General features: G+C 34.3%; 5 protein-coding genes, 3 long non-coding RNA genes and 3 pseudogenes across 8 annotated transcripts; 8 read left to right on the top strand and 3 right to left on the bottom strand.

Annotated features, from left to right (window-relative positions):
* Window positions 1-9,719: 9,719 nt before the first annotated feature.
* LOC128133776 (uncharacterized) lies at window positions 9,720-11,309 on the top strand. Its single transcript, XR_008232078.1, has 5 exons — window positions 9,720-10,297; window positions 10,373-10,503; window positions 10,614-10,716; window positions 10,822-10,921; window positions 11,033-11,309. It is a non-coding gene; the product is annotated as an uncharacterized LOC128133776 (long non-coding RNA).
* Window positions 11,238-12,277, bottom strand: LOC128133775 (probable fructokinase-7; annotated as a pseudogene).
* An 8,093-nt stretch (window positions 12,278-20,370) lies between these two features.
* LOC128133371 (uncharacterized) lies at window positions 20,371-22,121 on the top strand. The gene is made up of 2 exons (XM_052770765.1): window positions 20,371-21,436; window positions 21,661-22,121. Exons 1-2 carry the CDS (start codon window positions 20,371-20,373, stop codon window positions 22,119-22,121), a joined length of 1,527 nt encoding a protein of 508 aa, XP_052626725.1.
* An 84-nt stretch (window positions 22,122-22,205) lies between these two features.
* Window positions 22,206-22,709, top strand: LOC128133370 (uncharacterized). The gene has a single exon (XM_052770764.1). The coding sequence runs from the start codon at window positions 22,206-22,208 to the stop codon at window positions 22,707-22,709; it is 504 nt and encodes a 167-aa protein (XP_052626724.1).
* Window positions 22,710-58,076: 35,367 nt separating this feature from the next.
* LOC128133774 (uncharacterized) lies at window positions 58,077-59,565 on the top strand. Its single transcript, XR_008232077.1, has 5 exons — window positions 58,077-58,654; window positions 58,730-58,860; window positions 58,971-59,073; window positions 59,193-59,292; window positions 59,404-59,565. It is a non-coding gene; the product is annotated as an uncharacterized LOC128133774 (long non-coding RNA).
* Window positions 59,566-59,608: 43 nt separating this feature from the next.
* On the bottom strand, window positions 59,609-60,663 carry LOC128133773 (probable fructokinase-7; annotated as a pseudogene).
* Window positions 60,664-70,560: 9,897 nt separating this feature from the next.
* LOC128133369 (uncharacterized) lies at window positions 70,561-72,221 on the top strand. The gene is made up of 2 exons (XM_052770763.1): window positions 70,561-71,626; window positions 71,851-72,221. Exons 1-2 carry the CDS (start codon window positions 70,561-70,563, stop codon window positions 72,219-72,221), a joined length of 1,437 nt encoding a protein of 478 aa, XP_052626723.1.
* Window positions 72,222-92,176: 19,955 nt separating this feature from the next.
* LOC128133772 (uncharacterized) lies at window positions 92,177-93,307 on the top strand. Its single transcript, XR_008232076.1, has 5 exons — window positions 92,177-92,330; window positions 92,406-92,536; window positions 92,647-92,749; window positions 92,851-92,950; window positions 93,062-93,307. It is a non-coding gene; the product is annotated as an uncharacterized LOC128133772 (long non-coding RNA).
* On the bottom strand, window positions 93,267-94,321 carry LOC128133771 (probable fructokinase-7; annotated as a pseudogene).
* A 1,615-nt stretch (window positions 94,322-95,936) lies between these two features.
* Window positions 95,937-106,728, top strand: LOC128133368 (uncharacterized). Its single transcript, XM_052770762.1, has 7 exons — window positions 95,937-95,942; window positions 96,428-96,541; window positions 96,612-96,692; window positions 105,348-105,652; window positions 105,767-105,998; window positions 106,059-106,128; window positions 106,268-106,728. Exons 1-7 carry the CDS (start codon window positions 95,937-95,939, stop codon window positions 106,726-106,728), a joined length of 1,269 nt encoding a protein of 422 aa, XP_052626722.1.
* An 84-nt stretch (window positions 106,729-106,812) lies between these two features.
* On the top strand, window positions 106,813-107,316 carry LOC111912981 (uncharacterized). Its single transcript, XM_023908704.2, has one exon. The coding sequence runs from the start codon at window positions 106,813-106,815 to the stop codon at window positions 107,314-107,316; it is 504 nt and encodes a 167-aa protein (XP_023764472.2).
* Window positions 107,317-121,154: the final 13,838 nt, after the last annotated feature.

The raw sequence follows: 121,154 nt of genomic DNA, 5'->3' as shown, positions 1-121,154 counted from the left end.
TTTTTGTGTCATAACCAACCCTAACCGATCCATGAAATTTTCGGCCCAAAGGGTGGCCCAAAATGGTGGTGTTCGGTTTTTGACTTGATCCAATAAGAGTTTTTGGCCCAATGATGCTTAATAATAGGTTTTCAGTTCAAAGGGCCCAAAGATAAGAGTTCTCGGCCCAAATAGGGAGTTTTCGGCCCAAATAAGGACCAAGTATGGGTTTTCGGCTCAATATAAAATCCAATAGGAGTTTTTGGCCCATTAAGGCCCAAAAAGAGGTTTCCGGCCCAAAAAGGCCAAAAGGAGAAGTTATCGGCCCAATAGGGCCTAATAAGGAAGTCTTGGTCCAATAAGGGATTTGGATTGACAATTCTTGGGCTAAGGCCCGAAAATGATTGGATTTGGCTTATTAGATCGAGTTTTGGGCTTATACGTGGTTGTTTCGACTTGAATGACAATATGTGAACGTATGAACTTAAATGGTATTGTAGTTTGAATTTCACTAAATGGGGTGTTGCAAGTTTACATGGATGAAATTGTCTTGTACAAGGATCAAAATCTTAACCCCGATTTGCTAGTTGTGACAGAACGATATAATCTAATGATTCTTATCAATATATGTTAGAAATATGGTTTAGTGGCACCTGGAAATCTGAGAATCGTGATAATCACTTTCAAATCGAAGTATTTGGGTGGTACTCCCAAATCCTCAATTGGATAAGACTCAGAGAAAATCTGAGAGAATGAAAGAGAGAATGAGATGCTGTAATTTCGTGAGTACCAGAAACAACTGACTAAAATTGGTTATAAACATTCCTTGTCTGAAAACTGACAAAACTGTCATATAACAGTTTTTCTCAACAGCTCGACCCCAGCCAAGGGCTCTGCCCCTTGGACCCCACTCCCAGGGGCGCTGCCCCCGGGCCCCCGTTCGTTCAGGGGCTTCGCCCCTAAATGACAGTATACTTTGATACTTGATCAAACTTAAACAAGTGTGTACTCCACACCTTCCTTACTTGTTTAATATTTATCAAGATCATTTTTAGTCAACAAAGTAATCTCATTACACTTAAATAACATTGATGATAACAAATCACCAACAATATACATGATAATAAATCAAGCATAGCATGGATAACTATAATACTCTAACACAATCAAAGTTAATAATTTATATTACCTAGCCCTATGATTGGATAAATTACTACTCTTAAAAATTTAATGATAAAAACAGTTAAAAATCAAGCTAATGTAACTAGATTGATCATCTAAACTACTCAATATATATATATATATATATATATATATATATATATATATATATATATATATATATATATATATATATATATATATATATATATGGTTAACTTATTTTGTTTTCACTATCTATTGTGTGCATGTATGATTGATTCTGGACCAATTATTTTAGTTATTTTAAGAAAGTAATTAATGCATATTACAGATTGAAGATATAATGAATAGTAATTACATCTTCAGCATTTAATATGCATTAATTACTTTCATAAAATATCTAAAATGATTGGTACAGAATCAATAATAGATGCACACAATAGATAGTGAAAACATTTGAACCTAACTCTCTCTCTCTCTCTCTCTCTCTCTATATATATATATGTATATATATATATATATATATATATATATATAGGAATATAGATAATCAAAATTGTAACTTTAACATGAAAGATTAACAATCAATTGAACACAAGTTAGAATCCAACTCACATAATCCAACTAACGAAATTGAAACATATAAACTAGGGTTTATCTACACCTAATGAAAGTAAAAGGTTTGTAGCCTCGCATCATAACGAGACTGTCTAGAATAGTCCGTGGTCGTCATCTATACTCCGCTACCACATTACCGAAATACCTTCGATAAAGCTAAAAGGAAAAGGAATTAGAACAAAATAAAGGGTATACATGCCACGTCCAACATAATAATGTTCCTTAAAAAAAATAGAAATTCATATTATTGTAATAAAGTAGAGGATTATAAAAAGAATATGAAGTAACAAAAAGTCAAGGCGGGTCAAAGAAAGCTATATAGAAAATCAGAATGTTGATTGTCCAAAAAAATACCATAAGATGAATATGTTTGACTATCGTAATGGTTTCAAGACAATAGATGAACTTGTGTCAAATAGGCAACCAAGTTTAAGGTGACTTTGGGACTTAAAAAAATAGATGGTGTTCAAGATAAAGAATTAAGCATCATTAAAAAGGTATTTGGAAGAGCAAATTGGTAATAAACAACTAACTATTTCCTATAACAAATCTTACCGGAAGTACTCATTGAAATCAACATAATTTCACCATGCAAAATGAGGAGCTTTCCCATTTTCATTGTTATCAGCTTCCTGAAGCAAATCAAGACTTTTCACATACAAAACAATATTCTTGAAATGGAAAAATGGCAAACTTGTAAATACATGTACAAGACATACTGCATCAATAACATCTAAAAGAAGGCATATGACTTGTTCAAGAAATGAAACACCATTTTCAATAACACTAATTGTGGCTGGCTTTACAAGCTGCTTGCTCAATAAGCCACACATTTCGTCTTAAATTTATTTATCATACTTTGAGTTAAACCTTCTAGAACATATGAAGGACTTTTTAGACATCTATATATCAAACAAAATATCTTAAAGGATGAAATATGTAGCATAAAAATTCCATGGAGAATCGAACGTTGGCAGCTTCACCCTATATCAATAAGTATAAAGAGATAACAATATATATATTTTTTCTTTACTGATATATGAACCGCAAAAGCAAAAGAAAAAAAAGCTAAGGGTTTTGTGCTCTAGTTAACCCTAAAAAGATGTGGGGGTAGAAATGACATACTTGCTCCACATTATTGGATCGTTTAGGTAAGTGCACCACAACTACCAATTGATGTAGTTATCAAGAAACTTCAAGAATACTCTCTCCATAGGAGTCACATCTAGTTTATAAAACAAATTATAAAATGTCATTTATAACAGAAGCAGATACTCATTTAGCAAAAGAGAAAAAGAATATTGGGTCCTTACTAAAGAGTGCTTTGTCAAGAAGAACGTCATCTGATCTTTCAACAACCCTTGCTGTTCTCTTTTAAAAGAAACTACAGTTCGTCTATTTAACAAAAAAAAAACTATGGTTTCATTGGTATGAGGATTAAGTTTGTTATAGCTTCATTTTAGATCTTTTGTTCTTGGTGTAATGCTTCTTATTCTAAATTAGAATGTTAGGTTGTTTTATTAGAAGTTTATGTATCATTTTTGTTTGTTAAGTATGTAAAGTATTGATCTTGACTTTAATTATCTATACTCTAAGTAAGTCCTTAGTTTCCTTGATCACGTCTTAGAAGTACCATTCACAATACATTTACTTAACACGTTAATGTATGTCTCTGCTTTATAATTGTTGACCTAATTTTCAACCCGTTTTCATTTTGATCACAAAAATGAGGTAATCTTGATAACGAAATTTAGGTAACAGGTTAATCTATGTGCCTCTTGTTGACTTATTTTGATTTACTCTCCGTTTTGATAATAAAATTTAGATTTAGAATGCATTTGATTAAAATAAGATAAACAAGAGAGAAAGTATTCTAGTATTCACGTCAAACTCCTAAACTTAATCGGTATGTTAATTTGTATGGTATCAACAATCTTCGTTAATTGAAAGCTAACAAACATATAGATAACCAAATTCCAAGTGAGATCTAAACAAACTTGACCAAAATACAAAATACCCCTACAAACAAAATTGATCGAAAATACAAAAAAAAAACCTACTACAACAAAATTAGTTTCATATAATCGCTACTCTTAAAATCGAAATTACGGATTTATACCTTGATGTCAGAGAAGACGACGAGAGCATCTGCATCGTCGACGAGAGCATCTGCATCGTCAACGAGGAGCATGGCCGACGTGAGGGTAGGGCGGACGAGAGGACGAGCTGAGTCGAGAGATTGTTGATTTCCCTATTTAAAAAAAAATTATCATCAAAGTTTTTCAACGAGGGAACATGTTTTTGACTATTTTTCTCCTCTTTAAAATTTTGGGGACAGAAATACGGAAACGAGGGGGGAACGAAAATTAATCTGATAAAATTTAAAGTGTCATATAAACAATAACTTGTTAAATTTGAAAAGAAAACATTTAGCGGCATTGTATGATTCAAAATAAAAAAAAAATATAGTGGCATTTTATATTACGCAACAATTAAAATAAATATTAGCGGCATAAAATATTATGTACGATTAAATTTATTAATTTTTATAGTTGCGTATGCCGTATAGGGATGAGAATTTGGATATGTCCGACTTACTATCATCAAGTAAATAAATATTAGATACAGCTGATGCAGTTGCCTCGACTGTTGTCTCTGCAAGGGCTTCATAACGCTCATCGAAGTACTCCACCGTGAAGGTATTGATAGACCCAAACGTCTCTGGTAGCTGAGCCCGGAACAAGGTAGCAACCTCATCATGCTGGATTTCCCAAATCCTGGAATCAAGCTCATCCATCCCTATTAGAACCACAACCTCGGGCGTTGTCGGCCCCTCCTGACTGCTCTCACCTGATCCTGATCCTGATCCTGATCCAGATCTAGTCGCAAAGCACCTCGTAACCACCATACTGAAAATATAACAGGAAAATATCTGACATTTCGCATCAAAACTGAGAATCAATTTCTGACTGAGCCCTAACTGTTGTGACTTCCTTGCTACGCGTATGGGTCCTGTGCTTTCAATATTACGAGAACATACTACCTTCCACACCTACCCATATTTGTCTCAAGTATCACCACAACAACGCAACATCACACATGAACTTGATACCCGCTCAACCTCACCACTAGAGGAAGGCTAACTGTCTCACAACTGACCTACCGATCACGCCCAACCACTAGACCATGAAACTTCCACCAACCCCCTTGTAGCACTAGTGCATGCTAGCTCCACATAACGTGGACCCAATAGACATTCGAATATCCAATCCTACCCGATGTGCCCAAATGAGAATAAAACCTAAGGCCAACCCAACATTCTCGGGCGATAAGATCTTGATTATATACGGTTGGGAAGTACACACTAAGTAACTACAGTAATGATGTCAATATCATATAAGGAACCCTAGGCTAGCAGGCATCTTATAGTCAGGCAATTATATCATGCAATTCCCGAAGATCCCTAGCCTATCTCTAGCATGTTGTTCTAACACATCAAAAAAATCGAATAACAGAATGGTATTTTGGGGTCAACTTACTAGCTCTGGTTGATCGTACACTCTGCGTTCTCCTTTGTTTATTTTGAAAACCATTCTAAAATCATTTTTAAATTCCGTTCCTTGATTTGAGACTAGATTCACACGAGTGTTCCTCCAATTCTCTCAAACCAAGACTTTGATACCAACTTGTAATACCCAAAAGTTTCAAGCTAATTTAAAACTTTTTCAAAAACATATTTAAACCAATATTCATTACATATTGTTTTCAAAATACTTTATATCAGAGTTTTTCCCAGAAACATATTCAAAATGAGAAGAGTTGTACGATCATGCCTTCGCCTTGCCGCGGTCCCCGGATGTACCTGAAACATAAAATTGAAACTGTAAGCCTCAAAGCTTAGTGAGTTCTCCCCCAAAATACCAATCTCACAAAACCGAATTGACAACATATCAACAACTACATAATAGCATGCATAGTGAGCCTTCAGCCTGACTGTACCGCCTCGTAGGGCCTTCAGTCTATCTGGACCACTCCTGAGGCTTCAGCCTAACTGGACCACCTCGCAGGGCCTACAACCTATCTGAACCGCTCACTGGGTATGTTGGCCTACAACACAAAGCAGGACCGCCTCAAGCCACACCCATCCCAAAATAACTATGTGCACATAAATATCATAAGCTAGCATATATAACAGTCAAACCGATCTAACAGATCACAAAACATAGCAACATTCCTACAACCAGGATACCGACCTAACAGGTCACTAACATAGCATCATCCTAAATACCATGATAGCGACCTAACCAGGTTACTAGCATAACATCATCCTAAACATCAGGATACCGACCTACCCAGGTCACTAGCATAGCATATCACCATCCTAACTACCATGATGTAAATCAGTAAGCATATTATAGAATAACCAGAAAACAATCCATAAAGGGCCGGCCTTGGTGCCTTAGACCCTATGGATATAGTGAGGATAACTCACCTTGCAAATGTCGGCTTGGAAGATAAACTCAAACTCTCGGATCACTGCCACAAACTCCACCACCTATTATCACAATAGAACCATACTCATAAGTTCCAACCTTTCAAGGTGTCCCATAAGTCAACTAGTCAACCCCAAGTCAACAGTCAACAGTCAAGGTCAACAGTCCATGTTGACCTCAGCTCGTCGAGTAACCTCAACTACTTGTCGAGTTCTTGCTCAATTCTCCAACTCACCGAGCCACTTCAACTGGCTCATCGAGTCCTAGGCAATCTTCATCGGACTCGCCGAGTCACTCATTTGACTAGCCAAGCCCACGACCATCTTCAACGGACTCGCCGAGTTGACATTGCCATTCGCTGAGTCCCTTCAGTCCACAATCCATACAAATGCTTTTTATGCCATGCAAAAGCTCTAAATAGCAGATCCCACCTCCCTAGGCATGCTTATGACGTAAAGTTGCAAACTTTATGTGCATGCAAGACTTTAGAGCCCTAAAATGACAAATCTAAGCTTTCAATGAAGTCTAACACTTGAGGGAGGGTTGATAATTGACAAGGTTGATAACTTTATGGATCTAGAGACCAAAAGGAGTCCAGATCTGAAGTTACAAGTTCACATCTTAGCTCAAACATAAAAAGCCTTTCCTAAAACCCATCCAAAAGAGATTTTAGATGAAATGAGCCAAGGAAACAGTCTAATACCTTCAAGAGAGTGTCCCCTGATGTAGATCTTGAATCCCACGAGTTATTGCTTCTACTTGCTTGCTTTCCCCACGTGTTTCCTCCACCAAAAATCCCTCCTCCAAGCTTAGACACACCAAAAGGCAAAAGGACACACACAATCGATTTAGGGTTTACGAGGGACAAGAAGCAGTAAAGGGGAGGCTGGGGGAGGCCAATGATCCTTTAAATAGGGTGCAATTCCCCGAAATTTAGGGTTTCATTAGCCAGTTCCTACTCATTGAGTCCCTTCTTGGACCCAACGAGTAGATCATTAAAACACGCGGACCAACCCGCTGCTACTCGACGAGTAAGGCAACCAACTCGTTGAGTAGACCCAAAAATCAAGTAGATTCTTACATAAATCAATACCTGGTTATCGGGGCGTTACAAACGGTGATGATTGAATCAAAAACTGATTGGAGGATTGCATCTACTATATTGCATGTTTAAAACCACTAAGGTCAGATTTAAATATTAGGACATCAAGAGTCCCTGTTGTTTTTTAATCTTGTAAGACTATAGATTCAGTTATGATTTTCAAATAAAAAATCAGTTGCTTTATGTATTTTCAATATAAAAAGAGTTGTAACTTTTGTTTGAATTTTTTGTTTGGTCCTTTAAATTCAATTTAAACAGTAATTTTTTTCCCAAAAAGATATATTTTTTTTGTTATGTAAACGTCGTCAAAATGATTATTCAAGATAAAGATGTGTTTTAGAGAAATGTTTAATTAGATATAGTGACATCAAGGTTTTTTTTCTTCAAATTGTGTTTCTCGAAATGTTGTTTTTAAGTTTTTCTTGTTGATCTTTCTCATATAAAAAAGATAATTTTTATGTGAATGCTTGTGCACATGTAATTATTGATGGAGACACAAGTATGATACGAAAAGCAGAAACTAAGGGCCACAAGAACCAATATTATAAAACCAAACAAAATTAAAGAGAATATATGAAAACACATTCTTTTGAATATAAAATAGAATTATATCCCACTTCTTTGTAAATGACAAATTTTATTGAGTAAAATATAAACTATTTAGATAACAATGGGCAAATATCATCGAACTTGATATGGCAAGCATCAACAACAGATCCGAATGTGAAGTGACGTTCTTGATAAACACAAAAACAACGTCTATGTTGTTTGAGTTCATTACAACATTTTCGGGTTGGTGGCACATTAGGCTCTTCTATTGCTGTGAAGCAATCTTGAATATCATGAATGTTGCATTGTATAGATTGTGGATATACTTTTCCAGAGAGCAATGTGAGCATTACCATCACAATAACAAAAAAACCAAAAGGCTTCATGATTATTCCAAATAGATCAATATTGGGGAGTGATTAAAAGCAAACACTTATATGAGTTTTAGAAGATATATATGTTCGGTATTTATAGATGTTTGATAGTTATAGATGTTATAAAATGAAGTTAAAGATTTTAAATATACTAAAATACGGCATTAACTTTGACATAAATTACTTTGTTCGTTACGAATTTAAGCAATAAAGAGGTATAAATACAAAACACAATGTCAAATTCATTATGAATAAACTAATTAATAAGGAAAGCCAATCAACTAAATGGTTATAAACATTATAAAAAAAAAGCAATTAAAGATAGATTTATGTGTCTACTAGAAGCAATTAGGAAAGTTAATTAAATCAAGGAAAAATCAATCAGTGATCAGTTACTATTGAAGCATTACTATTATTTCCTCATATATAGCCCTTAACCGTTGGCCACTTTAATTTAAACACTACTAGAGAACAGCCCTTTAATGACGCGCAAACAATGACACTCGCTGATAGAGGACGTGCATTGGTGTGTGCCCTAAAAAATAATGTCAATTTTGCAAAATTTGAAGGATAGTGGACACGCATTTGTGCGTGCCCTAAAATTAGTGTAAGAAAAGAAAAAAAAAAAAGAAATGCGGATGGCGCATTTCATAAAGTGTGCGTCCTCTAAATGTGACGCTGTATATATATTTTTTGCCTAAACGCACGTTTTTAAAGGGGGGAAAACGAAATCGTCTGAAATTCTAATATTTTGAAGAACCCCGCTTCTACCCTCTCTCCGCAGTATCTCCCTTTTCATTCACTCCTCCCTTCTCTTTGTAAACCCTAAGCTATTGCCACTGCCACCGCCATTGAACCTTAAAAACTCAATCCACACTAGAATCCTACAATAGAACCCTAAAAATCCTTTTAAATCAGCACATCCTTTTGAATCGACTTCTCTCTCTCTCTCTCTCTCTCTCTCTCTCTCTCTCTCTCTCTCTCTCTCTCTCTCTCTCTCTCTCTCTCTCTCTCTCTCTCTCTCTCTCTCTCTCTCTCTCTCTGCAAGCCCTAATCTGCCACCACCAACATCGAACCTGATAAGCTTTAAGAGTTTGGAGTGCATCTAGAAACCTAAGCACACACTTCCGCCATCTCAAGATACTGGTTCAAGATCGGAACGCCATGTTGTAGTCCACGATGCCATCATCATCTCCACAAACCGCCCTTAATGGCTGAGAAAACAAATGCGACTGGGTCTGGAACGAAATCAAAGCTGAAGCTCGCCATCAACCTAAGCAAGCACTTCCGCCTTCTCCTCCAACCCATCTCTCCTCTCCGCCACAGTCGCTGACCTACGTGCCGCCCGTCAAGACCTATCTGATCCTACTCCTTCTTGGTTCACTCCCAAAAGGTACATTCTTCATGTGTCTTCTCTCACAAATAAATTTTTTCTTCTTTCTGTCTTCAGTTTGACGTCCCTGCAACTTCAAGGCTTCAATCAGGTTTCATTATCTTCTCCTTATATAACGATTTCTTGTTTTTGTTTCTTCTACATTCTACCCTAGCTCCAGAGCAACTTGCTTGGTGTGGAATGGACAGTGTATTGCTGTATTGGGATGATATACTTCTGATGGTGGGCCCTTATGGAGATCCAGTTCGCTATCTTGATGATGAACCCATTATCCTTATCCCAGAGTGTGATCGAGCTAGGATATTGTCTAACTTAAACATGGAGTTTCTTCAACAGGAGGAATTTCCTCATCCTCTATCCCGTGTCAAGCAACCAGCTGGATATAGAGTAAGTTCAATCATTAATATTATTAGTTCTTTTTGTTTCTATTACATAATTAACTTTTGTATTTTACATGTGTTGTTGCAGTTGTCATATCAGATAGTTGACTCTTTAATTTGGCTTGGAATTCGAGACATGATAACTGATGTTAGGAAGAAAAAGTTGAATCTGTGACCTGTCACGTATTTTAGTGGTTCTCAAGGCTCTGAGACTGTTATTCCACATGGATACATATGGAGTCCTCATCTTGTTCCTAAACCAAAAGGTAAATTTTCCCTATATTAACTATTTATTTGACTTTATTATATGAGATGGATTAATCAAATCATAATATTCACAGATTGGGGACCTAAAATTTATGTGGTTCGATTTTGTTTCCTTGATCTCGCATCAAACTACAAACCCCCTGAAGAACTTGTATGATGGCTTGAAGCTGGCCCAAAGGCTATCTACATTAGATTTGGTAGCCTTGTGAGTTTTCTTTATCCATGTCATCAGTTCTTTTATGCTTTTTATAATTGATATTATAAAAAAAAGTAATCTAAATATAAATTCCCACAATTTTATTTATCCATTGTCAGCCAGTTCAAGAGCCTGAGAAAATAACACAGACAATCATTAAAGCCCTAGAAATATCAGGACAAAGGGGCATCATCAACAAAGGATGGGGTGGTCTTGGTATCTGTAAGTAATAAGTATATATATATATATATATATATATATATATATATATATATATATATATATATATATATATATATATATATGGTCTTGGTATTTGTATTACAGGAAACTTTTCGGAGAAGGTCTGGGATCAAGCACCATTGGTTAACTACAAAAGCTTGAACAACAGCTAGAGAGGAGTGTATCCATCATTTGTGCTTGAAAGGTTGACTTTTATCACAGAAAAGAATAAGAAGTTGACTCTCAAATACGGATTTTCATTCATCTGAGCTCGAAATTCTTTGATTTATTTTGACTTTAATTGTTGGTGTTTCAGATGCAAGTATATAATGAACAAATTCAAGAACTACAAGCAAAGGAACAATACATAAATACAATTATATAATGAACAAATTCTATTTTTTGTTCATATTTGTTCTCTAGTACATTCTACCTTGTAGAAGACTGTTTAATAATCATTTCTTCTAATTTCAAACCAAAAAAATGACACAAGTTATTTATTTTCGGATTCTTCCAACTTCTTATGAAACAGCTTCCTTAGAAGGCAATGATGGAATCGCTCATCTCTCTGTGACTGTAATGGCCCCACAAATATTTGTAAACCTCAATGCATCTCTTAGCTTATTTTAATCATAAAATGAGGCATGACATAAATCTTTTAAAAATCAATATATTCAGAAAATGATTTTTTCAGCCAATTTGTTTAAATGTTTAACCTTAAATAATTGAGTATTTTTGGCCAAATTGAGAAGGAGTCCTCCAACAAAAGCATCACCTGCACCCGTTGTATCAACACTTCACCTTAACACCACCAACTTTCCCATGAAAATCCTGAAAATAAAACTCGCAAATTGATATCAATTAAGATAATCCAACAATCATATTAAATTTACAAAAATAACCTTGGTGTAGTATCTGGAACCATTAGGACCTTCTATGACTATCAACAACTTGAGATTTGGGTGAAAAAGTTTGGTCAAGACAACTTTGTCATCATAGGGATCATCACCTCCAGTCAAGAACATAATTTCATCTTCACTAATCTGTAATTTCCCGAAAAGTCAATAACCCATCAAAAGGTTTATGTCAAAAAAAGTCAACCCACTGTGAAATTTTGCACCTTGATAACATCTGCTTGATCCCAAATTCTCAGGATGCCTTTTCGAGCAGCCTCAGGTGATGGCCATAAAGGTAGTCTCAAATTAGGATCATATGAAAGAATGCTTCCTGCTTTTTTTAGCAATTTTCAATGCAGCTATGTGAGCTGATTTGCATGGATCTTCAATCAAACTAATGGATCCGTAGTGAAAGATTGTCGACTGGTTAAATAACAAAAAATGGTCGCAATTTAATCTTTCTAAATATACAGCCATCAAAAATGGATGATTGAATGTACCTTTTGGATCAAATCTGTATCGAGTTCTGCCTCTGTGAGAAGCATATCGGCACTTGGATGGTGGAAGAACATGAACTCACACTCTCCATCGGCTCTTAGGGTTACAAATGCTAATGCGTTTCTTGCTTGTTTGTCAAATCTCATTCCTGTGTTATCGACATTGTTTTCTTTTCCTAGCACCATTAATGTCATTTATACACCTAACCTGATCTTCCTGACTTTTTGTGTAAATTATCAAAATTATGGTTGGTGGATTGAGTTGACAGATATTTATTTGGTAACTTACGCAGGGGAATTGTCCAGCAGTGACGAGAAAAAGTATAAAGCACTGAAGCACGCTACAGAACGACAGATATCTCAGAGTGTTGATGTCATTTGTTGCACATGTGTTGGTTTCGGAGATCCTTGGTTGGCAAATTTTAGATTTTGTTGTTGACTTAATTCAGATTGTGGGACAAAAAGAGTCCCAGGGGTGTTTTTGGAATATTTAGTTTTTTAAACTTTTTTGAGTTATTTTAGGAGTCTAACTCTTTTAGTATATTTTGGAAGTAGGCCATAAATGACTTTTTGCCTCTACTTTACAGGTTCAGTATGCATCCATCACTTTCAGAGTTTCCTTCCAATATATTTTCCGAAGGTACCCTCAAAAATGGAGTAACAATCAATGAGAGACAATCACCAGGAATCGATTTTCCCTGGCGTGTGCCAAACCATCCTATGTTCTTTTATGTCTAGGTATCTGCATGCTTTTCGTTCATATGTATACCTTTTACACTTGTAAGCACCAGCATCAGGTTCTTACTGCTTCAGAATTTTTCCATTCCTTAAGTATACTCTCGCGTAACTAATGCAAGTTATAACTAGTAGGGGTACCCTGATTACAGGGACCAAAATTGTAACTAATGAAAGTTATAACTAGTAGGGTTACCCTGATCACAGGGACCAAAATTGTTACTAATGCAAGTAATTAATTATAAGGACTAGAACTGTAGTTATCGAAACTAAACATCACACGGATTAAATCTACATATTCAAAACTATAGTATAGGGAATAAAACTATACCTATCTTAAATTAACAACTACAAGGACCAAAAATCAAATTGATATAAATTATAAACTGCATGGAATGAAATATATTATTGAAATAAAAAACTACATTCGGTAAATCTATAGTTACTGAAATTTAAAACTACAGGGACCAAAAATAGACTTATTAATCCAGGGAACTAAAAACATATTACTATTCCATTAATCCAGGGACCATTTCTGTAATTTCTTACTATAGTCCAGTGTCCATTCACTGTTAAAAAAAGAAGCATCACAACTATAGGTAAAAATGGAAATAACAACAAAATTAAATTCACTGCTAATGAAAGTTGGGACCTTGAATGAGAGAATTCAACTTCAATATGATGTCATTTTCTTGATTTTGTGAATATTTGTCTTCTTTGTCTTGAGGGTGTCCACACTTGTATTTTTCTTTTCTTGGTAAATTTGAATGAAATATAACGTTAAAAACATGAATAATACATATTTCGTTTATTAATAAAAGTAGAAAAAAAATGAAAGCATGTCTTCATGGATTCATAAAGTCTCCTCTTTTACGTTGCATAGCAACCTTTGACATCTTCTCATCATCATATGTAAGTTGTTGGAGATTTGCATCACCTGTGTCTTTATCAACAGTCTTTTTCTTGTGCTCTGTAGGGGTAATGGGTGTGAGTTATATGAAAAAGTGAGTGAGAGTGATATAAATAATCTAAACTTCAAAATGAAAAATTAAAAATTAACAGATGCAGGTTCTAACCATCTTGAAAATGTCAAAATATTTGAAACGCTAAAAACAAATATAAATGTGCTAATAAGTCATCACTCATGTATGAGATAAATATTGATACAATCATAGGATATGCCTAATGCTTGAAATAAACTTGCCCTGTTCATATTAACCTTTATTTCTTAAGAATTTAATATAATTCTAATTAGATTTAAAATGTGAAAAGAGAATGGACACTTAAGAGTCTAACGGTTTTCCAAAAAAAATTTAAAGTTCATGTCTGGATTATAGATGTAAGTTTAGGTATATTTATTATTACTTACTTGTCATTGTTGAAGAAAACCTCTCCGAAATAATCCATATCCAAATATTAACTAATGTGTCTCCTACATGACTGATTCAAGCATTATTTTTCAGAAATGAGTATTCATAAGTAAAGGCATCATAAATCATAATAATAATAATTGATGGTTGTTTATTATTTGAACATATGGTTTTGGGTTTCAGGTATATAGAGTTTCAGATATGGAACTTGTGAGTGTGCTTCCGAGTGCAGAAGATGAGGTCAATGTAGCTTGCTTTCATCCTCTTGCTGGAGTTGGTCTTTTTTATGGAACCAAGGTCTGTACTTTATCTAATAAAAAAAACTTTAGTCTATATTTTTATTTTTATTATTTATTTTTGGTTGTAGGAAGGAAAACTTAGAATCCTTCAGCATGATGGTGGTCATGCGCCCATACATGATCACTTTTTTGAAGCAAGAGCAGTTGAGGTACAACAGCTCTTGTATTTGTAATACATTTGCTAAAACTGGGTAGATTTGCTCAAGGAGCTTTTCTATTCTATTCTTTTTCATGAATAAACTTAATAAGTCCATGCGTATGTTAAATAGGTCCAATAATAAAACCATTTCTCAGATTTGGTTTTCATTTGCAACAGGAATGAGAGGTGTATGGTGTTTCAGGTGAGTTTGGTGGTGAAGTTTTGAAGGCTGAAACAGATAATGAGTGTAGTGGCGAAGGATAGAACAGGTACCATGCATTTCTGTAGTTTTGTTTGGTATTTTTGGTGTTGATCCAAATGGATAAAACTTTTTCCTGAACACATTTTCTAGAATAAACCACAGCCTGATTAAATAATAAACACAAACAAATAAATAAAATGAATGTTGCATTCACTTAAGGGATCCCAAGGTTGCATTCAAGTGTTAATCCAAGTGGAATTGCAATCTTACCTGTGAACTTGGTATGTTTAAAAGTAGAGTGTCGTAATAAGAATTAATTTTACAGGATTGATGAAAGAGAATAGCTCTAGAGTTAGAAGAGGAAAAGAAAGCTCAAGCTGAAAGAGATAAGATGCTGCAAATACACGTGTTGCATTCTTCATTTCAATTGTTACTATGAAACACAGAGTAGATTAGATGAATACAAATTTATATATTGTAATGAAATAGAATTGTATGACACTAAATTTTATGCAATGGATTGTATTTTTTGTATATCGTAATTTATTTATATTATGAGACATTAAATGCAAATTTAATTTAAAAATTAATAAACATATAAATATATTTTTTTAAACATTTAAAATTATGATACCCAAAAATGTGTGTCATCTTCATTTATGACACGGCCTTTCTTGACAGGGGCTTTCTTGATACGCATTACGTGTCATTAACACGCGCGTCGTAAGGTTTAAACACACAAATGCGTGTCGTCTTCCTTTATGACAGGGCCTTCCTTGATACGCACTGCGTGTCGTAAACGCGCGTCGTAATTGCGCATCATAAATGAGCGTCGTAAATGCGCGTCGTCTATAGACGACGCGCAAAAGCGCATCGTATCTCTATATGATAGGGCCTTCCTTGACGCGCATTTGCGCGTCATCTGAGCCTTTTACGACGCGAAATGAGCGTCGTTAAAGGTTGTTTTTCTAGTAGTGAACATATCCAATCCAGAAAATATCGAGCGTTGACTTATATTTATCCCATATACCATATAATCTTCCTTATTTTGGAATTTTTATTTGATATGGCGCCAAAGAAAGTGAATATTTTTGTTATTGTCCCTATACAAGTTCGTCATTCATGTGTTTTGCCTATAATTTTGGTGGGATCTATTTCCTTGCTCTTGTTAGTGTGTAGATTTCAGTTAATCCTTTTTAGTTTCTATGGCTTTTAATTATGTGTGTTTGATGAAATATAATGTACCCTTTTGACTGTCCTTGATTTTTGTGGCTTCTTTGCAGTTTCCTACTAAAACCAGCTACCCACTCATGCAAATGATCCCTAGATACATATAATGTTTTCACTTTCAAGTAATTAGTCTGTATATTTGATAGAATCTGATGAAGCCCCTTGCTAATTTCTGATGCATGACATTCTGTTTGCAACGTCTTAATGAAACATGTTGGGTTCTTATCCAAATAATTGGCACCAAGTTTAGAACTTTTGACCAATCTGTAATATTGTCATTTACATTCAGGGCATCCACAATGCATTGAAATCCATAGAGTTCAATGGATTCCATATCATTTTTTTTACATTCTATGCAACTCTATCAACGTTTTTCTACAATGCATTGAACTCAATATAGATTTCAATAGAAAATTACAAAAGCTAATTTATTTTATATATTTAAGAATTAAAAACTTTCCTTTTTTCTCAGTGAAGAGTTCAATGGTGATTGAACTGCAAATCCATTGAATGTCAAAGTGGCATCTCACTATGATAGAGTTTAATCCATTTTTGATATTTTACTTTAGGTTTTAAATTTTACACTAAATTTTTAGGCTTATTTGATATATTAATGTAGGTTATTTATTTAACTGTATATTGAAGTTAACAAATTAAGTATATCATATTGATAAGTCACAAATTCTTCCATTTATGATAATGTTTACAACTAAAAGCATATTTAAGTTAATAAATTAAGTATATTGTATGGAAATATGAAGAACTCGGGAGTTTCAAATGAATGTGGTGAAAGAAAAAATGATTCCTTTATAATATAGTATGATATGATGATTATAGTTTTAATTTTTAAGTCATTGTGATATATACAATTATTTGATAATTTTATAAAACATTTAAAATTGTGTAAATTATATATCAAACATATGATAATCTATATATAACGGTTAACAAAATGTATGAACAAAAATATGAACTACAACTCTTAGTAACATAAATATACAAAATATCTATTATAACATTTGTATTAAAAAATATAGATATACAACGAATAATAAAAACTACGAAAAATAAACACTACAACTTTTAATAACATAAAACCACTAAAACATTTATTATAACATTTATATTAACTTTTCATATTTAAATCACAAATCTATTCAAATACATTATTGTTTTTAATGAGCAAAACTTTACAACCTTATATAAGAAAGGAAAATAAAAATTTATTAGTGATTACGAATTAATAATCATAAGTTAAAAACTCTTAAGTTGTAACTAATAAATATACATAAATTAGAAAGCTCTTGACAGTACTTGGAAATGTAATATTTATATTTGTAATTTCCATCCAATTTGTTTTCTATTTGGTGGCTGTTATATTTATGTTACAACCAATTAAAATTAAAAACTCAAAGACTTTGCTATTTTCTTTATAACTTTTTCAGTGTTTAAATCATATATTTATATGTGATATCAGTGTGTCAAAATCCAGATAATATTTTTCAATTTGATAATGGACAAAAATAAAGAATAAAAAAATAATAAGAGTCGGACTAGATGATTAGTTTAATTATTATTTTCAATAGGTTAAATTCAGATCCAGACCAAATTCGACCGAGAACCAAATAAACGAGAACCGATTAATATTGCTAACTATAATCACTATGGAATATTTTAAAACACATAATTCAATATAAACTTTAACATAAGTATTATTTTAAATAAATAAAAACCACAACTTTGTTTTTTTGGTGGAGTATCCAAATAAAAAAAATGAACCGTAACGACATAAAATTAAAAAAAACATTATCGGTTCAATATACAAAAAACAAAAATTAAAGAAAAAACAGTTCCGACATAGTTTATCGAATTTAAGTTCATTTACTTGAATTTAAATAAAAAAGCATTAGAAAAACCATAAATAACTAAAATAAAAAACAAAATATCAAAAAGGCAAGAAAATTATCAAATTGTTGGAAAAAAACTAATATATATATATATATATATATATATATATATATATATATATTCAAATTTATATTTGTAATTAATATATATATAAAAAATTTCAAATTTTCATAATGGATCCTTGAGGTATATATACATAACTTTCAGACTTGGTCCAAGGGCATTTTGGTCTTTTAGAAAAAAAAACTAGTTACTCAAAAGTTAAAATTAACATCGGAATGACCATTCATGCATTTTTCGAAACCATAATGACCAGTGGCGTGACATTTTTCATAAAATTCCTTATAGTGCAATATTTTGCAAATCATAGGGACAAATTATGAAATTTTGTCTAAAAACTAACAGCTCAATCATGGAAACCCAACTGATATGTGTCCATTACTATACGAAGAAACTTTTGCGTTAAAGGTTGTTGGAGGATATCAGCATAAATTTTTTTTATTAGCAAAATAATCAAGGATGGAATGGTAATTTGTGGCAAAAGCAACTATTTCAGCATCTGGATTTTAGTAGTAGTCTAATTTTCAGCATCAACAAAATTTTCCGAATGAGCAACAACGCCAGTTTCAGAATACGAAATCCAATCAGCAATTTGGCAGGTCCAATATGTCCTTGGAAGATACAATAAAGAGCCTCGCCACCAACACTCATGTAACACTCGTTTTCCAGAATGAATCAAATTAGGGTTTCAAGGAGTAAAAGTTGGATTTTTGAGAAAAAGAGCCTCACGACGTGAGACATAGGGGGCTCATGACGTGAGATGGGTTGCTTGAAGATTTTTTCCAAGACTAATCTCATAACTTGAGAAATGGAGCTCATGAAGTGAGAGCTGATGGAGCCCAAGCCCATGATCATTTTAGGGTTTCCTTCGTATCTAAGCATTTCTAACCTCATTTTTGGGTTTGAGAACCTTGTATGAAAATTGGATGCCTTTTCTTCAACTTTTGAAGTAAATGAGATCTAGACATGTATTGCACATATATGTCCTAAAAACATCACCTTTTTGGTGTATTAAGAAGTTAAAGACCCTTTGGAACGTTTGGGTTCAAGGCTTAATGGATTTATGTCTTAAAAGTTGAACTTTTGGCTTCAAACTAATCTCACGATGTGAGACATGACATGTCATGAAGTAAGGGTTGAATGACCCTTTTTTCTGGTTATATTCTTGGAGCTCACAACATGAGAGGAGGCTTCTCACGACGTGAGGTCAGTCCCTTTGAATTTCTTGATTGATTTGTGTAACGCCTGTAGATTCGGGCTAGTCAATTTAGAGACAATAAGCATCAAAAAATGAGTTTTTGATGGAATATTATTTAAAAGGAGCATTCTTAACCAAGTTGTAGTATATATTACAAGGGTTGAGTACATATAAAGAACGCCGAAATTCGAGTTATAACAAAGAAGTTATGGTCCATCGAAGTTCGCGACAAAACCAGCACGACACTGTGCGTTGTAAATAGTGAATTTACGATAGAGGAATTTTTAGCCTTAGAAATCAAAACAAAAGTTGTAGTAGACGTTAAACCGAGAGCTTGCATAAAAAGAACGCTCAAATCTGATTTCGTATGAGGAAGTTATGATTTTTCTAAGATTTGGCCTAACAGTGCACAGCCCGAAATTCGAATTTTAGATCGAGTGGTTTTTGGCCTACGCGACCTAAATGAGAGTTGAAGATCTCGTTAATAGGAACTCAACGATAGAAAGACAGACGAAAATGGAAGTCAAAATGAAAGTTGTAGATCTTACTATTTCCTATGCGTGGATATAAAAAACGTCGAAAACGGAGCTTGTATGCGAAAGTTATGAATTTTTGAAAATCGGCTGATTTTCACAAATGTGCGATGCCACGTGTCAGCACTATAACGCCCGTAGATCAGGGCTAGTCAATTTAGAGATGATAAGCGTCAAAAATGATTTTTTTTATAGAAGATTATTTGTAATGAATAATCTTACTGAAGTTGTAGTGGTCGTGACAAGGATTCTAGATGTATAAAGAATGTCGAAATCCGAGTTATAACGAAGAAGTTATGACCTGTCGAAGTTTCGCGACAGAACCGGCACGACACATCGCGATGTAAATTGTGAATATACGATAGAGATATATTTGGGCTTAGCGATCTAAACGAAAGTCGTAGACTACGTTAAATCGAGAGTGTGCATAAAAAGAACGTCCAAATCTGACTTCGTATGAGGAAGTTATGATTTTTCTAAGTTTCAGCTTAACAGTATGAAGCCCGAAGTTCGATTTTGAGATCGAGTGAGTTCTAGCCGAAACAATATAAACGAGAGGTTTGCTGCATAGTCATATATGTCTATTTATGCATTCTGACAACAATCTACCAACTGTTGAATTTATCGATCCGATAATTTCCGCCGAGATACTAGACAGAATTGAAGATCCTGAATTGTATTCACTTGTGAATGAGTTTATGATTCATGGTCCATGTGGAGGTGAAAATATGAATTGTCCATGCATGGTGGATAAAAAGTGCTCTAAAAGCTTTCCAAAACAATTATGTAATCATTCGTCTTTTGATCAAAATGGTTTTCCATTATATATGCGAAGAAACAATAGTCATTTTGTAGAAATATTGGGTGTTAAGTTGGATAACAGAAATGTTGTTCCATACAACAAATATCTATTGAAAAGATATCAGGCACATATTAATGTTGAATGGTGTAATCAGGGATCTTCAATAAAGTATTTGCTTAAATACACAAATAAGGGTCCTGATAGAGCGACAGTTGCTGTTGTACCAACCAACAATGAATGTGAAAATAATGATGTTGTCGATGAAATAGCTGAATATTACGATTGTAGATATTTATCAGCATGTGAAGCATCATGTCGAATTTTTAAATATGATGTTCAGTGCAGATATCCTTCTGTGGTCAGACTACCTTTTCATCTTCCAAATCAACAACAGATTGTATATGGTAAAGACGATGATATTGACAATGTTCTGGACAAACCTTCTGTTGTTGCTTCAAAGTTCACATCTTGGATGGAATGTAATGTAATCGATAGTGAAGCACGAATACTTACATATGTTGAATTTCCTATAAAGTTTGTTTGGATATTAAATGGTCGGTTTTGGAAGCGAAGGAAAGTAGGAAAAGCCATTGGTAGAATTCATTCGGTTTCACCTAATCTAGGGGAAGCATATTTCTTAAGGATTCTTTTAAATAAAGTAAAAGGTCCGACGTCATTTGATGATATTCGCACGGTAAATGGTGAAACACATTCTTCTTTTAGAGATGTTTGTTATGCACTCGGGCTATTATATGACGACAAGGAATACGTTGATGCAATTAAAGAAGCAAGTCATTCTGGATCTGGTTTCTATCTACGCTTCTTATTTGCTACATTGTTAATGTGTAATAGTATGTCTAAACCAGAGGTCGTTTAGGAAAATACAAGGGAATATTTGGCACATAGAATTCTACATAACCAAAGACAAAGATTTAAGTCTGCAGATGTTACATTTTTTTCTTATTTTTTATTTAAAATATTTTCTTTTTATTATTCAACACCCATTAAATAATTAGTAACAAAATTATTAAATATTGACCACATATTTTCTAAATAATTATATATTTTGGTGCAGAATTATCACTCGGTGTAGATGAACTTAAGAACTTAACTTTGTTCGAAATAGAACAAATTTTACTTCGAAACAACTCCACTCTCAAAAACTTCACAAAGATGCCATACCCAGATGTTGAATCTGTTTCTTCTTCAAACAATCAACTTATCACCAAGGAGCTAGATTACGACATTCCTGTTATAAAGATTAACTTTGATCGTATGTTTCTTGCATTAACAAATGAGCAACGTAACATTTTCCTTAAAATCATGAGTGTTGTTAAAGAAAATAAAGGAGATGTCTTCTTCGTTTATGGTTATGGTGGAACGGATAAAACTTTTTTATGGAAGACAATATCTGCAGCAATTAGATCTGATGGTAATATTGTTTTAAATGTTGCTTCAAGCGGTATTGCTTCCTTATTATTGCCCGGTGGTAAAACAGCACACTCTCGATTTATACTTCCATTTGAACTTTCATAGGATTCTTTTTGTAAAATAAATCCAGATGGTGAGTTGGCTAGCTTAATAAGAAAAACCTCTTTAATAATTTGGGATTAAGCACCTATGGTCCATAAGCATGCATTTGAATCTTTAGATCGAACTTTGAAAGATGAATTAAGGTGCGGAAATTCAAGCATCTCAAATATTCCATTTGGAGGGAAAGGTATTGTCTTTGGAGGAGATTTCAGACAAATTCTACCTGTTGTTCCGGTTGACAGTAGACAGAACATTGTAAATGCTTCTTTGAGTTCTTCATATTTATGGCAACATGGCAAAGTCCATAGATTAACAAAACAACATGAGGCTAACTGTTGGAAGGATCAATCGGATATAGAAAAAATAAGAGATTATGCAAATTGGCTATTGGATATAGGAGAAGGCAAACTTGGTGGTCCGAACGACGGTGAAACGATTATCGATATTCTGGATGATATGGTCATTAATGATTCACATGATCCTATAGGTTCCTTAATTAAGTTTTTATATCCTTCAATTTTCAAGAACTATAGCAATACAAATTATTTCCAAGAAAGAGCGATACTTGCTCCAAAAAATGAAGTTGTTTAGGAAATAAACGACCGTTTGCTTAAGAAGTTTCTAGGAGACGAGGTTGAATATTTATGTTCAGACAGCATATGTGAATCCAAATTTGTCCATGATCAGTTTGATGCAACTTTATACTCCCCTGATGTATTAAATGGTCTCAAAGTATCCGGTCTACTAAATCATAAGTTAGTTTTAAAAATTGGTGTTCCGGTAATGTTACTAAGAAATATTGATCAGAAAAACTGATTATGTAATGGCACAAGACTACCGTTGATATCATTGGGAAAACGTGTTATTGAGGCACATAGAATAACTGGAACTAATATTGGAAACCGGACTTTTATTCCAAGAATGTTTTTAACTCCATTAGAAAAAAAAATCCGTTCGAATTCACAAGAAGATAGTTTCCTTTGGTCGTATGTTTTACAATGACTATTAATAAAAGTAAAGGACAGTCATTATCAAAGGCTGGTTTGTTTCTCAAAGATCCAATTTTTTCACATGGACAATTGTATGTTGCCTTATCTAGAGTTCCAAGCAGAAAGGGATTAAAATTATTAATTTTAGATAAAAATGGCGGACTCACAAATAAAACTTCCAAAGTTGTTTATAAGGAAGTTTTTCGAAATATATAGCCTACTTTTTTGTAGCACCTTTTAGTCATTTTTAGCAAATCACACTTAATCCGTCATATTACTTTATTTATATATAATTATGTATTGTATTTTTTATGTTAATTTCATTACACACATTGATAATGCATCATTTGTGAATGTTCAACGAGAACCATACACCAAAAATTAAGGTTTTAAAAATCTCCAATTCTAATTAAATACTTATCATTTACTGTGTAATTAAATACTTATAAATCATAAAGTTATTGAAAAATGCAATATTGCAATTCATAGGTTTTCTAAATTAATGAAATATTATTTTATTATATAATTAATTTTTAAATTCAATTAGAAATCAGCACCCATGAGTTCCGAGGGTTTTAAACTAATTTCTTTAATTAAAAAAAACAAAATATTTGCATCTGAGTTTTTTTTGACAAATGAATAATTTGTTAGTTTGATTGACGCAATTATGAATTAGATTAATTTTGATATATCTTAGTCGAGTGAATAACTTACCATATTTGAGCAAACTAAAAAAATCCTTTAAATTTTGTTTCAAGGTTATGATTCATTTTGCACCTCTTTATGAGTGTACACCAATCTTATTGTCTCATTTGTGTGAAAAATGCTTGTTTCACTTAGTTAAACCCCATGTATCAATTGTCGATGGTGGAGTTTTAATGATTCTTGCGAAATCTAATTTTTCCAACTTCATTGGTTTGGATTGTGCGCCAACAAGCCATTCATATTATATTGTTGGATTAACAAATGAAATTAAGAAGCCATATTCCATCAACTTGAGAATTTGACATTGTACATTTCTATATTCTATCAAGTTGAAATTGTTCAGTGATACAAACACAGTGATTTAAATTGTTAACTAACCCTATTTATTAAAATACCTATGATATATTATTTAAATTGTTAACTGGTGCAAAAAAATAATAAAAAAAAATAACAGGATTTTGATCAAAGAAAAGAGACTTCTCATCCTGACCATTAATTCATAGTGCCTCCACTATGCATGAATAGAATGATACTTGAACATGAATGTCTTTCAAGAACAGCTTAATGGCTTACAAAAGTTTGTTCTTTATTGTAATTTTATGCCTTCGTCCACATATCAGAAAATGTCTCAAGGAAGAAAACAAAGAAACCCCTAGAAAGTATATGGGTGGGTTATTTTACAAAAAAAAATGAAAGGTTCATCAGAGGAAATCACCAAAGGTTCTAAACTTGGTGCCAATAACATGTATAAGCACCCAACATGTTTGATTAAGACACTGCAAACAGAATGTCATGCATCTGAAATTAGCAAGGGGCTTCATCAGATTCCATCAAATGTACATACTAATTGCTGAAAAGTGAAAACCTTATATGTATCTAGGGAACATTTGCATGAATGGGTAGCCGATTTTGGTAGGAAACAGTAATAAAGCCACAACAATCATGGATCGTCAAAACGGCACATTTATATTTCATCAAAAACATATAATTACAAGCCATAAAGAATTAACCGAAATATACTCGGTCACAAGAGCAAAGAAAGAGATTCAACAAAAATTACAGGGAAAACACATGAATGACGAACTTTGTATTAGAGACGATAGATAAAAGATTTACTTTTCTTTGGCGCCATATCAAATAAAAACTTCAAATAATGAAAGTTGTAGGATATATGAAGAAACAATGGTAATTCTTCAATAGTAACTGATTATTGATTGATTACATTGATTTAAATAACTTTCCTAATTGCTTCTGGTAGACATGTAAATCTATCTTTAATTTGTTTTCTTTTATAATTTGAACCGTTTATTGGTTCTCCATGTTAATTACTTTATACATAACGAGGAGAGTAATTTATATCAAAATTAATGTTGTATTTTAGTATATTTTTTTAATCTTTAAATTAATTTTGTAACATCCATAAATACCCAACATAGATCTTCTAAAACTCATATACATTTTTTGTTTTTAGTCCCTAATATCAATATCATTGTTCTATATTGAATACCTATGAAGCCTTTTGGCTTTCTTGTTATTTTGATGATAATTCTCACACTGCTAGCGGGAAAAGTATATCCACAATCCAGGGTTTGCAACATGCTTGATATTCAAGATTGTTTTTTACCACTAGATGACCCTGGTACACCACCAACCGAAAAATGTTGTGATGAACTCAAACAACACAGAAAATGTTTTTGTGTTTACAACCGACGCGGATTCACACTCGGTTTCCTTTCTCTTGTTGACGCTTGTCATATCGAGTTCCATGATGTTTGCCCCTTTGTATCTAAATAGTTTCTCCATTGCTCAATGAAATTTGTCATTTACAAAGAAGTGGGATATGATTCTATTATATATTCAAAAGATTGTGTGTTCATATATTCTCTTTAGTTTTGTTTGGTTTTTTAATATTCGTTCTTGTGTCCCTTAGTTTCTACTTTTCGTATCATACTTGTATCTGCATAAATAATTTCATGTGCACAAGTATTCACACAAACATTATCTTTTTTATTTAATAAAGATCAACAAGAAAATCCTAAAAACAACGTTTCACGCGAGAAACACAATTTGAAGAAAAACGAACCTTGATGTCACTATATCTAATTAAAACTTTCTCTAAAACACATATTTATCTTGAATAATCATTTTGACAACGTTTACATAACAAAAACGTATATCTTTTTGGGAAAAAATTACTTTTTAAATTGAATTAAAAAGACTAAACAAATAATTCAAATTAAAAAAACACTACATGTGTTTTCATATTGAAAATAAATAAAGCAGCTTATTTTTTATTCGAAAATCATAACTGAATCTATCGTTAGTCTTAAAGGATTAAAAAAATGAAACTTTCATGTTATAAGGTATAATTCTGAGTTTATTGGTTTTAAACATTCAACATAGTAGATGCAATCCTCCTATCAGTTTCTGTTTCGATCATCTTTGTCGACAGACCGGCTGCATTGTTGTCGAACGCGCCATGGCTCTTAAATTCGATCCTCACCAGTGATAGTGGCTATGTTAAGTGATGTCATCCTCCGATATGTTTCGATCAGTGAAGGCCCGTTCAGTTTTGTTTTTCAGATTGAGCCCAACCATATATAAGGAAAGCTTCCCCCGCTGTACCGAAAACAAAATTACAGCGACATGGGTGATGTTTTTACAGATCTTTATTTTTTTGATAATAGATTCAGAGTTGAGGATGAATTTGTAATGTGTACCCAACTAATCATTTCATGAGATAACTGATTTTAGGTGGGGAAGTTTTGCGGTGGCCGGCCTGAGCATGACTGCGGCCCATAGCATAAAAAATCTCGAAGCGTTAATTCTCTGGGTCGTGTTACCGTCACCAAAGTGGTTGAAGACAGAGAGGCAGGAAACGAAAGGCGAGTATCATAGTATGATGTCGTAGTTCTTCATGTGTTGGAAAACATAAAAAGGAAATAGTCAGAAATGTTTGAGAGAGGAAGTAGTACACAATCTTTATCTCATTTTCTAAATTTCTCTCTTTGCTTTAGTGAGTTTATGGATGCCCTAAAGTCTTTGCATCTTCATCCTCCACAGCTCCATGCTCATGCCTAAAAACTAAACATGTCACCTTCGTTCATGAGCTACTGAAAGTTATTGGCTCTGTGGTGAGTTGTGAGCAATCATTTTACGTTAGTGGTAGAAACATTTTGGATGGTCCTTTGGTAGTTAATAAACTTATCTGTTGGGCCAACAAACGGAAGAAAAAAAGTTCTCATGTTCAAGGTAAACTTTGACCTAGCTTTTAACTCGATTATTTGGAGTTACTTGCAAAATACCGTGAAGCAACCAGGGTTCGACGATATGTATTTAAGTTAGGTAAGGGCCATCCTTTCATCCTCTAAGGTCTCAGTGCTCGTTAATAGTGCTCGTTAATGGTTCCCCAACCAAGGAGTTCTTCTTGGAAAAAGGAGTGAGACAAGGAGATTCCTCTCCCTTTTTCTTTTATTATTGCAACCGAGAGTCTCAAAGTAGCTTTAGATGAGGCTACTAACAAAGCGATATTTAAGGGGATTACAATGCCTAATTTTGGGCATAGTATTTCTCTTTTCCAATATGCATATGACACGATCTTTATGGGTAAATGGTTAAGGGACAACACTAAAAATCTTATGAGAATACTCACATGCTTCCATTTAGCATCTGATCTCATGGTCAATCTACACACGAGCAATTTAATGGCTATTGGAGTTCCTTCTAGGGAAGTCTCGTCCACGGCTAAGTGGTTGAAGTGCCTTAAAAGTGAGCTTCCATTCTCTTATATTGGTATGATATACTGGTAGGAGGAAGGTCGGGTGGAGCTTCCATGTGGCTTCTTCTTATCGATAAATTCAACAAAAACTATTGATGTGGAAAGCTAGAACTCTTTCAACTGGATAGCGTTTAACGCTTGTTAAGTTTGTGCTTGGAAGCCTTGGAATGTACATTTTATCGATCTATAGTGTCCTAGAAAAATCATAACAATGCTTGAAAGTATCAGAAACGTGTTCTTTTTGGGAAATTCTATAGTTCACAAAGAAAATCACTTGGATAGCTTAGAACAAAATGATGAAATCCAAAGAACTTGGTAGGTTGCAAATTGGGAACTGAAAAGCTTTCAATCTTATTCTTATCTTGAAATGGTGGTGGAGGTTTAGGGTTCATACTAACACAATTTGGAAAAGCGTTATTAGGTGCATTTATGGTGATCGTGGGAGGTTCGGATTGTCAGCTTTAGTGTCTTATAGGATGACCATGTGGGGCATAATCAATAATGTTAACATCGATCTAGAACATCTTAACATCTACTTAAATGAATTCTTTTACAGAACCGGTGATACAGGGGGGAAGTCATTCCCATGAAATTTGTGTTGGAGTATCACTGAAGGAGGAGAGTTTATTGTATCTTCCCTAAGGAAGTAAATTGACAATAACTTCTTGGATTGCACACACTTCTTACTATCTAGTCTAAGTTGGTTCCAAAGAACATAAACGTCTTCATTTGTAGATCAGGACTTAGGAGACATTCCACTAGATCGAATCCAGCACGGAGGTAGTGAATATTTCACACATCTCATTTATGTTGTGCAATGCTTTTAAGGAGACGGAAGTACATATTTTCAAGGATTGCTCCATAACAGAGGAATTAAAAGGGAAAATGCTCACTTAGTGGAAAGACTTACCTGCCATTAATGACTCATTAGAAGACGTGTTGGGGGTGAATTTTAAATACACTAGGGGCAACAATACAGAAAAAAATTTGGAGGCGATTTTAAGGGCGTTCTTATGGACCATCTGAATACGAACGAAATATATTCAATAACAAAGTGGAGGGATCGATTATACTAGCTTATGATGCCAAGGCTTTGGCCTTTTATGCCTAAGAATAGAGCTAATGCAGCATCCCATTTTCACAAACAAAATTTTCATGTTTAATTTAGGTAAAACCACCAGTTCCATAAAACCCATGTTAAGAAAACCCCATTTGTTCCATGATACACTAGTTTGAAAATCAGAGTAATATAGTAAATGTGTAATCTCCAAAACTGATGATGAGTGTATTGGATTAAGGTGTCTAAGCCAGTGACTAACAACTAACTTGATATATTCTTGTAATTAAAAGCGAATTCCATTTCGGGTTGCCCTCATGACCAAAACTGGCTACAAATGATTTTAGGAGAGAGAAGTATAATTTATTATATTATTATATGATTAATAAACTAAGTGGAAGTTATACGGAAATGATTTGTTAATATATTATGTGATTAATATATTAATTGGAGATACATAGTTGACTTGTTGATTTATTATGTGATTAATAAATTAATATAAGATCAAATGTGAAATAATTGTTTTGTTAATTTATATTATTAATAAATTAATCCCAATGGTTCGTGGAGATGACATAAATTGACTTATGACACTCACCAGAAAAGGAATGTTTGGACGTGTAATCGTCAGGTAGTTTAATTTTGCTACAATTCTTCTCTATTTCTCTGGTTTCTCAAGCGGATCTCCTTCATCTACTTTCAATTTCATATTTAGAACCACTGGAGACTCGTAAGGTTTTGTTTCAATCATCCCAAATTCCTTCAAAATATCCAAGCAATATTTCCGCTGAGACAAACAGATCCCTTTTCGAGTACGAGAGACTTCAATTCCCAAAAAATATTTTAAAGGACCTAGGTCTTTTGTTTGAAACCGAGATGCAAGGAAATCTTTCAGCTTCTTAATTCTAGTTCCATCACTCCTTGTACTCACAATCTCATCAACATATACCACTAATAGAATGCATCCTGAAGACGACGAAGCAAAGAACACAAAATGATCATAGCAAGTGAATATGGATGAAACATAGTAACCAAACATCATACATTAAAGATACCAACATATATTGTTTACAAATTGTACTTGTTCATCGATTACCCAAAAATAACATAAATTATGGTGTCTAAAAAGAAAAGTAGTAGGATATCCAGATCCAAGGCTCGAGTACCTGTTCACTTGCTGAGTCCCTGAGAATACAAGTCGTTTTGAAAAGCGACAACATAGAATGTTAGTGAGTTCATCAGCATATTTGTAGGAAAAACTTTGTAATATCTTTGTTTATAATAAGTTATAAAACTCCATAAAAACCAATATTTTCTATAAAAAGTAGTTTCTGAGTCTCGTTCCAAAATTGTGTATAGTTGCATGCATGTTCTTTATTTTCCTTTGTTTGTATTATAAAGAGTGTATTCCAGAAAATCCTATATTTTCTGTATATAAAAGAGTTGTGGTCTTAAAACCCTAAGACCAGAGTGGTGAGATTAGCTTGCTTACAAAGTAAACGAACATAACTTTGTGTTTTATCTAACGCCTGTGTTTCGGGCTTGCCATTTGTAGCAATGTAATAGTCTAGGTTAACCTCTGTAAACCGTTTTGAAATAATAAGATTGTATTATTTGAGTATTGTGTGTTTTGTGCTTAATTGCTTAATTATGTGGTTTGATTAATTAAGAATAAAAATAAGCGTCAAAATTTAAGTGTAAAATAAACTTAATATATTTGGTTAATGTTGTAGTAGTTGAAACGAGGTTTCCGAATATATATAGAACGCCCAAATCTGACTTCGTATGAGGAAGTTATGATTTATCGAAGTTCCGGCTTAGCGGTATACAGCCTGTTTTACTCGATTTGAGATCGAGCGGTTGTTAGCCGAAGCAATCTAAATGAGAATCGAAGATCTCATTGTTGGTATTAAAACGATAAAAAGTTAGGCGAGAACGGACGTCAAACGAAGAAGTTATGAATTTATAACGAAAGTTTCTGTCCCGGCCTATTAAAAATAATTAATAAAAATAAAGTCAAAATTAGCCGACGGAGTCTAAACGAAAGTCGTAGAGCGTGGTCTCACCTTTCCGTGGATATAAAGAACGTCGAAAACGGAGTTCGTATGAAGAAGTTATGAATTTCCGAAGTTTATTAATCATTTTATATTTATTTTTAAATCAAAATTGGAGGCATTATCCGAAGCCGAGTCACCCGTCTGATCCATGGTACGCCCCGCGTACGTGAGTACGCTATCGCGTACTCAGCTTAGTGTCGACACTTCGGATGACGCATGCAGTGACGATTTCGGACGCGTACGCGCTGCGTACGCCTGTACGCCCCGCGTACTCCGAGGCTCCAGCCTCTATAAAAGGAATCCGAAGGCAGCCGAGTCATTTGCTAATTTCCTCTCGTTTTTGTGCCGAAGCTCTGCGCGTAAACCCCCGAAGCTACCCCGAAGCCCCGGTATCATACTCTAGCCCCGAGGCAAGTCCCGAGATCCCGAAGATCCCGAGAAGCGCGGTTCCCGAGTCGAAGCTCTGCCCGCGAGAAGTTCGATTTTCGAGGAGATCTTCCAGATCTGCTGTGGATTACTACTTTTATAAGCCGTAGTGCTGTCCGATCATCTTCTGATCAAGTGAGTGTATACTAACTTTCTTAAACACAATAATAATACGAGTTTGGTTCGAGTGTATTAATTATATTGTTGTTTATAAGTGTGAGTGTGTGGTTATTTTCTTCTAATACAATAATACGAAGTATTTTATATAAAAATACGTGTTATGGGTATATATTTGGTTGTGTTATGTGTGAATGAGTATTCACTCTCTTCTATCTTATAGATCTGCTTATTTCTTATGAGATATGTGTTATGTGTGTGTGTGCCTCATCTGTTATGTGATATATGTGTTGATTAAAGCATGCTATACAGGTTTTCTTTAAACTATGTATACAAATGTATATTTTTATCTACTAATATGTTGGGTAGAACATGGGTAGACAGTTGGTGTGTAATAAACAGATGAGAGGCCTCGTTGTTGGTTGATTGAGTCATCTAGCGGAGTTTAGATGACGACCACTGGCTATTCTAGACAGTCTTGTGGAAACATTAGCAGGTTCGCCACCTGTAGGTGTTAATGAACTTGGGTGTTCATTCGCTGTACTCCATCCCCCTCATGGTTGCCTTATTTGACTTATATTGCTGAGGTACCCCCGAAGCATGTGTTGTCGCCCCGATGAAATATTCTTAGACTAGGTCCCTTATGTTAGTTGTTTTAGGGACATTAAAGTGAGAATAACGGGAATGGGTAATTGGGTTATTGTTGGTTGGTGAAAATTAAATATGATATTTATTGTGGGTTGAAAACCCTATATGCTCACCAGGCTCCCAAGCCTGACCCACTCAGTTTAAATTGTATTACAGGTAGTGGCGGAAGGGCATGAGATGGATGAACCATCAAGTTGTTTTGTTTACAAGTCTGCATATGTTTATATTTGTTATATGACTTGTAATGTATTCGTTTATGCTTATTGGTCTGTATCGGAACATGACACCCCGAGTTTTGATTATAATGAAAATACATTTCTTTTATGAAATGCTTCGGTAAACAATGTTTTATCATTTTTTTGTTTTTGGGAACAAATTCCGCAACTCTTTCAAATCAAAAGGATTTACTCTGAAAATATTTAAAAGCATAAATGAAAATCGGTCTTTTCTGGCCGAGATTTTGGGGATGTCACAGTTGGTATCAGAGCATTAGTTTAAGCGAACTAGGAATTTGTAGGATTTCTAGACTTAAACTTAGAATGCTAAGTGAAGTTTTGAGATGTGTGTCTGTTGTGATTTAGACACGAGCACTAGTTTATTTTAGGAAAGTTGCCTAAAATGCTTTATGTGCTAAATGTTATATGTTGCCATATATGATATTATTTGTTCGGATCTATGGTCTGTTGCCGACCGGATCTAGAAACCTTATGTGTGTAGGATTCTAAGCGTACGTCTACGATATTAGAACTAGCATGTAAACGTTTCGAAGTGATAAGGATGATTTGAATATCTATCATGATTGAGGATCTAATTTCACCTTATTCGGTGTGTAGATCAAAATGGTGAGAACAAGAAGTGGAGTTGGAAATGCTGACGAAAACAGGAATCAACCACCAGTGATTGAGCCAATACCTGTCGTAGCAGCAGCACCTGAGCCAATAACCATGGCTGGTGTGCAATTGATGATTCAGACGATGTTGGATCGTCAGATGGATGAAACTAGACGGTTGCTTCAACAAAATCGTGAAGAACTGTCGATTCGTGTGGAAGAGCCTGAACTGAATGAAGGGCACTCAGAAGGAGGAAACTTCAGTGGGTCTATTGGTCAAGCCAACCCACCGATAGTTAGGCAAGATAACCATGAAGGAAGGAATGATGGAATGGGATGCAAGTACAAGGACTTTTTGACTTGTAAACCATCGACCTTCAATGGAAAGGAGGATCCGATTGGGGTTATGGATTGGATCTCTGAAATGGAGTTAGCCTTTATGACATGTGGCTGTAGAGGCAAGTTGCAGACTATCTATGCCGTGCGACAATTCCGAGGTGGAGCCGTTCGTTGGTGGAACACTCTAGGGAAGACCTTAAGCCCTAGCGAGCCACTGCAATTGTCATGGGCAGAGTTCTTGGTGCAGTTTAAGCGCAAGTTCTGCTCGGCTCAAAATCTGTTGGAGTTGGAGAACAAGTTTCTGACATTGACGAAGGGTAGCATGTCAGTAGATGAATACACCAATAACTTCACCGATAAGATGGAGTTTGCCTTGCGTATCGTTCCAGACGAGCTGACAAAGGTGGATCGGTATGCGAAGGGACTTCCATGGGAGTACGAGGTGCCGGTACGTCAGGCACTTACTCTAGAGGCAGCTATCTGGGCTGCCAAGTCTGTGGAGAACATGATAAAGGGAAGAACCACCGACAAGGTTGAGGTTGGTGAGAAAAGGAAGTTTGAAGGAACATCTGGTTCCAGTAAGAAGAGTAAATTTTCGAAATTTGATTCGAAAAAGTTTGGAGGAAAAGGAGGCGAAGCAAAGTGGTGTGATAAGTGTAGGAAAAAGCACTTTGGGAAATGTAGCGAGGATGTGACCTGCTACAAGTGTGGAAAGGTTGGACATTTTGCCAATGAATGTCCGAACAACAAAAGGATGTGTTTTGGTTGCAATGAAGAGGGGCATATTTTGAAAGACTGTCCGAAGAAGAAGGAGGCAGCTAGGCCCAACATTCCACCAAAGCCGAAGGCAAGAGCCTTCCAGATGACACTTGAGGCTGCGAAAGATGAAGCTGATGTCGCTTCAGGTACCTTTCTCGTAAACGAATTACCTGCTCATATATTGTTTGATTCTGGAGCCAACTACTCCTTTATTTCGCATGAGTTTGGTAGAACGCTAGCTTTGCCTGTTGATAGACTAAATAATGCTTTATTAGTCGAAGTAGCTAGTGGCAAGTTTGTACCTGTTAGCCATCGTATGAAAAACGTCTTGATCGACCTTAATGGGAATAAGTTTCTCGAGGAATTATTGCCTATTGAACTAAATGGTTTCGACATCGTCTTGGGAATGGATTGGCTTAGCGCCAATGATGCCGAAATTTTGTGCAAGAAGAAGATAGTTAAAGTAAACCCGCCTGGGAAAGATTCGTTTATGGTGTATGGGGACAAACGCAGAGTGAATTCTGGAATCATTTCTCTAATGAAAGCCAGAAAGTGTTTGACCAAGGGATGTACATCATATTTAGCATTCGTGATTGATGCTAGGAAAGAAAAGAAGGTGATGCAGAGCATTCCAGTGGTGTGTGATTTTCCGGAAGTGTTCCCCGAGGATCTTCCTGGATTACCACCTGATAGACAAGTGGAGTTCAGAATAGACTTGTTACCAGGAACCACGCCAATTGCAAAAGCACCTTATCGATTAGCACCGACGGAGATGAAGGAGCTGATGATGCAACTTCAGGAGTTATTGGACAAAGGTTTCATTAGACCTAGTTCATCGCCCTGGGGAGCTCCGGTGTTATTTGTAAAGAAGAAAGATGGAAGTATGAGAATGTGCATCGATTACAGAGAGCTGAACAAGGCAACAATAAAGAATAGATATCCGTTGCCGAGGATTGATGACCTGTTTGATCAATTGCAAGGTTCGAGCTATTTCTCGAAGATCGATCTTAGGTCAGGATATCATCAGCTAAAAGTAAGAGAGCAAGATATCGAGAAGACTGCATTCAGAACTAGATATGGACACTACGAGTTCTTGGTTATGTCGTTTGGACTAACTAATGCTCCAGCAGCGTTCATGGATTTGATGAATAGGGTTTGTAATCCTTTCCTTGATAAATCCGTGATAGTGTTCATAGACGACATTCTGATCTACTCGAAAAGCCAGGAGGAGCATGGCAGACACTTGCGAGAAGTGTTAGAAGTTTTGAAGAAGGAGAAGCTTTATGCGAAGTTCTCCAAATGTGATTTTTGGATTCGTGAGGTCCAATTCTTGGGTCACGTGGTCAACCAAGAAGGGATAATGGTTGATCCAGCGAAGATCGAAGCTGTGATGAAGTGGGAACAACCGAAAAGTCCCACGGAGATTCGAAGCTTTTTAGGATTAGCCGGATATTACCGAAGGTTTATCCAAGGTTTTTCTTCGATTGCTACTCCATTAACAGCTTTGACCCACAAAGGAGCTACTTATGCTTGGAGTGAGAAGCATAAAGAAGCATTCGAGAAGTTAAAGAAGAAGCTATGCGAGGCACCGATACTTTCTCTACCCGATGGAGTTGAAGACTTCGCTGTTTATAGCGATGCGTCTGGTGTTGGATTGGGTTGTGTTTTGACCCAAAGAGAAAAGGTGATAGCATATGCGTCTCGACAGTTGAAAGAGCATGAAAAGAATTACCCGACTCATGATTTGGAGTTGGCAGCGGTAGTTTTCGCTCTGAAAATATGGAGGCATTACCTCTATGGCACGAAGTGCAAACTTTTCACTGATCATAAGAGTCTCCAATACCTCTTTAATCAGAAAGAATTGAATATGAGGCAACGACGCTGGCTAGAATTACTTAAAGACTACGACTGCGAGATACTTTACCACCCCGGTAAAGCTAATGTTGTTGCTGATGCTCTCAGTCGGAAAGTCAATCTTGAAAGGAAGAGGCCAAGAGCGTTGAGAATTGAAGTTGTCTCGACTATTGTGGAAAGTATAAAGAAAGCTCAAGAGGAAGCTTCTGAGAAAAATGACCGAAAGGAGGAACGTTTGGGTAAAACGTTGGTGTTTGGTACTAACGGTCATGGACTGAAGGTATTCCAAGATCGTATTTGGGTACCTAAGTCAGGAGGAATTAGGGATCTTCTGATGGAAGAAGCTCACAAGACCATGTACTCGATTCATCCGGGTAGCACTAAAATGTATAGGGACCTGAAACCCTACTACTGGTGGCCGACGATGAAGCTTGATGTTGCAAAGTATGTGGCCGAGTGTGTGACTTGTGCGAGAGTCAAGACACAACATCAGAAACCTTACGGGAGTTTAGAACCATTGCCTGTGCCTATGGGTAAGTGGGAAGACATTGCTATGGATTTTGTCACTAAACTGCCCAGAACAAAGAATGGTCACGACATGATTTGGGTGGTCGTTGATCGATTCACTAAGAGTGCGCATTTCATAGCGGCCAGGGAGAAATGGTCTATGGAAAAGCTTGCGAATTCTTACGTGAAGGAAATTGTGAGGCTTCACGGTGTTCCGTTAACGATTGTATCGGATCGTGATAGCCGTTTCACCTCAAGGTTTTGGAAAAGTCTACAAGAGGAAATGGGTACCAAGTTATGTTTAAGCACAGCTTACCATCCGCAGACTGATGGTCAGAGTGAAAGAACAATACAAACACTTGAAGATATGCTGAGAGCATGTACCTTGGAATTCCTAGGTAATTGGGATGAACATTTACCGTTGGTAGAATTTTCCTATAATAATAGTTTTCACTCGAGCATTAAGATGGCACCTTATCAAGCTTTGTATGGACAGAAGTGTCGTACGCCGTCTTGTTGGCTTGAGGCTGGGGAAAAGCAGTTTATGGGACCGGAGTTGGTTCATCAAACTGCTGAAAAGTTGAAAATAATTAGGGAAAGAATGTTAGCAGCTCAAGATCGTCAAAAGAGCTATGCTGACAAGAAGCGAAGACCGATGACTTTTGAGGTTGGAGATTCGGTTTTGCTTAAAGTCTCGCCGTGGAAGGGACTTATAAGATTTGGTAAAAGGGGAAAGTTGAGTCCAAGGTTTATTGGACCGTTTAAAGTCCTTCAGAGGATTGGGAATCAAGCTTACAAGCTCGAATTACCCGAAGAACTGAATGGAATTCACAACACCTTTCATGTGTGTTATTTGAGGAAGTTCACGGGAGAAGTTCCCGATATAATTCCAATTTCTGAATTGAGAATTGATGAGAACAAAAGGTTGATTGAAGAACCAGAGGCAATTGTTGACCGGAAGACTAAGAAGTTGCGACGCAAAATGGTTGGGTTAGTGCTTGTCCGATGGAAACACACGAATGGGCCGAATCTCACCTGGGAGACGGAGAGTGACATGTTGAGTCGCTATCCGCATTTGTTTGTTGATGTGTGATTCCGGGGACGGAATCATTCTAAGGTGGAGAGAATTGTAACGCCTGTGTTTCGGGCTTGCCATTTGTAGCAATGTAATAGTCTAGGTTAACCTCTGTAAACCGTTTTGAAATAATAAGATTGTATTATTTGAGTATTGTGTGTTTTGTGCTTAATTGCTTAATTATGTGGTTTGATTAATTAAGAATAAAAATAAGCGTCAAAATTTAAGTGTAAAATAAACTTAATATATTTGGTTAATGTTGTAGTAGTTGAAACGAGGTTTTCGAATATATATAGAACGCCCAAATCTGACTTCGTATGAGGAAGTTATGATTTATCGAAGTTCCGGCTTAGCGGTATACAGCCTGTTTTACTCGATTTGAGATCGAGCGGTTGTTAGCCGAAGCAATCTAAATGAGAATCGAAGATCTCATTGTTGGTATTAAAACGATAAAAAGTTAGGCGAGAACGGACGTCAAACGAAGAAGTTATGAATTTATAACGAAAGTTTCTGTCCCGGCCTATTAAAAATAATTAATAAAAATAAAATCAAAATTAGCCGACGGAGTCTAAACGAAAGTCGTAGAGCGTGGTCTCACCTTTCCGTGGATATAAAGAACGTCGAAAACGGAGTTCGTATGAAGAAGTTATGAATTTCCGAAGTTTATTAATCATTTTATATTTATTTTTAAATCAAAATTGGAGGCATTATCCGAAGCCGAGTCACCCGTCTGATCCATGGTACGCCCCGCGTACGTGAGTACGCTATCGCGTACTCAGCTTAGTGTCGACACTTCGGATGACGCATGCAGTGACGATTTCGGACGCGTACGCGCTGCGTACGCCTGTACGCCCCGCGTACTCCGAGGCTCCAGCCTCTATAAAAGGAATCCGAAGGCAGCCGAGTCATTTGCTAATTTCCTCTCGTTTTTGTGCTGAAGCTCTGCGCGTAAACCCCCGAAGCTACCCCGAAGCCCCGGTATCATACTCTAGCCCCGAGGCAAGTCCCGAGATCCCGAAGATCCCGAGAAGCGCGGTTCCCGAGTCGAAGCTCTGCCCGCGAGAAGTTCGATTTTCGAGGAGATCTTCCAGATCTGCTGTGGATTACTACTTTTATAAGCCGTAGTGCTGTCCGATCATCTTCTGATCAAGTGAGTGTATACTAACTTTCTTAAACACAATAATAATACGAGTTTGGTTCGAGTGTATTAATTATATTGTTGTTTATAAGTGTGAGTGTGTGGTTATTTTCTTCTAATACAATAATACGAAGTATTTTATATAAAAATACGTGTTATGGGTATATATTTGGTTGTGTTATGTGTGAATGAGTATTCACTCTCTTCTATCTTATAGATCTGCTTATTTCTTATGAGATATGTGTTATGTGTGTGTGTGCCTCATCTGTTATGTGATATATGTGTTGATTAAAGCATGCTATACAGGTTTTCTTTAAACTATGTATACAAATGTATATTTTTATCTACTAATATGTTGGGTAGAACATGGGTAGACAGTTGGTGTGTAATAAACAGATGAGAGGCCTCGTTGTTGGTTGATTGAGTCATCTAGCGGAGTTTAGATGACGACCACTGGCTATTCTAGACAGTCTTGTGGAAACATTAGCAGGTTCGCCACCTGTAGGTGTTAATGAACTTGGGTGTTCATTCGCTGTACTCCATCCCCCTCATGGTTGCCTTATTTGACTTATATTGCTGAGGTACCCCCGAAGCATGTGTTGTCGCCCCGATGAAATATTCTTAGACTAGGTCCCTTATGTTAGTTGTTTTAGGGACATTAAAGTGAGAATAACGGGAATGGGTAATTGGGTTATTGTTGGTTGGTGAAAATTAAATATGATATTTATTGTGGGTTGAAAACCCTATATGCTCACCAGGCTCCCAAGCCTGACCCACTCAGTTTAAATTGTATTACAGGTAGTGGCGGAAGGGCATGAGATGGATGAACCATCAAGTTGTTTTGTTTACAAGTCTGCATATGTTTATATTTGTTATATGACTTGTAATGTATTCGTTTATGCTTATTGGTCTGTATCGGAACATGACACCCCGAGTTTTGATTATAATGAAAATACATTTCTTTTATGAAATGCTTCGGTAAACAATGTTTTATCATTTTTTTGTTTTTGGGAACAAATTCCGCAACTCTTTCAAATCAAAAGGATTTACTCTGAAAATATTTAAAAGCATAAATGAAAATCGGTCTTTTCTGGCCGAGATTTTGGGGATGTCACAGTTGGTATCAGAGCATTAGTTTAAGCGAACTAGGAATTTGTAGGATTTCTAGACTTAAACTTAGAATGCTAAGTGATGTTTTGAGATGTGTGTCTGTTGTGATTTAGACACGAGCACTAGTTTATTTTAGGAAAGTTGCCTAAAATGCTTTATGTGCTAAATGTTATATGTTGCCATATATGATATTATTTGTTCGGATCTATGGTCTGTTGCCGACCGGATCTAGAAACCTTATGTGTGTAGGATTCTAAGCGTACGTCTACGATATTAGAATTAGCATGTAAACGTTTCGAAGTGATAAGGATGATTTGAATATCTATCATGATTGAGGATCTAATTTCACCTTATTCGGTGTGTAGATCAAAATGGTGAGAACAAGAAGTGGAGTTGGAAATGCTGACGAAAACAGGAATCAACCACCAGTGATTGAGCCAATACCTGTCGTAGCAGCAGCACCTGAGCCAATAACCATGGCTGGTGTGCAATTGATGATTCAGACGATGTTGGATCGTCAGATGGATGAAACTAGACGGTTGCTTCAACAAAATCGTGAAGAACTGTCGATTCGTGTGGAAGAGCCTGAACTGAATGAAGGGCACTCAGAAGGAGGAAACTTCAGTGGGTCTATTGGTCAAGCCAACCCACCGATAGTTAGGCAAGATAACCATGAAGGAAGGAATGATGGAATGGGATGCAAGTACAAGGACTTTTTGACTTGTAAACCATCGACCTTCAATGGAAAGGAGGATCCGATTGGGGTTATGGATTGGATCTCTGAAATGGAGTTAGCCTTTATGACATGTGGCTGTAGAGGCAAGTTGCAGACTATCTATGCCGTGCGACAATTCCGAGGTGGAGCTGTTCGTTGGTGGAACACTCTAGGGAAGACCTTAAGCCCTAGCGAGCCACTGCAATTGTCATGGGCAGAGTTCTTGGTGCAGTTTAAGCGCAAGTTCTGCTCGGCTCAAAATCTGTTGGAGTTGGAGAACAAGTTTCTGACATTGACGAAGGGTAGCATGTCAGTAGATGAATACACCAATAACTTCACCGATAAGATGGAGTTTGCCTTGCGTATCGTTCCAGACGAGCTGACAAAGGTGGATCGGTATGCGAAGGGACTTCCATGGGAGTACGAGGTGCCGGTACGTCAGGCACTTACTCTAGAGGCAGCTATCTGGGCTGCCAAGTCTGTGGAGAACATGATAAAGGGAAGAACCACCGACAAGGTTGAGGTTGGTGAGAAAAGGAAGTTTGAAGGAACATCTGGTTCCAGTAAGAAGAGTAAATTTTCGAAATTTGATTCGAAAAAGTTTGGAGGAAAAGGAGGCGAAGCAAAGTGGTGTGATAAGTGTAGGAAAAAGCACTTTGGGAAATGTAGCGAGGATGTGACCTGCTACAAGTGTGGAAAGGTTGGACATTTTGCCAATGAATGTCCGAACAACAAAAGGATGTGTTTTGGTTGCAATGAAGAGGGGCATATTTTGAAAGACTGTCCGAAGAAGAAGGAGGCAGCTAGGCCCAACATTCCACCAAAGCCGAAGGCAAGAGCCTTCCAGATGACACTTGAGGCTGCGAAAGATGAAGCTGATGTCGCTTCAGGTACCTTTCTCGTAAACGAATTACCTGCTCATATATTGTTTGATTCTGGAGCCCACTACTCCTTTATTTCGCATGAGTTTGGTAGAACGCTAGCTTTGCCTGTTGATAGACTAAATAATGCTTTATTAGTCGAAGTAGCTAGTGGCAAGTTTGTACCTGTTAGCCATCGTATGAAAAACGTCTTGATCGACCTTAATGGGAATAAGTTTCTCGAGGAATTATTGCCTATTGAACTAAATGGTTTCGACATCGTCTTGGGAATGGATTGGCTTAGCGCCAATGATGCCGAAATTTTGTGCAAGAAGAAGATAGTTAAAGTAAACCCGCCTGGGAAAGATTCGTTTATGGTGTATGGGGACAAACGCAGAGTGAATTCTGGAATCATTTCTCTAATGAAAGCCAGAAAGTGTTTGACCAAGGGATGTACATCATATTTAGCATTCGTGATTGATGCTAGGAAAGAAAAGAAGGTGATGCAGAGCATTCCAGTGGTGTGTGATTTTCCGGAAGTGTTCCCCGAGGATCTTCCTGGATTACCACCTGATAGACAAGTGGAGTTCAGAATAGACTTGTTACCAGGAACCACGCCAATTGCAAAAGCACCTTATCGATCAGCACCGACGGAGATGAAGGAGCTGATGATGCAACTTCAGGAGTTATTGGACAAAGGTTTCATTAGACCTAGTTCATCGCCCTGGGGAGCTCCGGTGTTATTTGTAAAGAAGAAAGATGGAAGTATGAGAATGTGCATCGATTACAGAGAGCTGAACAAGGCAACAATAAAGAATAGATATCCGTTGCCGAGGATTGATGACCTGTTTGATCAATTGCAAGGTTCGAGCTATTTCTCGAAGATCGATCTTAGGTCAGGATATCATCAGCTAAAAGTAAGAGAGCAAGATATCGAGAAGACTGCATTCAGAACTAGATATGGACACTACGAGTTCTTGGTTATGTCGTTTGGACTAACTAATGCTCCAGCAGCGTTCATGGATTTGATGAATAGGGTTTGTAATCCTTTCCTTGATAAATCCGTGATAGTGTTCATAGACGACATTCTGATCTACTCGAAAAGCCAGGAGGAGCATGGCAGACACTTGCGAGAAGTGTTAGAAGTTTTGAAGAAGGAGAAGCTTTATGCGAAGTTCTCCAAATGTGATTTTTGGATTCGTGAGGTCCAATTCTTGGGTCACGTGGTCAACCAAGAAGGGATAATGGTTGATCCAGCGAAGATCGAAGCTGTGATGAAGTGGGAACAACCGAAAAGTCCCACGAAGATTCGAAGCTTTTTAGGATTAGCCGGATATTACCGAAGGTTTATCCAAGGTTTTTCTTCGATTGCTACTCCATTAACAGCTTTGACCCACAAAGGAGCTACTTATGCTTGGAGTGAGAAGCATAAAGAAGCATTCGAGAAGTTAAAGAAGAAGCTATGCGAGGCACCGATACTTTCTCTACCCGATGGAGTTGAAGACTTCGCTGTTTATAGCGATGCGTCTGGTGTTGGATTGGGTTGTGTTTTGACCCAAAGAGAAAAGGTGATAGCATATGCGTCTCGACAGTTGAAAGAGCATGAAAAGAATTACCCGACTCATGATTTGGAGTTGGCAGCGGTAGTTTTCGCTCTGAAAATATGGAGGCATTACCTCTATGGCACGAAGTGCAAACTTTTCACTGATCATAAGAGTCTCCAATACCTCTTTAATCAGAAAGAATTGAATATGAGGCAACGACGCTGGCTAGAATTACTTAAAGACTACGACTGCGAGATACTTTACCACCCCGGTAAAGCTAATGTTGTTGCTGATGCTCTCAGTCGGAAAGTCAATCTTGAAAGGAAGAGGCCAAGAGCGTTGAGAATTGAAGTTGTCTCGACTATTGTGGAAAGTATAAAGAAAGCTCAAGAAGAAGCTTCTGAGAAAAATGACCGAAAGGAGGAACGTTTGGGTAAAACGTTGGTGTTTGGTACTAACGGTCATGGACTGAAGGTATTCCAAGATCGTATTTGGGTACCTAAGTCAGGAGGAATTAGGGATCTTCTGATGGAAGAAGCTCACAAGACCATGTACTCGATTCATCCGGGTAGCACTAAAATGTATAGGGACCTGAAACCCTACTACTGATGGCCGACGATGAAGCTTGATGTTGCAAAGTATGTGGCCGAGTGTGTGACTTGTGCGAGAGTCAAGACACAACATCAGAAACCTTACGGGAGTTTAGAACCATTGCCTGTGCCTATGGGTAAGTGGGAAGACATTGCTATGGATTTTTTCACTAAACTGCCCAGAACAAAGAATGGTCACGACATGATTTGGGTGGTCGTTGATCGATTCACTAAGAGTGCGCATTTCATAGCGGCCAGGGAGAAATGGTCTATGGAAAAGCTTGCGAATTCTTACGTGAAGGAAATTGTGAGGCTTCACGGTGTTCCGTTAACGATTGTATCGGATCGTGATAGCCGTTTCACCTCAAGGTTTTGGAAAAGTCTACAAGAGGAAATGGGTACCAAGTTATGTTTAAGCACAGCTTACCATCCGCAGACTGATGGTCAGAGTGAAAGAACAATACAAACACTTGAAGATATGCTGAGAGCATGTACCTTGGAATTCCTAGGTAATTGGGATGAACATTTACCGTTGGTAGAATTTTCCTATAATAATAGTTTTCACTCGAGCATTAAGATGGCACCTTATCAAGCTTTGTATGGACAGAAGTGTCGTACGCCGTCTTGTTGGCTTGAGGCTGGGGAAAAGCAGTTTATGGGACCGGAGTTGGTTCATCAAACTGCTGAAAAGTTGAAAATAATTAGGGAAAGAATGTTAGCAGCTCAAGATCGTCAAAAGAGCTATGCTGACAAGAAGCGAAGACCGATGACTTTTGAGGTTGGAGATTCGGTTTTGCTTAAAGTCTCGCCGTGGAAGGGACTTATAAGATTTGGTAAAAGGGGAAAGTTGAGTCCAAGGTTTATTGGACCGTTTAAAGTCCTTCAGAGGATTGGGAATCAAGCTTACAAGCTCGAATTACCCGAAGAACTGAATGGAATTCACAACACCTTTCATGTGTGTTATTTGAGGAAGTTCACGGGAGAAGTTCCCGATATAATTCCAATTTCTGAATTGAGAATTGATGAGAACAAAAGGTTGATTGAAGAACCAGAGGCAATTGTTGACCGGAAGACTAAGAAGTTGCGACGCAAAATGGTTGGGTTAGTGCTTGTCCGATGGAAACACACGAATGGGCCGAATCTCACCTGGGAGACGGAGAGTGACATGTTGAGTCGCTATCCGCATTTGTTTGTTGATGTGTGATTCCGGGGACGGAATCATTCTAAGGTGGAGAGAATTGTAACGCCTGTGTTTCGGGCTTGCCATTTGTAGCAATGTAATAGTCTAGGTTAACCTCTGTAAACCGTTTTGAAATAATAAGATTGTATTATTTGAGTATTGTGTGTTTTGTGCTTAATTGCTTAATTATGTGGTTTGATTAATTAAGAATAAAAATAAGCGTCAAAATTTAAGTGTAAAATAAACTTAATATATTTGGTTAATGTTGTAGTAGTTGAAACGAGGTTTTCGAATATATATAGAACGCCCAAATCTGACTTCGTATGAGGAAGTTATGATTTATCGAAGTTCCGGCTTAGCGGTATACAGCCTGTTTTACTCGATTTGAGATCGAGCGGTTGTTAGCCGAAGCAATCTAAATGAGAATCGAAGATCTCATTGTTGGTATTAAAACGATAAAAAGTTAGGCGAGAACGGACGTCAAACGAAGAAGTTATGAATTTATAACGAAAGTTTCTGTCCCGGCCTATTAAAAATAATTAATAAAAATAAAATCAAAATTAGCCGACGGAGTCTAAACGAAAGTCGTAGAGCGTGGTCTCACCTTTCCGTGGATATAAAGAACGTCGAAAACGGAGTTCGTATGAAGAAGTTATGAATTTCCGAAGTTTATTAATCATTTTATATTTATTTTTAAATCAAAATTGGAGGCATTATCCGAAGCCGAGTCACCCGTCTGATCCATGGTACGCCCCGCGTACGTGAGTACGCTATCGCGTACTCAGCTTAGTGTCGACACTTCGGATGACGCATGCAGTGACGATTTCGGACGCGTACGCGCTGCGTACGCCTGTACGCCCCGCGTACTCCGAGGCTCCAGCCTCTATAAAAGGAATCCGAAGGCAGCCGAGTCATTTGCTAATTTCCTCTCGTTTTTGTGCCGAAGCTCTGCGCGTAAACCCCCGAAGCTACCCCGAAGCCCCGGTATCATACTCTAGCCCCGAGGCAAGTCCCGAGATCCCGAAGATCCCGAGAAGCGCGGTTCCCGAGTCGAAGCTCTGCCCGCGAGAAGTTCGATTTTCGAGGAGATCTTCCAGATCTGCTGTGGATTACTACTTTTATAAGCCGTAGTGCTGTCCGATCATCTTCTGATCAAGTGAGTGTATACTAACTTTCTTAAACACAATAATAATACGAGTTTGGTTCGAGTGTATTAATTATATTGTTGTTTATAAGTGTGAGTGTGTGGTTATTTTCTTCTAATACAATAATACGAAGTATTTTATATAAAAATACGTGTTATGGGTATATATTTGGTTGTGTTATGTGTGAATGAGTATTCACTCTCTTCTATCTTATAGATCTGCTTATTTCTTATGAGATATGTGTTATGTGTGTGTGTGCCTCATCTGTTATGTGATATATGTGTTGATTAAAGCATGCTATACAGGTTTTCTTTAAACTATGTATACAAATGTATATTTTTATCTACTAATATGTTGGGTAGAACATGGGTAGACAGTTGGTGTGTAATAAACAGATGAGAGGCCTCGTTGTTGGTTGATTGAGTCATCTAGCGGAGTTTAGATGACGACCACTGGCTATTCTAGACAGTCTTGTGGAAACATTAGCAGGTTCGCCACCTGTAGGTGTTAATGAACTTGGGTGTTCATTCGCTGTACTCCATCCCCCTCATGGTTGCCTTATTTGACTTATATTGCTGAGGTACCCCCGAAGCATGTGTTGTCGCCCCGATGAAATATTCTTAGACTAGGTCCCTTATGTTAGTTGTTTTAGGGACATTAAAGTGAGAATAACGGGAATGGGTAATTGGGTTATTGTTGGTTGGTGAAAATTAAATATGATATTTATTGTGGGTTGAAAACCCTATATGCTCACCAGGCTCCCAAGCCTGACCCACTCAGTTTAAATTGTATTACAGGTAGTGGCGGAAGGGCATGAGATGGATGAACCATCAAGTTGTTTTGTTTACAAGTCTGCATATGTTTATATTTGTTATATGACTTGTAATGTATTCGTTTATGCTTATTGGTCTGTATCGGAACATGACACCCCGAGCTTTGATTATAATGAAAATACATTTCTTTTATGAAATGCTTCGGTAAACAATGTTTTATCATTTTTTTGTTTTTGGGAACAAATTCCGCAACTCTTTCAAATCAAAAGGATTTACTCTGAAAATATTTAAAAGCATAAATGAAAATCGGTCTTTTCTGGCCGAGATTTTGGGGATGTCACATTTTATAAAACTAGTAGAGTGTATATTCTTCGTAAATCCAAATTAATATGGTCCTTCTCTATATGAGTCGTTACAACCATATTAATATGACTAAAGTGCCTGTCTTGATGTTCTTTAGGCGTCGACTTCTAAAGATATTTGTCACCCTAAACTGGCCCGTCTAGCTATAGCGAACAACTCAGGTGTGGGGGTGTCAACCCCGTATAAATCTATACACAATTACCTCGCTCTCCCTTCAGGAGACTCTGGTTATAACTATAGGACTTATGATGTACGCTAGGTAGGTACGGCGAAGGAGAGTCTCACAAGAGCGTTAACAGATTTACGTGAACTATGACTCCGTTTTACTTGCAAAATAGGATAAGTATGCCTTTAAATAACTATGTGTACCTTTGTAAGTGTGGTTTGTGACCTTCAACTATACTAATTATAGTTTATCATGCTTGTTTTTCAAGACAATTTATATAACCGTATATATAAATACATATAAGTTAACATGTCTAGATGTTTTAAAAGTATATATAAATCATATAAACTTGCATCTAACACAAGTATAACAGCTTTTAGCATGATAAAGACAATTTCTTGTTTTTGACTTTTCTGTCCCTATTTTTAGCAAAATTATAGAAAAATCATCGTAAGTCGAAATTCAGATCTGCAAACTCTGAGAGTTTGGAAAATGAATCTAATTTGTTAATAATTTTTATTATTATTTTTAATGGCCTCAAACCAGTGTTAAAATGTTCATCTTCACAGACTGGTCTGAAATCATTCTTGAAATGATAGGCAGCTTTGTAAAAATCGCCAAAAATTGTAGAAAATCATATGAACGCATGATAGTAGTCCTTAGAAAGGTATAATCCTAAAATATTTGCATCTTAAATAGTTTTGAAAAATATTAAGTTCAAGGTGGTCAAAACATCCCGTAAATGGACCATAACGTTTCTGTTGAAAGTTGAGGTTTAAGTTTAACTTATTTGTGTTTGAAACTTACACTCATTTTTGCTATTTTTGAGGGTATAACCCTTATCTATGATTTTTTATGCAATATATATGTTAAAAAACACATTTCTCATGATTTTTATGAATTTGTATAAGATAAACTCCATGTTCATGCAAATACCCAAAGATTGAACACATTACACACCGATACACGCAATTATCCATTAGTTAAACGAGATTTGACTTGTATTCCTGCCCCCACCCCCCCAAATAGTATGAAAAACATAAAAAATAGTGGGGTATGAAGCTCACCTTGAGTTCTTGGTGAGATTCTTGAAATGTGGGTGTTCTAATAGTTCATATTCATGAAAATAAGAGTGTAAGAGGAAAGATATTAGAATAACATGAAACAAAACAATGGGGTTTAACCTAGAACTTACCAATTTTAAGACCCTTTGAAGAAGACTTCTTGAAGCTAACACATGCACACACACCCATGAAATCTTTGAGAGGAAGGAAGAAGAGAGACTTCTTGAGTGTTTGAGAGAAAATGAAGGAGGATTCTTGAGGCTAAGTGAGGAAATGAGAGTGCTTTGTGTGTGTGAGGGTGTGGCCGAGAATAGAGAAAGAGAGGGGAGAAGTTGACTTTGGTGATGTTTGAGGTGCGGGCTAGCATGGATATATGGGAGGTAAAAGCTTGGAACATGCTAGTTAAAAATGAGGTGTCATGGCCATTTTCCTTTCTTTTTTTCCCTTTTCTTTTCTCTCTTTTTTTGTGTCATAACCAACCCTAACCGATCCATGAAATTTTCGGCCCAAAGGGTGGCCCAAAATGGTGGTGTTCGGTTTTTGACTTGATCCAATAAGAGTTTTTGGCCCAATGATGCTTAATAATAGGTTTTCAGTTCAAAGGGCCCAAAGATAAGAGTTCTCGGCCCAAATAGGGAGTTTTCGGCCCAAATAAGGACCAAGTATGGGTTTTCGGCTCAATATAAAATCCAATAGGAGTTTTTGGCCCATTAAGGCCCAAAAAGAGGTTTCCGGCCCAAAAAGGCCAAAAGGAGAAGTTATCGGCCCAATAGGGCCTAATAAGGAAGTCTTGGTCCAATAAGGGATTTGGATTGACAATTCTTGGGCTAAGGCCCGAAAATGATTGGATTTGGCTTATTAGATCGAGTTTTGGGCTTATACGTGGTTGTTTCGACTTGAATGACAATATGTGAACGTATGAACTTAAATGGTATTGTAGTTTGAATTTCACTAAATGGGGTGTTGCAAGTTTACATGGATGAAATTGTCTTGTACAAGGATCAAAATCTTAACCCCGATTTGCTAGTTGTGACAGAACGATATAATCTAATGATTCTTATCAATATATGTTAGAAATATGGTTTAGTGGCACCTGGAAATCTGAGAATCGTGATAATCACTTTCAAATCGAAGTATTTGGGTGGTACTCCCAAATCCTCAATTGGATAAGACTCAGAGAAAATCTGAGAGAATGAAAGAGAGAATGAGATGCTGTAATTTCGTGAGTACCAGAAACAACTGACTAAAATTGGTTATAAACATTCCTTGTCTGAAAACTGACAAAACTGTCATATAACAGTTTTTCTCAACAGCTCGACCCCAGCCAAGGGCTCTGCCCCTTGGACCCCACTCCCAGGGGCGCTGCCCCCGGGCCCCCGTTCGTTCAGGGGCTTCGCCCCTAAATGACAGTATACTTTGATACTTGATCAAACTTAAACAAGTGTGTACTCCACACCTTCCTTACTTGTTTAATATTTATCAAGATCATTTTTAGTCAACAAAGTAATCTCATTACACTTAAATAACATTGATGATAACAAATCACCAACAATATACATGATAATAAATCAAGCATAGCATGGATAACTATAATACTCTAACACAATCAAAGTTAATAATTTATATTACCTAGCCCTATGATTGGATAAATTACTACTCTTAAAAATTTAATGAGAAAAACAGTTAAAAATCAAGCTAATGTAACTAGATTGATCATCTAAACTACTCAATATATATATATATATATATATATATATATATATATATATATATATATATATATATATATATATATATATATATATGGTTAACTTATTTTGTTTTCACTATCTATTGTGTGCATGTATGATTGATTCTGGACCAATTATTTTAGTTATTTTAAGAAAGTAATTAATGCATATTACAGATTGAAGATATAATGAATAGTAATTACATCTTCAGCATTTAATATGCATTAATTACTTTCTTAAAATATCTAAAATGATTGGTACAGAATCAATAATAGATGCACACAATAGATAGTGAAAACATTTGAACCTAACTCTCTCTCTCTCTCTCTCTCTCTCTCTCTATATATATATATATATATATATATATATATATATATATATATATAGGAATATAGATAATCAAAATTGTAACTTTAACATGAAAGATTAACAATCAATTGAACACAAGTTAGAATCCAACTCACATAATCCAACTAACGAAATTGAAACATATAAACTAGGGTTTATCTACACCTAATGAAAGTAAAAGGTTTGTAGCCTCGCATCATAACGAGACTGTCTAGAATAGTCCGTGGTCGTCATCTATACTCCGCTACCACATTACCGAAATACCTTCGATAAAGCTAAAAGGAAAAGGAATTAGAACAAAATAAAGGGTATACATGCCACGTCCAACATAATAATGTTCCTTAAAAAAAATAGAAATTCATATTATTGTAATAAAGTAGAGGATTATAAAAAGAATATGAAGTAACAAAAAGTCAAGGCGGGTCAAAGAAAGCTATATAGAAAATCAGAATGTTGATTGTCCAAAAAAATACCATAAGATGAATATGTTTGACTATCGTAATGGTTTCAAGACAATAGATGAACTTGTGTCAAATAGGCAACCAAGTTTAAGGTGACTTTGGGACTTAAAAAAATAGATGGTGTTCAAGATAAAGAATTAAGCATCATTAAAAAGGTATTTGGAAGAGCAAATTGGTAATAAACAACTAACTATTTCCTATAACAAATCTTACCGGAAGTACTCATTGAAATCAACATAATTTCACCATGCAAAATGAGGAGCTTTCCCATTTTCATTGTTATCAGCTTCCTGAAGCAAATCAAGACTTTTCACATACAAAACAATATTCTTGAAATGGAAAAATGGCAAACTTGTAAATACATGTACAAGACATACTGCATCAATAACATCTAAAAGAAGGCATATGACTTGTTCAAGAAATGAAACACCATTTTCAATAACACTAATTGTGGCTGGCTTTACAAGCTGCTTGCTCAATAAGCCACACATTTCGTCTTAAATTTATTTATCATACTTTGAGTTAAACCTTCTAGAACATATGAAGGACTTTTTAGACATCTATATATCAAACAAAATATCTTAAAGGATGAAATATGTAGCATAAAAATTCCATGGAGAATCGAACGTTGGCAGCTTCACCCTATATCAATAAGTATAAAGAGATAACAATATATATATTTTTTCTTTACTGATATATGAACCGCAAAAGCAAAAGAAAAAAAAGCTAAGGGTTTTGTGCTCTAGTTAACCCTAAAAAGATGTGGGGGTAGAAATGACATACTTGCTCCACATTATTGGATCGTTTAGGTAAGTGCACCACAACTACCAATTGATGTAGTTATCAAGAAACTTCAAGAATACTCTCTCCATAGGAGTCACATCTAGTTTATAAAACAAATTATAAAATGTCATTTATAACAGAAGCAGATACTCATTTAGCAAAAGAGAAAAAGAATATTGGGTCCTTACTAAAGAGTGCTTTGTCAAGAAGAACGTCATCTGATCTTTCAACAACCCTTGTTGTTCTCTTTTAAAAGAAACTACAGTTCGTCTATTTAACAAAAAAAAACTATGGTTTCATTGGTATGAGGATTAAGTTTGTTATAGCTTCATTTTAGATCTTTTGTTCTTGGTGTAATGCTTCTTATTCTAAATTAGAATGTTAGGTTGTTTTATTAGAAGTTTATGTATCATTTTTGTTTGTTAAGTATGTAAAGTATTGATCTTGACTTTAATTATCTATACTCTAAGTAAGTCCTTAGTTTCCTTGATCACGTCTTAGAAGTACCATTCACAATACATTTACTTAACACGTTAATGTATGTCTGTGCTTTATAATTGTTGACCTAATTTTCAACCCGTTTTCATTTTGATCACAAAAATGAGGTAATCTTGATAACAAAATTTAGGTAACAGGTTAATCTATGTGCCTCTTGTTGACTTATTTTGATTTACTCTCCGTTTTGATAATAAAATTTAGATTTAGAATGCATTTGCTTAAAATAAGATAAACAAGAGAGAAAGTATTCTAGTATTCACGTCAAACTCCTAAACTTAATCGGTATGTTAATTTGTATGGTATCAACAATCTTCATTAATTGAAAGCTAACAAACATATAGATAACCAAATTCCAAGTGAGATCTAAACAAACTTGACCAAAATACAAAATACCCCTACAAACAAAATTGATCGAAAATACAAAAAAAAACCTACTACAACAAAATTAGTTTCATATAATCGCTACTCTTAAAATCGAAATTACGGATTTATACCTTGATGTCAGAGAAGACGACGAGAGCATCTGCATCGTCGACGAGGAGCATGGCCGACGTGAGGGTAGGGCGGACGAGAGGACGAGATGAGTCGAGAGATTGTTGATTTCCCTATTTAAAAAAAAAATTTATCATCAAAGTTTTTCAACGAGGGAACATGTTTTTGACTATTTTTCTCCTCTTTAAAATTTTGGGGACATAAATACGGAAACGAGGGGGGAACGAAAATTAATCTGATAAAATTTAAAGTGTCATATAAACAGTAACTTGTTAAATTTGAAAAGAAAACATTTAGCGGCATTGTATGATTCAAAATAAAAAAAAAATATAGTGGCATTTTATATTACGCAACAATTAAAATAAATATTAGCGGCATAAAATATTATGTACGATTAAATTTATTAATTTTTATAGTTGCGTATGCCGTATAGGGATGAGAATTTGGATATGTCCGACTTACTATCATCAAGTAAATAAATATTAGATACAGCTGATGCAGTTGCCTCGACTGTTGTCTCTGCAAGGGCTTCATAACGCTCATCGAAGTACTCCACCGTGAAGGTCTTGATAGACCCAAACATCTCTGGTAGCTGAGCCCGGAACAAGGTAGCAACCTCATCATGCTGGATTTCCCAAATCCTGGAATCAAGCTCATCCATCCCTATTAGAACCACAACCTCGGGCGTTGTCGGCCCCTCCTGACTGCTCTCACCTGATCCTGATCCTGATCCAGATCTAGTCGCAAAGCACCTCGTAACCACCATACTGAAAATATAACAGGAAAATATCTGACATTTCGCATCAAAACTGAGAATCAATTTCTGACTGAGCCCTAACTGTTGTGACTTCCTTGCTACGCGTATGGGTCCTGTGCTTTCAATATTGCGGGCCCATACTACCTTCCACACCTACCCATATTTGTCTCAAGTATCACCACAACAACGCAACATCACACATGAACCTGATACCCGCTCAACCTCACCACTAGAGGAAGGCTAACTGTCTCACAACTGACCTACCGATCACGCCCAACCACTAGACCATGAAACTTCCACCAACCCCCTTGTAGCACTAGTGCATGCTAGCTCCACATAACGTGGACCCAATAGACATTCGAATATCCAATCCTACCCGATGTGCCCAAATGAGAATAAAACCTAAGGCCAACCCAACATTCTCGGGCGATAAGATCTTGATTATATACGGTTGGGAAGTACACACTAAGCAACTACAGTAATGATGTCAATATCATATAAGGAACCCTAGGCTAGCAGGCATCTTATAGTCAGGCAATTATATCATGCAATTCCCGAAGATCACTAGCCTATCTCTAGCATGTTGTTCTAACACATCAAAAAAATCGAATAACAGAATGGTATTTTGGGGTCAACTTACTAGCTCTGGTTGATCGTACACTCTGTGTTCTCCTTTGTTTATTTTGAAAACCATTCTAAAATCATTTTTAAATTCCGTTCCTTGATTTGAGACTAGATTCACACGAGTGTTCCTCCAATTCTCTCAAACCAAGACTTTGATACCAACTTGTAATACCCAAAAGTTTCAAGCTAATTTAAAACTTTTTCAAAAACATATTTAAACCAATATTCATTACATATTGTTTTCAAAATACTTTATATCAGAGTTTTTCCCAGAAACATATTCAAAACGAGAAGAGTTGTACGATCATGCCTTCGCCTTGCCGCGGTCCCCGGATGTACCTGAAACATAAAATTGAAACTGTAAGCCTCAAAGCTTAGTGAGTTCTCCCCCAAAATACCAATCTCACAAAACCGAATTGACAACATATCAACAACTACATAATAGCATGCATAGTGAGCCTTCAGCCTGACTGTACCGCCTCGTAGGGCCTTCAGTCTATCTGGACCACTCCTGAGGCTTCAGCCTAACTGGACCACCTCGCAGGGCCTACAACCTATCTGAACCGCTCACTGGGTATGTTGGCCTACAACACAAAGCAGGACCGCCTCAAGCCACACCCATCCCAAAATAACTATGTGCACATAAATATCATAAGCTAGCATATATAACAGTCAAACCGATCTAACAGATCACAAAACATAGCAACATTCCTACAACCAGGATACCGACCTAACAGGTCACTAACATAGCATCATCCTAAATACCATGATAGCGACCTAACCAGGTTACTAGCATAACATCATCCTAAACATCAGGATACCGACCTACCCAGGTCACTAGCATAGCATATCACCATCCTAACTACCAGGATGTAAATCAGTAAGCATATTATAGAATAACCAGAAAACAATCCATAAAGGGCCGGCCTTGGTGCCTTAGACCCTATGGATATAGTGAGGATAACTCACCTTGCAAATGTCGGCTTGGAAGATAAACTCAAACTCTCGGATCACTGCCACAAACTCCACCACCTATTATCACAATAGAACCATACTCATAAGTTCCAACCTTTCAAGGTGTCCCATAAGTCAACTAGTCAACCCCAAGTCAACAGTCAACAGTCAAGGTCAACAGTCCATGTTGACGTCAGCTCGTCGAGTAACCTCAACTACTTGTCGAGTTCTTGCTCAATTCTCCAACTCACCGAGCCACTTCAACTGGCTCATCGAGTCCTAGGCAATCTTCATCGGACTCGCCGAGTCACTCATCTGACTAGCCGAGCCCACGACTATCTTCAACGGACTCGCCGAGTTGACATTGCCATTCGTCGAGTCCCTTCAGTCCACAATCCATACAAATGCTTTTTATGCCATGCAAAAGCTCTAAATAGCAGATCCCACCTCCCTAGGCATGCTTATGACGTAAAGTTGCAAACTTTATGTGCATGCAAGACTTTAGAGCCCTAAAATGACAAATCTAAGCTTTCAATGAAGTCTAACACTTGAGGGAGGGTTGATAATTGACAAGGTTGATAACTTTATGGATCTAGAGACCAAAAGGAGTCCAGATCTGAAGTTACAAGTTCACATCTTAGCTCAAACATAAAAAGCCTTTCCTAAAACCCATCCAAAAGAGATTTTAGATGAAATGAGCCAAGGAAACAGTCTAATACCTTCAAGAGAGTGTCCCCTGATGTAGATCTTGAATCCCACGAGTTATTGATTCTACTTGCTTGCTTTCCCCACGTGTTTCCTCCACCAAAAATCCCTCCTCCAAGCTTAGACACACCAAAAGGCAAAAGGACACACACAATCGATTTAGGGTTTAAGAGGGACAAGAAGCAGTAAAGGGGAGGCTGGGGGAGGCCAATGATCCTTTAAATAGGGTGCAATTCCCCGAAATTTAGGGTTTCATTAGCCAGTTCCTACTCGTTGAGTCCCTTCTTGGACCCAACGAGTAGATCATTAAAACACGCGGACCAACCCGCTGCTACTCGACGAGTAAGGCAACCAACTCGTTGAGTAGACCCAAAAATCAAGTAGATTCTTACATAAATCAATACCTGGTTATCGGGGCGTTACAAACGGTGATGATTGAATCAAAAACTGATTGGAGGATTGCATCTACTATATTGCATGTTTAAAACCACTAAGGTCAGATTTAAATATTAGGACATCAAGAGTCCCTGTTGTTTTTTAATCTTGTAAGACTATAGATTCAGTTATGATTTTCAAATAAAAAATCAGTTGCTTTATGTATTTTCAATATAAAAAGAGTTGTAACTTTTGTTTGAATTTTTTGTTTGGTCCTTTAAATTCAATTTAAACAGTAATTTTTTTCCCAAAAAGATATATTTTTTTTGTTATATAAACGTCGTCAAAATGATTATTCAAGATAAAGATGTGTTTTAGAGAAATGTTTAATTAGATATAGTGACATCAATGTTTTTTTTCTTCAAATTGTGTTTCTTGAAATGTTGTTTTTAAGTTTTTCTTGTTGATCTTTCTCATATAAAAAAGATAATTTTTATGTGAATGCTTGTGCACATGTAATTATTGATGGAGACACAAGTATGATACGAAAAGCAGAAACTAAGGGCCACAAGAACCAATATTATAAAACCAAACAAAATTAAAGAGAATATATGAAAACACATTCTTTTGAATATAAAATAGAATTATATCCCACTTCTTTGTAAATGACAAATTTTATTGAGTAAAATATAAACTATTTAGATAACAATGGGCAAATATCATCGAACTTGATATGGCAAGCATCAACAACAGATCCGAATGTGAAGTGACGTTCTTGATAAACACAAAAACAACGTCTATGTTGTTTGAGTTCATTACAACATTTTCGGGTTGGTGGCACATTAGGCTCTTCTATTGCTGTGAAGCAATCTTGAATATCATCAATGTTGCATTGTATAGATTGTGGATATACTTTTCCAGAGAGCAATGTGAGCATTACCATCACAATAACAAAAAAACCAAAAGGCTTCATGATTATTCCAAATAGATCAATATTGGGGAGTGATTAAAAGCAAACACTTATATGAGTTTTAGAAGATATATATGTTCGGTATTTATAGATGTTTGATAGTTATAGATGTTATAAAATGAAGTTAACGATTTTAAATATACTAAAATACGGCATTAACTTTGACATAAATTACTTTGTTCGTTACGAATTTAAGCAATAAAGAGGTATAAATACAAAACACAATGTCAAATTCATTATGAATAAACTAATTAATAAGGAAAGCCAATCAACTAAATGGTTATAAACTTTATAAAAAAAAAATCAATTAAAGATAGATTTATGTGTCTACTAGAAGCAATTAGGAAAGTTAATTAAATCAAGGAAAAATCAATCAGTGATCAGTTACTATTGAAGCATTACTATTATTTCCTCATATATAGCCCTTAACCGTTGGCCACTTTAATTTAAACACTACTAGAGAACAGCCCTTTAATGACGCGCAAACAATGACACTCGCTGATAGAGGACGTGCATTGGTGTGTGCCCTAAAAAATAATGTCAATTTTGCAAAATTTGAAGGATAGTGGACACGCATTTGTGCGTGCCCTAAAATTAGTGTAAGAAAAGAAAAAAAAAAAAAAAAAGAAATGCGGATGGCGCATTTCATAAAGTGTGCGTCCTCTAAATGTGACGCTTTATATATATTTTTTGCCTAAACGCGCGTTTTTAAAGGGGGAAAACGAAATCGTCTGAAATTCTAATATTTTGAAGAACCCCGCTTCTACCCTCTCTCCGCAGTATCTCCCTTTTCATTCACTCCTCCCTTCTCTCTGTAAACCCTAAGCTATCGCCACTGCCACCGCCATTGAACCTTAAAAACTCAATCCACACTAGAATCCTACAATAGAACCCTAAAAATCCTTTTAAATCAGCACATCCTTTTGAATCGACTTCTCTCTCTCTCTCTCTCTCTCTCTCTCTCTCTCTCTCTCTCTCTCTCTCTCTCTCTCTCTCTCTCTCTCTCTCTCTCTCTCTCTCTCTCTCTCCTCTCTCTCTCTCTCTCTCTCTCTCTGCAAGCCCTAATCTGCCACCACCAACATCGAACCTGATAAGCTTTAAGAGTTTGGAGTGCATCTAGAAACCTAAGCACACACTTCCGCCATCTCAAGATACTGGTTCAAGATCGGAACGCCATGTTGTAGTCCACGATGCCATCATCATCTCCACAAACCGCCCTTAATGGCTGAGAAAACGAATGCGACTGGGGTCTGGAACGAAATCAAAGCTGAAGCTCGCCATCAACCTAAGCAAGCACTTCCGCCTTCTCCTCCAACCCATCTCTCCTCTCCGCCACAGTCGCTGACCTACGTGCCGCCCGTCAAGACCTATCTGATCCTACTCCTTCTTGGTTCACTCCCAAAAGGTACATTCTTCATGTGTCTTCTCTCACAAATAAATTTTTTCTTCTTTCTGTCTTCAGTTTGACGTCCCTGCAACTTCAAGGCTTCAATCAGGTTTCATTATCTTCTCCTTATATAACGATTTCTTGTTTTTGTTTCTTCTACATTCTACCCTAGCTCCAGAGCAACTTGCTTGGTGTGGAATGGACAGTGTATTGCTGTATTGGGATGATATACTTCTGATGGTGGGCCCTTATGGAGATCCAGTTCGCTATCTTGATGATGAACCCATTATCCTTATCCCAGAGTGTGATCGAGCTAGGATATTGTCTAACTTAAACATGGAGTTTCTTCAACAGGAGGAATTTCCTCATCCTCTATCCCGTGTCAAGCAACCAGCTGGATATAGAGTAAGTTCAATCATTAATATTATTAGTTCTTTTTGTTTCTATTACATAATTAACTTTTGTATTTTACATGTGTTGTTGCAGTTGTCATATCAGATAGTTGACTCTTTAATTTGGCTTGGAATTCGAGACATGATAACTGATGTTAGGAAGAAAAAGTTGAATCTGTGACCTGTCACGTATTTTAGTGGTTCTCAAGGCTCTGAGACTGTTATTCCACATGGATACATATGGAGTCCTCATCTTGTTCCTAAACCAAAAGGTAAATTTTCCCTATATTAACTATTTATTTGACTTTATTATATGAGATGGATTAATCAAATCATAATATTCACAGATTGGGGACCTAAAATTTATGTGGTTCGATTTTGTTTCCTTGATCTCGCATCAAACTACAAACCCCCTGAAGAACTTGTATGATGGCTTGAAGCTGGCCCAAAGGCTATCTACATTAGATTTGGTAGCCTTGTGAGTTTTCTTTATCCATGTCATCAGTTCTTTTATGCTTTTTATAATTGATATTATAAAAAAAAGTAATCTAAATATAAATTCCCACAATTTTATTTATCCATTGTCAGCCAGTTCAAGAGCCTGAGAAAATAACACAGACAATCATTAAAGCCCTAGAAATATCAGGACAAAGGGGCATCATCAACAAAGGATGGGGTGGTCTTGGTATCTGTAAGTAATAAGTATATATATATATATATATATATATATATATATATATATATATATATATATATATATATATATATATATATATATATATATATATGGTCTTGGTATTTGTATTACAGGAAACTTTTCGGAGAAGGTCTGGGATCAAGCACCATTGGTTAACTACAAAAGCTTGAACAACAGCTAGAGAGGAGTGTATCCATCATTTGTGCTTGAAAGGTTGACTTTTATCACAGAAAAGAATAAGAAGTTGACTCTCAAATACGGATTTTCATTCATCTGAGCTCGAAATTCTTTGATTTATTTTGACTTTAATTGTTGGTGTTTCAGATGCAAGTATATAATGAACAAATTCAAGAACTACAAGCAAAGGAACAATACATAAATACAATTATATAATGAACAAATTCTATTTTTTGTTCATATTTGTTCTCTAGTACATTCTACCTTGTAGAAGACTGTTTAATAATCATTTCTTCTAATTTCAAACCAAAAAAAGGACACAAGTTATTTATTTTCGGATTCTTCCAACTTCTTATGAAACAGCTTCCTTAGAAGGCAATGATGGAATCGCTCATCTCTCTGTGACTGTAATGGCCCCACAAATATTTGTAAACCTCAATGCATCTCTTAGCTTATTTTAATCATAAAATGAGGCATGACATAAATCTTTTAAAAATCAATATATTCAGAAAATGATTTTTTCAGCCAATTTGTTTAAATGTTTAACCTTAAATAATTGAGTATTTTTGGCCAAATTGAGAAGGAGTCCTCCAACAAAAGCTTCACCTGCACCCGTTGTATCAACACTTCACCTTAACACCACCAACTTTCCCATGAAAATCCTGAAAATAAAACTCGCAAATTGATATCAATTAAGATAATCCAACAATCATATTAAATTTACAAAAATAACCTTGGTGTAGTATCTGGAACCATTAGGACCTTCTATGACTATCAACAACTTGAGATTTGTGTGAAAAAGTTTGGTCAAGACAACTTTGTCATCATAGGGATCATCACCTCCAGTCAAGAACATAATTTCATCTTCACTAATCTGTAATTTCCCGAAAAGTCAATAACCCATCACAAGGTTTATGTCAAAAAAAGTCAACCCACTGTGAAATTTTGCACCTTGATAACATCTGCTTGATCCCAAATTCTCAGGATGCCTTTTCGAGCAGCCTCAGGTGATGGCCATAAAGGTAGTCTCAAATTAGGATCATATGAAAGAATGCTTCCTGCTTTTTTTAGCAATTTTCAATGCAGCTATGTGAGCTGATTTGCATGGATCTTCAATCAAACTAATGGATCCGTAGTGAAAGATTGTCGACTGGTTAAATAACAAAAAATGGTCGCAATTTAATCTTTCTAAATATACAGCCATCAAAAATGGATGATTGAATGTACCTTTTGGATCAAATCTGTATCGAGTTCTGCCTCTGTGAGAAGCATATCGGCACTTGGATGGTGGAAGAACATGAACTCACACTCTCCATCGGCTCTTAGGGTTACAAATGCCAATGCGTTTCTTGCTTGTTTGTCAAATCTCATTCCTGTGTTATCGACATTGTTTTCTTTTCCTAGCACCATTAATGTCATTTATACACCTAACCTGATCTTCCTGACTTTTTGTGTAAATTATCAAAATTATGGTTGGTGGATTGAGTTGACAGATATTTATTTGGTAACTTACGCAGGGGAATTGTCCAGCAGTGACGAGAAAAAGTATAAAGCACTGAAGCACGCTACAGAACGACAGATATCTCAGAGTGTTGATGTCATTTGTTGCACATGTGTTGGTTTCGGAGATCCTTGGTTGGCAAATTTTAGATTTTGTTGTTGACTTAATTCAGATTGTGGGACAAAAAGAGTCCCAGGGGTGTTTTTTGAATATTTAGTTTTTTAAACTTTTTTGAGTTATTTTAGGAGTCTAACTCTTTTAGTATATTTTGGAAGTAGGCCATAAATGACTTTTTGCCTCTACTTTACAGGTTCAGTATGCATCCATCACTTTCAGAGTTTCCTTCCAATATATTTTCCGAAGGTACCCTCAAAAATGGAGTAACAATCAATGAGAGACAATCACCAGGAATCGATTTTCCCTGGCGTGTGCCAAACCATCCTATGTTCTTTTATGTCTAGGTATCTGCATGCTTTTCGTTCATATGTATACCTTTTACACTTGTAAGCACCAGCATCAGGTTCTTACTGCTTCAGAATTTTTCCATTCCTTAAGTATACTCTCGCGTAACTAATGCAAGTTATAACTAGTAGGGGTACCCTGATTACAGGGACCAAAATTGTAACTAATGAAAGTTATAACTAGTAGGGTTACCCTGATCACAGGGACCAAAATTGTAACTAATGCAAGTAATTAATTATAAGGACTAGAACTGTAGTTATCGAAACTAAAAATCACACGGATTAAATCTACATATTCAAAACTAAAAATCAAATTGATATAAATTATAAACTGCATGGAATGAAATATATTATTGAAATAAAAAACTACATTCGGTAGATCTATAGTTACTGAAATTTAAAACTACAGGGACCAAAAATAGACTTATTAATCCAGGGAACTAAAAACATATTACTATTCCATTAATCCAGGGACCATTTCTGTAATTTCTTACTATAGTCCAGTGTCCATTCACTGTTAAAAAAAGAAGCATCACAACTATAGGTAAAAATGGAAATAACAACAAAATTAAATTCACTGCTAATGAAAGTTGGGACCTTGAATGAGAGAATTCAACTTCAATATGATGTCATTTTCTTGATTTTGTGAATATTTGTCTTCTTTGTCTTGAGGGTGTCCACACTTGTATTTTTCTTTTCTTGGTAAATTTGAATGAAATATAACGTTAAAAACATGAATAATACATATTTCGTTTATTAATAAAAGTAGAAAAAAAATGAAAGCATGTCTTCATGGATTCATAAAGTCTCCTCTTTTACGTTGCATAGCAACCTTTGACATCTTCTCATCATCATATGTAAGTTGTTGGAGATTCGCATCACCTGTGTCTTTATCAACACTCTTTTTCTTGTGCTCTGTAGGGGTAATGGGTGTGACTTATATGAAAAAGTGAGTGAGAGTGATATAAATAATCTAAACTTCAAAATGAAAAATTAAAAATTAACAGATGCAGGTTCTAACCATCTTGAAAATGTCAAAATATTTGAAAAGATAAAAACAAATATAAATGTGCTAATAAGTCATCACTCATGTATGAGATAAATATTGATACAATCATAGGATATGCCTAATGCTTGAAATAAACTTGCCCTGTTCATATTAACCTTTATTTCTTAAGAATTTAATATAATTCTAATTAGATTTAAAATGTGAAAAGAGAATGGACACTTAAGAGTCTAACGGTTTTCCAAAAAAAATTTAAAGTTCATGTCTGGATTATAGATGTAAGTTTAGGTATATTTATTATTACTTACTTGTCATTGTTGAAGAAAACCTCTCCGAAATAATCCATATCCAAATATTAACTAATGTGTCTCCTACATGACTGATTCAAGCATTATTTTTCAGAAATGAGTATTCATAAGTAAAGGCATCATAAATCATAATAATAATAATTGATGGTTGTTTATTATTTGAACATATGGTTTTGGGTTTCAGGTATATAGAGTTTCAGATATGGAACTTGTGAGTGTGCTTCCGAGTGCAGAAGATGAGGTCAATGTAGCTTGCTTTCATCCTCTTGCTGGAGTTGGTCTTTTTTATGGAACCAAGGTCTGTACTTTATCTAATAAAAAAAACTTTAGTCTATATTTTTATTTTTATTATTTATTTTTGGTTGTAGGAAGGAAAACTTAGAATCCTTCAGCATGATGGTGGTCATGCGCCCATACATGATCACTTTTTTGAAGCAAGAGCAGTTGAGGTAAAACAGCTCTTGTATTTGTAATACATTTGCTAAAACTGGGTAGATTTGCTCAAGGAGCTTTTCTATTCTATTATTTTTCATGAATAAACTTAATAAGTCCATGCGTATGTTAAATAGGTCCAATAATAAAACCATTTCTCAGATTTGGTTTTCATTTGCAACAGGAATGAGAGGTGTATGGTGTTTCAGGTGAGTTTGGTGGTGAAGTTTTGAAGGCTGAAACAGATAATGAGTGTAGTGGCGAAGGATAGAACAGGTACCATTTCTGTAGTTTTGTTTGGTATTTTTGGTGTTGATCCAAATGGATAAAACTTTTTCCTGAACACATTTTCTAGAATAAACCACAGCCTGATTAAATAATAAACACAAACAAATAAATAAAATGAATGTTGCATTCACTTAAGGGATCCCAAGGTTGCATTCAAGTGTTAATCCAAGTGGAATTGCAATCTCACCTGTGAACTTGGTATGTTTAAAAGTAGAGTGTCGTAATAAGAATTAATTTTACAGGATTGATGAAAGAGAATAGCTCTAGAGTTAGAAGAGGAAAAGAAAGCTCAAGCTGAAAGAGATAAGATGCTGCAAATACACGTGTTGCATTCTTCATTTCAATTGTTACTATGAAACACAGAGTAGATTAGATGAATACAAATTTATATATTGTAATGAAATAGAATTGTATGACACTAAATTTTATGCAATGGATTGTATTTTTTGTATATCGTAATTTATTTATATTATGAGACATTAAATGCAAATTTAATTTAAAAATTAATAAACATATAAATATATTTTTTTAAACATTTAAAATTATGATACACAAAAATGTGTGTCATCTTCATTTATGACATGGCCTTTCTTGACAGGGGCTTTCTTGATACGCATTACGTGTCATTAACACGCGCGTCGTAAGGTTTAAACACACAAATGTGTGTCGTCTTCCTTTATGACAGGGCCTTCTTTGATACGCACTGCCTGTCGTAAACGCGCGTCGTAATTGCGCATCATAAATGAGCGTCGTAAATGCGCGTCGTTTATAGACGACGCGCAAAAGCGCATCGTATCTCTATATGATAGGGCCTTCCTTGACGCGCATTTGCGCGTCATCTGAGCCTTTTACGACGCGAAATGAGCGTCGTTAAAGGTTGTTTTTCTAGTAGTGAACATATCCAATCCGGAAAATATCGAGCGTTGACTTATATTTATCCCATATACCATATAATCTTCCTTATTTTGGAATTTTTATTTGATATGGCGCCAAAGAAAGTGAATATTTTTGTTATTGTCCCTATACAAGTTCGTCATTCATGTGTTTTGCCTATAATTTTGGTGGGATCTATTTCCTTGCTCTTGTTAGTGTGTAGATTTCAGTTAATCCTTTTTAGTTTCTATGGCTTTTAATTATGTGTGTTTGATGAAATATAATGTACCCTTTTGACTGTCCTTGATTTTTGTGGCTTCTTTGCAGTTTCCTACTAAAACCAGCTACCCACTCATGCAAATGATCCCTAGATACATATAATGTTTTCACTTTCAAGTAATTAGTCTGTATATTTGATAGAATCTGATGAAGCCCCTTGCTAATTTCTGATGCATGACATTTTGTTTGCAATGTCTTAATGAAACATGTTGGGTTCTTATCCAAATAATTGGCACCAAGTTTAGAACTTTTGACCAATCTGTAATATTGTCATTTACATTCAGGGCATCCACAATGCATAGAAATCCATAGAGTTCAATGGATTCCATATCATTATTTTTACATTCTATGCAACTCTATCAACGTTTTTCTACAATGCATTGAACTCAATATAGATTTCAATAGAAAATTACAAAAGCTAATTTATATTATATATTTAAGAATTAAAAACTTTCCTTTTTTCTCAGTGAAGAGTTCAATGGTGATTGAACTGCAAATCCATTGAATGTCAAAGTGGCATCTCACTATGATAGAGTTTAATCCATTTTTGATATTTTACTTTAGGTTTTAAATTTTACACTAAATTTTTAGGCTTATTTGATATATTAATGTAGGTTATTTATTTAACTGTATATTGAAGTTAACAAATTAAGTATATCATATTGATAAGTCACAAATTCTTCCATTTATGATAATGTTTACAACTAAAAGCATATTTAAGTTAATAAATTAAGTATATTGTATGGAAATATGAAGAAATCGGGAGTTTCAAATGAATGTGGTGAAAGAAAAAATGATTCCTTTATAATATAGTATGATATGATGATTATAGTTTTAATTTTTAAGTCATTGTGATATATACAATTATTTGATAATTTTATAAAACATTTAAAATTGTGTAAATTATATATCAAACATATGATAATCTATATATAACGGTTAACAAAATGTATGAACAAAAATATGAACTACAACTCTTAGTTACATAAATATACAAAAATATCTATTATAACATTTGTATTAAAAAATATAGATATACAACGAATAATAAAAACTACGAAAAATAAACACTACAACTTTTAATAACATAAAACCACTAAAACATTTATTATAACATTTATATTAACTTTTCATATTTAAATCACTAATCTATTCAAATACATTATTGTTTTTAATGAGCAAAACTTTACAACCTTATATAAGAAAGGAAAATAAAAATTTATTAGTGATTACGAATTAATAATCATAAGTTAAAAACTCTTAAGTTGTAACTAATAAATATACATAAATTAGAAAGCTCTTGACAGTACTTGGAAATGTGTATTTATTATTATTATTATTATTATTATTATTATTATTATTATTATTATTATTATATTCGTCTAAATAATTGGTTTTGGTGCATCATTTTAATCCCTTCAATTATTAAACATAAAGATATTTAATTATAAATTATAACATACATAGGTGAATATATATGTTAAACAAATCACATACAATATATAGTTTCGTAAATGTCATATGTAATTGTTGTCGTAGTAATATGGATAAATTACTTTCATATGAAGAACATATCATGATAAGTCATCCTAATTACATATCAAATGTTAAAAATTAGTTTTTTTTTAAATATTGTCCTATAAATATGTTGTGTAGGGTAACCCAACAAAAAATAATAGAAAATAAACATAATAAAAAAAACTACAATCAAATAAATAATAACATTAGGTGGTTGAATATATAAATAAAAAATTTACATAAATATATGTTTAAATCAAAAGAAAAAACTTACATTCGTCTACTTTGCTCAAAAAAAAAAAAAAAAAAAACTATATCTGTTTTTTGAATCTTCTTTCTTTATTGAACATCATTCAACCATAGAAACTTGATGACAATTCTTCACTAACCTACAATCAAAATGTTTTTCTTGAAAAAAAATAATAATGAGAAAGATATTCCAAGCAAAACATTGATGTTTGGAGAGTCACATTCAAGATTGAGTAATACCTACAAATCACATATAAAGGTCAAATCAGAAATTGAATATAAAGAAAGAATAGAAAAGCTTCATTTTTTTGGTTGAAAGAAAAAATCAAACTACAATTATCATCGATGCGACGTAACCCATTTCTTCAAATCATCATATTTGGATCGTGAATGCTTCAACTATATGAAAACTTTTGAATCATAATAGCTTCAACTAAATGACGACTTTTTGTAAGAAACATGTACTAATATAACTACATATATAATGAAGGTGAAAGGGTGTGGGGGTTTGAAATGCATGAGGTGTTGAACTTATAGAGTGTGTGATTTTCTTGGAATGGGGTTATGTGTGATTAATAACTTTGAAGGTGAAAGGGTGTGGGGGTTTCAAATGCATGAGGAGTTGGCAAAGTTTTATGGGAGTTTCAAATGCACGAGATTTAAGAAAAAATGCTAGCTTTATAAGTATGTATGATATATATATATATATATATATATATATATATATATATATATATTATAGAATTGGTCCTAGTGGTATACATAATTTTCAAATTTGTTTTAACGGCGTTTTAGTCATTTAGAAAAACGTAACTACTCAAAAGTTAAAGTTAACGGCAGAAGGACCATACATGCAAAGTATCAAAACCATTTGGACCAGTGGGGTGACATTTTCGGTAGTTGTCCTAGTGTGATATTTTCCTAACCATAAAGACTATTTATGAAATTTTGTCAAAGATCAATGATATATTATTTAAATAAAAAAATAAAGTAAAAAGTTACGTGATTTTTATCAAAGAGAAGGGTATCATCCTGACCATAACCATAAATTCCTGGTGGTAAATAAGAAGGAAAATTTTGGTATGAAGGTAAGAAATTTTTTATATACATATTTTCTTAGCAAAAAAATGAAATGAATCATTAGACGATTCATAAGTAGGATGATTCACAAGAAAAAATTCCGAAAAAAACACCTCCATGATTTATTTTTCGTCATTTTGATAACTTTTTTTTATATTCTCCAAAAAGAGTATAATGTATGAATATAATAGAGTATATTCTACTTTTGGTGCTTGAGTTAATTTTTTTTTATAATTTTGGTAATTTATGGTTTTTCAATTTTTTTATTTTGACTCAAGTAAACAAAAATGTAATATTTATATTTGTAATTTCCATCTAATTTGTTTTCTATTTGGTGGCTATTATATTTATGTTACAACCAATTAAAATTAAAAACTCAAAGACTTTGCTATTTTCTTTATAACTTTTTCAGTGTTTAAATCATATATTTATATGTGATATCAGTGTGTCAAAATCCAGATAATATTTTTCAATTTGATAATGGACAAAAATAAAGAATAAAAAAATAATAAGAGTCGGACTAGATGATTAGTTTAATTATTATTTTCAATAGGTTAAATTCAGATCCAGACCAAATTCGACCGAGAACCAAATAAACGAGAACCGATTTAGTGGGAAATGAAAAAAAAGTCAAATAATGATAATGATAATTGCAAACTTAATATTGCTAACTATAATCACTATGGAATATTTTAAAACACATAATTCAATATAAACTTTAACATAAGTATTATTTTAAATAAATAAAAACCACAACTTTGTTTTTTTGGTGGAGTATCCAAATAAAAAAAATGAACCGTAACGACATAAAATTAAAAAAAACATTATCGGTTCAATATACAAAAAACAAAAATTAAAGAAAAAACAGTTTCGACATAGTTTATCGAATTTAAGTTCATTTACTTGAATTTAAATAAAAAAGCATTAGAAAAACCATAAATAACTAAAATAAAAAACAAAATATCAAAAAGGCAAGAAAATTATCAAATTGTTGGAAAAAAAACTAATATATATATATATATATATATATATATATATATATATATATATATTCAAATTTATATTTGTAATTAATATATATATATAAAAAATTTCAAATTTTCATAATGGATCCTTGAGGTATATATACATAACTTTCAGACTTGGTCCAAGGGCATTTTGGTCTTTTAGAAAAAAAACTAGTTACTCAAAAGTTAAAATTAACATCGGAATGACCATTCATGCATTTTTCGAAACCATAATGACCAACGGCGTGAAATTTTTCATAAAAGTCCTTATAGTGCAATATTTTGCAAATCATAGGGACAAATTATGAAATTTTGTCTAAAAACTAACAGCTCAATGATGGAAACCCAACTGATATGTGTCCATTACTGTAAGAAGAAACTTTTGCGTTAAAGGTTGTTGGAGGATATCAGCATAAATTTTTTTTATTAGCAAAATAATCAAGGATGGAATGGTAATTTGTGGCAAAAGCAACTATTTCAGCATTTGGATTTTAGTAGTAGTCTAATTTTCAGCATCAACAAAATTTTCCGAATGAGCAACAACGCCAGTTTCAGAATTCGAAATCCAATCAGCAATTTGGCAGGTCCAATATGTCCTTGGAAGATATAATAAAGAGCCTTGCCACCAACACTCATGTAACACTCGTTTTCCAGAATGAATCAAATTAGGGTTTCAAGGAGTAAAAGTTGGATTTTTGAGAAAAAGAGCCTCACGACGTGAGACATAGGCGGCTCATGACGTGAGATGGGTTGCTTGAAGATTTTTTCCAAGACTAATCTCATAACTTGAGAAATGGAGCTCATGAAGTGAGAGCTGATGGAGCCCAAGCCCATGATCATTTTAGGGTTTTCTTCGTATCTAAGCATTTCTAACCTCATTTTAGGGTTTGAGAACCTTGTATGAAAATTAGATGCCTTTTCTTCAACTTTTGAAGTAAATGAGATCTAGACATGTATTGCACATATATGTCCTAAAAACATCACCTTTTTGGTGTATTAAGAAGTTAAAGACCCTTTGGAACGTTTGGGTTCAAGGCTTAATGGATTTATGTCTTAAAAGTTGAACTTTTGGCTTCAAACTAATCTCACAATGTGAGACATGACGTGTCATGAAGTAAGGGTTGAATGACCCTTTTTTCTGGTTATATTCTTGGAGCTCACACCATGAGAGGAGGCTTCTCATGACGTGAGGTCAGTCCCTTTGAATTTCTTGATTGATTTGTGTAACGCCTGTAGATTCGGGCTAGTCAATTTAGAGACAATAAGCATCAAAAAATGAGTTTTTGATGGAAGATTATTTAAAAGGAGCATTCTTAACCAAGTTGTAGTATATATTACAAGGGTTCCGTACATATAAAGAACGCCGAAATTCGAGTTATAACAAAGAAGTTATGGTCCATCGAAGTTCGCGACAAAACCAGCACGACACTGTGCGTTGTAAATAGTGAATTTACAATAGAGGAATTTTTAGCCTTAGAAATCAAAACAAAAGTTGTAGTAGACGTTAAACCGAGAGCTTGCATAAAAAGAACGCTCAAATCTAATTTCGTATGAGGAAGTTATGATTTTTCTAAGATTTGGCCTAGCAGTGCACAGCCCGAAATTCGAATTTTAGATCGAGTGGTTTTTGGCCTACGCGACCTAAATGAGAGTTGAAGATCTCGTTAATAGGAAGTCAACGATAGAAAGACAGACGAAAATGGAAGTCAAAATGAAAGTTGTAGATCTTATTATTTCCTACGTGTGGATTTAAAAAACGTCGAAAACGGAGCTTGTATGCGAAAGTTATGAATTTTTGAAAATCGGCTGATTTTCACCTGTGTGCGATGCCACGTGTCAGCACTATAACGCCCGTAGATCAGGGCTAGTCAATTTAGAGATGATAAGCGTCACAAATGATTTTTTTATAGAAGATTATTTGTAATGAATAATCTTACTGAAGTTGTAGTGGTCGTGACAAGGATTCTGGATGTATAAAGAATGTCGAAATCCGAGTTATAACGAAGAAGTTATGACCTATCGAAGTTTCGCGACAGAACCGGCACGACACATCGCGATGTAAATTGTGAATTTACGATAGAGATATATTTGGGCTTAGCGATCTAAACGAAAGTCGTAGACTACGTTAAATCGAGAGTGTGCATAAAAAGAACGTCCAAATCTGACTTCGTATGAGGAAGTTATGATTTTTCTAAGTTTCAGCTTAACAGTATGAAGCCCGAAGTTCGATTTTGAGATAGAGTGAGTTCTAGCCGAAACAATATAAACGAGAGGTTTGCTGCATAGTTATATATGTCTATTTATGCATTCTGACAACAATCTACCAACTGTTGAATTTATCAATCCGATAATTTCCGCCGAGATACTAGACAGAATTGAAGATCCTGAATTGTATTCACTTGTGAATGAGTTTATGATTCATGGTCCATGTGGAGGTGAAAATATGAATTGTCCATGCATGGTGGATAAAAAGTGCTCTAAAAGCTTTCCAAAACAATTATGTAATCATTCGTCTTTTGATCAAAATGGTTTTCCGTTATATATGCGAAGAAACAATGGTCATTTTGTAGAAATATTGGGTGTCAAGTTGGATAACAGAAATGTTGTTCCATACAACAAATATCTATTGAAAAGATATCAGGCACATATTAATGTTGAATGGTGTAATCAGGGATCTTCAATAAAGTATTTGCTTAAATACACAAATAAGGGTCCTGATAGAGCGACAGTTGCTGTTGTACCAGCCAACAATGAATGTGAAAATAACGATGTTGTCGATGAAATAACTGAATATTACGATTGTAGATATTTATCAGCATGTGAAGCATCATGTCGAATTTTTAAATATGATGTTCAGTGCAGATATCCTTCTGTGGTCAGACTACCTTTTCATCTTCCAAATCAACAACAGATTGTATATGGCAAAGACGATCATATTGACAATGTTCTGGACAAACCTTCTGTTGCTGCTTCAAAGTTCACATCTTGGATGGAATGTAATGTAATCGATAGTGAAGCACAAATACTTACATATGTTGAATTTCCTATAAAGTTAGTTTGGATATTAAATGGTCGGTTTTGGAAGCGAAGGAAAGTAGGAAAAGCCATTGGTAGAATTCATTCGGTTTCACCTAATCTAGGGGAAGCATATTTCTTAAGGATTCTTTTAAATAAAGTAAAAGGTCCGACGTCATTTGATGATATTCGCACGGTAAATGGTGAAACACATTCTTCTTTTAGAGATGTTTGTTATGCACTCGGGCTATTATATGACGACAAGGAATACGTTGATGCAATTAAAGAAGCAAGTCATTCTGGATCTGGTTTCTATCTACGCTTCTTATTTGCTACATTGTTAATGTGTAATAGTATGTCTAAACCAGAGGTCGTTTAGGAAAATACAAGGGAATATTTGGCACATAGAATTCTACATAACCAAAGACAAAGATTTAAGTCTGCAGATGTTACATTTTTTTCTTATTTTTTATTTAAAATATTTTCTTTGTATTATTCAACACCCATTAAATAATTAGTAACAAAATTATTAAACATTGACCACATATTTTCTAAATAATTATATATTTTGGTGCAGAATTATCACTCGGTGTAGATGAACTTAAGAACTTAACTTTGTTCGAAATAGAACAAATTTTACTTCGAAACAACTCCACTCTCAAAAACTTCACAAAGATGCCATACCCAGATGTTGAATATGTTTCTTCTTCAAACAATCAACTTATCACCAAGGAGCTAGATTACGACATTCCCGTTATAAAGATTAACTTTGATCGTATGTTTCTTGCATTAACAAATGAGCAACGTAACATTTTCCTTAAAATCACGAGTGTTGTTAAAGAAAATAAAGGAGATGTCTTCTTCGTTTATGGTTATGGTGGAACGGATAAAACTTTTTTATGGAAGACAATATCTGCAGCAATTAGATCTGATGGTAATATTGTTTAAAATGTTGTTTCAAGCGGTATTGCTTCCTTATTATTGCCCGGTGGTAAAACAACACACTCTCGATTTGTACTTCCATTTGAACTTTCATAGGATTCTTTTTGTAAAATAAATCCAGATGGTGAGTTGGCTAGCTTAATAAGAAAAACCTCTTTAATAATTTGGGATTAAGCACCTATGGTCCATAAGCATGCATTTGAATCTTTAGATCGAACTTTGAAAGATGAATTAAGGTGCGGAAATTCAAGCATCTCAAATATTCCATTTGGAGGGAAAGGTATTGTCTTTGGAGGAGATTTCAGACAAATTCTTCCTGTTGTTCCGGTTGCAGTAGACAGAACATTGTTAATGCTTCTTTGAGTTCTTCATATTTATGGCAACATGGCAAAGTCCATAGATTAACAAAACAACATGAGGCTAACTGTTGGAAGGATCAATCGGATATAGAAAAAATAAGAGATTATGCAAATTGGCTATTGGATATAGGAGAAGGCAAACTTGGTGGTCCGAACGACGGTGAAACAATTATCGATATTCTGGATGATATGGTCATTAATGATTCACATGATCCTATAGGTTCCTTAATTAAGTTTGTATATCCTTCAATTTTCAAGAACTATAGCAATACAAATTATTTCCAAGAAAGAGCGATACTTGCTCCAAAAAATGAAGTTGTTTAGGAAATAAACGACCGTTTGCTTAAGAAGTTTCTTGGAGACGAGGTTGAATATTTATGTTCAGACAGCATATGTGAATCCAAATTTGTCCATGATCAGTTTGATGCAACTTTATACTCCCCTGATGTATTAAATGGTCTCAAAGTATCCGGTCTACTAAATCATAAGTTAGTTTTAAAAATTGGTGTTCCGGTAATGTTACTGAGAAATATTAATCAGAAAAACAGATTATGTAATGGCACAAGACTACAGTTGATATCATTGGGAAAACGTGTTATTGAGGCACATAGAATAATTGGAACTAATATTGGAAACCGGACTTTTATTCCAAGAATGTTTTTAACTCCATTAGAAAAAAAAATCCGTTCGAATTCACAAGAAGATAGTTTCCTTTGGTCGTATGTTTTACAATGACTATTAATAAAAGTAAAGGACAGTGATTATCAAAGGCTGGTTTGTTTCTCAAAGATCCAGTTTTTTCACATGGACAATTGTATGTTGCCTTATCTAGAGTTCCAAGCAGAAAGGGATTAAAATTATTAATTTTAGATAAAAATGGCGGACTCACAAATAAAACTTCCAAAGTTGTTTATAAGGAAGTTTTTCGAAATATATAGCCTACTTTTTTGTAGCACCTTTTAGTCATTTTTAGCAAATCACACTTAATCCGTCATATTACTTTATTTATATATAATTATGTACTGTATTTTTTATGTTAATTTCATTACACACATTGATAATGCATCATTTGTGAATGTTCAACGAGAACCATACACCAAAAATTAAGGTTTTAAAAATCTCCAATTCTAATTAAATACTTATCATTTACTGTGTAATTAAATACTTATAAATCATAAAGTTATTGAAAAATGCAATATTGCAATTCATAGGTTTTCTAAATTAATGAAATATTATTTTATTATATAATTAATTTTTAAATTCAATTAGAAATCAACACCCATGAGTTCCGAGGGTTTTAACCTAATTTCTTTAATAAAAAAAACAAAATATTTGCATCTGAGTTTTTTTTTTGACAAATGAATAATTTGTTAGTTTGATTGACGCAATTATGAATTAGATTAATTTTGATATATCTTAGTCAAGTGAATAACTTACCATATTTGAGCAAACTAAAAAAATCCTTTAAATTTTGTTTCAAGGTTATGATTCATTTTGCACCTCTTTATGAGTGTACACCAATCTTATTGTCTCATTTGTGTGAAAAATGCTTGTTTCACTTAGTTAAACCCCATGTATCAATTTTCGATGGTGGAGTTTTAATGATTCTTGCGAAATCTAATTTTTCCAACTTCATTGGTTTGGATTGTGCGCCAACAAGCCATTCATATTATATTGTTGGATTAACAAATGAAATTAAGAAGCCATATTCCATCAACTTGAGAATTTGACATTGTACATTTCTATATTCTATCAAGTTGAAATTGTTCAGTGATACAAACACAGTGATTTAAATTGTTAACTAACCCTATTTATTAAAATACCTATGATATATTATTTAAATTGTTAACTGGTGCAAAAAAATAATAAAAAAAAATAACAGGATTTTGATCAAAGAAAAGAGACTTCTCATCCTGACCATTAATTCATAGTGCCTCCACTATGCATGAATAGAATGATACTTGAACATGAATGTCTTTCAAGAACAGCTTAATGGCTTACAAAAGTTTGTTCTTTATTGTAATTTTATGCCTTCGTCCATATATCAGAAAATGTCCCAAGGAAGAAAACAAAGAAACCCCTAGAAAGTATATGGGTGGGTTATTTTACAAAAAAAAATGAAAGGTTCATTAGAGGAAATCACCAAAGGTTCTAAACTTGGTGCCAATAACATGTATAAGCACCCAACATGTTTGATTAAGACACTGCAAACAGAATGTCATGCATCTGAAATTAGCAAGGGGCTTCATTAGATTCCATCAAATGTACATACTAATTGCTGGAAAGTGAAAACCTTATATGTATCTAGGGAACATTTGCATGAATGGGTAGCCAATTTTGGTAGGAAACAGTAATAAAGCCACAACAATCATGGATCGTCAAAACGGCACATTTATATTTCATCAAAAACATATAATTACAAGCCATAAAGAATTAATCGAAATATACTCGGTCACAAGAGCAAAGAAAGAGATTCAACAAAAATTACAGGGAAAACACATGAATGACGAACTTTGTATTAGAGACGATAGATAAAAGATTTACTTTTCTTTGGCGCCATATCAAATAAAAACTTCAAATAATGAAAGTTGTAGGATATATGAAGAAACAATGGTAATTCTTCAATAGTAACTGATTATTGATTGATTACATTGATTTAAATAACTTTCCTATTTGCTTCTGGTAGACATGTAAATCTATCTTTAATTTGTTTTCTTTTATAATTTGAACCGTTTATTGGTTCTCCATGTTAATTACTTTATACATAACGAGGAGAGTAATTTATATCAAAATTAATGTTGTATTTTAGTATATTTTTTTAATCTTTAAATTAATTTTGTAACATCTATAAATACCCAACATAGATCTTCTAAAACTCATATACATTTTTTGTTTTTAGTCCCTAATATCAATATCATTGTTCTATATTGAATACCTATGAAGCCTTTTGGCTTTCTTGTTATTTTGATGATAATTCTCACACTGCTAGCGGGAAAAGTATATCCACAATCCAGGGTTTGCAACATGCTTGATATTCAAGATTGTTTTTTACCACTAGATGACCCTGGTACACCACCAACCGAAAAATGTTGTGATGAACTCAAACAACATAGAAAATGTTTTTGTGTTTACAACCGACGCGGATTCACACTCGGTTTCCTTTCTCTTGTTGACGCTTGTCATATCGAGTTCCATGATGTTTGCCCCTTTGTATCTAAATAGTTTCTCCATTGCTCAATGAAATTTGTCATTTACAACGAAGTGGGATATGATTCTATTATATATTCAAAAGATTGTGTGTTCATATATTCTCTTTAGTTTTGTTTGGTTTTTTAATATTCGTTCTTGTGTCCCTTAGTTTCTACTTTTCGTATCATACTTGTATCTGCATAAATAATTTCATGTGCACAAGTATTCACACAAACATTATCTTTTTTATTTAATAAAGATCAACAAGAAAATCCTAAAAACAACGTTTCACGTGAGAAACACAATTTGAAGAAAAACGAACCTTGATGTCACTATATCTAATTAAAACTTTCTCTAAAACACATATTTATCTTGAATAATCATTTTGACAACGTTTACATAACAAAAACGTATATCTTTTTGGGAAAAAATTACTTTTTAAATTGAATTAAAAAGACTAAACAAATAATTCAAATTAAAAAAACACTACATGTGTTTTCATATTGAAAATAAATAAAGCAGCTTATTTTTTATTCGAAAATCATAACTGAATCTATCGTTAGTCTTAAAGGATTAAAAAAATGAAACTTTCATGTTATAAGGTATAATTCTGAGTTTATTGGTTTTAAACATTCAACATAGTAGATGCAATCCTCCTATCAGTTTCTGTTTCGATCATCTTTGTCGACAGACCGGCTGCATTGTTGTCGAACGCGCCATGGCTCTTAAATTCGATCCTCACCAGTGATAGTGGCTACGTTAAGTGATGTCATCCTCCGATATGTTTCGATCAGTGAAGGCCCGTTCAGTTTTGTTTTTCAGATTGAGCCCAACCATATATAAGGAAAGCTTCCCCCGCTGTACCGAAAACAAAATTACAGCGACATGGGTGATGTTTTTACAGATCTTTATTTTTTTGATAATAGATTCAGAGTTGAGGATGAATTTGTAATGTGTACCCAACTAATCATTTCATGAGATAACTGATTTTAGGTGGGGAAGTTTTGCGGTGGCCGGCCTGAGCATGACAGTGGCCCATAGCATAAAAAATCTCGAAGCGTTAATTCTCTGGGTCGTGTTACCGTCACCAAAGTGGTTGAAGACAGAGAGGCAGGAAACGAAAGGCGAGTATCATAGTATGATGTCGTAGTTCTTCATGTGTTGGAAAACATAAAAAGGAAATAGTCAGAAATGTTTGAGAGAGGAAGTAGTACACAATCTTTATCTCATTTTCTAAATTTCTCTCTTTGCTTTAGTGAGTTTATGGATGCCCTAAAGTCTTTGCATCTTCATCCTCCACAGCTCCATGCTCATGCCTAAAAACTAAACATGTCACCTTCGTTCATGAGCTACTGAAAGTTATTGGCTCTGTGGTGAGTTGTGAGCAATCATTTTACGTTAGTGGTAGAAACATTTTGGATGGTCCTTTGGTAGTTAATAAACTTATCTGTTGGGCCAACAAACGGAAGAAAAAAAGTTCTCATGTTCAAGGTAAACTTTGACCTAGCTTTTAACTCGATTATTTGGAGTTACTTGCAAAATACCGTGATGCAACCAGGGTTCGACGATATGTATTTAAGTTAGGTAAGGGCCATCCTTTCATCCTCTAAGGTCTCAGTGCTCGTTAATAGTGCTCGTTAATGGTTCCCCAACCAAGCAGTTCTTCTTGGAAAAAGGAGTGAGACAAGGAGATTCCTCTCCCTTTTTCTTTTATTATTGCAACCGAGAGTCTCAAAGTAGCTTTAGATGAGGCTACTAACAAAGCGATATTTAAGGGGATTACAATGCCTAATTTTGGGCATAGTATTTCTCTTTTCCAATATGCATATGACACGATCTTTATGGGTAAATGGTTAAGGGACAACACTAAAAATATGATGAGAATACTCACATGCTTCCATTTAGCATCTGATCTCATGGTCAATCTACACACGAGCAATTTAATGGCTATTGGAGTTCCTTCTAGGGAAGTCTCGTCCACGGCTAAGTGGTTGAAGTGCCTTAAAAGTGAGCTTCCATTCTCCTATATTGGTATGATATACTGGTAGGAGGAAGGTCGGGTGGAGCTTCCATGTGGCTTCTTCTTATCGATAAATTCAACAAAAACTATTGATGTGGAAAGCTAGAACTCTTTCAATTGGATAGCGTTTAACGCTTGTTAAGTTTGTGCTTGGAAGCCTTGGAATGTACATTTTATCGATCTATAGTGTCCTAGAAAAATCATAACAATGCTTGAAAGTATCAGAAACGTGTTCTTTTTGGGAAATTCTATAGTTCACAAAGAAAATCACTTGGATAGCTTAGAACAAAATGATGAAATCCAAAGAACTTGGTAGGTTGCAAATTGGGAACTGAAAAGCTTTCAATCTTATTCTTATCTTGAAATGGTGGTGGAGGTTTAGGGTTCATACTAACACAATTTGGAAAAGCGTTATTAGGTGCATTTATGGTGATCGTGGGAGGTTCGGATTGTCAGCTTTAGTGTCTTATAGGATGACCATGTGGGGCATAATCAATAATGTCAACATCGATCTAGAACATCTTAACATCTACTTAAATGAATTCTTTTACAGAACCGGTGATACAGGGGGGAAGTCATTCCCATGAAATTTGTGTTGGAGTATCACTGAAGGAGGAGAGTTTATTGTATCTTCCCTAAGGAAGTAAATTGACAATAACTTCTTGGATTGCACACACTTCTTACTATCTAGTCTAAGTTGGTTCCAAAGAACATAAACGTCTTCATTTGTAGATCAGGACTTAGGAGACATTCCACTAGATCGAATCCAGCACGGAGGTAGTGAATATTTCACACATCTCATTTATGTTGTGCAATGCTTTTAAAGAGACGGAAGTACATATTTTCAAGGATTGCTCCATAACAGAGGAATTAAAAGGGAAAATGCTCACTTAGTGGAAAGACTTACCTGCCATTAATGACTCATTAGAAGACGTGTTGGGGGTGAATTTTAACTACACTAGGGGCAACAATAGAGAAAAAAATTTGGAGGCGATTTTAAGGGCGTTCTTATGGACCATCTGAATACGAACGAAATATATTCAATAACAAAGTGGAGGGATCGATTATACTAGCTTATGATGCCAAGGCTTTGGCCTTTTATGCCTAAGAATAGAGCTAATGCAGCATCCCATTTTCACAAACAAAATTTTCATGTTTAATTTAGGTAAAACCACCAGTTCCATAAAACCCATGTTAAGAAAACCCCATTTGTTCCATGATACACTAGTTTGAAAATCAGAGTAATATAGTAAATGTGTAATCTCCAAAACTGATGATGAGTGTATTGGATTAAGGTGTCTAAGCCAGTGACTAACAACTAACTTGATATATTCTTGTAATTAGAAGCGAATTCCATTTCGGGTTGCCCTCATGACCAAAACTGGCTACAAATGATTTTAGGAGAGAGAAGTATAATTTATTATATTATTATATGATTAATAAACTAAGTGGAAGTTATACGGAAATGATTTGTTAATATATTATGTGATTAATATATTAATTGGAGATACATAGTTGACTTGTTGATTTATTATGTGATTAATAAATTAATATAAGATCAAATGTGAAATAATTGTTTTGTTAATTTATATTATTAATAAATTAATCCCAATGGTTCGTGGAGATGACATAAATTGACTTATGACACTCACCAGAAAAGGAATGTTTGGACGTGTAATCGTCAGGTAGTTTAATTTTGCTACAATTCTTCTCTATTTCTGTGGTTTCTCAAGCGGATCTCCTTCATCTACTTTCAATTTCATATTTAGAACCACTGGAGACTCGTAAGGTTTTGTTTCAATCATCCCAAATTCCTTCAAAATATCCAAGCAATATTTCCGCTGAGACAAACAGATCCCTTTTCGAGTACGAGAGACTTCAATTCCCAAAAAATATTTTAAAGGACCTAGGTCTTTTGTTTGAAACCGAGATGCAAGGAAATCTTTCAGCTTCTTAATTCTAGTTCCATCACTCCTTGTACTCACAATCTCATCAACATATACCACTAATAGAATGCATCCTGAAGACGATGAAGCAAAGAACACAAAATGATCATAGCAAGTGAATATGGATGAAACATAGTAACCAAACATCATACATTAAAGATACCAACATATATTGTTTACAAATTGTACTTGTTCATCGATTACCCAAAAATAACATAAATTATGGTGTCTAAAAAGAAAAGTAGTAGGATATCCAGATCCAAGGCTCGAGTACCTGTTCACTTGCTGAGTCCCTGAGAATACAAGTCGTTTTGAAAAGCGACAACATAGAATGTTAGTGAGTTCATCAGCATATTTGTAGGAAAAACTTTGTAATATCTTTGTTTATAATAAGTTATAAAACTCCATAAAAACCAATATTTTCTATAAAAAGTAGTTTCTGAGTCTCGTTCCAAAATTGTGTATAGTTGCATGCATGTTCTTTATTTTCCTTTGTTTGTATTATAAAGAGTGTATTCCAGAAAATCCTATATTTTCTGTATATAAAAGAGTTGAGGTCTTAAAACCCTAAGACCAGAGTGGTGAGATTAGCTTGCTTACAAAGTAAACGAACATAACTTTGTGTTTTATAAAACTAGTAGAGTGTATATTCTTCGTAAATCCAAATTAAAATAGTCCTTCTCTATATGAGTCGTTACAACCATATTAATATGACTAAAGTGCCTGTCTTGATGTTCTTTAGGCGTCGACTTCTAAAGATATTTGTCACCCTAAACTGGCCCGTCTAGCTATAGCGAACAACTCAGGTGTGGGGGTGTCAACCCCGTATAAATCTATACACAATTACCTCACTCTCCCTTCAGGAGACTCTGGTTATAACTATAGGACTTATGATGTACGCTAGGTAGGTACGGCGAAGGAGAGTCTCACAAGAGCGTTAACAGATTTACGTGAACTATGACTCCGTTTTACTTGCAAAATAGGATAATTATGCCTTTAAATAACTATGTGTACCTTTGTAAGTGTGGTTTGTGACCTTCAACTATACTAATTATAGTTTATTATGCTTGTTTTTCAAGACAATTTATATAACCGTATATATAAATACATATAAGTTAACATGTCTAGATGTTTTAAAAGTATATATAAATCATATAAACTTGCATCTAACACAAGTATAACAGCTTTTAGCATGATAAAGACAATTTCTTGTTTTTGACTTTTCTGTCCCTATTTTTACCAAAATTATAGAAAAATCATCGTAAGTCGAAATTCAGATCTGCAAACTCTGAGAGTTTGGAAAATGAGTCTAATTTGTTAATAATTTTTATTATAAATTTTAATGGCCTCAAACCAGTGTTAAAATGTTCATCTTCACAAACTGGTCTGAAATCATTCTTGAAATGATAGGCAGTTTTGTAAAAATCGCCAAAAATTGTAGAAAATCATATGAATGCATGATAGTAGTTCTTAGAAATGTATAAGCCTAAACTATTTGCATCTTAAATAGTTTTGAAAAATATTAAGTTCAAGGTGGTCAAAACATCCCGTAAATGGACCATAACGTTTCTGTTGAAAGTTGAGGTTTAAGTTTAACTTATTTGTGTTTGAAACTTACACTCATTTTTGCTATTTTTGAGGGTATAACCCTTATCTATGATTTTTTATGCAATATATATGTTAAAAAACACATTTCTCATGATTTTTATGAATTTGTATAAGATAAACTCCATGTTCATGCAAATACCCAAAGATTGAACACATTACACACCGGTACACGCAATTATCCATTAGTTAAACGAGATTTGACTTGTATTCCTGCCCCCCCCCCCCCCCCCAAATAGTATGAAAAACATAAAAAATAGTGGGGTATGAAGCTCACCTTGAGTTCTTGGTGAGATTCTTGAAATGTGGGTGTTCTAATAGTTCATATTCATGAAAATAAGAGTGTAAGAGGAAAGATATTAGAATAACTTGAAACAAAACAATGGGGTTTAACCTAGAACTTACCAATTTTAAGACCCTATGAAGAAGACTTCTTGAAGCTAACACATGCACACACACCCATGAAATCTTTGAGAGGAAGGAAGAAGAGAGACTTCTTGAGTGTTTGAGAGAAAATGAAGGAGGATTCTTGAGGCTAAGTGAGGAAATGAGAGTGCTTTGTGTGTGTGAGGGTGTGGCCGAGAATAGAGAAAGAGAGGGGAGAAGTTGACTTTGGTGATGTTTGAGGTGCGGGCTAGCATGGATATATGGGAGGTAAAAGCTTGGAACATGCTAGTTAAAAATGAGGTGTCATGGCCATTTTCCTTTCTTTTTTTCCCTTTTCTTTTCTCTCTTTTTTTGTGTCATAACCAACCCTAACCGATCCATGAAATTTTCGGCCCAAAGGGTGGCCCAAAATGGTGGTGTTCGGTTTTTGACTTGATCCAATAAGAGTTTTTGGCCCAATGATGCTTAATAATAGGTTTTCAGTTCAAAGGGCCCAAAGATAAGAGTTCTCGGCCCAAATAGGGAGTTTTCGGCCCAAATAAGGACCAAGTATGGGTTTTCGGCTCAATATAAAATCCAATAGGAGTTTTTGGCCCATTAAGGCCCAAAAAGAGGTTTCCGGCCCAAAAAGGCCAAAAGGAGAAGTTATCGGCCCAATAGGGCCTAATAAGGAAGTCTTGGTCCAATAAGGGATTTGGATTGACAATTCTTGGGCTAAGGCCCGAAAATGATTGGATTTGGCTTATTAGATCGAGTTTTGGGCTTATACGTGGTTGTTTCGACTTGAATGACAATATGTGAACGTATGAACTTAAATGGTATTGTAGTTTGAATTTCACTAAATGGGGTGTTGCAAGTTTACATGGATGAAATTGTCTTGTACAAGGATCAAAATCTTAACCCCGATTTGCTAGTTGTGACAGAACGATATAATCTAATGATTCTTATCAATATATGTTAGAAATATGGTTTAGTGGCACCTGGAAATCTGAGAATCGTGATAATCACTTTCAAATCGAAGTATTTGGGTGGTACTCCCAAATCCTCAATTGGATAAGACTCAGAGAAAATCCGAGAGAATGAAAGAGAGAATGAGATGCTGTAATTTCGTGAGTACCAGAAACAACTGACTAAAATTGGTTATAAACATTCCTTGTCTGAAAACTGACAAAACTGTCATATAACAGTTTTTCTCAACAGCTCGACCCCAGCCAAGGGCTCTGCCCCTTGGACCCCACTCCCAGGGGCGCTGCCCCCGGGCCCCCGTTCGTTCAGGGGCTTCGCCCCTAAATGACAGTATACTTTGATACTTGATCAAACTTAAACAAGTGTGTACTCCACACCTTCCTTACTTGTTTAATATTTATCAAGATCATTTTTAGTCAACAAAGTAATCTCATTACACTTAAATAACATTGATGATAACAAATCACCAACAATATACATGATAATAAATCAAGCATAGCATGGATAACTATAATACTCTAACACAATCAAAGTTAATAATTTATATTACCTAGCCCTATGATTGGATAAATTACTACTCTTAAAAATTTAATGATAAAAACCAGTTAAAAATCAAGCTAATGTAACTAGATTGATCATCTACACTACTCAATATATATATATATATATATATATATATATATATATATATATATATATATATATGGTTAAGTTATTTTGTTTTCACTATCTATTGTGTGCATGTATGATTGATTCTGGACCAATTATTTTAGTTATTTTAAGAAAGTAATTAATGCATATTATAGATTGAAGATATAATGAATAGTAATTACATCTTCAGCATTTAATATGCATTAATTACTTTCTTAAAATATCTAAAATGATTGGTACAGAATCAATAATACATGCACACAATAGATAGTGAAAACATTTGAACCTAACTCTCTCTCTCTCTCTCTCTCTCTCTATATATATATATATATATATATATATATATATATATATATATATATATATAGGAATATAGATAATCAAAATTGTAACTTTAACATGAAAGATTAACAATCAATTGAACACAAGTTAGAATCCAACTCACATAATCCAACTAACGAAATTGAAACATATAAACTAGGGTTTATCTACACCTAATGAAAGTAAAAGGTTTGTAGCCTCGCATCATAACGAGACTGTCTAGAATAGTCCGTGGTCGTCATCTATACTCCGCTACCACATTACCAAAATACCTTCGATAAAGCTAAAAGGAAAAGGAATTAGAACAAAATAAAGGGTATACATGCCACGTCCAACATAATAATGTTCCTTAAAAAAAATAGAAATTCATATTATTGTAATAAAGTAGAGGATTATAAAAAGAATATGAAGTAACAAAAAGTCAAGGCGGGTCAAAGAAAGCTATATAGAAAATCAGTATGTTGATTGTCCAAAAAAATACCATAAGATGAATATGTTTGACTATCGTAATGGTTTCAAGATAATAGATGAACTTGTGTCAAATAGGCAACCAAGTTTAAGGTGACTTTGGGACTTAAAAAAATAGATGGTGTTCAAGATAAAGAATTAAGCATCATTAAAAAGGTATTTGGAAGAGCAAATTGGTAATAAACAACTAACTATTTCCTATGACAAATCTTACAGGAAGTACTCATTGAAATCAACATAATTTCACCATGCAAAATGAGGAGCTTTCCCATTTTCATTGTTATTAGCTTCTTGAAGCAAATCAAGACTTTTCACATACAAAACAATATTCTTGAAATGGAAAAATGGCAAACTTGTAAATACATGTACAAGACATACCGCATCAATAACATCTAAAAGAAGGCATATGACTTGTTCAAGAAATGAAACACCATTTTCAATAACACTAATTGTGGCTGGCTTTACAAGCTGCTTGCTCAATAAGCCACACATTTCGTCTTAAATTTATTTATCATACTTTGAGTTAAACCTTCTAGAACATATGAAGGACTTTTTAGACATCTATATATCAAACAAAATATCTTAAAGGATGAAATATGTAGCATAAAAATTCCATGGAGAATCGAACGTTGGCAGCTTCACCCTATATCAATAAGTATAAAGAGATAACAATATATATATTTTTTCTTTACTGATATATGAACCGCAAAAGCAAAAGAAAAAAAAGCTAAGGGTTTTGTGCTCTAGTTAACCCTAAAAAGATGTGGAGGTAGAAATGACATACTTGCTCCACATTATTGGATCGTTTAGGTAAGTGCACCACAACTACCAATTGATGTAGTTATCAAGAAACTTGAAGAATACTCTCTCCATAGGAGTCACATCTAGTTTATAAAACAAATTATAAAATGTCATTTATAACAGAAGCAGATACTCATTTAGCAAAAGAGAAAAAGAATATTGGGTCCTTACTAAAGAGTGCTTTGTCAAGAAGAACGTCATCTGATCTTTCAACAACCCTTGTTGTTCTCTTTTAAAAGAAACTACAGTTCGTCTATTTAACAAAAAAAAAACTATGGTTTCATTGGTATGAGGATTAAGTTTGTTATAGCTTCATTTTAGATCTTTTGTTCTTGGTGTAATGCTTCTTATTCTAAATTAGAATGTTAGGTTGTTTTATTAGAAGTTTATGTATCATTTTTGTTTGTTAAGTATGTAAAGTATTGATCTTGACTTTAATTATCTATACTCTAAGTAAGTCCTTAGTTTCCTTGATCACGTCTTAGAAGTACCATTCACAATAAATTTACTTAACACGTTAATGTATGTCTCTGCTTTATAATTGTTGACCTAATTTTCAACCCGTTTTCATTTTGATCACAAAAATGAGGTAATCTTGATAACAAAATTTAGGTAACAGGTTAATCTATGTGCCTCTTGTTGACTTATTTTGATTTACTCTCCGTTTTGATAATAAAATTTAGATTTAGACTGCATTTGCTTAAAATAAGATAAACAAGAGAGAAAGTATTCTAGTATTCACGTCAAACTCCTAAACTTAATCGGTATGTTAATTTGTATGGTATCAACAATCTTCGTTAATTGAAAGCTAACAAACATATAGATAACCAAATTCCAAGTGAGATCTAAACAAACTTGACAAAAATACAAAATACCCCTACAAACAAAATTGATCGAAAATACAAAAAAAAAAAACCTACTACAACAAAATTAGTTTCATATAATCGCTACTCTTAAAATCGAAATTACGGATTTATACCTTGATGTCAGAGAAGACGACGAGAGCATCTGCATCGTCGACGAGGAGCATGGCCGACGTGAGGGTAGGGCGGACGAGAGGACGAGCTGAGTCGAGAGATTGTTGATTTCCCTATTTAAAAAAAAATTATCATCAAAGTTTTTCAACGAGGGAACATGTTTTTGACTATTTTTCTCCTCTTTAAAATTTTGGGGACATAAATACGGAAACGAGGGGGGAACGAAAATTAATCTGATAAAATTTAAAGTGTCATATAAACAGTAACTTGTTAAATTTGAAAAGAAAACATTTAGCAGCATTGTATGATTCAAAATAAAAAAAAATATAGTGGCATTTTATATTACGCAACAATTAAAATAAATATTAGCGGCATAAAATATTATGTACGATTAAATTTATTAATTTTTATAGTTGCGTATGCCGTATAGGGATGAGAATTTGGATATGTCCGACTTACTATCATCAAGTAAATAAATATTAGATACAGCTGATGCAGTTGCCTCGACTGTTGTCTCTGCAAGGGCTTCATAACGCTCATCGAAGTACTCCACCGTGAAGGTCTTGATAGACCCAAACATCTCTGGTAGCTGAGCCCGGAACAAGGTAGCAACCTCATCATGCTGGATTTCCCAAATCCTGGAATCAAGCTCATCCATCCCTATTAGAACCACAACCTCGGGCGTTGTCGGCCCCTCCTGACTGCTCTCACCTGATCCTGATCCTGATCCAGATCTAGTCGCAAAGCACCTCGTAACCACCATACTGAAAATATAACAGGAAAATATCTGACATTTCGCATCAAAACTGAGAATCAATTTCTGACTGAGCCCTAACTGTTGTGACTTCCTTGCTACGCGTATGGGTCCTGTGCTTTCAATATTACGGGCCCATACTACCTTCCACACCTACCCATATTTGTCTCAAGTATCACCACAACAACGCAACATCATACATGAACCTGATACCCGCTCAACCTCACCACTAGAGGAAGGTTAACTGTCTCACAACTGACCTACCGATCACGCCCAACCACTAGACCATGAAACTTCCACCAACCCCCTTGTAGCACTAGTGCATGCTAGCTCCACATAACGTGGACCCAATAGACATTCGAATATCCAATCCTACCCGATGTGCCCAAATGAGAATAAAACCTAAGGCCAACCCAACATTCTCGGGCGATAAGATCTTGATTATATACGGTTGGGAAGTACACACTAAGCAACTACAGTAATGATGTCAATATCATATAAGGAACCCTAGGCTAGCAGGCATCTTATAGTCAGGCAATTATATCATGCAATTCCCGAAGATCCCTAGCCTATCTCTAGCATGTTGTTCTAACACATCAAAAAAATCGAATAACACAATGGTATTTTGGGGTCAACTTACTAGCTCTGGTTGATCGTACACTCTGCGTTCTCCTTTGTTTATTTTGAAAACCATTCTAAAATCATTTTTAAATTCCGTTCCTTGATTTGAGACTAGATTCACACGAGTGTTCCTCCAATTCTCTCAAACCAAGACTTTGATACCAACTTGTAATACCCAAAAGTTTCAAGCTAATTTAAAACTTTTTTCAAAAACATATTTAAACCAATATTCGTTACATATTGTTTTCAAAATACTTTATATCAGAGTTTTTCCCAGAAACATATTCAAAACGAGAAGAGTTGTACGATCATGCCTTCGCCTTGCCGCGGTCCCCGGATGTACCTGAAACATAAAATTGAAACTGTAAGCCTGAAAGCTTAGTGAGTTCTCCCCCAAAATACCAATCTCACAAAACCGAATTGACAACATATCAACAACTACATAATAGCATGCATAGTGAGCCTTCAACCTGATTGTACCTCCTCGTAGGGCCTTCAGTCTATCTGGACCACTCCTGAGGCTTCAGCCTAACTAGACCACCTCGCAGGGCCTACAACCTATCTGAACCGCTCATTGGGTATGTTGGCCTACAGCACAAAGCAGGACCGCCTCAACCCACACCCATCCCAAAATAACTATGTGCACATAAATATCATAAGCTAGCATATATAACAGTCAAACCGATCTAACAGATCACAAAACATAGCAACATTCCAACAACCAGGATACCGACCTAACAGGTCACTAACATAGCATCATCCTAAATACCATGATAGCGACCTAACCAGGTTACTAGCATAACATCATCCTAAACATCAGGATACCGACCTACCCAGGTCACTAGCATAGCATATCACCATCCTAACTACCAGGATGTAAATCAGTAAGCATATTATAGGATAACCAGAAAACAATCCATAAAGGGCCGGCCTTGGTGCCTTAGACCCTATGGATATAGTGAGGATAACTCACCTTGCAAATGTCGGCTTGGAAGATAAACTCAAACTCTCGGATCACTGCCACAAACTCCACCACCTATTATCACAATAGAACCATACTCATAAGTTCCAACCTTTCAAGGTGTCCCATAAGTCAACTAGTCAACCCTAAGTCAACAGTCAACAGTCAAGGTCAACAGTCCATGTTGACCTCAGCTCGTCGAGTAACCTCAACTACTTGTCGATTTCTTGCTCAATTCTCCAACTCACCGAGCCACTTTAACTGGCTCATCGAGTCCTAGGCAATCTTCATCGGACTCGCCGAGTCACTCATCTGACTAGCCGAGCCCACGACCATCTTCAACGGACTCGCCGAGTTGACATTGCCATTCGCCGAGTCCCTTCAGTCCACAATCCATACAAATGCTTTTTATGCCATGCAAAAGCTCTAAATAGCAGATCCCACCTCCCTAGGCATGCTTATGACGTAAAGTTGCAAACTTTATGTGCATGCAAGACTTTAGAGCCCTAAAATGACAAATCTAAGCTTTCAATGAAGTCTAACACTTAAGGGAGGGTTCATAATTGACAAGGTTGATAACTTTATGGATCTAGAGACCAAAAAGAGTCCAGATCTGAAGTTACAAGTTCACATCTTAGCTCAAACATAAAAAGCCTTTCCTAAAACCCATCTAAAAGAGATTTTAGATGAAATGAGCCAAGGAAACAGTCTAATACCTTCAAGAGAGTGTCCCCTGATGTAGATCTTGAATCCCACGAGTTATTGCTTCTACTTGCTTGCTTTCCCCACGTGTTTCCTCCACCAAAAATCCCTCCTCCAAGCTTAGACACACCAAAAGGCAAAAGGACACACACAATCGATTTAGGGTTTAAGAGGGACAAGAAGTAGTAAAGGGGAGGCTGGGGGAGGCCAATGATCCTTTAAATAGGGTGCAATTCCCCGAAATTTAGGGTTTCATCAGCCAGTTCCTACTCGTTGAGTCCCTTCTTGGACCCAACGAGTAGATCATTAAAACACGCGGACCAACCCTCTGCTACTCGACGAGTAAGGCAACCAACTCGTTGAGTAGACCCAAAAATCAAGTAGATTCTTACATAAATCAATACCTGGTTATCGGGGCGTTACAAACGGTGATGATTGAATCAAAAACTATTGCATCTACTATATTGCATGTTTAAAACCACTAAGGTCAGATTTAAATATTAGGACATCAAGAGTCCCTATTGTTTTCTAATCTTGTAAGACTATAGATTCAGTTATGATTTTCAAATAAAAAATCAGTTGCTTTATGTATTTTCAATATAAAAAGAGTTGTAACTTTTGTTTGAATTTTTTGTTTGGTACTTTAAATTCAATTTAAACAGTAATTTTTTTTCCCAAAAAGATATATTTTTTTTGTTATGTAAACGTCGTCAAAATGATTATTCAAGATAAAGATGTGTTTTAGAGAAATGTTTAATTAGATATAGTGACATCAAGGTTTTTTTCTTCAAATTGTGTTTCTCGAAATGTTGTTTTTCAGTTTTTCTTGTTGATCTTTCTCATATAAAAAAGATAATTTTTATGTGAATGCTTGTGCACATGTAATTATTGATGGAGACACAAGTATGATACGAAAAGCAGAAACTAAGGGCCACAAGAACCAATATTATAAAACCAAACAAAATTAAAGAGAATATATGAAAACACATTCTTTTGAATATAAAATAGAATTATATCCCACTTCTTTGTAAATGACAAATTTTATTGAGTAAAATATAAACTATTTAGATAACAATGGGCAAATATCATCGAACTTGATATGGCAAGCATCAACAACAGATCCGAATGTGAAGTGACGTTCTTGATAAACACAAAAACAACGTCTATGTTGTTTGAGTTCATTACAACATTTTCGGGTTGGTGGCACATTAGGCTCTTCTATTGCTGTGAAGCAATCTTGAATATCATGAATGTTGCATTGTATAGATTGTGGATATACTTTTCCAGAGAGCAATGTGAGCATTACCATCACAATAACAAAAAAACCAAAAGGCTTCATGATTATTCCAAATAGATCAATATTGGGGAGTGATTAAAAGCAAACACTTATATGAGTTTTAGAAGATATATATGTTCGGTATTTATAGATGTTTGATAGTTATAGATGTTATAAAATGAAGTTAAAGATTTTAAATATACTAAAATACGGCATTAACTTTGACATAAATTACTTTGTTCGTTACGAATTTAAGCAATAAAGAGGTATAAATACAAAACACAATGTCAAATTCATTATGAATAAACTAATTAATAAGGAAAGCCAATCAACTAAATGGTTATAAACTTTATAAAAAAAGCAATTAAAGATAGATTTATGTGTCTACTAGAAGCAATTAGGAAAGTTAATTAAATCAAGGAAAAATCAATCAGTGATCAGTTACTATTGAAGCATTACTATTATTTCCTCATATATAGCCCTTAACCGTTGGCCACTTTAATTTAAACACTACTAGAGAACAGCCTTTTAATGACGCGCAAACAATGACACTCGCTGATAGAGGACGTGCATTGGTGTGTGCCCTAAAAAATAATGTCAATTTTGCAAAATTTGAAGGATAGTGGACACGCATTTGTGCGTGCCCTAAAATTAGTGTAAGAAAAGAAAAAAAAAAAGAAATGCGGATGGCGCATTTCATAAAGTGTGCGTCCCGTATATGTGACGCTTTATATATATTTTTTGCCTAAACGCGCGTTTTTAAAGGGGGGAAAACGAAATCGTCTGAAATTCTAATATTTTGAAGAACCCCGCTTCTACCCTCTCTCCACAGTATCTCCCTTTTCATTCACTTCTCCCTTCTCTCTGTAAACCCTAAGCTATCGCCACTGCCACCGCCATTGAACCTTAAAAACTGAATCCACACTAGAATCCTACAATAGAACCCTAAAAATCCTTTTAAATCAGCACATCCTTTTGAATCGACTTCTCTCTCTCTCTCTCTCTCTCTCTCTCTCTCTCTCTCTCTCTCTCTCTCTCTCTCTCTCTCTCTCTCTCTCTCTCTCTCTCTCTCTCTCTCTCTCTCTCTCTCTCTCTCTCTCTCTCTGTGTGTGTGTGCAAGCCCTAATCTGCCACCACCAACATCGAACCTGATAAGCTTTAAGAGTTTGGAGTGCATCTAGAAACCTAAGCACACACTTCCGCCATCTCAAGATACTGGTTCAAGATCGGAACGCCATGTTGTAGTCCACGATGCCATCATCATCTCCACAAACCGCCCTTAATGGCTGAGAAAACGAATGCGACTGGGTCTGGAACGAAATCAAAGCTGAAGCTCGCCATCAACCTAAGCAAGCACTTCCGCCTTCTCCTCCAACCCATCTCTCCTCTCCGCCACAGTCGCTGGCCTACGTGCCGCCCGTCAAGACCTATCTGATCCTACTCCTTCTTGGTTCACTCCCAAAAGGTACATTCTTCATGTGTCTTCTCTCACAAATAAATTTTTTCTTCTTTCTGTCTTCAGTTTGACGTCCCTGCAACTTTAAGGCTTCAATCAGGTTTCATTATCTTCTCCTTGTATAACGATTTCTTGTTTTTGTTTCTTCTACATTCTACCCTAGCTCCAGAGCAACTTGCTTGGTGTGGAATGGACAGTGTATTGCTGTATTGGGATGATATACTTCTGATGGTGGGCCCTTATGGAGATCCAGTTCGCTATCTTGATGATGAACCCATTATCCTTATCCCAGAGTGTGATCGAGCTAGGATATTGTCTAACTTAAACATGGAGTTTCTTCAACAGGAGGAATTTCCTCATCCTCTATCCCGTGTCAAGCAACCAGCTGGATATAGAGTAAGTTCAACCATTAATATTATTAGTTCTTTTTGTTTCTATTACATAATTAACTTTTGTATTTTACATGTGTTGTTGCAGTTGTCATATCAGATAGTTGACTCTTTAATTTGGCTTGGAATTCGAGACATGATAACTGATGTTAGGAAGAAAAAGTTGAATCTGTGACCTGTCACGTATTTTAGTGGTTCTCAAGGCTCTGAGACTGTTATTCCACATGGATACATATGGAGTCCTCATCTTGTTCCTAAACCAAAAGGTAAATTTTCCCTATATTAACTATTTATTTGACTTTATTATATGAGATGGATTAATCAAATCATAATATTCACAGATTGGGGACCTAAAATTTATGTGGTTCGATTTTGTTTCCTTGATCTCGCATCAAACTACAAACCCCCTGAAGAACTTGTATGATGGCTTGAAGCTGGCCCAAAGGCTATCTACATTAGATTTGGTAGCCTTGTGAGTTTTCTTTATCCATGTCATCAGTTCTTATATGCTTTTTATAATTGATATTATAAAAAAAAGTAATCTAAATATAAATTCCCACAATTTTATTTATCCATTGTCAGCCAGTTCAAGAGCCTGAGAAAATAACACAGACAATCATTAAAGCCCTAGAAATATCAGGACAAAGGGGCATCATCAACAAAGGATGGGGTGGTCTTGGTATCTGTAAGTAATAAGTATATATATATATATATATATATATATATATATATATATATATATATATATATATATATATATATATGGTCTTGGTATTTGTATTACAGGAAACTTTTCGGAGAAGGTCTGGGATCAAGCACCATTGGTTAACTACAAAAGCTTGAACAACAGCTAGAGAGGAGTGTATCCATCATTTGTGCTTGAAAGGTTGACTTTTATCACAGAAAAGAATAAGAAGTTGACTCTCAAATACGGATTTTCATTCATCTGAGCTCGAAATTCTTTGATTTATTTTGACTTTAATTGTTGGTGTTTCAGATGCAAGTATATAATGAACAAATTCAAGAACTACAAGCAAAGGAACAATACATAAATACAATTATATAATGAACAAATTCTATTTTTTGTTCATATTTGTTCTCTAGTACATTCTACCTTGTAGAAGACTGTTTAATAATCATTTCTTCTAATTTCAAACCAAAAAAATGACACAAGTTATTTATTTTCGGATTCTTCCAACTTCTTATGAAACAGCTTCCTTAGAAGGCAATGATGGAATCGCTCATCTCTCTGTGACTGTAATGGCCCCACAAATATTTGTAAACCTCAATGCATCTCTTAGCTTATTTTAATCATAAAATGAGGCATGACATAAATCTTTTAAAAATCAATATATTCAGAAAATGATTTTTTCAGCCAATTTGTTTAAATGTTTAACCTTAAATAATTGAGTATTTTTGGCCAAATTGAGAAGGAGTCCTCCAACAAAAGCTTCACCTGCACCCGTTGTATCAACACTTCACCTTAACACCACCAACTTTCCCATGAAAATCCTGAAAATAAAACTCGCAAATTGATATCAATTAAGATAATCCAACAATCATATTAAATTTACAAAAATAACCTTGGTGTAGTATCTGGAACCATTAGGACCTTCTATGACTATCAACAACTTGAGATTTGGGTGAAAAAGTTTGGTCAAGACAACTTTGTCATCATAGGGATCATCACCTCCAGTCAAGAACATAATTTCATCTTCACTAATCTGTAATTTCCCGAAAAGTCAATAACCCATCAAAAGGTTTATGTCAAAAAAAGTCAACCCACTGTGAAATTTTGCACCTTGATAACATCTGCTTGATCCCAAATTCTCAGGATGCCTTTTCGAGCAGCCTCAGGTGATGGCCATAAAGGTAGTCTCAAATTAGGATCATATGAAAGAATGCTTCCTGCTTTTTTTAGCAATTTTCAATGCAGCTATGTGAGCTGATTTGCATGGATCTTCAATCAAACTAATGGATCCGTAGTGAAAGATTGTCGACTGGTTAAATAACAAAAAATGGTCGCAATTTAATCTTTCTAAATATACAGCCATCAAAAATGGATGATTGAATGTACCTTTTGGATCAAATCTGTATCGAGTTCTGCCTCTGTGAGAAGCATATCGGCACTTGGATGGTGGAAGAACATGAACTCACACTCTCCATCGGCTCTTAGGGTTACAAATGCTAATGCGTTTCTTGCTTGTTTGTCAAATCTCATTCCTGTGTTATCGACATTGTTTTCTTTTCCTAGCACCATTAATGTCATTTATACACCTAACCTGATCTTCCTGACTTTTTGTGTAAATTATCAAAATTATGGTTGGTGGATTGAGTTGACAGATATTTATTTGGTAACTTACGCAGGGGAATTGTCCAGCAGTGACGAGAAAAAGTATAAAGCACTGAAGCACGCTACAGAACGACAGATATCTCAGAGTGTTGATGTCATTTGTTGCACATGTGTTGGTTTCGGAGATCCTTGGTTGGCAAATTTTAGATTTTGTTGTTGACTTAATTCAGATTGTGGGACAAAAAGAGTCCCAGGGGTGTTTTTGGAATATTTAGTTTTTTAAACTTTTTTGAGTTATTTTAGGAGTCTAACTCTTTTAGTATATTTTGGAAGTAGGCCATAAATGACTTTTTGCCTCTACTTTACAGGTTCAGTATGCATCCATCACTTTCAGAGTTTCCTTCCAATATATTTTCCGAAGGTACCCTCAAAAATGGAGTAACAATCAATGAGAGACAATCACCAGGAATCGATTTTCCCTGGCGTGTGCCAAACCATCCTATGTTCTTTTATGTCTAGGTATCTGCATGCTTTTCGTTCATATATATACCTTTTACACTTGTAAGCACCAGCATCAGGTTGTTACTGCTTCAGAATTTTTCCATTCCTTAAGTATACTCTCGCGTAACTAATGCAAGTTATAACTAGTAGGGGTACCCTGATTACAGGGACCAAAATTGTAACTAATGAAAGTTATAACTAGTAGGGTTACCCTGATCACAGGGACCAAAATTGTTACTAATGCAAGTAATTAATTATAAGGACTAGAACTGTAGTTATCGAAACTAAAAATCACACGGATTAAATCTACATATTCAAAACTATAGTATAGGGAATAAAACTATACCTATCTTAAATTAACAACTACAAGGACCAAAAATCAAATTGATATAAATTATAAACTGCATGGAATGAAATATATTATTGAAATAAAAAACTACATTCGGTAAATCTATAGTTACTGAAATTTAAAACTACAGGGACCAAAAATAGACTTATTAATCCAGGGAACTAAAAACATATTACTATTCCATTAATCCAGGGACCATTTCTGTAATTTCTTACTATAGTCCAGTGTCCATTCACTGTTAAAAAAAGAAGCATCACAACTATAGGTAAAAATGGAAATAACAACAAAATTAAATTCACTGCTAATGAAAGTTGGGACCTTGAATGAGAGAATTCAACTTCAATATGATGTCATTTTCTTGATTTTGTGAATATTTGTCTTCTTTGTCTTGAGGGTGTCCACACTTGTATTTTTCTTTTCTTGGTAAATTGGAATGAAATATAACGTTAAAAACATGAATAATACATGTTTCGTTTATTAATAAAAGTAGAAAAAAAAATGAAAGCATGTCTTCATGGATTCATAAAGTCTCCTCTTTTACGTTGCATAGCAACCTTTGACATCTTCTCATCATCATATGTAAGTTGTTGGAGATTCGCATCACCAGTGTCTTTATCAACACTCTTTTTCTTGTGCTCTGTAGGGGTAATGGGTGTGAGTTATATGAAAAAGTGAGTGAGAGTGATATAAATAATCTAAACTTCAAAATGAAAAATTAAAAATTAACAGATGCAGGTTCTAACCATCTTGAAAATGTCAAAATATTTGAAAAGATAAAAACAAATATAAATGTGCTAATAAGTCATCACTCATGTATGAGATAAATATTGATACAATCATAGGATATGCCTAATGCTTGAAATAAACTTGCCCTGTTCATATTAACCTTTATTTCTTAAGAATTTAATATAATTCTAATTAGATTTAAAATGTGAAAAGAGAATGGACACTTAAGAGTCTAACGGTTTTCCAAAAAGAATTTTAAGTTCATGTCTGGATTATAGATGTAAGTTTAGGTATATTTATTATTACTTACTTGTCATTGTTGAAGAAAACCTCTCCGAAATAATCCATATCGAAATATTAACTAATGTGTCTCCTACATGACTGATTCAAGCATTATTTTTCAGAAATGAGTATTCATAAGTAAAGGCATCATAAATCATAATAATAATAATTGATGGTTGTTTATTATTTGAACATATGGTTTTGGGTTTCAGGTATATAGAGTTTCAGATATGGAACTTGTGAGTGTGCTTCCGAGTGCAGAAGATGAGGTCAATGTAGCTTGCTTTCATCCTCTTGCTGGAGTTGGTCTTTTTTATGGAACCAAGGTCTGTACTTTATCTAATAAAAAAAACTTTAGTCTATATTTTTATTTTTATTATTTATTTTTGGTTGTAGGAAGGAAAACTTAGAATCCTTCAGCATGATGGTGGTCATGCGCCCATACATGATCACTTTTTTGAAGCAAGAGCAGTTGAGGTAAAACAGCTCTTGTATTTGTAATACATTTGCTAAAACTGGGTAGATTTGCTCAAGGAGCTTTTCTATTCTATTGTTTTTCATGAATAAACTTAATAAGTCCATGCGTATGTTAAATAGGTCCAATAATAAAACCATTTCTCAGATTTGGTTTTCATTTGCAACAGGAATGAGAGGTGTATGGTGTTTCAGGTGAGTTTGGTGGTGAAGTTTTGAAGGCTGAAACACATAATGAGTGTAGTGGCGAAGGATAGAACAGGTACCATTTCTGTAGTTTTGTTTGGTATTTTTGGTGTTGATCCAAATGGATAAAACTTTTTCCTGAACACATTTTCTAGAATAAACCACAGCCTGATTAAATAATAAACACAAACAAATAAATAAAATGAATGTTGCATTCACTTAAGGGATCCCAAGGTTGCATTCAAGTGTTAATCCAAGTGGAATTGCAATCTTACCTGTGAACTTGGTATGTTTAAAAGTAGAGTGTCGTAATAAGAATTAATTTTACAGGATTGATGAAAAAGAATAGCTCTAGAGTGAGAAGAGGAAAAGAAAGCTCAAGCTGAAAGAGATAAGATGCTGCAAATACACGTGTTGCATTCTTCATTTCAATTGTTACTATGAAACACAGAGTAGATTAGATGAATACAAATTTATATATTGTAATGAAATAGAATTGTATGACACTAAATTTTATGCAATGGATTGTATTTTTTGTATATCGTAATTTATTTATATTATGAGACATTAAATGCAAATTTAATTTAAAAATTAATAAACATATAAATATATTTTTTTAAACATTTAAAATTATGATACACAAAAATGTGTGTCATCTTCATTTATGACATGGCCTTTCTTGACAGGGGCTTTCTTGATACGCATTACGTGTCATTAACACGTGCGTCGTAAGGTTTAAAAACACAAATGCGTGTCGTCTTCCTTTATGACAGGGCCTTCCTTGATACGCACTGCGTGTCGTAAACGCGCGTCGTAATTGCGCATCATAAATGAGCGTCGTAAATGCGCGTCGTTTATAGACGACGCGCAAAAGCGCATCGTATCTCTATATGATAGGGCCTTCCTTGACGCGCATTTGCGCGTCATCTGAGCCTTTTACGACGCGAAATGAGCGTCGTTAAAGGTTGTTTTTCTAGTAGTGAACATATCCAATCCGGAAAATATCGAGCGTTGACTTATATTTATCCCATATACCATATAATCTTCCTTATTTTGGAATTTTTATTTGATATGGCGCCAAAGAAAGTGAATATTTTTGTTATTGTCCCTATACAAGTTCGTCATTCATGTGTTTTGCCTGTAATTTTGGTGGGATCTATTTCCTTGCTCTTGTTAGTGTGTAGATTTCAGTTAATCCTTTTTAGTTTCTATGGCTTTTAATTATGTGTGTTTGATGAAATATAATGTACCCTTTTGACTGTCCTTGATTTTTGTGGCTTCTTTGCAGTTTCCTACTAAAACCAGCTACCCACTCATGCAAATGATCCCTAGATACATATAATGTTTTCACTTTCAAGTAATTAGTCTGTATATTTGATAGAATCTGATGAAGCCCCTTGCTAATTTCTGATGCATGACATTCTGTTTGCAATGTCTTAATGAAACATGTTGGGTTCTTATCCAAATAATTGGCACCAAGTTTAGAACTTTTGACCAATCTGTAATATTGTCATTTACATTCAGGGCATCCACAATGCATTGAAATCCATAGAGTTCAATGGATTCCATATCATTTTTTTTACATTCTATGCAACTCTATCAACGTTTTTCTACAATGCATTGAACTCAATATAGATTTCAATAGAAAATTACAAAAGCTAATTTATATTATATATTTAAGAATTAAAAACTTTCCTTTTTTCTCAGTGAAGAGTTCAATGGTGATTGAACTGCAAATCCATTGAATGTCAAAGTGGCATCTCACTATGATAGAGTTTAATCCATTTTTGATATTTTACTTTAGGTTTTAAATTTTACACTAAATTTTTAGGCTTATTTGATATATTAATGTAGGTTATTTATTTAACTGTATATTGAAGTTAACAAATTAAGTATATCATATTGATAAGTCACAAATTCTTCCATTTATGATAATGTTTACAACTAAAAGCATATTTAAGTTAATAAATTAAGTATATTGTATGGAAATATGAAGAACTCGGGAGTTTCAAATGAATGTGGTGAAAGAAAAAATGATTCCTTTATAATATAGTATGATATGATGATTATAGTTTTAATTTTTAAGTCATTGTGATATATACAATTATTTGATAATTTTATAAAACATTTAAAATTGTGTAAATTATATATCAAACATATGATAATCTATATATAACGGTTAACAAAATGTATGAACAAAAATATGAACTACAACTCTTAGTAACATAAATATACAAAAATATCTATTATAACATTTGTATTAAAAAATATAGATATACAACGAATAATAAAAACTACGAAAAATAAACACTACAACTTTTAATAACATAAAACCACTAAAACATTTATTATAACATTTATATTAACTTTTCATATTTAAATCACAAATCTATTCAAATACATTATTGTTTTTAATGAGCAAAACTTTACAACTTTATATAAGAAAGGAAAATAAAAATTTATTAGTGATTACGAATTAATAATCATAAGTTAAAAACTCTTAAGTTCTAACTAATAAATATACATAAATTAGAAAGCTCTTGACAGTACTTGGAAATGTGTATTTATTATTATTATTATTATTATTATTATTATTATTATTATTATTATTATTATTATTATTATTATTATATTCGTCTAAATAATTGGTTTTGGTGCATCATTTTAATCCCTTCAATTATTAAACATAAAGATATTTAATTATAAATTATAACATACATAGGGGAATATATATGTTAAACAAATCACATACAATATATAGTTTCGTAAATGTCATATGTAATTGTTGTCGTAGTAATATGGATAAATTACTTTCATATGAAGAACATATCATGATAAGTCATCCTAATTACATATCAAATGTTAAAAATTAGTTTTTTTTAAATATTGTCCTGTAAATATGTTGTGTAGGGTAACCCAACAAAAAAATAATAGAAAATAAACATAATAATAAAAAAAAACTACAATCAAATAAATAATAACATTAGGTGGTTGAATATATAAATTAAAAAATTACATAAATATATGTTTAAATCAAAAGAAAAAACTTACATTCGTCTACTTTGCTCAAAAAAAAAAAACTATATCCGTTTTCTGAATCTTCTTTCTTTATTGAACACCATTCAACCATAGAAACTTGATGACAATTCTTCACTAACCTACAATCAAAATGTTTTTCTTGAAAAAAAAAAGAATGAGAAAGATATTCCAAGCAAAACATTGATGTTTGGAGAGTCACATTCAAGATTGAGTAATACCTACAAATCACATATAAAGGTCAAATCAGAAATTGAATATAAAGAAAGAATAGAAAAGCTTCGTTTTTTTGGTTGAAAGAAAAAATCATACTACAATTATCATCGATGCGACGTAACCCATTCCTTCAAATCATCAAATTTGGATCGTGAATGCTTCAACTATATGAAAACTTTTGAATCATAATAGCTTCAACCAAATGACGACTTTTTGTAAGAAACATGTACTAATATAACTACATATATAATGAAGGTGAAAGGGTGTGGGGGTTTGAAATGCATGAGGTGTTGAACTTATAGAGTGTGTGATTTTCTTGGAATGGGGTTATGTGTGATTAATAACTTTGAAGGTGAAAGGGTGTGGGGGTTTCAAATGCATGAGGAGTTGGCAAAGTTTTATGGGAGTTTCAAATGCACGAGATTTAAGAAAAAATGCTAGCTTTATAAGTATGTATGATATATATATATATATATATATATATATATATATATATATATATATATATTATAGAATTGGTCCTAGTGGTATACATAATTTTCAAATTTGTTTTAACGGCGTTTTAGTCATTTAGAAAAACGTAACTACTCAAAAGTTAAAGTTAACGGCAGAAGGACCATACATGCAAAGTATCAAAACCATTTGGACCAGTGGGGTGACATTTTCCGTAGTTGTCCTAGTGTGATATTTTCCTAACCATAAAGACTATTTATGAAATTTTGTCAAAGATCAATGATATATTATTTAAATAAAAAAATAAAGTAAAAAGTTACGTGATTTTTATCAAAGAGAAGGGTATCATCCTGACCATAACCACAAATTCCTGGTGATAAATAAGAAGGAAAATTTTGGTATGAAGGTAAGAAATTTTTTATATACATATTTTCTTAGCAAAAAAATGAAATGAATCATTAGACGATTCATAAGTAAGATGATTCACAAGAAAAAATTCCGAAAAAAACACCTCCATGATTCATTTTTAGGTAAATCAAGAAAAAAAATTCAATTTTATGACAATTTTAGTGAATATCAACAAATTCATCGTAAAAATAAATCATTGAAATGTTTTTTTGAAATTTTTTTGGTGAATCATGTTATTATTGATTCATTTTTTTTGAAACGATATTATTGATTCATTTAGTGATTCATTTTTTTTGTTGGCCAAAAAAATAAGCGGAAAAAAATTTTCGTACCTTCCTACCAAAAAAATTTATTGCCGGATCTATCTGTCTCTCTCTCTCTCTCTCTCTCTCTCTATATATATATATATATATATATATATATATATATATATATATATATATATATATATATATATATAACTTTAGTTTTTTCATTTTTCATAAATTTTTTCAATAATTTGATAATTTTTTTACCTTTCACATTTTGTTTTCTATTTTAGTTTTTTTTTTTAATTTTGTACTGTTAAAGTTCATATTTTTTTTTACTTGGATACTCCACAAAATAACCAAAATTTATTTGAAACAATAATTATTTTAAGTTTATAAATGAGTTATGTGTTTTACAATTTTCCATTGTAGTATACTCTAATATATTCATATATGTTACACTTTTAGTTTTTTTTTATTTTTTTCATATTATTATTAGATTTTTTCGTTTTATTTTTTATTTATTTTTTGTATGTTTTATTTTATTTTTTTTGTTTTTATTTTTCGTCATTTTGATAACTTTTTTTTATATTCTCCAAAAAGAGTATAATGTATGAATATAATAGAGTATATTCTACTTTTGGTGCTTGAGTTAATTTTTTTTATAATTTTGGTAATTTATGGTTTTTCAATTTTTTTATTTTGACTCAAGTAAACAAAAATGTAATATTTATATTTGTAATTTCCATCCAATTTGTTTTCTATTTGGTGGCTATTATATTTATGTTACAACCAATTAAAATTAAAAACTCAAAGACTTTGCTATTTTCTTTATAACTTTTTCAGTGTTTAAATCATATATTTATATGTGATATCAGTGTGTCAAAATCCAGATAATATTTTTCAATTTGATAATGGACAAAAATAAAGAATAAAAAAATAATAAGAGTCGGACTAGATGATTAGTTTAATTATTATTTTCAATAGGTTAAATTTAGATCCAGACCAAATTCGACCGAGAACCAAATAAACGAGAACCGATTTAGTGGGAAATGAAAAAAAAGTCAAATAATGATAATGATAATTGCAAACTTAATATTACTAACTATAATCACTATGGAATATTTGAAAACACATAATTCAATATAAACTTTAACATAAGTATTATTTTAAATAAATAAAAACCACAACTTTGTTTTTTTGGTGGAGTATCCAAATAAAAAAAATGAACCGTAACGACATAAAATTAAAAAAACATTATCGGTTCAATATACAAAAAACAAAAATTAAAGAAAAAACAGTTCCGACATAGTTTATCGAATTTAAGTTCATTTACTTGAATTTAAATAAAAAAGCATTAGAAAAACCATAAATAACTAAAATAAAAAACAAAATGGAAAACAAAATATCAAAAAGGCAAGAAAATTATCAAATTGTTGGAAAAAAAACTAATATATATATATATATATATATATATATATATATATTCAAATTTATATTTGTAATTAATATATATATTAAAAATTTCAAATTTTCATAATGGATCCTTGAGGTATATATACATAACTTTCAGACTTGGTCCAAGGGCATTTTGGTCTTTTAGAAAAAAAACTAGTTACTCAAAAGTTAAAATTAACATCGGAATGACCATTCATGCATTTTTCGAAACCATAATGACCAGCGGCGTGACATTTTTCATAAAAGTCCTTATAGTGCAATATTTTGCAAATCATAGGGACAAATTATGAAATTTTGTCTAAAAACTAACAGCTCAATGATGGAAACCCAACTGATATGTGTCCATTACTGTAAGAAGAAACTTTTGCGTTAAAGGTTGTTGGAGGATATCAGCATAAATTTTTTTTATTAGCAAAATAATCAAGGATGGAATGGTAATTTGTGCCAAAATCAACTATTTCAGCATCTGCATTTTAGTAGTAATCTAATTTTCAGCATCAACAAAATTTTCCGAATGAGCAACAACGCCAGTTTCAGAATACGAAATCCAATCAGCAATTTGGCAGGTCCAATATGTCCTTGGAAGATATAATAAAGAGCCTTGCTACCAACACTCATGTAACACTCGTTTTCCAGAATGAATCAAATTAGGGTTTCAAGGAGTAAAAGTTGGATTTATGAGAAAAAGAGCCTCACGACGTGAGACATAGGGGGCTCATGACGTGAGATGGGTTGCTTGAAGATTTTTTCCAAGACTAATCTCATAACTTGAGAAATGGAGCTCATGAAGTGAGAGCTGATGGAGCCCAAGCCCATGATCATTTTAGGGGTTCCTTCGTATCTAAGCATTTCTAACCTCATTTTAGGGTTTGAGAACCTTGTATGAAAATTGGATGCCTTTTCTTCAACTTTTGAAGTAAATGAGATCTAGACATGTATTGCACATATATGTCCTAAAAACATCACCTTTTTGGTGTATTAAGAAGTTAAAGACCCTTTGGAACGTTTGGGTTCAAGGCTTAATGGATTTATGTCTTAAAAGTTGAACTTTTGGCTTCAAACTAATCTCACGATGTGAGACATGACGTGTCATGAAGTAAGGGTTGAATGACTCTTTTTTCTGGTTATATTCTTGGAGCTCACAACATGAGAGGAGGCTTCTCACGACGTGAGGTCAGTCCCTTTGAATTTCTTGATTGATTTGTGTAACGCCTGTAGATTCGGGCTAGTCAATTTAGAGACAATATGCATCAAAAAATGAGTTTTTGATGGAAGATTATTTAAAAGGAGCATTCTTAACCAAGTTGTAGTATATATTACAAGGGTTCCGTACATATAAAGAACGCCGAAATTCGAGTTATAACAAAGAAGTTATGGTCCATCGAAGTTCGCGACAAAACCAGCACGACACTGTGCGTTGTAAATAGTGAATTTACGATAGAGGAATTTTTAGCCTTAGAAATCAAAACAAAAGTTGTAGTAGACGTTAAACCGAGAGCTTGCATAAAAAGAACGCTCAAATCTGATTTCGTATGAGGAAGTTATGATTTTTCTAAGATTTGGCCTAGCAGTGCACAGCCCGAAATTCGAATTTTAGATCGAGTGGTTTTTGGCCTACGCGACCTAAATGAGAGTTGAAGATCTCGTTAATAGGAACTCAACGATAGAAAGACAGACGAAAATGGAAGTCAAAATGAAAGTTGTAGATCTTATTATTTCCTACGCGTGGATATAAAAAACGTCGAAAACGGAGCTTGTATGCGAAAGTTATGAATTTTTGAAAATCGACTGATTTTCACCTGTGTGCGATGCCACGTGTCAGCACTATAACGCCCGTAGATCAGGGCTAGTCAATTTAGAGATGATAAGCGTCAAAAATGATTTTTTTATAGAAGATTATTTGTAATGAATAATCTTACTGAAGTTGTAGTGGTCGTGACAAGGATTCTGGATGTATAAAGAATGTCGAAATCCGAGTTATAACGAAGAAGTTATGACCTGTCGAAGTTTTGCGACAGAATCGGCACGACACATCGCGATGTAAATTGTGAATTTACGATAGAGATATATTTGGGCTTAGCTATCTAAACGAAAGTCGTAGACTACGTTAAATCGAGAGTGTGCATAAAAAGAACGTCCAAATCTGACTTCGTATGAGGAAGTTATGATTTTTCTAAGTTTCAGCTTAACAGTATGAAGCCCGAAGTTCGATTTTGAGATTGAGTGAGTTCTAGCCGAAACAATATAAACGAGAGGTTTGCTGCATAGTCATATATGTCTATTTATGCATTCTGACAACAATCTACCAACTGTTGAATTTATCGATCCGATAATTTCCGCCAAGATACTAGACAGAATTGAAGATCCTGAATTGTATTCACTTGTGAATGAGTTTATGATTCATGGTCCATGTGGAGGTGAAAATATGAATTGTCCATGCATGGTGGATAAAAAGTGCTCTAAAAGCTTTCCAAAACAATTATGTAATCATTCGTCTTTTGATCAAAATGGTTTTCCGTTATATATGCGAAGAAACAATGGTCATTTTGTAGAAATATTGGGTGTCAAGTTGGATAACAGAAATGTTGTTCCATACAACAAATATCTATTGAAAAGATATCAGACACATATTAATGTTGAATGGTGTAATCAGGGATCTTCAATAAAGTATTTGCTTAAATACACAAATAAGGGTCCTGATAGAGCGACAGTTGCTGTTGTACCAGCCAACAATGAATGTGAAAATAACGATGTTGTCGATGAAATAGCTGAATATTACGATTGTAGATATTTATCAGCATGTGAAGCATCATGTCGAATTTGTAAATATGATGTTCAATGCAGATATCCTTCTGTGGTCAGACTACCTTTTCATCTTCCAAATCAACAACAGATTGTATATGGCAAAGACGATGATATTGACAATGTTCTGGACAAACCTTCTGTTGCTGCTTCAAAGTTCACATCTTGGATGGAATGTAATGTAATCGATAGTGAAGCACGAATACTTACATATGTTGAATTTCCTATAAAGTTTGTTTGGATATTAAATGGTCGGTTTTGGAAGTGAAGGAAAGTAGGAAAAGCCATTGGTAGAATTCATTCGGTTTCACCTAATCTAGGGGAAGCATATTTCTTAAGGATTCTTTTAAATAAAGTAAAAGGTCCGACGTCATTTGATGATATTCGCACGGTAAATGGTGAAACACATTCTTCTTTTAGAGATGTTTGTTATGCACTCGGGCTATTATATGATGACAAGGAATACGTTGTTGCAATTAAAGAAGCAAATCATTCTGATCTGGTTTCTATCTATGCTTCTTATTTGCTACATTGTTAATGTGTAATAGTATGTCTAAACCAGAGGTCGTTTAGGAAAATACAAGGGAATATTTGGCAGATAGAATTCTACATAACCAAAGATAAAGATTTAAGTCTGCAGATGTTACATTTTTTTCTTATTTTTTATTTAAAATATTTTCTTTTTATTATTCAACACCCATTAAATAATTAGTAACAAAATTATTAAATATTGACCACATATTTTCTAAATAATTATATATTTTGGTGCAGAATTATCACTCGGTGTAGATGAACTTAAGAACTTAACTTTTTTCGAAATAGAGCAAATTTTACTTCGAAACAACTCCACTCTCAAAAACTTCACAAAGATGCCATACCCAGATGTTGAATCTGTTTCTTCTTCAAACAATCAACTTATCACCAAGGAGCTAGATTACGACATTCCCGTTATAAAGATTAACTTTGATCGTATGTTTCTTGCATTAAAAAATGAGCAACGTAACATTTTCCTTAAAATCATGAGTGTTGTTAAAGAAAATAAAGGAGATGTCTTCTTCGTTTATGGTTATGGTGGAACGGATAAAACTTTTTTATGGAAGACAATATCTGCAGCAATTAGATCTGATGGTAATATTGTTTTAAATGTTGCTTCAAGCGGTATTGCTTCCTTATTATTGCCCGGTGGTAAAACAGCACACTCTCGATTTATACTTCCATTTGAACTTTCATAGGATTCTTTTTGTAAAATAAATCCAGATGGTGAGTTGGCTAGCTTAATAAGAAAAACCTCTTTAATAATTTGGGATTAAGCACCTATGGTCCATAAGCATGCATTTGAATCTTTAGATCGAACTTTGAAAGATGAATTAAGGTGCGGAAATTCAAGCATCTCAAATATTCCATTTGGAGGGAAAGGTATTGTCTTTGAAGGAGATTTCAGACAAATTCTACCTGTTGTTCCGGTTGGCAGTAGACAGAACATTGTAAATGCTTCTTTGAGTTCTTCATATTTATGGCAACATGGCAAAGTCCATAGATTAACAAAACAACATGAGGCTAACTGTTGGAAGGATCAATCGGATATAGAAAAAATAAGAGATTATGCAAATTGGCTATTGGATATAGGAGAAGGCAAACTTGGTGGTCCGAACGACGGTGAAACGATTATCGATATTCTGGATGATATGGTCATTAATGATTCACATGATCCTATAGGTTCCTTAATTAAGTTTGTATATCCTTCAATTTTCAAGAACTATAGCAATACAAATTATTTCCAAGAAAGAGCGATAGTTGCTCCAAAAAATGAAGTTGTTTAGGAAATAAACGACCGTTTGCTTAAGAAGTTTCTAGGAGACGAGGTTGAATATTTATGTTCAGACAGCATATGTGAATCCAAATTTGTCCATGATCAGTTTGATGCAACTTTATACTCCCCTGATGTATTAAATGGTCTCAAAATATCCGGTCTACTAAATCATAAGTTATTTTTAAAAATTGGTGTTCCGGTAATGTTACTGAGAAATATTGATCAGAAAAACAGATTATGTAATGGCACAAGACTACAGTTGATATTATTGGGAAAACGTGTTATTGAGGCTAATAGAATAACTGGAACTAATATTGGAAACCGGACTTTTATTCCAAGAATGTTTTTAACTCCATTAGAAAAAAAAATCCGTTCGAATTCACAAGAAGATAGTTTCCTTTGGTCGTATGTTTTACAATGACTATTAATAAAAGTAAAGGACAGTGATTATCAAAGGCTGGTTTGTTTCTCAAAGATCCAGTTTTTTCACATGGACAATTGTATGTTGCCTTATCTAGAGTTCCAAGCAGAAAGGGATTAAAATTATTAATTTTAGATAAAAATGGCGGACTCACAAATAAAACTTCCAAAGTTGTTTATAAGGAAGTTTTTCGAAATATATAGCCTACTTTTTTGTAGCACCTTTTAGTCATTTTTAGCAAATCACACTTAATCCGTCATATTACTTTATTTATATATAATTATGTATTGTATTTTTTATGTTAATTTCATTACACACATTGATAATGCATCATTTGTGAATGTTCAACGAGAACCATACATCAAAAATTAAGGTTTTAAAAATCTCCAATTCTAATTAAATACTTATCATTTACTGTGTAATTAAATACTTATAAATTATAAAGTTATTGAAAAATGCAATATTGCAATTCATAGGTTTTCTAAATTAATGAAATATTATTTTATTATATAATTAATTTTTAAATTCAATTAGAAATCAACACCCATGAGTTCCGAGGGTTTTAACCTAATTTCTTTAATAAAAAAAACAAAATATTTGCATCTGAGTATTTTTTGACAAATGAATAATTTGTTAGTTTGATTGACGCAATTATGAATTAGATTAATTTTGATATATCTTAGTCAAGTGAATAACTTACCATATTTGAGCAAACTAAAAAAATCCTTTAATTTTTGTTTCAAGGTTATGATTCATTTTGCACCTCTTTATGAGTGTACACCAATCTTATTGTCTCATTTGTGTGAAAAATGCTTGTTTCACTTAGTTAAACCCCATGTATCAATTGTTTATGGTGGAGTTTTAATGATTCTTGCGAAATCTAATTTTTCCAACTTCATTGGTTTGGATTGTGCGCCAACAAGCCATTCATATTATATTGTTGGATTAACAAATGAAATTAAGAAGCCATATTCCATCAACTTGAGAATTTGACATTGTACATTTCTATATTCTATCAAGTTGAAATTGTTCAGTGATACAAACACAGTGATTTAAATTGTTAACTAACCCTATTTATTAAAATACCTATGATATATTATTTAAATTGTTAACTGGTGCAAAAAAATAATAAAAAAAATAACAGGATTTTGATCAAAGAAAAGAGACTTCTCATCCTGACCATTAATTCATAGTGCCTCCACTATGCATGAATAGAATGATACTTGAACATGAATGTCTTTCAAGAACAGCTTAATGGCTTACAAAAGTTTGTTCTTTATTGTAATTTTATGCCTTCGTCCATATATCAGAAAATGTCCCGAGGAAGAAAACAAAGAAACCCCTAGAAAGTATATGGGTGGGTTATTTTACAAAAAAAAATGAAAGGTTCATCAGAGGAAATCACCAAAGGTTCTAAACTTGGTGCCAATAACATGTATAAGCACCCAACATGTTTGATTAAGACACTGCAAACAGAATGTCATGCATCTAAAATTAGCAAGGGGCTTCATCAGATTCCATCAAATGTACATACTAATTGCTGGAAAGTGAAAACCTTATATGTATCTAGGGAACATTTGCATGAATGGGTAGCCGATTTTGGTAGGAAACAATAACAAAGCCACAACAATCATGGATCGTCAAAACGGCACATTTATATTTCATCAAAAACATATAATTACAAGCCATAAAGAATTAATCGAAATATACTCGGTCACAAGAGCAAAGAAAGAGATTCAACAAAAATTACAGGGAAAACACATGAATGACGAACTTTGTATTAGAGACGATAGATAAAAGATTTACTTTTCTTTGGCGCCATATCAAATAAAAACTTCAAATAATGAAAGTTGTAGGATATATGAAGAAACAATGGTAATTCTTCAATAGTAACTGATTATTGATTGATTACATTGATTTAAATAACTTTCCTAATTGCTTCTGGTAGACATGTAAATCTATCTTTAATTTGTTTTCTTTTATAATTTGAACCGTTTATTGGTTCTCCATGTTAATTACTTTATACATAACGAGGAGAGTAATTTATATCAAAATTAATGTTGTATTTTAGTATATTTTTTTAATCTTTAAATTAATTTTGTAACAACTATAAATACCCAACATAGATCTTCTAAAACTCATATACATTTTTTGTTTTTAGTCCCTAATATCAATATCATTGTTCTATATTGAATACCTATGAAGCCTTTTGGCTTTCTTGTTATTTTGATGATAATTCTCACACTGCTAGCGGGAAAAGTATATCCACAATCCAGGGTTTGCAACATGCTTGATATTCAAGATTGTTTTTTACCACTAGATGACCCTGGTACACCACCAACCGAAAAATGTTGTGATGAACTCAAACAACATAGAAAATGTTTTTGTGTTTACAACCGACGCGGATTCACACTCGGTTTCCTTTCTCTTGTTGACGCTTGTCATATCGAGTTCCATGATGTTTGCCCCTTTGTATCTAAATAGTTTCTCCATTGCTCAATGAAATTTGTCATTTACAACGAAGTGGGATATGATTCTATTATATATTCAAAAGATTGTGTGTTCATATATTCTCTTTAGTTTTGTTTGGTTATTTAATATTCGTTCTTGTGTCCCTTAGTTTCTACTTTTCGTATCATACTTGTATCTGCATAAATAATTTCATGTGCACAAGTATTCACACAAACATTATCTTTTTTATTTAATAAAGATCAACAAGAAAATCCTAAAAACAACGTTTCACGCGAGAAACACAATTTGAAGAAAAACGAACCTTGATGTCACTATATCTAATTAAAACTTTCTCTAAAACACATATTTGTCTTGAATAATCATTTTGACAACGTTTACATAACAAAAACGTATATCTTTTTGGGAAAAAATTACTTTTTAAATTGAATTAAAAAGACTAAACAAATAATTCAAATTAAAAAAACACTACATGTGTTTTCATATTGAAAATAAATAAAGCAGCTTATTTTTTACTCGAAAATCATAACTGAATCTATCGTTAGTCTTAAAGGATTAAAAAAATGAAACTTTCATGTTATAAGGTATAATTCTGAGTTTATTGGTTTTAAACATTCAACATAGTAGATGCAATCCTCCTATTAGTTTCTGTTTCGATCATCTTTGTCGACAAACCGGCTGCATTGTTGTCGAACGCGCCATGGCTCTTAAATTCGATCCTCACCAGTGATAGTGGCTACGTTAAGTGATGTCATCCTCCGATATGTTTCGATCAGTGAAGACCCGTTCAGTTTTGTTTTTCAGATTGAGCCCAACCATATATAAGGAAAGCTTCCCCCGCTGTACCGAAAACAAAATTGCAGCGACATGGGTGATGTTTTTACAGATCTTTATTTTTTTGATAATAGATTCAGAGTTGAGGATGAATTTGTAATGTGTACCCAACAAATCATTTCATGAGATAACTGATTTTAGGTGGGGAAGTTTTGCGGTGGCCGGCCTGAGCATGACAGCGGCCCATAGCATAAAAAATCTCGAAGCGTTAATTCTCTGGGTCGTGTTACCGTCACCAAAGTGGTTGAAGACAGAGAGGCAGGAAACGAAAGGCGAGTATCATAGTATGATGTCGTAGTTCTTCATGTGTTGGAAAACATAAAAAGGAAATAGTCAGAAATGTTTGAGAGAGGAAGTAGTACACAATCTTTATCTCATTTTCTAAATTTCTCTCTTTGCTTTAGTGAGTTTATGGATGCCCTAAAGTCTTTGCATCTTCATCCTCCACAGCTCCATGCTCATGCCTAAAAACTAAACATGTCACCTTCGTTCATGAGCTACTGAAAGTTATTGGCTCTGTGGTGAGTTGTGAGCAATCATTTTACGTTAGTGGTAGAAACATTTTGGATGGTCCTTTGGTAGTTAATAAACTTATCTGTTGGGCCAACAAACGGAAGAAAAAAAGTTCTCATGTTCAAGGTAAACTTTGACCTAGCTTTTAACTCGATTATTTGGAGTTACTTGCAAAATACCGTGAAGCAACCAGGGTTCGACGATACGTATTTAAGTTAGGTAAGGACCATCCTTTCATCCTCTAAGGTCTCAGTGCTCGTTAATGGTTCCCCAACCAAGCAGTTCTTCTTGGAAAAAGGAGTGAGACAAGGAGATTCCTCTCCCTTTTTCTTTTATTATTGCAACCGAGAGTCTCAAAGTAGCTTTAGATGAGGCTACTAACAAAGCGATATTTAAGGGGATTACAATGCCTAATTTTGGGCATAGTATTTCTCTTTTCCAATATGCATATGACACAATCTTTATGGGTAAATGGTTAAGGGACAACACTAAAAATCTTATGAGAATACTCACATGCTTCCATTTAGCATCTGATCTCATGGTCAATCTACACACGAGCAATTTAATGGCGATTGGAGTTCCTTCTAGGGAAGTCTCGTCCACAGCTAAGTGGTTGAAGTGCCTTAAAAGTGAGCTTCCATTCTCCTATATTGGTATGATATGCTGGTAGGAGGAAGGTCGGGTGGAGCTTCCATGTGGCTTCTTCTTATCGATAAATTCAACAAAAACTATTGATGTGGAAAGCTAGAACTCTTTCAATTGGATAGCGTTTAACGCTTGTTAAGTTTGTGCTTGGAAGCCTTGGAATGTACATTTTATCGATCTATAGTGTCCTAGAAAAATCATAACAATGCTTGAAAGTATCAGAAACGTGTTCTTTTTGGGAAATTCTATAGTTCACAAAGAAAATCACTTGGATAGCTTAGAACAAAATGATGAAATCCAAAGAACTTGGTAGGTTGCAAATTGGGAACTGAAAAGCTTTCAATCTTATTCTTATCTTGAAATGGTGGTGGAGGTTTAGGGTTCATACTAACACAATTTGGAAAAGCGTTATTAGGTGCATTTATGGTGATCGTGGGAGGTTCGGATTGTCAGCTTTAGTGTCTTATAGGATGACCATGTGGGGCATAATCAATAATATCAACATTGATCTAGAACATCTTAACATCTACTTAAATGAATTCTTTTACAGAACCGGTGATACAGGGGGGAAGTCATTCCCATGAAATTTGTGTTGGAGTATCACTGAAGGAGGAGAGTTTATTGTATCTTCCCTAAGGAAGTAAATTGACAATAACTTCTTGGATTGCACACACTTCTTACTATCTAGTCTAAGTTGGTTCCAAAGAACATAAACGTCTTCATTTGTAGATCAGGACTTAAGAGACATTCCACTAGATCGAATCCAGCACGGAGGTAGTGAATATTTCACACATCTCATTTATGTTGTGCAATGCTTTTAAGGAGACGGAAGTACATATTTTCAAGGATTGCTCCATAACAGAGGAATTAAAAGGGAAAATGCTCACTTAGTGGAAAGACTTACATGCCATTAATGACTCATTAGAAGACGTGTTGGGGGTGAATTTTAACTACACTAGGGGCAACAATAGAGAAAAAAATTTGGAGGCGATTTTAAGGGCGTTCTTATGGACCATCTGAATACGAACGAAATATATTCAATAACAAAGTGGAGGGATCGATTATACTAGCTTATGATGCCAAGGCTTTGGCCTTTTATGCCTAAGAATAGAGCTAATGCAGCATCCCATTTTCACAAACAAAATTTTCATGTTTAATTTAGGTGAAACCACCAGTTCCATAAAACCCATGTTAAGAAAACCCCATTTGTTCCATGATACACTAGTTTGAAAATCAGAGTAATATAGTAAATGTGTAATCTCCAAAACTGATGATGAGTGTATTGGATTAAGGTGTCTAAGCGAATGACTAACAACTAACTTGATATATTCTTGTAATTAGAAGCGAATTCCATTTCGGGTTGCCCTCATGACCAAAACTGGCTACAAATGATTTTAGGAGAGAGAGAAGTATAATTTATTATATTATTATATGATTAATAAACTAAGTGGAAGTTATACGGAAATGATTTGTTAATATATTTTGTGATTAATATATTAATTGGAGATACATAGTTGACTTGTTGATTTATTATGTGATTAATAAATTAATATAAGATCAAATGTGAAATAATTGTTTTGTTAATTTATATTATTAATAAATTAATCCCAATGGTTCGTAGAGATGACATAAATTGACTTATGACACTCACCAGAAAAGGAATGTTTGGACGTGTAATCGTCAGGTAGTTTAATTTTGCTACAATTCTTCTCTATTTCTCTGGTTTCTCAAGCGGATCTCCTTCATCTACTTTCAATTTCATATTTAGAACCACTGGAGACTCGTAAGGTTTTGTTTCAATCATCCCAAATTCCTTCAAAATATCCAAGCAATATTTCCGCTGAGACAAACAGATCCCTTTTTGAGTACGAGAGACTTCAATTCCCAAAAAATATTTTAAAGGACCTAGGTCTTTTGTTTGAAACCGAGATGCAAGGAAATCTTTCAGCTTCTTAATTCTAGTTCCATCACTCCTTGTACTCACAATCTCATCAACATATACCACTAATAGAATGCATCCTGAAGACGATGAAGCACAGAACACAAAATGATCATAGCAAGTGAATATGGATGAAACATAGTAACCAAACATCATACATTAAAGATACCAACATATATTGTTTACAAATTGTACTTGTTCATCGATTACCCAAAAATAACATAAATTATGGTGTCTAAAAAGAAAAGTAGTAGGATATCCAGATCCAAGGCTCGAGTACCTGTTCACTTGCTGAGTCCCTGAGAATACAAGTCGTTTTGAAAAGCGACAACATAGAATGTTAGTGAGTTCATCAGCATATTTGTAGGAAAAACTTTGTAATATCTTTGTTTATAATAAGTTATAAAACTCCATAAAAACCAATATTTTCTATAAAAAGTAGTTTCTGAGTCTCGTTCCAAAATTGTGTATAGTTGCATGCATGTTCTTTATTTTCCTTTGTTTGTATTATAAAGAGTGTATTCCAGAAAATCCTATATTTTCTGTATATAAAAGAGTTGAGGTCTTAAAACCCTAAGACCAGAGTGGTGAGATTAGCTTGCTTACAAAGTAAACGAACATAACTTTGTGTTTTATAAAACTAGTAGAGTGTATATTCTTCGTAAATCCAAATTAAAATAGTCCTTCTCTATATGAGTCGTTACAACCATATTAATATGACTAAAGTGCCTGTCTTGATGTTCTTTAGGCGTCGACTTCTAAAGATATTTGTCACCCTAAACTGGCCCGTCTAGCTATAACGAACAACTCAGGTGTGGGGGTGTCAACCCCGTATAAATCTATACACAATTACCTCACTCTCCCTTCAGGAGACTCTGGTTATAACTATAGGACTTATGATGTACGCTAGGTAGGTACGGCGAAGGAGAGTCTCACAAGAGCGTTAACAGATTTACGTGAACTATGACTCCGTTTTACTTGCAAAATAGGATAATTATGCCTTTAAATAACTATGTGTACCTTTGTAAGTGTGGTTTGTGACCTTCAACTATACTAATTATAGTTTATTATGCTTGTTTTTCAAGACAATTTATATAACCGTATATATAAATACATATAAGTTAACATGTCTAGATGTTTTAAAAGTATATATAAATCATATAAACTTGCATCTAACACAAGTATAACAGCTTTTAGCATGATAAAGACAATTTCTTGTTTTTGACTTTTCTGTCCCTATTTTTACCAAAATTATAGAAAAATCATCGTAAGTCGAAATTCAGATCTGCAAACTCTGAGAGTTTGGAAAATGAGTCTAATTTGTTAATAATTTTTATTATAAATTTTAATGGCCTCAAACCAGTGTTAAAATGTTCATCTTCACAAACTGGTCTGAAATCATTCTTGAAATGATAGGCAGTTTTGTAAAAATCGCCAAAAATTGTAGAAAATCATATGAATGCATGATAGTAGTTCTTAGAAATGTATAAGCCTAAACTATTTGCATCTTAAATAGTTTTGAAAAATATTAAGTTCAAGGTGGTCAAAACATCCCGTAAATGGACCATAACGTTTCTGTTGAAAGTTGAGGTTTAAGTTTAACTTATTTGTGTTTGAAACTTACACTCATTTTTGCTATTTTTGAGGGTATAACCCTTATCTATGATTTTTTATGCAATATATATGTTAAAAAACACATTTCTCATGATTTTTATGAATTTGTATAAGATAAACTCCATGTTCATGCAAATACCCAAAGATTGAACACATTACACACCGGTACACGCAATTATCCATTAGTTAAACGAGATTTGACTTGTATTCCTGCCCCCCCCCCCAAATAGTATGAAAAACATAAAAAATAGTGGGGTATGAAGCTCACCTTGAGTTCTTGGTGAGATTCTTGAAATGTGGGTGTTCTAATAGTTCATATTCATGAAAATAAGAGTGTAAGAGGAAAGATATTAGAATAACTTGAAACAAAACAATGGGGTTTAACCTAGAACTTACCAATTTTAAGACCCTATGAAGAAGACTTCTTGAAGCTAACACATGCACACACACCCATGAAATCTTTGAGAGGAAGGAAGAAGAGAGACTTCTTGAGTGTTTGAGAGAAAATGAAGGAGGATTCTTGAGGCTAAGTGAGGAAATGAGAGTGCTTTGTGTGTGTGAGGGTGTGGCCGAGAATAGAGAAAGAGAGGGGAGAAGTTGACTTTGGTGATGTTTGAGGTGCGGGCTAGCATGGATATATGGGAGGTAAAAGCTTGGAACATGCTAGTTAAAAATGAGGTGTCATGGCCATTTTCCTTTCTTTTTTTCCCTTTTCTTTTCTCTCTTTTTTTGTGTCATAACCAACCCTAACCGATCCATGAAATTTTCGGCCCAAAGGGTGGCCCAAAATGGTGGTGTTCGGTTTTTGACTTGATCCAATAAGAGTTTTTGGCCCAATGATGCTTAATAATAGGTTTTCAATTCAAAGGGCCCAAAGATAAGAGTTCTCGGCCCAAATAGGGAGTTTTCGGCCCAAATAAGGACCAAGTATGGGTTTTCGCCTCAATATAAAATCCAATAGGAGTTTTTGGCCCATTAAGGCCCAAAAAGAGGTTTCCGGCCCAAAAAGGCCAAAAGGAGAAGTTATCGGCCCAATAGGGCCTAATAAGGAAGTCTTGGTCCAATAAGGGATTTGGATTGACAATTCTTGGGCTAAGGCCCGAAAATGATTGGATTTGGCTTATTAGATCGAGTTTTGGGCTTATACGTGGTTGTTTCGACTTGAATGACAATATGTGAACGTATGAACTTAAATGGTATTGTAGTTTGAATTTCACTAAATGGGGTGTTGCAAGTTTACATGGATGAAATTGTCTTGTACAAGGATCAAAATCTTAACCCCGATTTGCTAGTTGTGACAGAACGATATAATCTAATGATTCTTATCAATATATGTTAGAAATATGGTTTAGTGGCACCTGGAAATCTGAGAATCGTGATAATCACTTTCAAATCGAAGTATTTGGGTGGTACTCCCAAATCCTCAATTGGATAAGACTCAGAGAAAATCTGAGAGAATGAAAGACAGAATGAGATGCTGTAATTTCATGAGTACCAGAAACAACTGACTAAAATTGGTTATAAACATCCCTTGTCTGAAAACTGACAAAACTGTCATATAACAGTTTTTCTCAACAGCTCGACCCCAGCCAAGGGCTCTGCCCCTTGGACCCCACTCCCAGGGGCGCTGCCCCCGGGCCCCCATTCGTTCAGGGGCTTCGCCCCTAAATGACAGTATACTTTGATACTTGATCAAACTTAAACAAGTGTGTACTCCACACCTTCCTTACTTGTTTAATATTTATCAAGATCATTTTTAGTCAACAAAGTAATCTCATTACACTTAAATAACATTGATGATAACAAATCACCAACAATATACATGATAATAAATCAAGCATAGCATGGATAACTATAATACTCTAACACAATCAAAGTTAATAATTTATATTACCTAGCCCTATGATTGGATAAATTACTACTCTTAAAAATTTAATGATAAAAACCAGTTAAAAATCAAGCTAATGTAACTAGATTGATCATCTACACTACTCAATATATATATATATATATATATATATATATATATATATATATATATATATATATATATATATATATGGTTAAGTTATTTTGTTTTCACTATCTATTGTGTGCATGTATGATTGATTCTGGACCAATTATTTTAGTTATTTTAAGAAAGTAATTAATGCATATTACAGATTGAAGATATAATGAATAGTAATTACATCTTCAGCATTTAATATGCTTTATTTACTTTCTTAAAATATCTAAAATGATTGGTACAGAATCAATAATACATGCACACAATAGATAGTGAAAACATTTGAACCTAACTCTCTCTCTCTCTCTCTCTCTCTATATATATATATATATATATATATATATATATATATATATATATATATATATATATATATATAGGAATATAGATAATCAAAATTGTAACTTTAACATGAAAGATTAACAATCAATTGAACACAAGTTAAAATCCAACTCACATAATCCAACTAACGAAATTGAAACATATAAACTAGGGTTTATCTACACCTAATGAAAGTAAAAGGTTTGTAGCCTCGCATCATAACGAGACTATCGTAATGGTTTCAAGACAATAGATGAACTTGTGTCAAATAGGCAACCAAGTTTAAGGTGACTTTGGGACTTAAAAAAATAGATGGTGTTCAAGATAAAGAATTAAGCATCATTAAAAAGGTATTTGGAAGAGCAAATTGGTAATAAACAACTAACTATTTCCTATAACAAATCTTACCGGAAGTACTCATTGAAATCAACATAATTTCACCATGCAAAATGAGGAGCTTTCCCATTTTCATTGTTATCAGCTTCCTGAAGCAAATCAAGACTTTTCACATACAAAACAATATTCTTGAAATGGAAAAATGGCAAACTTGTAAATACATGTACAAGACATATCGCATCAATAACATCTAAAAGAAGGCATATGACTTGTTCAAGAAATGAAACACCATTTTCAATAACACTAATTGTGGCTGGCTTTACAAGCTGCTTGCTCAATAAGCCACACATTTCGTCTTAAATTTATTTATCATACTTTGAGTTAAACCTTCTAGAACATATGAATGACTTTTTAGACATCTATATATCAAACAAAATATCTTAAAGGATGAAATATGTAGCATAAAAATTCCATGGAGAATCGAACGTTGGCAGCTTCACCCTATATCAATAAGTATAAAGAGATAACAATATATATATTTTTTCTTTACTGATATATGAACCGCAAAAGCAAAAGAAAAAAAAGCTAAGGGTTTTGTGCTCTAGTTAACCCTAAAAAGATGTGGGGGTAGAAATGACATACTTGCTCCACATTATTGGATTGTTTAGGTAAGTGCACCACAACTACCAATTGATGTAGTTATCAAGAAACTTCAAGAATACTCTCTCCATAGGAGTCACATCTAGTTTATAAAACAAATTATAAAATGTCATTTATAACAGAAGCAGATACTCATTTAGCAAAAGAGAAAAAGAATATTGGGTCCTTACTAAAGAGTGCTTTGTCAAGAAGAACGTCATCTGATCTTTCAACAACCCTTGTTGTTCTCTTTTAAAAGAAACTACAGTTCGTCTATTTAACAAAAAAAACTATGGTTTCATTGGTATGAGGATTAAGTTTGTTATAGCTTCATTTTAGATCTTTTGTTCTTGGTGTAATGCTTCTTATTCTAAATTAGAATGTTAGGTTGTTTTATTAGAAGTTTATGTATCATTTTTGTTTGTTAAGTATGTAAAGTATTGATCTTGACTTTAATTATCTATACTCTAAGTAAGTCCTTAGTTTCCTTGATCACGTCTTAGAAGTACCACTCACAATACATTTACTTAACACGTTAATGTATGTCTCTGCTTTATAATTGTTGACCTAATTTTCAACCCGTTTTCATTTTGATCACAAAAATGAGGTAATCTTGATAACAAAATTTAGGTAACAGGTTAATCTATGTGCCTCTTGTTGACTTATTTTGATTTACTCTCCGTTTTGATAATAAAATTTAGATTTAGACTGCATTTGCTTAAAATAAGATAAACAAGAGAGAAAGTATTCTAGTATTCACGTCAAACTCCTAAACTTAATCGGTATGTTAATTTGTATGGTATCAACAATCTTCGTTAATTGAAAGCTAACAAACATATAGATAACCAAATTCCAAGTGAGATCTTAACAAACTTGACCAAAAATACAAAATACTCCTACAAACAAATATGATCGAAAATACAAAAAAAAAACCTACTACAACAAAATTAGTTTCATATAATCGCTACTCTTAAAATCGAAATTACGGATTTATACCTTGATGTCAGAGAAGACGACGAGAGCATCTGCATCGTCGACGAGGAGCATGGCCGACGTGAGGGTAGGGCGGACGAGAGGACGAGCTAAGTCGAGAGATTGTTGATTTCCCTATTTAAAAAAAAATTATCATCAAAGTTTTTCAACGAGGGAACATGTTTTTGACTATTTTTCTCCTCTTTAAAATTTTGGGGACATAAATACGGAAACGAGGGGGGAACGAAAATTAATCTGATAAAATTTAAAGTGTCATATAAACAGTAACTTGTTAAATTTGAAAAGAAAACATTTAGCGGCATTGTATGATTCAAAATAAAAAAAATATAGTGGCATTTTATATTACGCAACAATTAAAATAAATATTAGCGGCATAAAATATTATGTACGATTAAATTTATTAATTTTTATAGTTGCGTATGCCGTATAGGGATGAGAATTTGGATATGTCCGACTTACTATCATCAAGTAAATAAATATTAGATACAGCTGATGCAGTTGCCTCGACTGTTGTCTCTGCAAGGGCTTCATAACGCTCATCGAAGTACTCCACCGTGAAGGTCTTGATAGACCCAAACATCTCTGGTAGCTGAGCCCGGAACAAGGTAGCAACCTCATCATGCTGGATTTCCCAAATCCTGGAATCAAGCTCATCCATCCCTATTAGAACCACAACCTCGGGCGTTGTCGGCCCCTCCTGACTGCTCTCACCTGATCCTGATCCTGATCCAGATCTAGTCGCAAAGCACCTCGTAACCACCATACTGAAAATATAACAGGAAAATATCTGACATTTCGCATCAAAACTGAGAATCAATTTCTGACTGAGCCCTAACTGTTGTGACTTCCTTGCTACGCGTATGGGTCCTGTGCTTTCAATATTACGGGCCCATACTACCTTCCACACCTACCCATATTTGTCTCAAGTATCACCACAACAACGCAACATCATACATGAACCTGATACCCGCTCAACCTCACCACTAGAGGAAGGTTAACTGTCTCACAACTGACCTACCGATCACGCCCAACCACTAGACCATGAAACTTCCACCAACCCCCTTGTAGCACTAGTGCATGCTAGCTCCACATAACGTGGACCCAATAGACATTCGAATA

Source organism: Lactuca sativa, chromosome 4 (assembly GCF_002870075.4).
Source record: "Lactuca sativa cultivar Salinas chromosome 4, Lsat_Salinas_v11, whole genome shotgun sequence".
Lineage (NCBI taxonomy): Eukaryota > Viridiplantae > Streptophyta > Magnoliopsida > Asterales > Asteraceae > Lactuca > Lactuca sativa.
The sequence above is the reverse complement of the archived record's forward strand: the minus strand, read 5'-3'. Positions and strand labels throughout refer to the sequence as shown.

Excerpts from the sequence above, each read along its gene's own strand:
- LOC128133371 (XM_052770765.1), top strand. The coding sequence starts at position 20,371 with ATGCATTCTGACAACAATCTACCAACTGTTGAATTTATCGATCCGATA. Across the intron at positions 21,437-21,660 it reads TACATTGTTAATGTGTAATA|AATTATCACTCGGTGTAGAT; the intron begins GTATGTCTAAAC and ends ATTTTGGTGCAG.
- LOC128133370 (XM_052770764.1), top strand. The coding sequence starts at position 22,206 with ATGGTCCATAAGCATGCATTTGAATCTTTAGATCGAACTTTGAAAGAT.
- LOC128133369 (XM_052770763.1), top strand. The coding sequence starts at position 70,561 with ATGCATTCTGACAACAATCTACCAACTGTTGAATTTATCAATCCGATA. Across the intron at positions 71,627-71,850 it reads TACATTGTTAATGTGTAATA|AATTATCACTCGGTGTAGAT; the intron begins GTATGTCTAAAC and ends ATTTTGGTGCAG.
- LOC128133368 (XM_052770762.1), top strand. Across the intron at positions 96,542-96,611 it reads GTCTTTTTTATGGAACCAAG|GAAGGAAAACTTAGAATCCT; the intron begins GTCTGTACTTTA and ends TTTTGGTTGTAG. Across the intron at positions 105,653-105,766 it reads CCTTCTGTTGCTGCTTCAAA|GAAAGTAGGAAAAGCCATTG; the intron begins GTTCACATCTTG and ends TTGGAAGTGAAG.
- LOC111912981 (XM_023908704.2), top strand. The coding sequence starts at position 106,813 with ATGGTCCATAAGCATGCATTTGAATCTTTAGATCGAACTTTGAAAGAT.